General features: G+C 33.9%; 10 protein-coding genes and 1 pseudogene across 15 annotated transcripts in view; 3 read left to right on the forward strand and 8 right to left on the reverse strand.

Moving 5' to 3' along the window:
* The window catches only part of LOC107416457 (ABC transporter C family member 12-like), a 14,536-nt gene extending 835 nt beyond the window's left edge, over positions 1 to 13,701 (reverse strand). The window contains 27 exon segments of the mRNA XM_016024975.4: positions 1 to 128; positions 327 to 572; positions 867 to 988; positions 1,227 to 1,983; positions 2,559 to 2,882; positions 3,314 to 3,494; positions 3,834 to 4,219; positions 4,442 to 4,594; positions 4,687 to 4,785; positions 4,910 to 5,110; positions 5,400 to 5,540; positions 6,156 to 6,323; positions 7,027 to 7,120; positions 7,211 to 7,317; positions 7,969 to 8,103; positions 8,617 to 8,724; positions 8,848 to 8,922; positions 9,491 to 9,556; positions 9,836 to 9,892; positions 10,241 to 10,265; positions 10,428 to 10,508; positions 10,598 to 10,712; positions 11,452 to 11,605; positions 11,874 to 11,913; positions 12,230 to 12,408; positions 12,685 to 13,178; positions 13,277 to 13,701. The exon segment at positions 1 to 128 is cut by the window's left edge and continues 296 nt beyond it. Of these exon segments, the coding sequence (XP_015880461.3) occupies positions 1 to 128; positions 327 to 572; positions 867 to 988; positions 1,227 to 1,983; positions 2,559 to 2,882; positions 3,314 to 3,494; positions 3,834 to 4,219; positions 4,442 to 4,594; positions 4,687 to 4,785; positions 4,910 to 5,110; positions 5,400 to 5,540; positions 6,156 to 6,323; positions 7,027 to 7,120; positions 7,211 to 7,317; positions 7,969 to 8,103; positions 8,617 to 8,724; positions 8,848 to 8,922; positions 9,491 to 9,556; positions 9,836 to 9,892; positions 10,241 to 10,265; positions 10,428 to 10,508; positions 10,598 to 10,712; positions 11,452 to 11,605; positions 11,874 to 11,913; positions 12,230 to 12,408; positions 12,685 to 13,017 (4,475 nt within the window). The 5' untranslated portion in view covers positions 13,018 to 13,178; positions 13,277 to 13,701.
* Positions 13,702 to 22,015: 8,314 nt separating this feature from the next.
* LOC132799076 (ABC transporter C family member 2-like) lies at positions 22,016 to 44,755 on the reverse strand. Of its 3 annotated transcripts, XM_060819545.1 has the most exons (28): positions 44,560 to 44,749; positions 43,295 to 43,755; positions 42,935 to 43,113; positions 42,418 to 42,457; positions 41,141 to 41,297; positions 40,584 to 40,698; positions 40,423 to 40,503; positions 40,303 to 40,327; positions 39,615 to 39,671; positions 38,441 to 38,506; positions 37,545 to 37,619; positions 36,651 to 36,758; positions 35,682 to 35,816; positions 34,747 to 34,853; positions 34,516 to 34,609; positions 33,311 to 33,478; positions 32,542 to 32,682; positions 31,495 to 31,695; positions 30,671 to 30,769; positions 30,400 to 30,552; positions 29,015 to 29,403; positions 27,256 to 27,436; positions 26,773 to 27,096; positions 25,341 to 26,097; positions 25,042 to 25,163; positions 23,666 to 23,911; positions 22,998 to 23,434; positions 22,016 to 22,637 (listed from the first exon to the last, which is right to left on the reverse strand). In XM_060819545.1, the coding sequence occupies exons 2-27, from the start codon at positions 43,625 to 43,627 to the stop codon at positions 23,255 to 23,257; spliced, it is 4,533 nt and encodes a 1,510-aa protein (XP_060675528.1). In that variant the 5' UTR covers positions 43,628 to 43,755; positions 44,560 to 44,749; the 3' UTR covers positions 22,016 to 22,637; positions 22,998 to 23,254. The 3 variants fall into 3 exon arrangements, with proteins under 3 accessions (XP_060675528.1, XP_060675530.1, XP_060675532.1); XM_060819549.1 differs by lacking the exons at positions 22,016 to 22,637; positions 22,998 to 23,434 and adding an exon at positions 24,892 to 24,933 and having other exon boundaries at positions 23,770 to 23,904; positions 44,560 to 44,755; XM_060819547.1 differs by lacking the exons at positions 22,016 to 22,637; positions 22,998 to 23,434 and having other exon boundaries at positions 23,729 to 23,904; positions 44,560 to 44,754.
* A 4,919-nt stretch (positions 44,756 to 49,674) lies between these two features.
* On the reverse strand, positions 49,675 to 76,945 carry LOC107416113 (ABC transporter C family member 2). 3 transcript variants are annotated; one of them, XM_060819001.1, is made up of 28 exons: positions 76,722 to 76,945; positions 75,360 to 75,820; positions 75,000 to 75,178; positions 74,219 to 74,258; positions 71,667 to 71,823; positions 71,112 to 71,226; positions 70,951 to 71,031; positions 70,820 to 70,844; positions 70,124 to 70,180; positions 69,022 to 69,087; positions 67,979 to 68,053; positions 67,063 to 67,170; positions 66,082 to 66,216; positions 65,064 to 65,170; positions 64,840 to 64,933; positions 63,917 to 64,084; positions 63,211 to 63,351; positions 62,296 to 62,496; positions 61,458 to 61,556; positions 61,186 to 61,338; positions 59,752 to 60,140; positions 57,981 to 58,161; positions 57,488 to 57,811; positions 56,097 to 56,853; positions 55,799 to 55,920; positions 53,981 to 54,226; positions 53,326 to 53,752; positions 49,675 to 50,143 (listed from the first exon to the last, which is right to left on the reverse strand). In XM_060819001.1, exons 2-28 carry the CDS (start codon positions 75,690 to 75,692, stop codon positions 50,091 to 50,093), a joined length of 4,833 nt encoding a protein of 1,610 aa, XP_060674984.1. In that variant the 5' UTR covers positions 75,693 to 75,820; positions 76,722 to 76,945; the 3' UTR covers positions 49,675 to 50,090. The 3 variants fall into 3 exon arrangements, with proteins under 3 accessions (XP_060674984.1, XP_060674982.1, XP_060674983.1); XM_060818999.1 differs by lacking the exon at positions 49,675 to 50,143 and adding an exon at positions 52,486 to 52,955 and having other exon boundaries at positions 76,722 to 76,943; XM_060819000.1 differs by lacking the exons at positions 49,675 to 50,143; positions 76,722 to 76,945 and adding exons at positions 52,486 to 52,955; positions 76,379 to 76,538.
* Positions 76,946 to 82,269: 5,324 nt separating this feature from the next.
* Positions 82,270 to 84,208, forward strand: LOC107415334 (uncharacterized; annotated as a pseudogene).
* Positions 84,209 to 85,451: 1,243 nt separating this feature from the next.
* On the reverse strand, positions 85,452 to 95,773 carry LOC107416869 (DNA damage-binding protein 1a). The gene is made up of 19 exons (XM_048475312.2): positions 95,494 to 95,773; positions 95,019 to 95,067; positions 94,715 to 94,774; positions 94,415 to 94,506; positions 94,154 to 94,205; positions 93,904 to 93,966; positions 93,722 to 93,771; positions 92,947 to 93,022; positions 92,159 to 92,368; positions 91,618 to 91,724; positions 91,362 to 91,470; positions 90,713 to 90,913; positions 90,391 to 90,606; positions 89,225 to 89,335; positions 88,663 to 88,938; positions 88,054 to 88,328; positions 87,152 to 87,503; positions 86,756 to 87,040; positions 85,452 to 86,212 (listed from the first exon to the last, which is right to left on the reverse strand). Exons 1-19 carry the CDS (start codon positions 95,595 to 95,597, stop codon positions 85,631 to 85,633), a joined length of 3,270 nt encoding a protein of 1,089 aa, XP_048331269.1. The 5' UTR covers positions 95,598 to 95,773; the 3' UTR covers positions 85,452 to 85,630.
* Positions 95,774 to 98,999: 3,226 nt separating this feature from the next.
* LOC107415237 (photosystem I reaction center subunit psaK, chloroplastic) lies at positions 99,000 to 100,364 on the reverse strand. The gene is made up of 3 exons (XM_016023569.3): positions 100,175 to 100,364; positions 99,512 to 99,595; positions 99,000 to 99,435 (listed from the first exon to the last, which is right to left on the reverse strand). Exons 1-3 carry the CDS (start codon positions 100,253 to 100,255, stop codon positions 99,208 to 99,210), a joined length of 393 nt encoding a protein of 130 aa, XP_015879055.1. The 5' UTR covers positions 100,256 to 100,364; the 3' UTR covers positions 99,000 to 99,207.
* A 1,425-nt stretch (positions 100,365 to 101,789) lies between these two features.
* LOC107415513 (glucan endo-1,3-beta-glucosidase 13) lies at positions 101,790 to 104,748 on the reverse strand. 2 transcript variants are annotated; one of them, XM_016023952.4, is made up of 4 exons: positions 104,401 to 104,748; positions 102,911 to 103,234; positions 102,258 to 102,288; positions 101,790 to 102,158 (listed from the first exon to the last, which is right to left on the reverse strand). In XM_016023952.4, exons 1-4 carry the CDS (start codon positions 104,468 to 104,470, stop codon positions 102,059 to 102,061), a joined length of 525 nt encoding a protein of 174 aa, XP_015879438.1. In that variant the 5' UTR covers positions 104,471 to 104,748; the 3' UTR covers positions 101,790 to 102,058. The 2 variants fall into 2 exon arrangements, with proteins under 2 accessions (XP_015879438.1, XP_015879364.1); XM_016023878.4 differs by having other exon boundaries at positions 101,793 to 102,158; positions 102,911 to 103,249; positions 104,401 to 104,744.
* A 9,131-nt stretch (positions 104,749 to 113,879) lies between these two features.
* LOC107415054 (protein kinase PINOID) lies at positions 113,880 to 117,178 on the forward strand. The gene is made up of 2 exons (XM_016023360.4): positions 113,880 to 115,119; positions 115,910 to 117,178. The coding sequence occupies exons 1-2, from the start codon at positions 114,527 to 114,529 to the stop codon at positions 116,718 to 116,720; spliced, it is 1,404 nt and encodes a 467-aa protein (XP_015878846.1). The 5' UTR covers positions 113,880 to 114,526; the 3' UTR covers positions 116,721 to 117,178.
* A 4,816-nt stretch (positions 117,179 to 121,994) lies between these two features.
* Positions 121,995 to 125,198, reverse strand: LOC107415145 (F-box protein SKIP19). Its single transcript, XM_016023458.4, has 2 exons — positions 124,707 to 125,198; positions 121,995 to 122,946 (listed from the first exon to the last, which is right to left on the reverse strand). Exons 1-2 carry the CDS (start codon positions 125,033 to 125,035, stop codon positions 122,331 to 122,333), a joined length of 945 nt encoding a protein of 314 aa, XP_015878944.3. The 5' UTR covers positions 125,036 to 125,198; the 3' UTR covers positions 121,995 to 122,330.
* Positions 125,199 to 128,262: 3,064 nt separating this feature from the next.
* On the forward strand, positions 128,263 to 129,961 carry LOC107405889 (uncharacterized). The gene is made up of 2 exons (XM_016012981.4): positions 128,263 to 128,613; positions 128,808 to 129,961. Exons 1-2 carry the CDS (start codon positions 128,529 to 128,531, stop codon positions 129,671 to 129,673), a joined length of 951 nt encoding a protein of 316 aa, XP_015868467.3. The 5' UTR covers positions 128,263 to 128,528; the 3' UTR covers positions 129,674 to 129,961.
* A 216-nt stretch (positions 129,962 to 130,177) lies between these two features.
* Positions 130,178 to 136,601, reverse strand: LOC107405888 (protein BREAST CANCER SUSCEPTIBILITY 1 homolog). Its single transcript, XM_016012979.4, has 14 exons — positions 136,428 to 136,601; positions 136,172 to 136,225; positions 136,021 to 136,091; positions 135,678 to 135,791; positions 134,700 to 135,190; positions 134,174 to 134,275; positions 133,088 to 134,086; positions 132,870 to 132,970; positions 132,102 to 132,288; positions 131,919 to 132,016; positions 131,689 to 131,815; positions 131,420 to 131,585; positions 131,146 to 131,264; positions 130,178 to 130,633 (listed from the first exon to the last, which is right to left on the reverse strand). Exons 1-14 carry the CDS (start codon positions 136,481 to 136,483, stop codon positions 130,283 to 130,285), a joined length of 3,036 nt encoding a protein of 1,011 aa, XP_015868465.3. The 5' UTR covers positions 136,484 to 136,601; the 3' UTR covers positions 130,178 to 130,282.
* Between the last annotated feature and the right edge of the window lie 763 nt (positions 136,602 to 137,364).

Genomic DNA, 137,364 nt, shown 5'->3' on the forward strand with positions numbered 1-137,364 from the left:
TTCTGTTGAGCATCTAGCACTAAGCTGTATAAGTAGTGAGCATTTGCAGGCCCTGTACTTTGAACCATCCTAGAGAATGCACTCTTTTCATTTGACAACAGTTTTTCTGGGGAATCATACTCTAAAACCTGAGAGAAAAGATTGAAATTTTGAATTAAGAATGGCTGACTTGGAATTGGAACAAGCTGATGAATTTATGTCAATCATGCATGTTGTTGATGAAGGTTCAGGTGTTATGTTCCGACAACCAAAAAATCTTACAAGCAGTAGCGGAGAAATACCTTGTTTAGGATTTTATGATGAGGTAAGGACTAATAAGGACAAACCTGACCAGCATCAAGAACAAGAATTCGATCACTGTCGATTATGGTATTTAACCTGTGAGCAATAATCAGCATTGTGCATGATTTGAATTCTTCACGAATAGTTTTCTGAATAAGAGCATCAGTTCCAACATCAACAGCTGAAGTCGCTTCATCAAGAACAAGAATCTTTGATCTCCGTAGCAGTGCTCTGGCAAGACTTATTAACTGCCTCTGTCCAACACTAAAATTCTCCCCTCCCTCCAAGACCTTGATAAAATTAAAGACATATTTTAATTATCATTTTTCTCAGCTTATTCTATAACAAGGTTAAAAGTATGAAGAAAAGTCATTCAATTGAGAATTTAGGACATTTCACAGTTAAAACTGGCCCTCATTTCTGTGTTCAAGTAAACGAACTATTCTTTGAATTACTGTAAATATTTGAGATGGATGAAACATTCTGACATGGCATTTGAATTATTTCAGATGTGAAATAGGTGTCCTACTACTCTCTTTTGAACAGAAGCCATGCTAAAATTAATTAGATTTTACAGGTTATACCTCAGCGTCCAGACCAAATGGATTTCCTCTAATAGCATCTTTTAGATGTGCTCTCTCTAAGGCCTCCCAGAGGTCAGCATCATTATGTTCACAGAAAGGGTCAAGATTAAATCGTACAGTTCCTAAGAAGTAAAGCATATAATGACTGTTAGAATGATAAACTTTCAGAATTTAGGTTTCATTAGAACATATTGCAGAAATAAAATGACAATACTCATTTTGTTCATGGGTACATTTGTATTATGAACTTAAGCCTACTTTACACATTACTAGATAAGCTCATGAAAAATATAGAGGATTGAATAGGAGAATTCAGATCATGGTAGTTAAATAGAGGAAGCCCTTTTCTACGTTGCATACCTGAGAAAAGAACAGGTGACTGTGGTATGATGCTTAGAACTTTTCGCAAATCTGTCAATCCAAACTTAGAAATGTCACAACCATCTATCAAGATTCTTCCTTTTTCCATTTCAACAATTCGAAATAAGGCATTAATCATGCTAGATTTCCCAGCACCAGTTCTTCCAACTATTCCAACCTTTTCACTTGAAGAAATATTAAAGGACAACCCATGCAATACTGGAGGAAGGCCAGGCCTGTAACGAAGGATAACATCCTCAAACTTAATTGTTCCAGATGATGGCCATGCTGGTGGGGGACGATGGCTCTCGATTATAGCTGGAGCCTCAGAATGCAAATCAATATAGGTACCAACACGCTCAACCGAATTTAAACTATTTTCGGCTCTACTTGCTTGTCTCAGAACACCACTTAATCAATTTGTGATATTTAGGGTATAACTGAGAAGAAGACCCATTTTAGAAGCAAATTCTACCCGGTTTTCTGCTCTTCCATTCTGCAAGACAGCAAAGGTTGCTGTCAACCAAATCATGATGCCTCCTAATGTTTCCAGTCTTATGGAAAGCCAACGATTTGAACTAAAATTGGCAAGGGTGAATCTGATATTATTGTCCATGGACCGTCCATTAATGTTGGCCATCCTATCATATGCCTTGTATGCACGAATGCTTGACAAACCATTTAATGCTTCCCCAAATTGTGCATAAACAGGAGACCTTGTAATGGAATCCAAGCGTTTCACTTCACAAGATGTGCTCTATATACATTTCATGATTAGAATAAGGACAAACAACATGTTTATCCAAAGTAGTTAGGAACAAAAAAGTGTACATAATTCAGATTCATAGAAATATGAAACATTATTGGTTACTTTTCTACCTTCTTCTAGCTCAAAAGTTGTTTGCTGTTCCCTACTTCTAGCATTAAGACTGGTTCTAAATCCAATTAGATAATAAAGTGATTTTGTCTTTTCTCTTTTGCTGACGTTATTTGCATTGTGTATGTGTTTTTTTTTTTTTTTTTTTTTTTTTTTTTTTTTTTTTTTTTCCTTTGAGAATAAATTTCTTGAATTAGGATTCCGCTAGGGTGAATCTACATTTAGTGACTAATGCTTAATCAATCTCCCATACAGATGATGTAATCCCAGACTGCCAACTGTTTTATAGTATGATAAAAAGTAGATCTATAAGATAACTAACTTGATTTATACATAATTGATGTGTGAGTATCAATAGATAAAGAAAGATATGAACAGATAGGTGAGAAAGTTTCTGAGAGTGCAAACTTTTAAGATAAAGATGACTGAAAAAGACAGCAGAACATCAAAAATACCTGATAGTATAGATAAGCCGCATAAAACAATATCAGAAGTGGCATGATGGCCCAGAGAGATATTGTGCTCACAATTCCGATCAAAATAAAGGTTGAAAGGAGCTGAAACAGTTGTCCCAAAAATGCATTTGCAAAATTTGCAACATTGCGATCTATATCACTTAAATCCTTGGAAAACCTATTGATGATCCGTCCAGTGGGATTAGTATGGAAGAAAACCATTGGAGCTCTTAGTATCGAATGTAGCATGGTATCATGCAATCTTTTAGCTGCATGAAGACTTGACATGATTAACCAATAAGAATTTGCCAATGTCACGGACACCTGAATCAAATAAAGGTGTAGTAAGCTTTCAGACCATGTGATAATATTAAGCTTTCTTGTGCAATACCTTTCATTTCCACCCCACCCCAAACCACCCTGCGCAAACCACCACCCCTCCCCCCCCTCAACAAAAGAATAAAAAATGAAAAAACAGTAACCAAAAAGTGAAAGTGATATTATATAATCTTTCTTCTCCAAATATCCACAATAAAGTGTTGCTAGTACATACAGGTGTTCATGGAGGTTTCATATAATTCTAATTTCTGATGGTAGCAAGACAAACATACTCTCATTGAGAATAAAAGAAATTGAAACAAATGAAGAATTGAAGAACAAGACAAAAAGTAGAAATAGTATGAGCATTTACTAGAAGATGAGTTAAACTTGTGAAGTAAAACAGCTTCCTGAATATTTACCAACTATTGACACACCTGGCCAGATGAAAAAAGTGTATATATGAGAATGTAGAATCCTGGTCTATAACTCTCTGAAGTGCTCTGATCTGTCCAAAAACTTAACCAAGTACTGCTTGAAATTCGAAGAACTTCTGTCAATACATAGAATATAATAAGAATCACTACGACCCATACGCCTCCTAATGCATTTTTGTACCTGAACATGGAATGACCAGTAACATGTCAATTCTCAAGTTAAGTTGGAAATACTATCACTGTAGGGAAAGAGGCTCAAGCTCTAAACTTTACCATCCCTACAATAGAAAAGCACGCTATGGAACTTGTAAAAGGTGCATATATATATATATATATATATATTTTTTTTTTTAATGATAAAAATATTATACTGCATAAGAAAATAATATTACAGTCCCCATAAGTAAAGAGAATTTATCTGTTGAAGGTCGGGCATCAACAATGTAAATATGTTTCGTTCTATTATAAATATGAAAGCTTAATTTTTGAATCACCAATTTTATAATAATGGCCATCTTACCTTGTCAATACATTCCAACTGACAATGCCTGTTTCCCGTTCCTCTTGCTTTATTAGTACAGACTTTCCCCCATTCCCTTTCTTTGAATAGCTTCCATTTTTAACAAAGTCATCTGCAACTCCATTAGAAGCAGGTACTGAAATTTTCTGGGAATAATTCTCACTGTCAACATCTTCCTTTGATTGTTCTTCCATTTTCCCTGCATTTTCCATTAGTTTCTGGAATAACATACTATTTTTGGACAGCTCGTCAAAGGTTCCATCCTCTTTGACCATACCATCACAGACTAGGATAATCCTATCCACCTGAGGAAGAAAATGTAGCTGGTTTGTGACAAGCACCCTGGTCTTTCCTTGCAATTCTTGCTTGATGCAGTTGTTAAAAACCTGGAGACACCGATAGCTTATAAATACGAGTTCACAGATTATTTCTAAAGACTTCAAGGGCTGGGATAATAGTATTCAGAACCTTAAAAATAAAATTAGAAAATCTATATAAGTAACTGCTTTTGGATGTCTTCTGTTAACAAGAAAACAATTTCCTAGAAATTGTAACAACAATAAAAAGTAGCCTCCAGGTAATCTTATGGTGCTTGCATCAACAAGTACCTGCCGAGCAACATGAGCATCTAGAGCACTTAAAGGGTCATCAAATATGTATACATCTGAATTTGAATACACAGCTCGAGCCATGGAGACTCTCTGTTTTTGTCCACCACTGATGTTCACCCCTCGCTCTCCGATCTCTGTGAGATCACGACCCTTTAAAATTAAAAAGAAGTATTTAGTTAATTAGAGTAAAATTCCATCTTCATGGGAAACAACTGCAAACATAATTCATAAATCCACTCAACTGGAAGTAAATCTAGATCATGCTGTAACTCAGTTACATCAATAGCCTTCCAATATCGTGCAGATTCAAGTTCAGATCCAAACAGTATATTTTCACGAACCTGGTTGAGTAAAATCTTGAGTAGTTAGTAGTGCATATGGTTAAAACAGAAGGTTGTAGTTTTTGGAAATCCAATGGAGTCTTAAAATTGATATAAATTAGAGATCATAAGAAGCTAAACTCACAGTTACATTGAAAATCCATGAAATTTGAGGCACATAAGCAACAGTCCCTCGGATTGTAACACTTGAATCTGCAATGGGAGGCAGCTCGCCAAGCATTGCAGATATAAGTGTTGTCTTCCCTTCTCCAGTTCCACCAACAACTGCAACTAAGCTTCCTATTGGTATAGCCAAATTAATACTTGATAATGTGGGTTTATCTTCCTGGAAACAAGAAATATAAAAGGCTTTGAGCACCACAAGGCACAATATATTGTAAATAAATGAATTTGAAGCGATATTCAAGTTATAGTGATGTCTCACAAGGCATGAACAATTAAATCTTTAATGCAGTTAATACAGGATATCAATGCTTAAATCCCCGTACATGTATAAATGCTAACCATGCAGTTAATCAGAAATTTCCAACTGTTAACCACAAGAATGGACCTTACAACTATTAAAGTACCAAATGTTTAATAACGTAAAAATGTTATATATGTCAAAGGTTCACCTTAGGATTCCATGAAAAGTATCCATTCGTAATTGAGATGGCTGGAAGCCCTGGTTCAATAGGTGGATTTGGTTCCAGAATTCTCTCTTCAGCTAAGAATAGTTCCTCCAAACGATGTAATGATACATTTGCATTTACAACCTGTTAGACCACAGAAATTTTCACCAAACTATTGACCAAATTCACACATTATACCATCTTTCATTCAATTGCCTACCACAGAAACAAGAAACTTGATACCGTATCTCAAGACAGAAAAATTATAATCTATGTCAATGAAAAAATATCATCCAAAAGGAATACTAGAAACAACAGCAGAATATAGAATTAGACTGCCATTTATAAGTGTCACAACGAAATGATAAGTTGAGACTTCACATGCCAAATCAAAAGATCAACAGGGTGACATTTTTACTAAAATTTATCTTTGAAATACATTTTGACCTTTTGCTCTAGGTTTGTGAGAGAGTAATAGAAATTAGGTAGTTTTTAATGATAGTTAAGATGAATTTATTCCTAAAAGGAATTGGTTGTAATCTTCTTATGTTAAGGTGAGATTCTACTCTGCCTCGTTTTATCTTTTTTATGGTTTCTGATATAACTGAAACTGAGGAAAGAAACAATGAAGTTAAATGATCTATCAAGGACAGAAAAACAAAAAATTATGTAACCCTCCTACACTGGATGGGATAAAACAAATATAGTCCTTCACTTTAAAACTTGAATATATATAAATTAATGACGAAGCTTCCACACCTGACTTAATATGTTAGGTAACATGTTTAATGGATGTCTCAGTACTGAAAACAGAGAAAGAGACGTGAATGCCCTTGCAGGTGTCAAATCCCCACCAAGCAATGTGAACATCCCGAATGAGATCACTGTGACAACAACTGGGATGCTGTTTAGGATGAAACTGTTAAACTGCAACAGAAAGCATCTAATCAGAAACATATGATGATATGAGCGATAAGTACATGGTCTATGATGCTATGCTTAATTTATACTTTGAATCGTATCAGCTTAAATATACAGTTGATTGTTGAGTTTGACAATTTTATAATGCAAGATCATGCATACAGACTCATATTCAGGAAAAGGATGTGCCATTGCTGGTTTCAAATCCTCAGTTCATTTGTTCTACAAAAGTAATATGTCATGAATTTAGTATGCATAAGATGCATGTAGATGAGTCTAATTATCACAGTATTCTATATTAAAATAGAACTTGCATCTATGACCAGCTTCTTTCCTAAATATATCTGCATCTGCAATTTATGAGTATGTGCTACGTAGAAACTCTTTACGACAAGTATACAAACAACATCAATGGGCATGCTTGATACTAGCATCTCTATAATTTCATTGTATTCATCTCTAATCCTGCCCAGGATAGGGTGAAGGATGAGGTGCTGTTGGAGGTATTATGTCTCACAAGTTTTGGAGGAATATTTCATATTTTAAAATAATAGGCAACATGCAATTACATTCCATTACTGCAGATCTCTAGTTAAATGCTCTTTGTCTGGTACAGAGAATTTAAGCTATATGCAACATTAAAAATTATTATCTTACTGAAAACACAAGAGAAAATATATAAATGTCAATACTATGTTTTGTGCCATACAGCAGATAGTAGTTGTGCTTTGCGGAACCATGACAGCTCATTATCCCGTATACTTTGAATTCGAGACCGGAAGCTTGTTTCCCATGCATAACATCTGAAACATTTTATAGCTTAGTGTTTGATAATCAATGGCAATGGTGTGAAGCTAAAATACAAATAGACTAGTAGCTAAATTTAACCATACTTCACTGTATCCATGGCTGCCAAAATTTCATTCATGAGGCTAACTCTCTTATCTGTCTGCTGCAGTCCTTCCTTTGTCAGTTTTCTCATTTTGCTTATCACAATTGTCTACCCTCAAAAAGGAATTTAAAATGAATAAGAATATTATAAAAGGACAGAGACAAAAATAGATGAGCCTATATCATAAAAAAAAATAGTGAACAAAATAAAGAAGAACGATATTTGATTCTCATAATTGCTTTTAACTTGATGAGGTATAGACCAGTCCGTATATAATTAATTAAAAAAAGGAATTAAAAAAAAAAAAAAAAAAAAAACTACCTGAAGATGCTAGTATCTACCAGTTTGGGCCAAGCAATTAGATATCTAGTGATCAGAAACATATAGATATCAACTGTAATTCGCTTATGCATCCTTATGTCCGGAGTAAAAGATACTATATGCTGTAAATCTTAACTGACATAAAGCCAATCGCTCCGGGAAACTATCAACTTATTTTGTAACTTCAGCAACAGGGAAATCAAATGAGGTTGAGCAAGCAGAGACCAACAATGGGTATACTAACATAAGTGGCAGAGTTTTGAGGTTCTAGTAGAGTTTGGAAGATACTATAAGATTAAATCATTATCTAGAAAAAAAATTTCTTCTTATATGTGTGTCAATTAATTAGAAATGTGCTAGGTTTAGAAGGGAAAACAATGTTGATGCATGCAATATTGACATCACAAGACAACTAATTTAGTACAAAGAATACCCTACCTGTACAGGGAGCATGAGAACTAGAATAAGAGATCCAAAAAGTGATGCAACACCCAATTGCTGGTAGAGAAGAACTACAGAGATGGTAATACGAAAGGGAGCTGACCATAATCCATGAAGTTGTTGGCATACTTGCTGAACAATGTCGCAGTTTTCATATTAGCTATAAATCAAAATTCAATATGAACTCTCAAAAAAATACATGTATATATATATATATTGCAGAATTACAGCTAGTTATGCCCTTTCTTCTAAGGTTCCTTTTTTTTTTTTTTTTTGGGTGAATGCCTTTTCTTCTAACTGGTTTAAGAAACAATATAATTATTGCTTGCATCAAGCCAAGCAAACAAACATAAATGATTAATTCCTCATCACCACAAAGTCACCTTATATTGGTTTCTCTTGTTAAAGGGGTATAAAATTAAAGATCCACAAGCTATAACTCCCGAAAAGGACTCATTTGTTTTCTTTTTTCCCATCAAAAACATTGAAATCAGTTACCTCCTAATTGTGTTTTACTCAGTTTCCATAGTTCTTTATAAGATAAATATATCAATATTTATAATTATCCTTTCAATGAAAAGTTTTGTAGCCTTCCATATTATTGTGACCACATTCATATTTTACCACAGTGTGCTAAGAACATGCCTGAAGTGCATTAGCATCTGTTGTAATCATATTTGTAATCTTCCCAGACTGAAACTTCTTGCGACTCTCATGAGTCAGTCGTAAAGATTTTTGAAATATAGCAGCCACCTACAGTTAGAAAGAAACAAACCATATAAGAGTCCACCTGAATTTAGCCAACTCATTACCTGAGAAAGAGGAACATGTGTAAGAGAGCTAAACCAATCAAAAACAATTTAAGAGAGGATTCACCAGAGTTGATCTTAGCCGAAACCCAACACGCATAACATTCTGGAAATAATGAGATTCGCACAGCACGCCAAAAAACTGGACAAAAATTCACAAACTACTGTTACACCTTCATTGTTCATGTCTTCCATAAATTTGATGTTAAATCAGAACAAACTTTCCCCAAAGGCATAAAATCACACTAAAACAAAACCCATGCAACGAAGATCACCGTGCAAGGAATTACTGAATCATTTCTGGCTGAGGAACCTATGAAATCAAATAGCCATTATAAACCTGAAAAACGAGCACATTAAATCAATCGCATACACCTAATTTTCCCCTGCCTCCATTTTGTCCTGCTCTTAAATTTTGTCCTACTTAACACCTAATCTGCCCCTGCATATATATTTTATTTTATTGTTTTTAAAGTTCCCAATCCCCTAAAACATCAATCCAGTGCATTTTTCTGCATTTTTATACAGACCATCTCTCCTTCCTTTACATTTAATTCATTAGACTAATGCCCTATTTATCATGAATTTACACTAAAAGTGATGTAGATTCTAATGTTTTAAACAAAATAAGTAGCACCACAATAGCATGATCCAAATTAAACACCAATAATAAAAATTTTCTTTGAGTAAATACAAGACAGAAGTCATACCACTCCACAGAAAATTAAGAAGGAATAGATGTAGCCAATCCAAGCTGGATCTCCTTGTTGCATTGACTGCAGGTTGTAACAAGAGAGTTGTGAATATCATCTTTCATATGCAAAAGCTACACACCATAAAATACATCTGTTTAGAATTGTAGGTTACACTTTTGGATGGTTAGTCTACAGATTCATGATATACTGATTAAGTCATAATGTCTCTATATGGTCTTGAAAAGATTTCATAATGACTGACAATCGGGCATAGAGCTATGACAAGAGTGTCAAACTAGCCTGTATTGGGTAAGACAGACATGACAGGTAATGAAAACTTTTCCAGACAGACAAACTAACCTTTAAGAGATGGTTCAAGAGAACAGGCCCCGCAAACTGAGAAAGATCATATGCAATCTACAAGGTGAACAATGGAAAGTAGTAAGCTTCTTGAGTCACCAAACATGAAAATGGATACATTTTTGTATTCATATTGTGCATTTCAGCATAAAATACATGCACCAAAACATATCTCATGTCTTCCAAAAACGAAGATAATATTTAGATGAACTTATTTCATTTATATACCAACTGAATATTGCAGTCTGACATATTTTTTTGTAATTTATGACTGAGGCAATAATAAATATGTGAGTGGAGGTAATGCAACTTTACGAAACCAGTGGTAATTAATATAATTTAATTGAAATTCTGATTTTTTCTAAATGAAATGAAGGGTGAGGAGATGGTGAGTATGCCCATTACCTTAAAAATGGCTCCCAACCAAAACCTGCACATAAATTTCAAAAGAAGACAAACAAAATTAGATGGAAACAAAATTAGTGTCTGCTAGATGGGGTACAATATACAAAGAAAGTGTTAATAGATGCTAATATTTCATTTCAGTTAGTTAAGGACAGAAAGGCAACTTGAAAATTGTTCATGCAATTACCTCGCCCCAAGACTATGATTTAATGCTCTCAAAAGCCATGGCTTGGAACTTTTAGATTCCTCAATCCAACACCCTTGGAACCTGCAAAAGTGAAAAGTATAATGCTTGTAGAGATACAGATGTAAGAATAGAAGGAGAATCCAATGAGAAGCAGGAAAAATGAAACCTACTTTTTAATCAGTGTCTCTGTTTGGTCCCATGAGTCCAACTTCCATACATCCTTTTCAGTGATAGGTCTTTTATAGCCTTGCTGCATCAGTGGAGTCATCCATCCAAAAAATATTTCTATGCAAATGCAGCACAACATTAGTAACAAATGAAGAAAAAATTATTCAACCACCTAATCATGAAAAAGAAAAATAATACACAAAGGAAAATCAACTGCCCTGTTAAGATACTTCTACTCCCCTTCCAAACATACAAAAATAAATGGAAAAGAGGACCAGCTGAAAAAGTTGCACAACCTTATTCTTCTGCTGGCTTCAGAATAATCAAGAAAAGTACCAAGGGCTAGATAGGAAGTTAGGCACAAGGAATCAAACTTGGCAAACAACTTCGTTCTTTATTAATTAATTTTACTATTTTAACTGATTTACGCATAAATAGCATATGAACAGAACATTCAGACAGTAGAACCAACACATAGACACAAAATATGCTGATTTATAGCAGTAAAGCATTCTCAATCTAGTCAATATTGCAGTTTGTCAAGTGTGTTATATTAGCTTCATATGCATAGCGGGATACTTTCAAACAGCTTGATCGTTCAGGCTTTGGTGATGACTTAACATGTATAGTTCATATTTTCTGTTTAGTTCAAGTTTTCTGTTTGATATTATGTTCAAAATCCAATACTATTGGCTCTTGTTTCTATGGAAGAATCTTAAGTGTCTTTTGGGTTGACTTGGTATAAATAGTTGAGTCCACATCCTAACAACTTAAGCTTATGATAATGATGTCAAGTAAAAATTGTCAGTATTTGTTCCTCTAAGCAATAATTCAAAGGGTTAACTTGACTACTTACTGGAAAATATATGAACGTGCCTCTCAGGACAAATTTGCTCTCCACCAGGTAATGCTTCATATTCATTGTTAAGAGACTCAGATTGCACCATGATGTAACCCGGATATGGATCCAAATTTGGAACATAAACAACAAGAAGAATTCCAAATAAAACCTACGTGAATATCAGAAAATTAACCACAGAGCAATATGAATATGAATGAATGGAAATGGAATATAGATAAAATTTAAAATTTAAGATCTCTACCAATATACATGAGGGGGAGTTTTAGATATATAATTTGTAACATTTCCCATCATTAAATATAAATCTATTTTTGTTTTGATATATATAGTTGGAACCACTACCCAGTAGCATAATCTTTTGGGATGGCTGGTACTTTAACAAAGAAAAAAACAGAAAAAGGTGGTGGGAAACAAACCTGACAAAGAACTGTACATGTATACAGATAAAGTACATATCTGCAGAAGTAGAAAAAGGAAAAATGTATGAATTGTAGAATAACTAGAGAAGAGTTTTACAAGTTATAACTATAGAATATTGATTCCTGTACAGCGTATCATTAAGTTCTTAGTACCATTTTATAAACCTGAAATTGGAGGCCTAGAAAGAGAAAGGAACAAGGGAAAATAGAGAATGCACAACTAACATGTCATTTTATTGCTTATATTTTCTTGCAGCATTGCTCTTAGAAAAGACGAGAATTGAAAAATAAAAAAAAGAAACATCAAACTCTTGGAAAATGAAGTATCTTATTCAGTTAAAAGAAGAACTAACCTACTGTAGTAATCCGTCAAGGAAACAATGAGATTGAGGACCACAGCATCTGCTGCCAAAACATAAAGAACTCCAAACCGCACATACCACCGGAATTCCCGGATGTATATTTTCGTCTCCAATCCAATCAAGACCAGCATGGAGCACCAAGCAAGAGCCTCGATGATCAAAGAAACTATCTGTCAGAAGAAATAAATCATTTTTGCTAGTCAAGCATACCACCCACCATGTCATTATGTGTTAACAGTATTGCCTCTGTTAAAATTGGGACAGTAGTCAAATTTATTCTTCTGCTCATTCTAGCTTCCAAATCTAATTTGAAGATAACAACCGTTGGAACATTTGAAAGTAGATTCTTCATTTGGGAAAGAAAGGGCCATGTCAAGAATGCACACAGAAAAATTCCAACAACATATATAAACCATAAAGTCGAACGGTACGAAAAGAAAACTGACCTCAAATGGAGCAAAAGTAGTCTGTTCTTCCAGGTTGAAAATTGAAATACCCATCACCAACCTTAGTAACGGCTCAGCAGTGCAAAAAGCGGCCAAAATACCCAACATGTAGTTGTAGTAATTTGACCTCAGAAGAAACCTCTGTGCTTTGGAATTCTTCTTGATCAGCCATGCTCGGTAGAAGCACAGGCCCAGAAGAACCAAATGAGAAATGTTGTTCACCAGAGAGTCAACTGCACAAGGTGTGTATGTTCCAAAAGAACTATCTATTACACGGGCCCAAACCTCGTTAGATTCCGGTTTACAGTACCAAATTAGTGGCTTAAAACCCATTTTCGGTCCTCACCCAAAGATTGATGTTCACTACTGAAGGCACATCACAAAGCTAGTTAACTTTTTTAATATATAACCTCTGTGTGTCCGATAGAGGTTTGTGCTCCCTACGTGACAAAGCACAGCAGACGCTCTAACTATTCAAAAAGAATATGCAATGTCTGCAGAAAATAAATAAATAACAACATTGAGGTGAAATCTAAAGTTAAGAACTAAACAAAATTTAAAAATTTGGTAGCAAGCTAACAGAGAGACCCACTTTTACTCTTTGGATTTGCAGTGCGAGGAAACAGAAGAAACAGAGGAAAAGGAAACAAGACATGGTTGGAATGAAAAATATCCAAAAACTCCCCGAACTATACTAGTTGTAGCTTGTCAAACCCCAGGAAAAAAAAAAAAAAAAAAAAAAAAAAAGAGTCAAAAAACTACTGGACCAAGAGCAGAACTGAAGCAAAAAAATTTGGAAGGCGTTGAAGTTTATACAGCATTACTAAAAAAAAATTTGTAAAAAAAACTATCTGTCAATTGGATATGGCATAGACAACACCAATAAATATTTTATTGGAGATGCTTGCAGCTCTCTCCAAGCTGCCGTCGATGAAATATGGAAGAGAGCTCTGCACGGCACATCACTACAAAACTTCACATATATACATTGGTTGATGAATGATGATGGATAGATTATTACATGCATATATATATATATATATATATATATATACATAACGGAGAAAAAGTTTATAAAAAAAAAAAAAGAAAGGACCAGAGAGAATCAGCCTACGTCACGGCTTACGAAAGGGCTCCCTTTACATGAAGAAGACGGCACGAACGACGAAAGACAAAAAAACTTTTAAAACACACTGCACCTATTAAATTAGTATCAACATAATTGAGATTTGGAAAAGCGACCCGCTTTACAAGCTTCGGAGGTTATTTGGAAAAATACCATTTTTGGCGAGAGAGAGCGAGACAAATCATCATATCTTTTACATTTTTGACAAATGGTGAATAGCAGAAGAACAATTTTTATAATAAATGCTGCTGGGGCAGCCTTTTTTTAGGGACAGCCCCCTCTAATTCTGTTTCCATGGGTTCTTCTGGGGTCTACATGCTATATTATTAAATATTATTTAATGCATTAATATTTTACTGGTTTTGTTGGGTATTGATGCTCGAATAATGTGTCCCCCGAAGATCATGGTGGGATAGGAACGAACCTACATGTTTGTATTCTGATTCTGCACACTGCTCACTCTCAGTAGCCTAGCCTCTATTACTACTACTTCAAATGTGGAAAAACATCATGTGAATGGAATTGGTATTGGGAATTCAATTTAAAAATTGATCCAAAAATTATGGGGAGCTGGGTATGGCCATTTGTTTTTACTTTAAGATGATTTGTGCGGTTGTTGTGAACCTGAAATGACTGGTTGACATTTTTTGGTAGCAATTATTGTTGAATTAAATTAATATTTGTGGATTTGTCATAATCAATTATTCACTTACAGGGTCTATTTATGCCATTAATGGGACTGGCTTATTTTATTATTTTATAGTAGGGCCCTTGATCACACACTCTCTATAAGACTCTAGTTGGCCCATTGGACTGGAGGACCAACTCTCTTTATAAACCCAATGACTTATCCATATTTTTCCTAGTATAATTATATTATCAAATTATTATTATTTTATGTGTGTCAAAATTAATGGATAAGTCTGACTTGCAGAGACTATTTAAAGGTCTAGGGCAAGCAAACAAATATATGCCATACGGTATTTTGATATTAGGGTTTTCAGAGATCTGAGAGTGGTTGGAGAGTAGTGTGTCCATAGGCACTACTTTACATTTTTTTCTATTTTGCAGGATTAAAGATCTAATTTATCAATGGCTGCGTTTGGAGGTTAGTAATTTATGATCTATGGAATTTATTATGCATATTTAGATCTATAAAATTTCTAACAATTGGTATCAGAGCACATGGTTAATATGCATAGTAAATTTCTTTGGAGTTTATTGCAGTTAGCATGTGAATATTGATCTGTGTTTTTGCCATTATTATCAATGTTCTAGATATATATATATACTCATGGTCGGTTTTTTTGTTTGTTCTTAAAAAAAAAAAAAAATTTGTAAATATCGGGCTTGTTCAAAAAAAAAAAAAAAAAACTGGGTTTTCGGCCATGAATTTCACATGCTAATTTTCTGGGTTTTGGACCAAATTGATTTGGGGAAAAGTTTCCCAAGAAAAAACGAAACAAACAGCATCAATTTTGACTAAAATTTGCTCGAATTTCTTGTGTTTCCATGGGTTTTTGTTTGTGTTTTGGCCGAAAATAAACCTAGCTTGGATGTTTATTTTGAGTTGTTTTTGAATCAAATTTGTTTGTGGGAAACGTTGCCCAAGGGAAGACCAAACTAACGCCGCCGGTATCGTCGGAAAAGGTGGCCGGAACGGTGAGTTTTGGCCGGGTAAGCATAGCGGGTCGCGTGACCCGTTTGGACTGGAACCGGGTCACCCGTGACCCGGTTGGCTGAAGAAGATGAGAGAAACGACGTGTAGTTTTGGGGTTAGTGCTGACGTCATCTGCTGACGTCAGCAAGACACGTCGTTTGCTGACGTCAGCAGGCCAAAAAAAAAACTTATTTATTTTTATTGATTTATTTTTGTTTATTTATTAATTAATTTAGTGATTCAATTGTTCGATTTATTTATTTATTGTTTGTTTATTTGTTTAATTATCACATTCCAATTTTATTAAATTAAATTAAATATTTATGATTGGAAAATTGGATTGTGTGAGCTTACCCAAAGAGGCTCTGTGCCTAGTTGGTATAGTAGTGTGGGATTTTAGGTACTCACCTGTCGTGAGACTTATTTTATCTGCATTATGTGTACCAATGTAATATATATTGGCATAGTGGATGGGATGTTTTATATTTGCCTATTTCATGAAATTGCCAATATGTTATTTTTCTCCCACTTATTAACCAGGGTCTATACGGGTAATTAAGCTACCCTGTCGGTAGTTCTAGTTGCTTTGTATGACGCCTGGAATGGCAGTGGAAGTTAATTAAATGCCATGTATTGCAGGTTCTGAGTTGCCCTGTCGGTGATTCAGTTCAATGCATTTGATTGTGGTTATTTGGTTGACTGTCCCTGGCCCGCGTAAGGGTATTTTTAGTGCTACAAAGATCCTAAGCGATATTTATGTTTGTGTTTTTGTGTTGAGGGGCTGGAAAATAGTAATTGAATTGTCTTAAATTTTTTAAATGTCTTGTTGTTTACTATTTTTACAGCTAGTAGCACCCCAAATCTTATGCCTATGACTGCCATGATGAAATTGGATGGGACAAATTATCAGAAATGGAAGAAAACCTTAGTTATGAATTTGACCTTCATGAAATTGGATTTGGCTTTGGAGATAGATTCACCAGAGATTCCAACTGATGAAAGTACTGTAGCAGCTAAGAAACTTTATGAGGATTGGAAGCACCCTAATAAGTGCTGTATGATGATGATGGAGAATTACATGGATGAGGCCATATATGCTAGTATTCCTAAAGTGGATACCGCAAAGAGACTTCTTGAGGAGATAGGAAAGAAGTTTATCAAGTTTGATATGAATGAGAAGCATTATTATTTGGACCTATTGAACAATACCAAGTATGATGGTATTAAAGGAGTAAGGGACCATATTATGCTACTTTCTTCTTATTATAATAAGCTGAAGGATCTTAAGATGGACATTGGAGAGGAGTTCTTGACCTATTCTATAATGAGGAGTCTTCCATCCCAGTTTGATAATATCAGGTCGAGTTTGAATACTAAGAAAGAAGGTTGTAGTTTGGAGGAATTGACTACTATCCTTGTCAAGGAAGAGGATGATATTAAATTAAGTAAGTCTAGGTCTGTTGCTATGGTTTCACATCAGGTAGATAAGTCCAAGAAGTTTTTCCAAAAGAAGGGACAAGGATTCAAGCCAGGACAAGGTTTCAAGCCTGGACAGGGATTTAACCCCAATAGGAAGCAGTTTTCTGGTATGAAGCCTAAAGGGCCGAGGGATGGTGGTTTTCAGATTAGAGAAAGGAAAGAGTACTTCAATGGAAGGTGTGGATACTGCAATAAAGTTGGGCACAAGAAGATAGACTGTTGGACCTTAAAGGGAAAGCAAGAGAAGAAAGGGGATGATAAGCCGAAGGGGCCCTACCAATCTTGAGCAGCATGTTTATATGGGAGATAGCTCAAGAGTGAAGGTGGACATTGTGGGAACAATCAAGTTGAAGCTTTCCATTGGATATGCTTTGGAGTTGCAAGAAGTTTCTTATGTACCTTCAATAAGAAGAAACTTGTTATCTATTTCTGTTTTGGATAGTCAAGGTTATAGTTTTTTGTTTGGAAATAACAAAGTTGAATTATTTAAGGATGGCAAAGTTATTGGTTTTGGAACTTTATGTGACAATTTATATAAGCTTGATTTATTTAATAATAGTCTCAATTTCTCTATTAATTCTATTGTTGCTTCTAAACGCCCAAGAGTTAATGACAATTCCTCAATGTTATGGCATAAACGTTTGGGACATATTTCGAGGCATAGGATGGAAAGGTTAGTGAAGGATGGGATACTTCCTAATCTTGATTTCTCTGATCTGTTGACTTGTGTTGAATGTGTGAAAGGGAAGTTAACTGCCAAGGTAAGAAAGGATAAGTTAGCTAGGTGTGGAGATGTTTTGGAGTTAATCCACACTGACATATGTGGACCTTTTACACCAATTGCTTTGGGTGGTTATAGATATTTTATTACCTTCATTGACGATTACTCTCGTTATGGACATGTTGAGCTTATTCGTGAGAAGTCAGATTCTTTAGTTGCCTTTAAAGAGTTTAAGGTAAAGATGGAGCTTCAAAAGAATAAGAAAATAAAAGCTGTAAGGTCTGATAGAGGTGGTGAGTTTTATGGTAGGTATGATGAAACTGGAAGGAACCCAGGGCCTTTCGCTATTTATTTGCGTGAGTGTGGCATAGATGCACAATATACGATGCCTGGTACACCTCAGCAAAATGGCATAGCTGAGAGAAGGAATAGAACTTTGTTGGATATGGTGCGGTCTATGTTGGCAAATTCTAGGTTGCCAGATTATTTGTGAGGAGAGGCTTTAAGGACGGCAGCTTATATTTTGAATCAAGTTCCAAGTAAGTCCGTTCCTAAGACACCTTTTGAGTTGTGGTCAGGAAGAAAGCCTAATTTGCATCATTTTCGAATATGGGGTTGCAAAGCTGAAGTAAGGATTTATAATCCCCAAATTAAGAAGTTGGATCCTAAAACCATTAGTGGATATTTTGTTGGCTATTGTATAGGATCTAGGGGTTCAAGATTCTTTTGTCTTTCTCACACCACTAGGATCGTGGAATCAGACAGGGCCATTTATTTTGAAGATGATTTTGGGTTTGGTGATAGTAATGGTCCAAAGGATTCTCAATTTAGAGAAAAAAGTGTTTTCATTTCCAGTATAGTTGTTCCTGATAGAGATATTGTTGATCCAGTAGTTGATGAACCAGTAGTTGGTCAGAATGAACTTGTTGTTGAAGAGTAGGATAGTCCAGCTATTGCAGATGCTGATGTACCTTTGAGGAGGTCACAAAGGACTAGGAGATCAGCTATTCCTGATGACTATGAGGTTTACTTGCAGGAGCATGAGTTTGACATAAGTGATGATTCAGATCCAGTCATTTATGAGGAAGCCATAAGCAGTTCAAATTCAAATTTTTGGTTGGATGCAATGGAAGATGAAATGAAATCCATGGAGTCAAATGGAGTATGGGATTTGGTTGAGTTACCAGAGGGTAGCAAGCCTATTGGGTGCAAATGGGTCTTTAAGACTAAAAAGGACTCCAATGGTCAAGTGGAGAGGTATAAGGCTAGACTTGTAGCTAAAGGGTTTAGCCAGAAGGAAGGAATTGATTATACAGAGACTTTTTCTCCCGTATCCACAAAGGATTCTTTTAGAATCATTATGGCGATTGTGGCGCATTATGACCTGGAGTTGCATCAGATGGATGTCAGAATTGCTTTTCTGAATGGTGATTTATATGAGGATGTATATATGGTTCAACCAGTTGGTTTCCAACAAACGGGGAATGGTAATTTGGTTTGTAAGCTTAAGAAATCTATTTATGGTCTTAAGCAAGCTTCAAGACAATGGTATCTTAAGTTTGATGAGGTTGTCATCCAAAATGGCTTTAAGGAGAATGTTGTTGATAGATGCATATATATGAAGGTCAGTGGGAGCAGTTTTATATTTCTGGTGTTGTATGTTGATGACATACTTTTGGCTACTAATGACACTGACCTATTAGCTGAGACAAAGCAGATGTTGTGTAACCATTTTGATATGAAAGATCTTGGTGAGGCTTCTTTTGTTTTGGGCATCAAGATTGTTCGAGATAGGACTAATTATGTAGTGCAATTGTCTCAGAGAGCTTATATTGATAGAATTCTTAAGAGATTTGATATGCATAATTGTTCTCCTGGAAGTGTACCGGTTACGAAAGGTGAAAAGTTTTCTAAAGATCAGTGTCCCAAGAATGATAGAGAAAGGATGACAATGAAGAATGTTCGCTATTCTTCAGCAGTAGGTAGTTTGATGTATGCTCAAGTATGTACACGGCCTGATATAGCCTTTGCTGTGGGTGTGCTTGGTAGATTTATGAGCAATTCTGGTCCTATTCATTACCAAGCAGTTAAGAAGGTCTTTAGGTATCTTCAGGGTACTAAAGATCATATGTTGACATATCGTCGCACCAACTCTCTTGAAGTAGTGGGTTATAGTGATGCAGACTATAAAGGTTGTGTGGATGATAAGAAATCTACCACTGGTTATATATTTATCATGGCAGGAGGTGCTGTGTCTTGGCGGAGTGCCAAGCAGTCAGTGACAGCATCCTCGACTATGGAGGCAGAATATGTGGCGTGTTATGAGGCTACCCGTCATGCAGTTTGGCTAAGGAATTTTATCCGTGATTTAGGAGTGGTTGACTCCATTGAGAGGCCTATTATGATGTATTGTGATAATACTGCAGCGGTGTCTTTCTCCAATAATTTAAAAGGTACTCCTGGTGCGAAGTACATTGATGTGAAATATTTTGTGGTAAAGGAGAAAGTTGAAGAGGGCATCATTACTGTTGTTCACACGCCGACTTATAGCATGGTGGCAGATCCACTGACCAAGGCTTTACCGGTAGGCATATTTGAGGAGCATGTGTCCCGTATGGGATTGTTAGGCAGTTGAGACTGCTGTGGGTCAGTGGGAGGTTGTTATGTTTTCTGTAGTAATATCCATGTTGAGAATTATTTATTTCTTTGAATATTTTAATACATTGATGTATGTGGATCATTATTTATTTATGAGATGATTTATTACACATATTATTGCTCCTTATATTTACATGCCTGTTAAGACTATTAGTCTATGTATATGTGTATGTTGATCCACAGGTGCCATGGTGAATCCCTACTACCTAGTTTGGGTATATTGTTCTATCCTGTCGATACGCAATGTGCTTGAATGAAATGGTTTTGTGTGTTGGGGGATTGCACATGGTTAGGTAAATCTCTACTACCTAGACTGAGGTTATGGCATGCAAAGTACTCGGTTGAAATGGTATAATGTTTTGGGAGATTTACTGAGAGAATCTCTACTGCCTAGTCTACTATATTGTTGTGCCCTATCGGTATACTATATATTTGGATGAAATGGCATTATGGTTTGGGAGATTCTATAGTAAGTGAGTTTGGATTTTATATGATGATGATTATGCAGTCCAAGTGGGAGAATGTTGAATTAAATTAATATTTGTGGACTTGGCATAATCAATTACTCACTTACATGGCCTATTTATGCCATTAATGGGACTGGCTTATTTTATTATTTTGTAGTAGGGCCCTTGATCACACACTCTCTATAAGACTCTAGTTGGCCTATTGGACTGGAGGACCAACTCTCTTTATAAACCCAATAACTTATCCATATTTTTCCTAGTATAATTATATTATCAAATTATTATTATTTTATGTGTGTCAAAATTAATGGATAAGTCTGACTTGCAGAGACTATTTAAAGGTCTAGGGCAAGCAAACAAATATATGCCATACGGTATTTTGATATTAGGGTTTTCAGAGATCTGAGAGTGGTTGGAGAGTAGTGTGTCCATAGGCACTACTTTACATTGTTTTCTATTTTGCAGGATTAAAGATCTAATTTATCAATGGCTGCATTTGAAGGTTAGTAATTTATGATCTATGGAATTTATTATGCATATTTAGATCTATAAAATTTTTAACAATTATAAGATGATAGTACGGCTTACTAGGTTTGAACGGCCTCTTCATGATATAAATAATTTATAGCTGAATTTGTCATATTTATTCACCCTCATGCATAGATCCCACAAGCAAGATTAAAGATCTGTTTACTTTAAAACAGTTTTTTTTTTTTTTCAAAAACAATTTTAAAAAATAAAATTTAGAAAAAAAATTAAAAATGATGTTTTTTAATTTAAAAACTGTTTTCAAATGGTACTGAACAAACAACTTTGTTTTTATAAAATAAATTACAAAAAATTTATTTTTTATTTTTAAAATAATGTTTTGAAAAACATGATCAAACTAAGTTTTCTCCTTTCTATTTTTTTTTTTAAATTTTTTATTTTTATACATCTTCATGCAATATTATTTAAGCCTATATGTCTCAAACAAAAAAATCAAAATCATTTTAGAGAAAAGAAGTTAAAAAAACAGTAAGTGACTAAAATTTACAAAAAAACAAGCTGCACGATCCAAAGAATTTTATGGTCAGATCAGGTTAAAAGAACAAGCTGTGCTTAGTCATCTTTGTTTTTTTTTTTCATTTTTTTGGTAGCAGAAAATATCTGAATTAGTTATCTAGCCGCAAAAACAAACTATGATGATTTTACATACATAGGCAAAGGCAATATACGCATTTGTGCTCCAAAACAAAAGAAAGATATACTACTGAAATGGCTTCACCACTTGCATGCTAGATGTACAATCTAGTCAATTCCGAAAAACCACAACTATCAAATCAGTATGCTTATCCTATTCCATGGATTGGGTAATCCATAAATATACCATCTACTTCATATTTTCTAGTAGGGCGAATGCATGTGCTCTTGCTTATAATGTTTATGGAACATCATGTTAGGCAAGGCTAAATGCATGACAATTAGAGCACATAATTCCTTCATTCTTACGCTACCTAATTCCAAAAATTCTTTCCTGCTCGAAAATTAACAGTATTATTTTAAAGTGATCTAAAATTAACATGACATCCTAAAAATTAACACAACTGTCGGGTTCCAAAACCGTGCAGATTGCATAGACCAGAAGTAGCTCGTCGGAAGCGCTACGATCACAGTAACATCCAAAGACCATGAAGAAATTCCAAAGAAGAACTTTATCAGTTGCCCATGAAATGCCTTTTCGCCACATCAGACTTTGATCTAAGACACTTCAACATTGTTCCATTTAATTGACCTGTCCTCAAAACCAAATTCGGATTCGTGAAGCCTGTTGCGAGCTAACCTGCTCATTATGGCAAGAAACTGGAGAAAAAATATATCAAAAGCAGTATCAGACTCAAATGCCGCATGTGCACAACCAGACACACAGTCCGCTGAAATTACTGGCTGATATAAAAAGAAGAAAAGAATTTAACATGTCTAAATATTTATGATTAATTGATGTTTTTCAAAGGCGGTCAATCAGCAGCATCTGCATGGAGGTTCTCGTGCCTTACTAAGACATTTATGATTACTCTTTGCTTGTTCATGAACCATATAAATCATCAAACCCTCCAAATTCATGCACAAAATACTTTTATGATCAAGTTTTAAGAAGATTACTCAGATCCGCATCCAGAAATGAAAAGTAAAAGAAACAAATGGTTGTCGGCTATAGAGTACCTTCAATCATTTTGTAAAGAGCTGACCACCATCCATCTCTAGAGATCTGATACTGATCTAAAGACTCTTCAATTACTTGGTCATGTTTGCCTTCCAGAACTCCCTTCAGAGTTATGACCGCATCCTTCGTTTTTTTTTTTTTTTTAAAGGATACTGTTCTCATCTTCGATTTCCAACTGTTGAAGGTCGTTCTGTGATGAACTTAGGCTCATGGCGACAGCAAACTGGGCAGCAGCAGCCCAGTGAGAAGAAACCTATCATCTTCCCCTTCCATCTGGCCATTTATCCTCTTCTTTTCTCAACCGGTTTTCTCCTTCCCCACCAAGTACTAAGCTTAGTAAATATTGGGCATTTGCAGTTCCCGTACTCTGGACCATTTTTGAGAAAGCACTACTTTCACTTGATAGCAGTTCAACTGGGGAATCATTTTCTAGAACCTAGAAAGCGCAGAAATTCCAACATCAACAAAATTGAAGTTGAACCTTGACCAAAGTTCTAAATCAGCTAAGACACTGGACTCTCAATTATAAGTCATGCAAATTTTCAGTAAGGATTTTAATAGAATGGAAGAATTCATCTTCTCTTTGCAAATGTATTCCTCTTAAACAGTATAAACAAAATAACATGATGATAAAATAATTCTCAGAAAGCATTAGATCAGGCTATACCTGACCACCATCAAGCAGAAGGATTCGATCACAATCAATAATGGTATTTAGTCGGTGAGCAATAATGAGCATAGTGCACAACTTAAATTCCTCTCGAATGGTTTTCTGAACAAGAACATCAGTTCCAACATCAACTGCAGCAGTTGCTTCATCAAGTACAAGTATCTTCGATCTCCTCAACAGTGCTCGAGCAAGACTCAATAGTTGTCTCTGTCCAACACTGAAATTTTCTCCAGCCTCTGAGACCTTGACACATCAGATTAAAGTAAACTAACTGATGATGGATCAAGTAATATCAAGAAATAAAGAGATGCATATAAAACAAACCATAAGGATATCATAGTGCAGCAGGAATAAATTAATATTGATGCCCATTGTTGTATGGCAACTATAGAATTCTGAGGCTGTTCAAGATCAAGTACAAAAGCTTCAGGTTGAAATGTTCTAGAACTTAGCACTGCCCCTCCAGGACAGAGATGAATCAACTTCCAATTTTACTAATCCCCATAGCTATTACAAAACTCTACAACTCTAATGAGGCTTACCAAGATTGTAATTTTTCTACCCCCAGAGATCACCAAGCAGAATCTTATCTTAGTAAACAAACCTAGTTCAAATTCTTCAAGGGTTGTTGCACAAATAAGAGACAATCCCTCCTCTTGGAAAATAGTATCTTCAATCCTCAAACTTTTTGGCGCACTAGCAGCTACCACGCAACACTCAATAGAGCCATCCTGCTGCATTCTACCACTGCCACTAACTCAGTCAACAAACTGCAATTTCAACTGGTTCTATTTCATCTCCAATCAAACTGGCTCTATTTCATCTCCAATCAACATCTAACACTCAATTTAAAGCTTCAAGCACAGGTCTGACAGTCAAATCCATTGTAGTTTCTACCGGGAACTCAACTGCAACTGCGAGTTTCTACCAAACACAAATACAGGTTGAGTTACCCCAGCAAAACCTAACTAGACAACTCAACTGGAAGTCAAGTCCCTATATGGGATCTCAACTTATATAGTCAAATTTTAACAGGGCCATACGACTGGCAGTAAAGTATGTAAATCATTAGGTAGTCAAGTGTCTTGTATTTTCCCATATTCTTAATATAGTATTATAGTTGAGTTGCTCCTGATAACTTCAATTGGCATTTGTGTTCAACTTGGGTACCAATAAAACAAAGAAAGTTCCTCATGGGAAATTTGATTGGGAGTTGGACTTGCATTATCTTAGTTTCCTCTTTGTCCTGCGTTCTCCTCACATTCCTAACATATTTAATATAATATGTTTTAATAATGAGAAGCTATGGGAAGGAGGCATTCATTAATCATGTAAAACCGGAAACATCCAATGCTGAAATGTTGAGCACATACCTCAGCATCCAGCCCAAGAGAATTCCTTCTGATCACATCCTTCAAATGTGCCCTCTCTAAAGCTTCCCAAAGATCAGCTTCACTATGTTCACTAAACGGGTCAAGATTAAATCTCACAGTTCCTAGAAAGGAATAAAACAAGTTGATCGTTAAAGTGAGATTGACTTCATACAAAGATTTATTAATTAGGACATATCAAATATCAATAAAAATATTTCATTAATTTCAATAAAATTATAGTGCCAAAAAATATATATAACACGAATACAAGTCCAACAAAATTATAGTGGATGGTGTACCTGAAAAAAGAACTGGTGACTGTGGTATGATACCAAGAACTTTTCGTAGATCTGTCAGTCCAAACTTCCCAATATCACAATTATCAATCAAAATTCGTCCCTTCTCCAGTTCTACAATCCGAAATAAAGCATTAATCATGCTAGATTTCCCAGCCCCAGTCCTTCCAACAATTCCTACCTTCTCACTTGGAGATATTGTGAATGACAACCCATGCAAAACTGGAGGAAGTTCAGGCCTATAACGCAGAACAACATCCTCAAATTTGATAGAACCTGATGAAGGCCACCCTGAAGGGGGGCGGTTGTTCTCTATAACAGGTGGAGCCTCTGAAGGCAGATCTATGTACGTCGCCACTCGCTCAACAGCATTCAGACTGTTTTCAGCCTGACTTGCAAGTCTAAGTACACTAGTCAATAAGCTTGTAATATTGAGAGCATAACTGAGGAGTAGACCCATGGTCGAGGCAAATTCTTGTTGGTTATCTGCCCTTCCATTCTGCAAGACAGCAAAGGTTGCGGTAAACCAGATCATGAGGGCCCCCGAAGTTTCCAAACGGATACCAAGCCACCGGTTTCCACTCATGTTCACTAGGGTGAATCTTATATTTCTGTCCATGGATTTTCCATTAATACCTGCCATTCGATCATAAGCTTTGTATGCACGAATAGTTGAAAGACCATTCAATGCTTCTCCAAGTTGCGCATATACAGGGGACCTACTAATGGAGTCCAAGCGTTTGATTTCACGGGCCAAGCTCTACAGAGAAATCAATAAATACAAAAGATATTAAATTCAGCTGACATAATAAAAATATACCAAGTGATTCACGAAAAGAGAGACTCCCATATGTTAACAGTGACTAGAAGTTAATATGACAAACCCATTGATAAAAGTTATCCTATGGTTTTGCTTTAACCCAAACTATCAAGTATAAGATAATCTTACCAACTTTATGTTATATCGTACAGAAATTATATTCCATATAGAAGCTACAAAATGAATAATCTGAGACTAAGATGGGATAACAACACAAATGGAATCCATTTTTCAGTAATTAAATGTTATCAAGATGAGAAAAAGATGGGTTAGCCTTAGCCATGTGAAATGATGATTAATTAATGCAACGGCAAATGATAATAACTTTCTTCACGTTGAGCACACAATAACATAACCAGAGAACTTTTAAAGACAGCAATTCAAGGAAACACGAAAAGACAGGCTCATGACTACACAAGATTCAGATATGCCTTAAGATAAAGCAGAATAGCAATGAATAAAGGAAAGGACAAAACAAACATTAGGAAAATAATTGATGTGGCGGTCACCTATTAATAAAGTGACTTAGTTTTCCCATATTAAAGCAATGATCTTTCTAATATGTTGTCAAATTCATTAAAGACATGAAGAAGGAAAGATGGTTTTACTTTTTACCTGATAATAAAGGTATGATAAATAAAACAAAACCAGAAGTGGCATGATGACCCACAAAGACATAGTGCTCACAATTCCTATCAAAATGAAAGTAGAAAGTAGCTGTGACACTTGACTGAGGAACATATTCACAGATGTAGCAACATTTCGATCAATGTCGCCTAGATCCTTCGCAAACCTATTGATGATCCGTCCAAGGGGATTAGTGTGGAAAAAGACCATTGGAGCTCTTAATATAGAGTTAAGCATGTCCTCATGCAGCCTTTGGGCAGCATAAAGACTTGAAATAATCAACCAAAAGGAATTAGCCAGTGTGACCAAAACCTGAAACCAAAATACAGAAGGGGAAAAAAAGAGGTATCAAAATAAGATTCAAACAATTTATATCCACAAATTCAGAATTAGCGGTAAAAAAGCAACACAAAGGAGCAATAAAAACAAGCCATTAAACATTTTCCACAGATCATTTCACTGTTTTCTTACCTGACCAAATGATAGAAGCGCATATATAAGATTATAGTATCCAGGATCATACGTCTCTGAAACACCTTGGTCGGTCCAATGGCTTAGCCAGGTACTACTTGAAATTCGAAGAACTTCAGTTAGGACATAGCATGTAAAGAGAATACTCACCACCCAAAGACCTCCTAATGCATTCTTATACCTGCACCAACAAATCAGAAGATAAATGAGAAAGACAGTATAAAGAGGATCAACAAGTAATTTATTTATGCTTCAAGTAGGAATTAATAAAAGAGCCAACTCATAACAAAATCTCATTTAGCAAATCAGAAACTGACTTCAAACAAATGAACAGAGTTGCACCTTAAACAAAAGCTGTCTCCAAAAGACGCAAAGAAGACAATAATCTAGCAGACTGATTAGATTTACTCACCAGTCAGCCAAGCCATTGGTATCACAAATTTTAACTCTCCTGTTACTAATTACTACTTTAAAAGCATGATCAGCGCTCCCAAAACAATTAAGTTCAAAGGACAAAAGAATTCACTGAGAAGATTGCAACATTCAGTTATAATAACTACTGGAAAATAAAACCTAAAATCACTCACTGGATAGTGCCTCTAACCCCTTTCACAACATAGCACAAACCACTTTTTGACTATCCATCGATTTATGAATATTAAAAACTTACATTTATGAGCATGATATCAAATATAAATGAGCATGTTGGCCAGAAAAAGCATTCTAAGGCACTATTAAGGTGCAAAATGTAACAAAAGCACTCCTATACTTTCCATCAATTGACACTTAAGTAGCCATCAACTTCAAAAGATTCAGCTGTTAGGATGTAGAATGATTACGCATATCAAGCCAACACAATGTATACTAAATACTCCTCTTCAAGTGTAGACTTGCCTAATAACTAGGACCCGACTGAAGCCGTTACATGCCCAACAAAATAAGTTAATAAAAAAAAAAAGAAAAAAAAAAAAAGAAGGTTCTTACCATAATACCATTATTCAAACATCGGAACAAATAAACAGCCAAGATTGTGCTACCACGTTAAATTACTATCACTTCCAAACAACTAACAAGTTAGGAAGTGGGCCAAACTATACATATCAAGCCAACACAAAAGAACATAGTAACATATTTGTTCCTAGTTTTTTGGCAGGCACAAACAAGAGGAATTGTTAAGTTTAGGTTCTGTAGACTTAATATTTAAAATTGAGTCCCCATTTCCTAAAAGCTTAAGCTTTGAGGTGGTAACTTAACAAACATTAAGATGCTCTTCATGTTATCCATTGCTGGACTATGTAAAACATCTCTATGCATGCATGTATCCATGTTTAATGCATCCTGCACAAAAACTATACATATTACCAGTATCATTTTATCCTGCACAATGCAAGGAAAAGGTAGATAACAAAGATGGTTTGCAAATAGTTCAAGACTCTGAAAAAGACATTGAACTGAAATCCAAGTAGTTGCTAAGAGGAGAAAGAATATTGAGGTAGGTTTTGCTATCCCTAATCAGAATAAAATTCCTATGCTATTCTGTAATATGCCTATTTACGTCCACCTGATATAGACCTTATGTATAACATAATCATATATCTGGTATGGCTAGTGGCTATGTGTTCAATTTGGCTTGTTCTTCTCTACAATATCTATTTAATTGTTTGCCTGCCTGTTTACAGTGAACTTATATGAGCAATAGACTTCATGAAATGTTGTTTCATGAAACTTAAATCACAAGAATAAAAGAGCCATTTGTTACCTCGATAAGACTTTCCAACTGACAACACCTGTTTCACGCTCCTCCTGTTTAATGAGAACTGATTTTCCCTCTTTTGGTTTATTTGTTTTGCTTGCATTATTCTTCATGGTGTTGACCAACCCATTGGCAACAGGTTTAGAAGAGGTGTTCTGATCAACCGTTTCACCATCTTCCTGTTCTTCCACATATTCTTCCATCTTCCCTGCATTTTCCATTAGCTTTTGGAACAGCAAGCCAGCACTGGAGAGCTCCTCAAATGTTCCATCCTCTTTAACCATACCTTCATGAACCACAATTATTCTATCAACCTGTGACAGAAAATATAGTTGGTTTGTGACAAGAACTCTGGTCTTCCCCACTAATTCTCCCCTGATGCACTTATCGAAAACCTGTGGTTAATTAGTAGGTACCACGGGTTAGTCCCATACAAAGGAAAAAAAACAAATACTTGAGAGTAGAATTGGTCATTAAATTGCGCTAACTATATTTGCAAATCCCCAAGTTCATAACTATTCTCAAAGTGCGTCCATTAGTTAAAAATTTCTATCAGAGCCATAGAAATACAATTTCAATTCAAAACAACGATAACTGACAAAGAATAGGACTTCTTTTTAGTGAGATATTACATGCATTTAGCTTGCCATACACAAGGAGCTAAACAAACTTTTGAACCTTAGCTGGTACACATGTTTTCAATTTGTGTCAGGAGGTTCAAGACTACTAGAGAATAGCTATAAACCAGGAAATTATAAGTAATTCATAAGATGGTTCTGATGTCCGATCTCCTATTAAATATGTTTGGACTAATACTCACCCCTTCAAGAAGACTTTATAAAGAACACAGAATAGAAGCTTCTCTACTATTTAGAATGCAGAAGAAATTGAAGTTCCAAAAATTCAAACTACAGAATTAAGTGTAAATCAGGCTAAACACCTAAAGAAACTAAACTAAAATATTATGGGAGTACATGGTACACATAGGAGCATTGTTCAGAACACGAACACCAAGACTATAACTATGACCTAAGTTGGCATATCATCAGCCACACTATTACACTTCCTATACACGTGTGTAATGGTAAAATCAGGATTAGCCTCAGAAACCTTTACAGCTATCCAAAAGACCAAAACAGGGATGATTTGGTTCCATGTTTCCATTAACCAAGGAAACAATGATGCTTGAGTCTAACTCTTTTACTTTCCAAGTTTATTACTACTGATTTGTTACATGGAACCTTCCTGCATAATCCAGCAAAAAAGCCAAAACCAATAATAGAGATCATTAACAACATCAAATAAAAAATCTATAGAAGCAGAATGAGGAAGCAACAACGAGAACAGAAATCCCAAAAGTGAATCTCTATTATTTGACATGAGATAGTAACCTGTCGAGCCACATGAACATCCAAAGCACTTAGGGGATCATCAAAAATGTACACATCAGAATTGGAGTATACTGCCCTTGCCATGGAAACTCTTTGCTTCTGTCCACCACTTATATTCACTCCTCTTTCACCAATCTCAGTCAGATCACCACCCTGCAAATTCAGTTCATGATGCCTGCTTAGTCTCACAAGCTAAAAGGTAATAAGGAGTTTTGCATTTTGTTTACTACTTTTTGAAACTGGCTTAGCTATACAACTCAGAAATGCTTACAGGCAGTAGGTCAAGGTCATGCCCTAATGCAGTCACATCTACTGCCTTCTCATATTTTGCAGATTCAAAGGTTGATCCAAATAAAATATTATCACGAACCTGCAACAGTCAATAAATCATTTCTATGACCAAATTAATAAAAATACACAGATTCAAAGGATCATATACAACCTTCTTAAACTAAATTTAAATAACTAAGACCAACTCTAGTTATCATGGCAAGTTCCACTACATTGATTTATTTATATTAATTTTAAGAATCAGATCATATAGATAATTAACATCAACTTTATTAATTCAAATATATAACAAGACATTTTCGCAACTTAAACGAATTATAAGAATGAATTTCCAAGAGCAAAGTTCCCAAAAGGATGCCAAGAACTACCGGTAATTCCAAAGGAACACCACATCTTGACACTTCTCTTCAAACATAATCCTATTTCATCCAAAAATATCACCCAGAAAAGAGTCATTGCTACATTTCCACAATTTTTGCATTATCAAAGAGCAAATTAATGTGAAAAAAATACTTTCTTTTACAACGTATAGCCGAGTTTACAAGAAAGGAAACTATGTCAAATCTCCTATATACACACTTGAATCATAAAACAGCACCCATATTTTTTACTAAACTAAATGGGAATACTAGATATTTACAATTAAATACCCAAAAAGGCTCAAGAAAAACCAAAACTATTACAACTCCATTCAACAATCTCACAAAACTTGAGCAGCCACTTCACTAAACAGAACATATAATCATTGGATTCACATTTTAAAGTTTTGGATATAAATTTAAGATATTATCTATAGACACTTACACTTGCATTAAAAATCCATGAAATTTGTGGAACATAAGCAACCATTCCCCTCATGACAACACTTGCTTCAGCCACTGGGGGAAGTTCCCCAAGCATTGCAGATATAAGCGATGTCTTTCCTTCTCCAGTGCTACCAACAATTGCAACTAAGCTTCCAACAGGAATATCCAAATTGATATTTAATAATGTGGGCCTCTCTTGCTGAAAGGTAAAAATAAATAAAATTTAAAAAAGAATTCAAGGATTTCAGTTTGCAGAAAACTTGTAAAAGCACCAGTTGGAAGTTGCAAGTTTTTGTTTTTCATTTTATAAGAGTTGAAATTTTATTAATAAAAGGGCATGTATATGCACACATATAAGGAGCCTTCAGGCAAGCGAAAAATGATTCATAATGAATCTATAATCCTACAAAGAAACACCAATATTCCGTGCCAAAGATACCAACTTTGAAAATTCAAAGAATGTCCCATAAACCTGACATGACTAAACAGAGTTAACAATAATTGATAGTCATGACCAGTAACAAGTTATTATTTATTAATCAAGTTTTTAAACATTAGAACTCTTTACGTAAAGAACTACTCAGCACACCAGTCCCTCATATAAAGGTAGAGGCTATCTTAAAAAAGACACCCTTCATAAATAACATGGTGATAAAAGATACATAGCTCCAATGTGGGACAGAATGCAACTAAGGAAAAATAGATTTCAATGCCCTACAAGAAATTGAAGCCTATGAGATAAAATAAACACACTTCTTTTTGTTTCAATATCTTAGCATGTGTTTCCATTAGCTTGATGCATATTGCACCAGTTGAGTCCACTTCTTGATGCTTAAACTTTTTGGGACTGATGGTAATTATTTGGCTTTGATAAGCAACATTGTAGATGCATATTTCACATATATCAATGTATCTGAATTTGGCTCCACTAATTTAATTTCTACAAATGCATGTAGAGCATATGCAATCTTGCAAGACTCAAAACAGCTTTCCAGGTTAACCAAAAAAAACACGACACTCAAACAGAAAACAATTATATTAAAACCTTTGAATCCCAAGAAAAGTATCCATTCTTTATTGAGATAGCTGGTAGCCTGGGATCAAGAGGTGGATTCGGCAGAAGAATCCTCTCTTCCGCTAAGAGTAGCTCCTCCAGACGCTTTAATGATACATTGGCATTAACAACCTGTCACATCAAATCAACGTTAGAAGCATAAAAGTCATAACCATTCTAGTATATTAACAATTTCAACCATAAACAATGACAAACAAATAGAACAAAACAAAGAGCCCAACATTAAAAAGATATTTCATGGGCATTTCACAACCAACCAACAAAGCAAGGACTTGAATCGTTTGAATGTCACAACTCACCCTGAATAACATTTCTTGGACATATTGACACCCAAACCTTATCCCCAAACTAAATATTTTCAGCACTTTGCCCATATTCCTAAATTTACAGTTATATATAACATCCAATTAACTAACCATACACAATGTCCCCATCTGATTTAAGTATTTCAAAAAATTAAAATTACATTTTTTTTTTTTTGGAGCAAATAGAAAACATTACTTTGTCAATAATGAAAACACATTACAAAAAATAAAAGAGGATGAGAAACCCTCAAAGAAACTAAATGATTAGCTACATCACATCCTTCCAGTTCAACAAAACTGATGAAATTGGAATATTCCTGAACTCCTATGAAGAAGATACACATAAAAAGCTCTAAACTTGCTAAAACGTCATATAAGTTATCTTTTTTTATGAGATTGCAATATGTATATGTCTGAGGTAAGAAATAAGATACCTGAGTTATTATATTAGGAAGCATGAAAAGGGGAAAGCGAAGCACAGCAAACAGAGACAGCGATGTAAATGCCCTTGCAGGTGTTAGATCTCCCCCAAGCAAAGTGAACATTCCAAATGAAATCACAGTCACCACAACTGGTGTGCTGTTGAGTATAAATCTATTTAACTGCAAAGAGAGAGAAAAAATGAAAACAATAACTAGGAAGTCTTTTTGCATGTAGTTGGGTTGACAGGTTGTCACAAACATTGTATGCAACATCATGACATATGGTGCAATCAGTTTTACTTTGAAACTGATAAGTGAAGCACAACATTGGTGTTAATTCAATAACTACAGTCTAAGGATCCGTTAGGGATTGATTCTTAGGAATCACTTGAAGTGATTTTTCAAGAGTCACTTGAAGTGATTCTGCTTTGGGCCCAGCCCATACGATTTTGTCAAAACGCGTGCACAAAGAAAAGGTATCCACACCCACTTATAAGGAGTGTTTCGTTCCCCTTTCCAACCGATGTGGGAATTCACAATCCTTCCCCCTTAGGGCCCAGCATCCTCGCTGGCACACCGATCCGGATACTGATTCTGATACCATCTGTAACAGCCCAGTCCACCTGCATGTGGATATAGTCCGCTTTGGGTCCAGTCCGCATGGTTTTGTCAAAACGCGTCTACAAGGGAAAGATATCTACACCCACTTATAAGGAGTGTTTCATTCCCCTTTCTAACAGATGTGGGACTTCACAAAGAATGATTTTATAATCTTTTTGTCAAACACTATAGGAAGTGCTTTTATGATTTCTGCAACTCTTTTAGGCCTCCAAGGATAACTCCCAAACAGGCTCTAAATCCCTATACCTGTCCTCATCAAATATACATAAGAGACAAGAACCACAACACATTTCAAGTGAGATAGGTTCTCCTTTTTCCTTTTCCTTTTCTGATATGTGGAGGGATGTGGGGAAGCTCACTTGGAGAGCATTCATATGATTGTGTCTGCAACTGAGAGACAGGACATTATAACACAAGAAAAAAGGAAGTTTAATATAAAGAAAGGGTACATTGTACATCAAAAAATATTTGAACACAAATTTTTTCATCTTTTTAAACAAGGTCCTGTAGACAAACAAAATAAAATTTTATGGCAACAACTTTAGAATTCATTGTTCAAATGGTATGAAACACATACAAATTGAAGGATGCCATACCGCTCCAAGAAGGGATGCTTTTCGGAACCAAGAAAATTCCTCAATCCTCACACTCAACACCTTAGATTGAAAACTCCTCTCCCATGCATAGCATCTGACCCATTTTCAACATAGACAATTAAACTTATCAACATATATCCTGATTGTCTCACACAACCCAAAAAAAAAAAGAAAAAGAAAGAAAAAATGAAAACCCAACAAGACTAGAAGTTAATCACTCAAAAGTCATACTTCAAAGTGTCCATTGCTGCTAAAATTTCATTCATGAGACCAATTCGCTTATCAGTCCGTTGCAACCCCTCTTTAGATAATTTCCGCATTCTGCTGATCACAATTGTCTGTTCCAAAAAATATATTGGATGAAGAAGGAGTTAGGTGCCCTCTCTTAGGCTGATAAGAAACAAAACTTTATTTATAACAACACCATAGAAAATATAAATAGAAGATAAGAAATCCACATTTGATTTATTGTTGTTCTTTATTTTATTTCTTATCTGCATTCTGCATATGACAATTGTCTGTTGCCGCAAATTAACTTGGAAAATTAAGGATATACTCAATCAGAAGATATAATTTATTTAACATGCATATGGGAGAAAAGTTGAAGTAGAGCCACCATATCATTCACGAGAACCAAAAAGAATTCTTCATAGTGTCAAAATAATCATAAAATTGATTAGTAATTGATAAAATATATTATTTCCATGAATTTGTCAAAATGCATATTTTGGTCCATATTTCAAAGACTTTGGAGCCTTGATATTTCTGAGGGGTATACACATTTTCTTCCTTGGTTGCTTGTGATGCTACAACTATTTTATGGAAAGTCTAACCAAATGCATTGGAAAGCAATACGTTGAGTCCTCAGATATCAAGTGACTATTACTGAAGTCAGCATCTCAAAGATCTCAAAGAACAATACTGCTTTTCTCATACCCATTTTTCATGATTAACTTATTTTGTAAAGGCGTTATATTTTAAGGCAATTGTTAGTTATTGTTGTTATTTTGTTTTATTGTTCTTATCCTCTAATTATGTACTGCATGGTTTTTGGTTTTAAATAAATTTTGTTATTTAACAAAAAATAACAATAAAATCTTGATGGCAATGAAAACAAACAGGAAGAATTACAAAATTGGTAAAACTTAAATGGGGAACTCTTGTACCTGTACGGGGAACATAAGAACCAACATTAAAGCTCCAAGTAGCGAAGACACACCCAATTGTTGATATAGAAGAACCAAAGAGATAACAATTCGAAATGGAGCCGACCACAGAGCATGAAGTAATGAACATATTTGCTGCACAAGAAAATGGAAAAGAAATTAAATCAATTTCTAATAAAGTAATTATATACAAATATCTCAAGCTTTAATTGTTATTCTAGTCCAACACAAACAACAAAATGAACAAATGAACTCAGGCATACTGAAATTAATTTGGGTTAGTAGACAACAATCTCTTCAATAATTTCTGAATCCATCATTGATCCTTGATTGGAGGGAAGTATACCACAACTATTTCTCATGTCCTTGTTTAAGACAATATAGTTGGAAAGAAATTGTAGGATTTTTGAGCAGAAGGTTCAAGATGTGAGAAATTTATGGGATCATAGCAAGTTTCAGGCTTCTTTATGACCATCCACTTCAAAAGCGATTTTTAAGGATATTCCAAACTTTTTAAATTGAAACGATATAATATAATGTTGTATTTTAGTTTCTTTTTTGGAATGTCTTTGAGGGTTTATGATCCTCTTTAATATTTCAAATGTTTTCTTCTTATCAACAAAGTAATAGTTTCCTACCAATACATATCAGATACTTCCACCTGTCCCCAAGTAACATAGCAACTGATGAAAAACTTGGCTCCCAATTAACCATTAATCAAGGAATTTTTTGCAGACAACTTAAAATGACATTAATGCTAAAAGCGTGCAAACAAAGTCCCACATTGGCTAAACATGGGGACCCTAGAGGGTCTATTGTGTTACTGCCCAAATTAAGTTAACCTTTTAGGGTGGAACCCCTAGCCTAACAATTAATTTAACAGCAAATGGGCATGTCTGAAGTGCATAGAGTAGGGCAATGATAATTTTCGAAATAATGAAGCAATAAAATGGTAAAGAGAATACATGCCTGAAGTGCTTCAGCATCCGTTGTCATCAAGTTGGTTATTTTTCCAGTTGCAAACTTCTTACGAGCTTCATGAGTTAGCCTCAAGGATTTGCGAAATACAGCAGCAACCTAGAGAATAACGCAAAGAATAAAAATAAAATAGTTTTATATATCCACGAGATTTTCTCAGGGAAAATACTATTCAAGTTACCAAATGAGACAAAACAAAACAAGGTCCCAAACAAAATCACAGATAATTGGTAGCTTTCAAATCTTCATAATGATTCTAAGATTAACAGTTACTTATTCCAAGAATAAACGCTGAAGGTAATACAAAACCATGAGTACACTAAAAAATCAGGTCCATCATGTCTATTACAACACAGTTTTCTTTTTCTTTTTCTTTCTCTTTTTTTTTCGGTAGATAAAAGAACACAAATATTATGATGATCAACCCAAAACAATACTGTCCCTCATGCTAAAAATGGAGCTTGAAGGGAAATGTAGTATTCTCCTCCAAAAGAATTTGCAAAATCTTCTTTTATTAACAATTTATAATACTGCTTTCACCCAAACAACCAATTACCAATGCTTCCACTGCATATATATGAAAAATTTCACCCCTACTACTCTCCATCCATAATCAGTGCCAAAAATCAGAGAAGCTAATTTAGCCAAATCCAAACCACCCTACCACGCATAAGGCACACACCTATGTAATGCACAACCCATAAGCAAAATCACATTCCAAAATGATAAATTGATTCCGCAATTTTACTGACCATGCAGCACGGAGGAGATAAAAAGATCACGCCTCCAAAGTAATTACTTTCTGAATGCACATAACCTCAAAGTCAAAGCGAAATCTAAATAAACACAAATTTATAGGGTTGCCAAGGTCCAAGAAAAAATTACCAGGGTGGATCTTAACCGATAACCAACACGCATGACATTCTGGAAATACTGAGCTTCACATAATACCCCAAAAACCTGAACCAAGGATTCTTAGTTAGTCATTCTAAAACTTTCAGGTTAATTCAAAATTCCATAGAAAGAGGGTAAGTAAATATAAGGAACAACTAAACTTCTCCAATTTAATGCATCATAAAAGTACAACCTATTAATAAATTCATAAACTATTAAAAGCACAAACTAAAACAACAAATTTACACTAGAATAGATAGAATCTACTGCATTCGGCACGCACAGAATTGTTTTCCAGGACAATTTTGATCATTTCCTCATAGATAAATTAAATTTGATACGTTTAGAAGAACATAAACAAAAAAGTGGAATGTTATTTGATCAACCATAATCCACCATGTCAACTATAGGACTTTTAGTTACTGTGACACCACAAAGCAAAATTGCCACGCAAAAACTAAACTGATGTTTCTTGTGACAGTGACAGTGCTGTCCAAACGAGAGGCTTTTGTAACCATTACAGACTTCTAATGCCAAGGAGTTTAAGGATATATGTGTGTGCGTGCGTGTATGTGTGTGTGTGTGTGTGTGTGTGTGCGTGTTTCTTTAATTCATAAAAGTTGGAAGGATGCAATTTCGTACTGTTATTTCAATTTTTACTGTATTAAAGGATTTGTCATCCTGCTCTATACATCTTCAAATTAATAAAGCCAATTTTTCAATCAAAACATTACATATAATTGTCCAAAACCACAAACTACAATAAAGACGTTACATATCATCATCCAAACCACAAACTACAGCCAGTATACAATAAAGACGGGAACACAATCAATATATTGACAAATGTAAAAATATATTGCCAGAAAAGAGATTTTGTATCATACCACTCCAACAAATATTGAGAAGGCATAAATGTAACCAATCCATGAGGGATCCCCTTGTTGCATAGACTGCAGATGGTGCGAGAAATAATTTAATCAAAGTACTTTGAAAAGCCGGCACAAAATAGAATTAAACTTTGATCAGAAATATTAACTTCACTCTGATTTAATACTACTTCAGCAAACATCTAAATGCTAACACAAGTTACACAAATAGACAGTGCTTAACACACCCTCTCATGTTCAGAATTTAATAATGGGATAGAAATCGAGCTTTGCACATGCAACTTAATAATAACAGAAATGGGCGTTGGAATTTGAACACAAGATAAGATAGAAACCAAACCTCTTCTTACCATGTTAAGTTACCACTATTACCACCTTACCTCTTTTTCATATTCTTGAAATGAATGCTTGCTGATATATAAACCACGAGTTTGGTGAGCATTCATTTCAAGAAATCACAAGCAAGCTCGAAATGGAGAACATTAACGTGCCAACTTGAGGGGGTTTCGAAGAAATCAAGCTGCTTGGAGAAAAATTAGGAATCATGGAATTCTCTCTATAAGAGGGAAAGTTGACTGACCTCTCAATGTGTGAGCTACTCATTTAGCTCCCTTATTTTGTGTGGTTGACCAAGCAATTTCAAGAGTTATATTTAGTTTCCCTAGTATTTTGTGCAGTTCACGCTCATATATTTTGTCACACTTCTAATATGAAAAAGATATCAATCTTCTTTAAATATTAGTAAACAAGTCACCTTTAAGACACATGTATAAATGTATTTATATTCAAATTAGACCATCAAGAACTCTAGCAATCAAACTAATAAAGATTCAGATGTACGATGTCTTACAAATATGAAGAAGAAAGACATCATTCCTCTTTAAAATTTTCAAAACAAGACCCTTATAAAACATAAATTAAAGGATTTCTATTCAAATTAGATCATGAAGAACATCTAACAGTCAAACTAATACAGATGTAGGATACAGCCACACTCGATAAGTACGGCATGGACAGTTGGACTAATATAAACATGAACATATGTATGTCTAGTTGCATATGGCATCTGTGAAAATATTAATATTGGATGTTTCATGGAACACCTGAACAAATTAGGGCATATATCCAGTAAAGTATAGAATTTTAAAATTAAAAGAAAAGAAGAACTAACCTGTAGGAGATGATTCAAGATAAGAGGCCCCACAAATTGTGAAAGATCATTGCCAATCTACAACTTGTAAATAAAAGGAGTGAAACATTAAATGGTATGACATAATGTTGAAAAAAAGAGAGGAAAAGAAAAAAGAACACAATATCAAAGGAAAAAAAGGTTAACACTATAGCAATGTGTTCTACTTACATTTAACCTTCTAATACTTCCCCTCAAGCTATTGATACACTCAGAATTTAACAATGAAAACATATACAAAACCGTAGTAGGCAAATTGATAATTATTACTACACTGGACATTGCTTTCTCAATTAGTGCAATTTGTCAATTTGTGGATTCTCTAAGACAAATTCACTAGGAAGCAGTATGTGGAATTCTCAGGTATCTTAAAGGTACTCAGGGTTTGGGGATTTTACAGAAAAATGGAATGAGTGTTGAAGGCTGCTCTGGTACCATGTTGAAACAAAGAGAGGAAAAGAAGAAAGAATTAAACATTTAGAGATCTCCAAGTGTTTATAGTTATTGTGCAAGTCTACACAGTAGGATGGGTGTTGGTAACTGTTTGTTTGACTTGATACACATAGTTGGATCCATCCTAATGGTTTAAGTTCTTAAAAATTGATGATAACTTAACAAATTTAAAGCCAAATGAGAGCCAACAAAAAATTTAAGAGAATACGCTCACTACCTTCCAAAAGCCTCCCAACCAAAACCTACAAGCAAAAAAAAAAGGCAAAAGAAAACACAAATTAGATGCATACACATAAGAATACACAGCTTCCATCTAAATTGTATATTAATTAACTACCTTGCCCCAAGGCTATTGTTCAATGCTCTTAAAAGCCATGGTTTTGGCTTACGAGATTCCTCAATCCAACATCTTTGGAACCTAAAAGTTCAAAAGAAAATTTTGAGACAACCATGACTATTAGAATGGTACTAAGCAAAGACTAGAGAACAAGCACAGACTTCGCATTCAGTGTTTCAGTCCTGTCCCAATCATCCAACTTCCAAACATCTTTCTCTGTAACAGGTCTTTGATACCCTAGCTTCATAATGGGATTCATCCATGAAAAAAATATTTCTGGTAAAAAGAACACAACCACGAAATGAGTTGACAAATATACCATAAAAAAATTCAGAGCATTTAAAGAACACTATAAATGATCTATGAACCACCTAAAAACGAGCACAGAACAAGAAAAAAAGGTGGAGATACATATTGAATGATCCTATTCTTCCATAAAGCTTTACAAATTATCTAAACTAGCTTTAAATTAAAAGGTAATGAAGATAGAGGAAGATTTATAAATCATTTACAAAGAGATTTGACAGTGAAAAGAAAACAAGAAACTAAAAATCTTCAACAGGTGCATTATATGTGTCTTTTTCATGTGCAGACCATTTGAACAACAAACTTTGCAACTTTAATACTATGAATAACGATTTGTTTCTCTATCACATTGTAATTTTTAAGTTTCAATAGACACCAAGCACAAAGGTTATTTGTCTTGATAGACGCTTACTTGAAAATATGTTGGCATGCCTCTCAGGACATATCTGCTCTTCTCCAGGAAGTTCTTGATATGCTGTATCATCTATTAATTCATTCCGGATTGGAGTATAACCAGGATAGGGATCCAATTGCGGAAGATACACGAGCAGAAGTACTCCAAACAAAACCTGCATCGAAACAATAGCACAAAGCAATGGCATAGAATGCTTTAAATACAATAGAAGGTAAAATATAAGATCTCAAGCAATACTAGTGTTTCCAGCATTTTGATTCTTTCCTTAGCAGACTTGATAAGGTTTTATATCTATATGAGCAATATGTATATACTTGATGAACGCTATGCATAAGCCCTGTACCTTAAACTCCTTTCATTTATTTTCATTAACAAATAATGATGCTTATACTCAAGTTTGAAAATGGCTTGATAAAAATTTGACAATTTATTTTTTTATTCTGACATTTTCTACTTATAAAGCTACTTACTTTAATATGTCCAATATAGAGATTTATGATAGAAAGCTCAAAAGTTTGACAATTTGTACTTACGACGGTACTTAACTAATATTTGACAATTTGTACTTAACGATTTGTATTTATGTTGTTTCCTTTCTTCTAATATGCATTCTAATTCAACTAATCTATCATCATTACATAACTAATTACTCATTTCTTAAAAATTTTTGGATGTTCTTGCTCTCCCTTTATTCAATCCTATAGCAAGTACAAACTTGATTTTGGCCTGTAGATTTTTTTTTTTTTTTTTTTTTTTTGGGTTATAGTTCAAAACCTAAATGTTATCTATGTCTCGACATAGTTACAGGTTGAATTCATATCTATAGAAATTCTTTTCCTTTTGCCTCATCTGTGACACTACTCCTTATAATATTCCTTCTACTCATATACCTGTTTCTACTATTTCTTTGTCCCCCTTATCTTCAACTAACTTTTTTTCTTTTACATCATCTTATGTTTTTTCCTTTCTTTTAATATACATTCTAATTTACTTAATCTATCATCATCATAGAATATCTAAAATAAAATGAGCAGTTTTTGAACCTGTAAATTACACTCCATAAACAGACATCATTTATAGTTTGGCCACATAAAATGCCTCTCCACAAGTCCAAGGGTCATTTATGGCCTGAGGCTCACTAGGTGGTAACTCAGAAAACAAAACTAAGAAGACCAACTTGGAGGAACTAGCAGACAAGAATCATAAAATTGGATTTTAAAAAAACAGCATAAAATATAAACAAAGTATAACAAAGAAAGACAAAACTGGCAAACCTGTATGACAACTTCGCTGATGTACAAATACAGTACAGAACTGCAAAAAAACAGAATAGAACAGTGAGTTTTTATTGTATCTTACTTATATCCAAACATTCATCTATCCATTTTAAAGAAACCCTATTATAACATGCATGTGCATATAGTTTGGAAAGAGAGAGAGAGAGAGAGAGAGAGAGAAAGAAAAAAAATAAAAATAAAAATAAAAATAAATAAAAAATAAAAAATAAAAAACGAGATTTGGTATTCTAGAATCAACTAGTTTGGCAAGGCAATTAGTATGTCAAATGGCATTTCAAGTTGGGAGTTATCAGTCATATCAAAGACGTTTTGCTGTAATTCAAAAACTGACTATATGTCAGATATACAACTTGACACTTAATAATCTCTTTTCAAGGAAAAAATGGATGTTTAGATTTCAGCAACAAACAGATTTAAAGGTCGAAGAAATTAAGAAGAGCAGTGTGGGATATTCCCATGCATGGTGGGGGTGTGGAGGGACAGAGAGAGAGACCTATCATATAAATCCTTCACTGAAAGAATGAGATTGAGCCTCACAGCATCCCCAACTAAAGCATAAATGACTCCAAATCTAACAAACCATCGAACTTCACGGATGTAGACTTTGGTTTCTATACCGATCATGACCAACATAGAGCACCAGGCAATAGCCTCAATGATCAGAGAAATCATCTGCCAGAGAAAATAAATAAATAAATAAATACTAAGCAATTCAAGTTTGCTTATCGAAGCAGGTTAAGCATGCTCGAACATGCTGAAGGATCCTCTGTAATATAGAACAAACATAAATTTCAAGCTGTAGCCCAGTTAAATGAATATTTTAAACATTGGAGAGGCATGTGAAGAAACCCACCTTAAAAGGAGCAAGACCAGTCTGCCCATCCAGACTCAGGACTGAAATCCCCATTATCAACCTGAACAAAGGCTCCGCCGTACAGTAAGCAGCCAACAACCCCAACATATAGTTGTAAAGTTTGGACCTTAAACGGAATCTTTGGGCTTTGAAATCCTTCTTGATCCTCCATATTCTATAGAAGCACAGACCCAGAATAATCAAATGAGAAACAGAGACCACCAGCGAGTCCACCGCACACGGTGTGTAGGCACCAAGAGCATTTTCCACCGCTTTTTCCCACACCCCATTTGCCACCGGGCGGCAATACCAAACCAACGGCCCAAAACCCATTTTTCCTGATCACTACTACTAGTCTACAGAATTCTTCACTTAAAAGCACATAATTCCCACAACTTGTCCCAAAAGACTCGTCCTTCACGTTTCAGCTCAAGGATGAGACCAAGTCTCCATTCCTAATCCTGCAATATGATCATCAATCTAATAAGAAAAAAGGACAATATCATCCAGTCAACTAAGACCCAATACATGAAGTTGCGATTGTAAGGCGGTTTTTCTAAGTTTTCATCCAATATTATTAACTTATTTTCAATGGCTTTTTCAGCAAGTAAACTATTAAGATAAACAAAAATTCCTTCAGTTTAAACCGAAAAGGCAATCATTAGAAAGAAAAGAAAGAACAGACTCGAACGTTCAAGCTGCAAAGAACGAAATACTGAAAACACATCTTCTATATACGATTGAACTATTTTCTAAAAGCTTATGAATAATTAAACACATTAATTTAAAAATAAAAAAAAAAGTCAAACTTTTTACGAGAAGTAAAAACCAATGCATTAGTCTAAGCTGAGATGCACAAGTTTCTAATTTGTTCTGTTCCCAGAAATCAAAAATCCAAAGCTTAGCATTCAAATCTCTATTTTCACACCAACCAAACAGAGCTCCGGCTTCAAATTACAAAATAATAATACAACTCAAATATATTTATTTTTTTAAAAAAATTAACAAGAGAAAAAAAAATTAATAATAATAAAAATTTGACAAAAATAGAAGTGATAACCATACACACAAGGCTTTGTTCTCTCACTCGAACGTAAACAAAATATCCATCCATAAGGTTGCAAAATAATCCCCGATTTCTCGGATAGATAGTACTACCCAAAAAAAAAAAAAAAGTCTTGGAATTTCTGGTACTGAAAAGTGGACCCAAAAAAAAAAAACAAAATCTTTTTTGTTGCAAATTTATTTATAGCGAGAAAACGTACAATAGAGAGTAAAAAATCGGCGCCTGCTTTTTCCGTTAGTCCGAGGGAAAAGAAGAAAAAGAAAGCAGTGGAATTCGGAAGGAGGAGAAATCAGAGACGAAGGTTGTCATTGACAGAGACAGAGACAGATAGAGTCGGAGTTTGGAGTGGGAGCATCAGAGCATTACGGCGTACGACAATAAGAAAATGTTACAAAATGGACCCCTCTTTTTGGTTTTGGGGGATTTCGTGGGGTATGCGTTTACTTTTCTCCACCAATCACCAATCTCACTCGATTTGTATCCTGTTGCCACCTATTCTAAGCCACGTTTGGGGTTATGAATTTCTTTTCTTTTTTTTTATTTTTATTTTTTTAATTTTTAGATCATTTTGCTTATTCTAATTATTTTCTAAAATAACATTATTAGCCTTAATGAAACTTTAATTTTTCAAAGTACTTTATTGTTTCACAGCGCAGTTTCTTTTTCTTTTTCTTTTTCTTTTTCTGTGTTTTGATCCCCTAAAAAATTATATATATATATATATATATATATCTCAATAATATAAAAGCCCATATAATAAATTCTAAATTTTCCGTTAAATCTCTTTATTCATTAAACACTTTCTAAAAATGATTAACAAATTAAAAAAATTAATAATGGAGTTAAATTAAATGATAATAATTTCAGGAAATACATTCAATTAAATGAAATATTAACAATTACCTGAATATAGGTTTTTTTTTCAATCAAATTATAAATTTAAAAAAAAAAAAGGATGAGAAGCGTGGAAGGTATATTTAAAAAGTGCACACATAAAATTGGAAAAGAAAATGATGATTTAAATGATAATGGAATCCACAACCACAACCCCAAAGCAACCGAGCCATGCAAATGATAGATAAAAACAGAGCAATGCGAGGTATTAAGTTTTTTTATTAAAATTTTGATAATAAAAAAAAAAATATATATATATATATAGATAGTTAATCTATTTAAAAGTTTAAATCATAAATATTAAAATTTGGATACAAAAATTCGATCACCTATATTTATCCATAAAAAAAAAAATAAATAAATAAAGCGGTTGATTTGAACCGTACACAGAGGTTACTAGAAATGCATCCAAAAAAGGAAAAAAGGTTACGGGAAATGTGCCCGAACCCTAAAGGCTGATACTAAGGACCAGGAGGGACACTTCCTCCCTTCTCCCTCTGACTCTGACTTCTGCCTTGGGACTTAGCCAATCTCTCGCTGTTCATCAACTTATTTTATTTTTATTCTTATTATTATTTTTCAAAATATTTTAATTTGGCTTCTTAAAAAATGTATAAATAGGTTGAAATTGTTTTTTTCTTTTGTGATGAATCCAATCAAATAGATAATAATAATAATAAAACAAATAGAGAGTGGAAGTCAACAAAAGTCATGCTGCATTATATTCACAAAAGTCATACTAGTGTTGTTGTTTTACCAACTAATTAAAGCCGCATTATATTGGACAAAATAAATAAATAAAAGCCAATGCGACATCATGCTCCATTATTGCACATTATTTTAATAATTTATTAAAAAAAAAATTTTTTTTTTTTTTGGGATAAAATGTCAGGATCTTTAAAGCATATCCAACAAACCTCCTTATTTCAAATAGCATAATTTAAAAAACAAAAAATATTTTAAAGAATTTTATAAAATACAAAGCTTAATTTTTTGATCTAATTTTAATGGTATTTCTTATCACACTCTTTAATTTTTTATTTTCCAATAAATAACTAATATTCACTTTCTTTTATTTATTTATTTTTTTTAAATCAATGGCTTTCTTTTTTACACACACACACACACATATATATATATATATATATATGAAATCAAATAAATTATATTAAATGTGCATAGAAAAATATTGGTGTTGTAAATGCATACATTAAAAGCTTTCCAATGAATTTTGAAAGAAAGAAGGCTGTTAAAAGTTTGAATAGTTCTCTTCTTTTAAAATTTACTAGGTTGAAGGCTTTCGTATCAATATTTTAAACGCTCTTTTTGATTGTATTTTTTTTATATGAATTCCTAAAAAAGCTAATAACTTGGCTCATCTTCTTTGTAAATGGAGTTTTGGCTGCCTTGTTAATGGTGTAGTGGATCAAGATCTTCTTAAATCTTGTCATGAGCTTGTATGGAATGAGAAAGACTTGCCGATCATCTCCTAGTCTAGTCTTTCTTTCTTTTCTTTTTCTTTTTTTAACTTTCTTTTTCGTTAAAAAAAAATAATATATATATATATATATATATTTATATAAAATGGGTTTGACTTTGTATATTTAAAAAATCAAATCTTCTCCTTAATTTTAATTTTTCAATTTAAATAGTTTGTTGAAACTAGGAAAAAGATGTTTAACTCTTTAAAATAGAAAGAACAAGACTTTTAAAAGCATGTCGAAGATGTTTATTATCCAATTTGTTCCATATCACACCTACCCTTGTCATGAATTATTGTCACTGGGCTACCCCACGTTGATATGATACATATTTCTTACCTTATAATAAAAGAATTTAAATATTTTTATAGATAAATTTTAAATTGCAAGTAGAACCCCTTTTTTTTTTTTTTTTTTTTTTTTTTTTTTTTACTTTTAATCTTGTAATGGTTAGTCTCATATACTTTCTTTTTTTCAAAAAAAGAAAAAAGAAAGAAAAAGCAGTACAACATTTTCAATGTTAATATTTTCATCGCTGCTCTCGTCAACAACACACGACTCTATCATTCGACAACTAGTTATAAAATAATAACTATTAATTACTAATATTCAAATTATTATAATGTCGCTAATTTAAAAGAACACCATTACCACTAACTATACTGTGAGTTTTTATAATAAGTTATGTTAAAGTTTTATTTCTTACTACTTTATAAGGTCTGAAAAAGAGTGGAACGGACAAATTAATTGGAAAAATCTGAAATTCTAAAGGGCACCAATTTAAACCAAATCAAATTCAATCTGGAGCTCGACCATCTATCTTCTTCATATTCATCTTTTTCTTATTTGCCCCACTTCCATACCTCACCCAAGCTTGAATCAAATCAAATGTTTATATAAAAAAAATAAAAATATATATGTATATATTAACAAGAGAAAAATAATAATAATAAAAGTCTGACAAAAATAGAAGTGATAATTATACACAAAGCTTTGTTCTCTCACTCGAACCAAACTTAAAAGAAAACGAAATTTCCATCCATACGGTTGCAAAATAATCCACGATTTCTCGGATAGATATTACTACCAAAAAAACAAAAAAAAGGAAAAGTTCTAGGACGTCTGGTACTGAAAGGTGGACCAAAAAAAAAAAAATATATATATATATATACATATATACAAATTTTTTGTTGTAAATTTATTATTATTATTTTTATTTTTTTAAGCGAGAAAACGTAAACTAGAGAATGAAAAAAAGCATCTCCTTTTTTGGTTAGTCCGAGAGAGAGAAAAGAGAAAAAGAAAGCAATGGAATGGAATGGATTCTCACAAATCACAAAAAAGAGTGCGTGATTCCAGAGGAGAAGCAATCGGAGACGAAGGTTGTCATTAAGAGAAACAGAGAGAGTTTGGAGTTAGGAGTTGGAGCATCAGAGCATCACGTACGGCTTACGACGATAAGAAAATGTTATAAAAATGGACCACCTCTTTGGGTTTTGGGGGATTTGGTGGTGTACGCTTTTCTTTTTCTTTTTCTCCACCAATCACCAACATCACACGAATTTGTCCTGGTGTCTTCCTTTTTTTATACAGTCATTTGAGCATTCTTTGATTTATTTAAGTTGAACATCTTCATGTCGATTCCATATTTATGGTTTTTATGCTGATTTCATATTCTATTGCTTCTCCCAGTACTAACTTGGCCGATATCAACAAACATATGCTCATTAATTAATAGAGTTCGAATATGCCAACACTAATAATTGCTCATCGAGTATGAGTTACACGTCAAGAACTAGCATGTAGTCCAAGGCTGTAGACTTTGTTATCGTTACACCATACGAATTGCCAAGTTAGCGCCTTACTTAAGGTCAAAAACTAATCCCAGGACAGGTGAAGTGCCTTACAATGTATGTGGTTTGTAGTCTTTGCTGGTCCGAGACCAGCTACAATCGAGATCACCCATAGTCTAAAACTGATATTTGAGATTGGCTTGTAGTCATTCCGGATTGAGACCGGCTTGCAGTCATTCCAGATTGAGACCGGTTTGGCTTATCCTAATGTGTATAACTTGTATTCTTTTTTAATTGCAAGAGGATTAAATAATGCAATACTGAGTCGTTTTTGCATTAAAGGCTTAGTATTAGGTATGCATCTACAAAATGCAAATAATATAAATGAATATGAATGACTAATGAGAGCCACACCTAATAGATATGAATGACATATAAACTAACACCTAATGAATACTCATACATCAAAAAAAGTTGGTGTAACGGGTCTTCTTATTCGAAAGGTGCCGGGTTAGCATTGACCTCATTGAGAATGAGATTGCCAACCTGATGCTGTCTAATTGTAATCCCAGTATTCATAACGCTGTGCCGGAAGGTATCCTCACTTTAAAATGAGCTTTTGATTGATTGCAAGCTGGTTTTTAACGAACCAGGTACGAATGAGACGCAATAGCTTTTAGCACGAAGCCAAGCCGATATGATAGGCAGGAATCTGCCACATGTTCCATTCGTAACCGTTAGTAGAGCAAATTTAGCAATTGATGAAATTTGTTCTCCAAGCATTTGAGTTAGCTAGCTGCACAGACACACACATATATTTAACTATGTATATATATAGCACACTGTAAGAAGCATAGCCCATTGTTATTCTCCTCTTTCTTCAGAAGCATTCAAAATGTTGTTCCACATATATGTTCTGTTATATATCTTGAGAAGCTAACCAATTTGCACTTGATGTGGACATTCTTCATAACCCTTTTTTCTTTTTTTCTTTTTTTGACATAGAGATGGCGTGATTGCTTCACTACTAGGCTAACTTGGATGTTGCAGTCCTTTTTCTTTGCCTTGGAGATTCTACGTGGTCTCAAATCCTTAGAGAAACCACTTTCATGAATTGGTTCGATAATTGAAATACAAAGAGAAATATAAAGCAATCAAATAATTAACAATTTATTAATTGATTGGTGGATTGTTGGTTGTAGCAGAAGCATAAATATAGGCTATGTGTAAAAATATGTATATACATATTAACTCATATGGATAATATTTTGAGGATAATATATAAAAGTAGAAAAGTATATAAATAAACTTATAACTAAGCTTTTTTCGTTTGAGCAGTCGTATATACTGATTGGATCTTCAGGGGTTCTTTTAGTTGAAGTGCCGCACGAATTATCATGATCCATTGCAAATTAGGATTTTGTGCTCGTTCCTCAATTGATTCTTTTGAATGCAGTAATCTTTTAGAAGACTTAATTCTTTGCTTGCTCTGAAGTTGGATGCCGCTAATTAATGGCTTAGTTGTTTCCCTTCCCTTCCCTTGCCTTTGGTATATTTTGGTGTCAATTTTGTGGGGAAACGGTGACTTTGCATAGCATGCCACTACAGAATAATTCTTCACAAGAAAGAAATACAGTTAGCAATGTAAATGGGGCGGAACAGGGTCGGTTTTTTAGTCCCCGTCCCATCCCTGCAGTTTTTTTCTCACTCCGTTTCCGTGATTTTTCTGGTTTTTGGAAGACGGGGTGGAGATGGAGATTTCCCAATTACGTCAGTGGAACCCCATTCCCCGCACCACCATTCCACTTTTTTTTTTCTTTTTTTTTTTTTTTTGGGGTTAATTGGCAAGAATCTCCCTAACCCGATCCACGATATAATTTTTGTGTTTAGTTTTTGAGAAATTTATATACAATGATTTCTTTTGTGAATAAAATATTTAAAATTCAATAAAAATACAATAAAATATATCACAGTCAAAATACATATTTAAAAAACACAATACAATTATTCAAAATTTTAAATACATAAATATAAAGTTTATAAAAATACATACATGATAAAGTCATATATTTATATTCATTCATTTAATAATTAGGTAAATTAAAAATATAAAAATAAATAAATAAATAAGTATGTAGATATGGGTTCGAGGTGGGGTTTTTATTTCTAGTCTCGTCCAGACCCGGTTCGAGGTATAAAATTTTATCCTAAATCTATACTGCAATCCCATTTATTGGGTAAAAACTGATCATTTTAGGAACATTATATCATAGCTTTTAGATTGTACGGAACAAATTATCATTCTTAAATACAATATGTATATATATATATATGTTGAGATCTAATGCTTTGCATAACTTTCCAAAGATTGCAAAGAAAACTTCACAAGACTCAATTTGGTTTTCCTCTCTTGCATATTTATATATATAATATAAAATATATAACAAATATTTGACAATCTGCACACTAACAAGGTAAATTGCACTGGTATAATTCTATGGCCCTAATATGTGAACAAGAACAAGTACGAATGTTTCATGGAACGGACACATGTCCAAGTTCAAAACTATTCATGCAATCATGCTCTATATACCACCATCTAGTTCGGACATGTAAAGATGGAAACGCAGACAATTATAAAATCAATTTGTAAAAATCAAGATTTTCGTATCTTTTGAAGACAAGTATAAAGTCAATATGTAAAAATCAAAACTTTCTTATGTTTTAAAGGTGCGATACGATTTGGTTTTCAATGGTGGAGATGGATATACCAATAATAAAAAGTGGAGAGCATTCGAGTCTCCTATACTTGACGTGCCAAACTGTTAAAGCAAAAAATCAACAATCAAAAATTGTCCATCCTCCTTCACTATTGATGAACCGTATAGGGCTGTTAAATAGAAAACTTCATTAGAATAAAAAACTTCGTTAGAAAACCTTTGAGGGCGCTGATATGTCTTTCCATAAAAAACAAAGAAGGAGAAAAAGAGATAATAATAAGTTTGCAAAAATTATTTCCTTGTACCTTTTATGGTGGCTTCAGCCCTTTATACAGGTTTTTAATTAGGATTTAGTAGAAAATAAAATAAATTAATAAAAATATTATTTAAAAAAAGAAAATATTTTAATTAAGATATCTAATCTATTTAAATTTGGACAATCTAAATATATTGTATCATAAAATTTTAATTGTTTTAAACAAATATACTTTCTTTTTTCATTCAGTTATTTAGAAAGTGATGAAATATACCAAATAATTGCCGCCAAGAGGAAGATTTATTTAAAATATTTTAAATGCCTGCCTTATTTTTCTATTAATTGGTATCTCCTAATGGTGCAAAGCAATGGGGGGAAGATGCACAATGTCGACGCCAATGATGGGATGATCAAGCAAGTTTTGTTGTCAGAAAAACATTTGATTAGGTTCGAGCTTGGTTCACGTCTGCAAGTGGGGCAAGTAAGAAGAAGATGGATGGTTGAGATTGAATTTGATTTGGTTTAAAATGATGCCATTTAGAATCATGTTTTTTAATTAATTTTTTTAAAAAAACTAATTCAAAATATTGGAAAATAATCAATTTTAAGGTTCACATGATCCTTTTTTTTTTTCCACGATTTTTTATTAAAAATTAATAAATTTGGACTGCTGTGTAATTTTTTGAAAATAAAATATATCATATATCAGAAATTTTTTTTTATAATTTTATGAATAAAAATTCGAAAAAAAATAAACGATGTCAAAGAATATATTATCCTTTTGGATTTGTATTTGATATATATCCTCAGTAATTTGTTGAGTCAAATTAATTATAATTTGTTACTTACTTGGCTAATTTAACACCAAAAAATACACAATTACTTTGATTGGTTTCTAACCACTCAGATCCTTCATAAGCATATCAGAAATTGTCTGGCTATTATTAATTACTATGTCACGATAATGACAAGAGTTAATCATGCAGAATCTCATGGACTTTCGTTATTCCCAATAAAAATATATATATATATATAAATAAAATATCTAAATGCATAACTAGAGCACATTATTCCGTCATTCTTACACTACCTAATTCAAAAAATTCTTTCCCACTCCAAAATTAACAGAATAATTCTAATGTGATTTGAAATTAACAAAACATCCTAAAAATTAACACAAGGGACCGACTAACTGTCGGGTTCCAAAACTGTCTGCAGATTGCATAGACCAGTAGTAGTGTCGTAGGAAGCGCCAGGAACACAGCAACATCCAAAAGACCATGAAGAAATTCCAAAGAAGAATTTTATCAGTAAGCCATGAAATGCCTTTTCGCCACATCAGACTTCGTTCTAAGATATTTCAACATCGTCCCAGTTAATTGACCTATCCTCAAAACCAAATTCGGATTCGTGAAGCCTACTGCGAGCTAACCTGCTCATTATGGCAAGACCTGGAGAAAAAATATATCAAAAGCACTATAAGACTCGAATGCCGTGTGTGCACACCCAGACACAGAGTCTGCTGAAATGACTGGCTGATATAAAAGAAAACAATTTAACATGTGCAAAGATTTATGATTAATTGATGTTCAAAGGCAGTCAATCAGCACCATCTGCATGGAGGTTCTTGTGCCTTACTAAGACATCTATGATTACTCTTTGCTTGTTCATTAACTATATAAATCATCAAACAACTTGTCACCAAATTCGTGTGCAAAATACTTCTATGATCAAGTTTTAAGAATATTACTCAAATCAGCATCCAGAGAAGAAAAGTAGAACAAATAAATGGTTGTCATGGATAGATGGGCTATAGAGTACCTTCAATCATTTTGTAAAGAGCTGACCACCATCCGTCTCTAGAGATCTGATACTGATTTAAAGACTCTTCAATTACTTGGTCATGTTTGCCTTCCAGAACTCCCTTCAGAGTTATGACTGCATCCTTTGTTTTTTTAAGGATATTGTTCTCATCTTCAATTTCCAACAGTTGAAGGTCATTCTGTGATGAACTTAGGCTCATGCCGACAGCAAACTGGGCAGCAGCAGCCCAGCGAGAAGAAGCTAACCATCGTCCCCTTCCATCTGGCCGTTTATCCTCTTCTTTTCTCAACTGGTCTTCTACTTCCCCACCAAGTACTAAGCTTCGTAAATATTGGGCATTTGCAGCTCCCGTACTTTGGACCATTTTTGAGAAAGCACTACCTTCATTTGACAGCAGTTCAACTGGGGAATCATTTTCTAGAACCTAGAAAGCACAGAAATTCCAACATCAACAAAATTGAAGTTGAACCTTGACCAAAGTTCTAAATCAGCTAAGACACTCGATCCTAGATTATAACTCACGCAAATTTTCAGTAAGGATTTTAATCGAATGGAAGATTCATCCTCTCTATGCAATGGTATTCATTAAACAGTATAAACAAAATAACATGATGATAAAATAATTCTCAGAAAGCATTAGATCAGACTATACCTGACCAGCATCAAGCAGAAGGATTCGATCACAATCAATAATGGTATTTAGTCGGTGAGCAATAATTAGCATAGTGCACAATTTAAATTCCTCTCGAATGGTTTTCTGAATAAGAACATCAGTTCCAACATCAACTGCAGCAGTTGCTTCATCAAGTACCAGTATCTTTGATCTCCTCAGCAGTGCTCGAGCAAGACTCAATAGCTGTCTCTGCCCAACACTGAAATTTTCCCCAGCCTCCGAGACCTTTACACATCGGATTAAAGTAAACTAACTGATGATGGATCAAGTAATATCAAGAAATAAAGATATGCATATAAAACAAAGAAACCATAAGGATATCATAGTGCAGCAGGAATAAATTAATATCGATGCCCATTGTTGTATGGCAACTGTAGAATTCTGAGGCTGTTCAAGATAAAGTACATGAGCTTCAGGTTGAAATGCTCTAGAACTTAGCACTAACCCTCCAGGACAGAGATGAATCAACTTCCAATTTTACTAACCCTCATAGCTATTACAAAACTCTACGAAATTTCATGAAGCTTACCAAGATTGTAATTTTTCTACCTCCAAGGCTCACCAAGCAGAATCTTATCTTAGTAAACAAACCTAGCTCAACTTCTTCAATGGTTGCTGCACAAATAAGAGACGATCCCTCCTCTTGGAAAATAGTATCTTCAATCCTCAAAACTTTTTGGCACACTAGCAGCCACTTTGTAACACTCAATAGAGCCATCCTGCCACATCCTACCACTGCCACCAAATCACCCAACAAACTGCAATTTCAACTGGCTCTATTTCATCTCCAATCAACATCTAACACTCAATTTAAAACTTCAAGCACTGGTCTGACAGTCAAATCCCATTGTAGTTTCTATTGGGAACTCAATTGCAACTGCAGGTTCTCTACCAAACACAAATACAGGTTGAGTTCCTCCAGCAAAAACTAACTAGACAACTCAACTGAAGTCAAGTCCCTTTGTGGGATCTCAACTTATAATCAAATTCTGACAGGGCCATTTGATTGGCAGTAATGTATCTCATACGAAAATCATTAGGTAATTGAGTGTCCTGTATTTTCCCATATTTGTAATCTAGTATTATAGCTGAGTTCCTCCTAATAACTTCAATTGGAATTTGTGTTCATTGGAGTATCAAATAAAACAAAGAAAGGTTCCTCGGGAGAAATTTGATTGGGAGTTGGAGTTGCATTGTCTTTAGTTTCTTTTAGTTTCCAGCGTTCTCCTCACATTCCTAACAGAAAAATTGAAGAGAAAGAACCAGAGACTGGATGGTCATGCAAAGCATAGTCAAGCCTCAATATAGGTATAGCCACGAGCAGCATCTCCAGCAACAAAGAAAGGTCACACCATCATGTAGGTATAGCCATGGCCAGCATCACCAGCAATGATGCAGATCTAGGCCTATTTGAAGGTACACCCAGGGCCCGAATACCAAGCAACAAAACACAGTCGAGTCTCTCTATTCTGGACTATTTTCTATAGTCTCAGGGACCCAACAGCGTCCTAATCTTATCAAATGCACTTGTATTAAAAATTTTAAGCATCTGTACTAGCTTTCAGACCAGACCTATTACTGTACTATTCCTGTTTGAAAAACTATTGTCAATAAATATATTTGCCATGCATTTACTGCAACTTATCCACTGCATGAGATAGAAAGTCCCTCATAGCCCACATTATGATGTCTACTGACGACATATTTAATATAATATCTTCTAATAATGAAAAGCTATAGGAAGGAGGCATCATTAATCATGTAAAATCAGACAGTGTGGAAATGTTGAGCACATACCTCAGCATCCAGCCCAAGAGTATTCCTTCTGATCACATCTTTCAAATGTGCCCTCTCTAAAGCTTCCCAAAGATCAGCTTCACTATGCTCACTAAACGGGTCAAGATTAAATCTCACAGTTCCTAGAAAGGAATAAAACAAGTTGATCGCTAAAGTGAGATTGACTTCATTCAAAGATTTATCAATTAGAACATATCAAATATCAATAAAAATATTTCATCAATTGCAATAAAATTATAGTGCCAAAAATATATATTACACAAATACAAGTCCAACAAAATTATAGTGGATGGTGTACCTGAAAAAAGAACTGGTGACTGTGGTATGATACCAAGAACTTTTCGCAGATCTGTCAGTCCAAACTTACCAATATCACAATTATCAATCAAAATCCGTCCCTTCTCCAGTTCTACAATCCGAAATAAAGCATTAATCATGCTAGATTTCCCTGCCCCAGTCCTTCCAACAATTCCTACCTTCTCACTCGGAGATATTGCGAATGATAACCCATGCAAAACTGGAGGAAGTTCAGGCCTATAACGGAGAACAACATCCTCAAATTTGATAGAACCTGATGAAGGCCACCCTGGAGGGGGGCAGTTGTTCTCTATAACAGGCGGAGCCTCTGAAGGAAGATCTATGTATGTCCCCACTCGCTCAACAGCATTCAGACTGTTTTCAGCCACACTTGCAAGTCTAAGTACACCAGTCAATAAACTTGTAATATTGAGAGCATAACTGAGGAGTAGACCCATGGTCGAGGCAAATTCTTGTTGGTTATCTGCCCTTCCATTCTGCAAGACAGCAAAGGTTGCGGTAAACCAGATCATGAGGCCACCCAAAGTTTCCAAACGAATAGCAAGCCACCGGTTTCCACTCATGTTCACTAGGGTGAATCTTATATTGTTGTCCATGGATTTTCCATTAATATCTGCCATCCGATCATAAGCTTTGTATGCACGAATACTTGAAAGACCATTCAATGCTTCTCCAAATTGTGCATATACAGGGGACCTACTTATGGAGTCCAAGCGTTTAATTTCACGGGCCAAGCTCTACAGAGACATCAATAAATACAAAAGATATTAAATTCAGCTCACATGATAAAAATATACCAAGCGATTCACAAAAAAAGAGACTCCACAGGTTAACAGTGACTAGAAGTTAATATGACAAAACCATTAACAAAACAGTTATCCTATGGTTTTGCTTTAACCCAACTTATAACAATAATCTTACCCAACTTTTGTTATATTGTACAGAAATTATATTCCATATAGAAGCAATAAAATGAATAATCTGAGACTGAGATAGGATACCAACATAAATGGAATGCATGTTTGAGTAAGTAATCGTTATAAAGACGAGAAAAAGATGGGTTAGCCTTAGCCATGTGAAATTATGATTAATTAATGCAACAGAAAATAATAATAACTTTCTTCATGTTGAGAACTCAATAAGATAACCAGAGAACTTTTAAAGACAGCAATTCAAGGAAGCAAGAATAGAGAGGCTCATGACTACACAAGATTCAGATATGCCTTAAGATAAAGCAGAATATCAATGAATACAGGAAAGGACAAAAAAAACATAAGTGACTTAGTTTTCCTATACTAAAGCAATGATCTATCTAATATGTTGTCAAATTCGTTAAAGACATGAAGAAGGAAAGACAGTTTTACTTTTTACCTGATAATAAAGGTAAGATATATAAAACAAAACCAGAAGTGGCATGATGACCCACAAAGACATAGTGCTCACAACTCCAATCAAAATGAAAGTAGAAAGTAGCTGCGACACTTGACCTAGGAACATATTCACAAATATAGCAACATTTCGATCAATGTCGCCTAGATCCTTCGCAAACCTATTGATGATCCTTCCAAGGGGATTAGTGTGGAAAAAGACCATTGGAGCTCTTAATATAGAGTTAAGCATGTCCTCATGCAGCCTTCGGGCAGCATAAAGACTTGAAATAATCAACCAATAGGAATTAGTCAGTGTGACCAAAACCTGAAACCAAAATACAGAAAGAGAGAAGAAGGGGAGGGGGGGAGAGTATCAGAATAAGATTCTAACAATGTACAACCACAAACTTAGAATTAGTAGTAAAAGAAACACAAAGGAGCAATAAAAACAAGCCATTAAACATTTTCTGTAGATCATTTCACTGTTTTCTTACCTGACCAGTTGATAGAAGCGCATATACAAGATTATAGTATCCAGGATCATACGCCTCTGAAATACCTTGGTCGGTCCAATGGCTTAGCCAGGTACTACTTGAAATTCGAAGAACTTCAGTTAGGACATAGCATGTAAAGAGAATACTCACCACCCAAAGACCTCCTAATGCATTCTTATACCTGCACCAACAAATAGGAAGAAAAATGAGAAAGACGGTATAAAGAGGATCAACAAGTAATTTCTTTATACTTCAAGCAGGAATTAATAAAAGAGCTAACTCATAACAAAATCTAATCTAACAAATCAGAAACTGACTTCAAACAAATGAACAGAGTTGCACCTTAAACAAAAGCTGTCTCCAAAAAAAGCAAAGAAGACAATAATCTAGCAGACTGATTAGATTTACTCACCAGTCAGCCAAGCCATTGGTATCACAAATTTTAACTCTCCTGTTACTAATTACTACTTTAAAAGCATGATCAGCGCTCCCAAAACAATTAAGTTCAAGGGACAAAAGAATTCACTGAGAAGATTGCAACATTCAGTTATAATAACTACTGGAAAATAAAACCTAAAATCACTCACTGGATAGTGTCTCTAACCCCTTTCACAACATAGCACAAATCACTTTTTGACTATCCATCGATTTATGAATATTAAAAACTTAAATTTATGAGCATGATATCAAACATAAATGAGCATATTGGCCAGAAAAAGCATTCTAAGGCACAATTAAGGTGCAAAATGTAACAAAAGCACTCCTATATTTTCCATCAATTGACACTTAAAGTAGCCATCAACTTCAAAAGATTTGGCTGTTAGGATGTTAAATGATTATGCATATCAAGCCAACACAATGCACACTAAATACTCCTCTTCAAGGGTAGACTAACCTAATAACTAGGACCAGACTGAAGGCCTAAGACATGCCCAACCAAATAAGTTACCCCAAAACAAAAAAAAGGTTGTTACCATAATACCAGTATTCAAACATCAGAACAAATAAACAGCCAAGATTGTGGTACCACGTTAAATTACTATCACTTCCAAACAACTAACAAGTTAGGAAGTGGGCCAAACTATACAAATCAAGCCAACACAAAAGAACATAGTAACATATTTGTTCCTAGTTATTTGGCAGGCACAAACAAGAGGAATTTTTAAGTTTAGATTTTGTTGACTTAATGTTTAAAATTGGGTCCCCATTTCCTAAAAGCTTAAGCTTTGAGGGGGTAACTTAACAAACATTCAGATGCTCTTCATATTATCCATTGCTGGACAATGTAAAATGTATATGCATGCATGTATCCATGTTTTATGCATCCTGCCCAAAAACTATACATATTACCAGTATCAATTTAACCTGCCAAATGCAAGGAAAATGTAGATAACAAAGATGGTTTGCATATAGTTCAAGACTCTGAGGAAGACATTGAACTGAAATCCAAGTAGTTGCTAAGAGGAGAAAAGAGACTGAGGTTGGTTTTGCTATCCCTAATCAGAATAAAATTCCTGTGCATACTGCAATTCTGTAATATGCCTATTTAGGTCCACCTAATATAGACCCTATGTATTACATAATCATATATCTGGTACACCTAGTGGTAGTAAGAATAAGAATAACTATGTGTTCAATTTGTCTTTTTCTTTTCTACAATATCTATTTAATTTTTTGCCTGCCCTTTACAGTGAACTTATATGAACAATAGACTTCATGAAATGTTTTTTCATAAAACTTAAATCACGAGAATAAAAGAGCCATTTGTTACCTCGATAAGACTTTCCAACTGACAACACCTGTTTCACGCTCTTCCTGTTTAATGAGAACTGATTTTCCCTCTTTTGGTTTATTTGTTTTGCTTGCATTATTCTGCATAGTGTTGACTAACCCATTGGCAACAGGTTTAGAAGAGGTGTTCTGATCAACCGTTTCACCATCTTCCTGTTCTTCCACATATTCTTCCATCTTTCCTGCATTTTCCATTAGCTTTTGGAACAGGAAGCCACTATTGGAGAGCTCCTCGAATGTTCCATCCTCTTTAACCATACCTTCATGAACCACTATTATTCTATCAACCTGGGACAGAAAATGTAGTTGGTTTGTGACAAGAACTCTGGTCTTCCCCCCTAATTCTCCCCTGATGCATTTATTGAAAACCTGTGGTTAATTGGTAGGTACCACGGGTTAGTCCCATACAAAGAAAAAAAGAATTGAGAACAGTATTTTTCATTAAATTGCACTAACTACATTGGCAGATCCGTAAGTTCATAACCATTCTCAAGGTGCATCCATTAGTTAAAAATTTCAATCCATGGAATTACAAGTTCAATTCTATACAAGGATAACTGACAATGAATAGGACTTCTTTTCAGTGAGATATTATATGCATTTAGCTTGCCATACACAAGAAGCCAAACAAACTCTTCAACCTTCGCTGGTACACATGTTTTCCAATTTGTGTCAGAAGGTTCAAGACTACTAGAGAATTGTTATAAATCAGGAAATTATAAGTAACATTTGTAAGATGGTTCTTCTGTTGGTTCTGATGTCCGATCTCCTATTAAATATGGTTGCACTAATACTCACCCCTTCAAGAAGACTTTATAAAGAACACAGAATAGAAGCTTCTCCACCATTTAGAATGCAGAAGAAATTGAAGTTCCAAAAATTAAAACTAAATAATTAAGTGTAAATGGGGCTAAACACCTAAAGAAGCCAAACTAAAATATTATGGGAGTACATAGTACACATAAGAGCTTTGTTCAGAACATGAATATAGTACACAGAGGAGCTTCAGAACATGAACACCAAGACTATAACTATAACCTAAGTTGGCATGATCATCATCCATCCTATTGCACTTCCTATAGACGTGCGTAATGGTAACATCAGGATTAGTCTCAGAAATCTTTACAGCTATCCAAAAGACCAAAACAGGCATGATTTGGATCCATGTTTCCATGAACCCAGGACACAATGATGCTTGAGTCTAACAATTTTACTTTCCAAAATCCTAGACACGGTTCATTACTACTGATTCGTTACATGAAATCTTCCTGCATAATCCACCACTAAAGCCAACAATGAGAATAGAGATCATTAACAAAATCAAATAAAAAATATATAGAAGCAGAATGAAGAAGCAACAATGAGAACAGAAATCCCAAAAGTCAATAACTATTATTTGACATAAGATAGTAACCTGTCGAGCCACATGAGCATCCAAAGCACTTAGGGGATCATCAAAAATGTACACATCGGAATTGGAGTATACTGCCCTAGCCATGGAAACTCTTTGCTTCTGTCCACCACTAATATTCACTCCTCTTTCACCAATCTCGGTCAGATCACCACCCTGCTTATTCAGTTCATGATGCCTGCTTAGTCTCACAAGCTAAAAGATAATATGGAGTTTTGCATTTTGTTTACTACTTTTTCAAACGAACTTCACTGTATAACTCAGAAAATGCTTACAGGCAGTAGGTCAAGGTCATGCCTTAATGCAGTCACATCTATTGCCTTCTCATATTTTGCAGATTCAAAGGTTGATCCAAATAAAATATTATCACGAACCTGCAACAGTCAATATATCATTTCTATGACCAAATTATTGCATTTAAGAACAATACACAAATTGAAAGGATCCTATACAACGTTCTTAAACTAAAATTAAATAACTAAGACGAACTCTATTTATCTTAGCAAGTTCCACTACATTGATTTATTTTTATTAATTTTAAGTAATCAGATCATATTTATAATTAACATAAACTTTACTAATCCAAATATATAACAAGACATTTTCCCAACTTAAACGAAGCATAAGCATGAATTTCCTAGAGCACGGTTCTCAAAAGGATGCCAAGAACTACAGGTAATTCCAAAGAAACACCACATCTTGACACTTCTCTTCAAACATTATGCTATTTCATCCAAAAATATCGCCCAGAAAAGAGTCATTGCTGCATTTCCACAATTTTTGCATTAGCAAAGAGCAAATTGACGTGAAAAAATGCTTTCTTCTACAACACATGGCCGAGATTACAAAAAAGGACAGTAAACTATGTCAAATCTCTTATATACACACTTGAATCAGAAAAGACATCAGTCATATTATTTTCTAAACTAGTGAGGATACTAGATATTTACAATTAAATTCCCAAAACGACTCAAGAAACACCAAAACTAATACAACTCCATTCAACAATCTCACAAAACTTGAGCAGCCACATCTCTAACAGAACATATAATCATTGGACTCACAATTTAAAGTTTTGGATATGAATTTAAGATATTATGTATAGACACTTACAGTTGCATTAAAAATCCATGAAATTTGTGGAACATAGGCAACCATTCCCCTCATTACAACACTTGCTTCAGCCACTGAGGGAAGCTCCCCAAGCATTGCAGATATAAGCGATGTCTTTCCTTCTCCAGTGCTACCAACAATTGCAACTAAGCTTCCAACAGGAATATCCAAATTGATATGTGACAATGTGGGCCTCTCTTGCTAAAAGGTAAAAATAAATAAAATTCAAAAAAGAATTCAAGGATTTCAGTGTGCAGAAGACTTGTAAAAGCACCAGTTGGAAGTTGCAAGTTTTTGTTTTTCATTTTATAAGAGTTGAAACTTTATTAATAAAAGGGCATGTATATGCAAACGTATAAGGAGCCTTCAAGCAAGCAAAAAATGCTTCATAATTGAATCTCTATTCCTACAAAGAAACACCAATATTCTGTGCCAAAGATACCAAATTTGAAAATTCGAAGAGTGTCCCATAAACCTAACATGACTAAACAGAGTTAATAATGGTGGCCAGTTACAACTTATTATTTATTAATCAAGTTTTTAAACATTAGAACTCTTATGTAAAGAACTACTTAGAACACCAGTCCCTCATATAAAGGTAGGGGCTATAGAAAAAATGATACCCTTCATAAATAACATAGTGATTAAAATAAACACACTTCTTTTTGTTTCAATATGTTAGTATGTGTTTCCATTGGCATCATGAGTATTGCACCAATTGAGTCCACTTCTTAATGCTTGAAGTTTTGGGGAGTGATGGTAATTATTTTTCTTTGATAAGCAACATGTAGATGCATATTTTACATATATCAATGTATGTGAATTTGGCTCCACCACTTTAATTTCTACAAATTCATGTAGAGCATATGCAAACAACAACAACAACACTCAACAAAAAAGCAACCATATTAAAACCTTTGGATCCCAAGAAAAGAATCCATTCTTGATTGAGATAGCTGGTAGCCTGGGATCAAGAGGAGGATTTGGCAGAAGAATCCGCTCTTCCGCTAAGAGTAGCTCCTCCAGACGCTTTAGTGATACATTGGCATTAACAACCTGTCATATCAAATCAACATTAGAAGCATAAAAGTTATAACTATTCCAGTACACTAAAAATTTCAACTGTAAACAATTTAACAAATAAATAAAATGAAACAAAGTGCTGAACTTTGAAAAGATATTTCATAGGCATTTCACAACCAACCAACAAAAGCAAGGGCTTGAATCTTTTGAATGTCACAACTCATCCAGAATAACACTTCTTGGACATATTGATACCCAAAACTTATCCCCAAACTAAATATTTTCAGCACCTTGCCCATATTCCTAAATTTACACTTATATATAATATCCAATTAACTAACCATATGCAAAGTCCCCATCTGATTTAAGTTTTTGAAAAATTAAAATTCCAAGTCTTTTTTTGGCAAGTAGAAAAACTTTACTCTGTCAATAATGAAAACACATTACAGAAAATCACAAAGGATGAGAAACCCTCAAAGAAACTAAATGATTAACTACATCACATCCTTCCAGTTCAACAAAACTGATGAAATTTTAAAATTCCTGAACTCCTTTGAAGAAATACACATAAGAAGCCCTAAACTTGTTAAATAAATACCTGAGTTATTATATTAGGAAGCATGAAAAGGGGAAAGCGAAGCACAGCAAACAGAGACAGCGATGTAAATGCCCTTGCAGGTGTTAAATCTCCCCCAAGTAAAGTGAACATTCCAAATGAAACCACAGTCACCGCAACTGGAATGCTGTTGAGCAGGAATCCATTAAACTGCAAAGAAGGGAGAAAATGAAAACAATAACTAGGAAGTCTTTTTGTATGTAGTTGAGTCTACAGGTTGTCACAAACATTGCATGCAACACCATGACATAAGGTGCAATCAATTTTACTTTGAAACTGATAAGTGAAGCACAACATTGGTGTTACATAATTCAATAACTAGTCTTAAGGTCTGTTTGGGAGTGATTCTTAGGAATCACTTGAAGTGATTTTTCAAGAATCACCGAATTGGTGCTTCTTCTAGAATCACAAGATAGGCAATTTTTCTACAAGAAAATCACCAAGAATGATTTTATATTCTTTTTGCCAAATACTATAGGAAGCGCTTTTATGCTTTCTGCAGTGCTTTTAGGCCTCCAAGAATCACTCCCAAACAGGCTCTAAATCCCTATACCCGTCCTTGTCAAATATACATGAGAGACAAGAACCACAACACATTTCAAGTGAGACAGGTTCTCCTTTTTCTTTTTCCTTTTCTGAGAATGTGGAGGAATGTGGGGAAGCTCACTTGGAGAGCATTCATATGATTGTGTCTGCAACTGAGAGACAGGACATTATAACAAAAGGAAAAAAGGAAATTCCATAAAAAGAAAGGGTACACCGTACATCAAAAAATATTTGAACACAAATTTTTTCTTCTTTTTAAACAAAGGTCTTGTAGCAAACAAAATAAAATATTACATCAATAGTTTTAGAATTCATTTTTCAAATGGTATGAAAAACATACAAATTGAAGGACACCATACCGCTGCAAGAAGGGATGCATTTCGGAACCAAGATAATTCCTCAGTCCTTACACTCAACACCTTAGATTGAAAACTCTTCTCCCATGCATAGCATCTGACCCATTTTCAACATAGACAATTAAACTTATCAACAAATATCTTGATTGTCTCACCCAAAAAAAAAAAAATTAAAAAAATTAAAAAATAAACAAACAAGACTAGAAGTTATCACTCAAAAGTCATACTTCACAGTGTCCATCGCCGCTAAAATTTCATTCATGAGACCAATTCGCTTGTCAGTCCGTTGCAAGCCCTCCTTAGATAATTTCTGCATTTTGCTTATCACAATTGTCTGTTCCATAAAATATATTAGATGAATAAGGAGTTTCGGAATTTCTTTTTCTTGTAATATATATATATATTTTTTTTGGCTACTTGAACTCAGAATCTCATTACACACTAGTAGTGGATATAACCATTAGGCGCCCTCTCAGAGGCTGACAAGAAACAAAACTTTATTTATGATAAAACCACAGAGAATATAAATAGAGGATAAGAAATCCACATTTGATTTATTGTTGCTCTTTATTTTGTTTCTTATCTGCATTCTGCATATGACAATTGTCTGTTTCCACAAATTAACTTGGAAAATTAAGGATATACTCAATCAGAAAATATAATTTATTTAACATGCACATAGAAGAAAAGTTGAAGTAGAGCCACCATAAAATTCATGAGAACCAAAAAGCATTCTTCATAGTGTCAAAATAATCATAACATTGATTAGTAATTGATAAAATATATTATTTCCTCAAATTTGTCAAAATGCATATTTTGGTCCACATTTCAAGGAATTTGGAGCCTTGATATTTCTGATGGGTATAGATATTTTCTTCCTTGGTTGTTTGTGGTGCTACAACTATTTTATGGAAAATCCTAAGTAAATGCAGTGGAAAGCAATAAGTTGAGTCCTCAGATATCAAGTGATTTTTACTCAAGTCAGCATCCCACAGATCTCAAAGAACAATACTGCTTTTCTCATAACCACTTTTCATGATTAGCTTACATTGGAAAGGATTTATATTTTAAGCCAATTGTTAGTTTTTGTTTTATTGTTCTAATCCTCTGTTAATGTACTGCATGGTTTTTGGTTTTAAATAAATTTTGTTATTTATCAAAAAATAACAATAAAATCTTGATGGCAGTAAAAACAAACAGGAAGAATTATAAAATTGGTAAAACTTTAAGTGGGAACTCTTGTACCTGTACGGGGAACATAAGGACCAACATTAAAGCTCCAACTAGTGAAGACACACCCAATTGTTGATATAGAAGAACTAAAGAGATAACAATTCGAAATGGAGCTGACCACAGAGTATGAAGTGATTGACATATTTGCTGCACAAGAAAATGGAAAAGAAATTAATTCAAATTCAAATAAAGTAAATATATACAAATATCTCAAGCGTTAATTGTTATTCTAGTCCAACACAAACAAAAAAAAATGAACAAATTAAATCAGGCCTTCTGAAATTAAATTGGGTTAGCAGACAACAGTCTCTTCAATAATTTCCGAATCCATCATTGATCCTTGATTGGAGGGAAGTATACCACAACTATTTCTCATGTCTTGGTTTAGGACAATATCGTTGAAAAGAAATTGTAGAATTTTTTAACAGAAGGTTTCAAGATGTGAGAAATCTATGGGATCATATCAAGTTTCAGGCTTTTTTATGACCAACCACTTCAAAAGAGATTTTTAAGGATATTCCAATTTCTTTGATTTTTAAATTGAAACGATATAATATAATATGTTGTATTTTAGTTTATTTTTTGCAATGTCTTTGAGGGTTTATGATCCTCTTTAATATTTTAAATGTTTTCTTCTTATCAACAACGTAATGTTTCCTACCAATACATATAAGATACTTCCACCTGTCCCCAAGTAACATAGCTACTGAGGAAAAACTTTGCTCCCAATTAAACATTAATCAAGGAATTTTTTGCAGACAACTTAAAATGACATTAATGCTAAAAGCGTGCAAACAAAGTCCCACATTGGCTAAACATGGGGACCCTAGAGGGTCTATTGTGTTACTGCCCAAATTAAGTTAACCTTTTAGGGTGGAACCACTAGCCTTAACAATTAATTTAACAGCAAATGGGCAAGTCTGAAGTGCATAGTGTAAGGCATTGATAATTTGCTAAATAATGAAGCAATAAAATGGTAAAGAGAATACATGCCTGAAGTGCTTCTGCATCTGTTGTCATCAAGTTGGTTATTTTTCCAGTTGCAAACTTCTTACGAGCTTCATGAGTTAGCCTCAAAGATTTGCGAAATACAGCAGCAACCTAGAGAGTAATGCAACGAATGAAAATAAAATATTTTTATATATCCATGATATTTTGAGAAGGAAAATTCTATTCAAGTTACCAAACTAGACAAAACAAAACAAGGTCCCAACCCAAATCACAGATAATTGGTAGCTCTCAAATCTTCATAATGATTTCTAAGATTACCAGTTACTTATTCCAAGAAAATATGCTGAAGGAAATCCAAAACCATGAGGACACTAAAAAACCAGGTCCATCATGTCCATCACAACATAATTTTTCTTCTTCTTCTTCTTCTTCTTCTTCTTCTTCTTCCTTTTTTTTTTTTTTTTTTTTTTTTGGGGTAGATAAAAGAACACAAATATTATGATGATCAGCCATAAACAATACTCTCCCACTTCCTAAAAAATGGAGCTTGAAGGGAAATGTAGTATTCTCCTCCAAAAGAATTGCAAAATCTTCTTTTACTAACAATTTATAACACTGCTTTCACCCAAACAACCAGTTACCAATGCTTCCACTGCATATATATATGAAATTTGACCCCTACTATTCTCCATCCAAAATCAGTGCCAAAAATCAGAGCTAATTTAGGAAAATCCAAACTACCCTACTAGCATAAGGCACACACCTATGTAATGCACAACCAATAAGCAAAATCACATTCCAAAATGATAAATTGATTCCGGCGATTTTACTGAGCATGCAGCATGAGGAGATAAAAAGGTCACGCCTCCAAAGTAATTACTTTCTGAATCCACAAAATCTCAAAGTAAAAGGGAAATCTAAATAATTATAGGGTTGCCAAGGTCGAAGAAAATCTTACCAAGGTGGATCTTAACCGATAACCAACACGCATGACATTCTGGAAATACTGAGCTTCACATAATACCCCAAAAACCTGAACCAAGGATACCGATCAGAAGTTCAAAATGATTCTTAATTAGTCATTCTAAAGCTTTCAAGTTAATTCAAAATTCCATAGAAAGAGGATATAAGTAACAACCAAACTTCTCCAATTTAATGCATCATAAAAGCACAAACCTACTAATAAATTCATAAACTATTAAAAGCACAAACTAAAACAACAAATTTACACTAGAATAGAAAGAATCTACTGCATTAGGCACTTGCAGAATTGTTTTCCAGGACAACTTTGATCATTTCCTCATAGATAAATTAAATTTGATACGTTTAAAATAACATGAATAAAAAAGTTTAATGTTATTTGATCAACCATAATCCACCATTTCAACTATAGAACTTTTAGTTACTGCATCACCACAAAGCAAAATTGCCATGAAAATCTAAGCCGATGTTTCTTGTGACTGTGCAGTCTATAACAATATTGCTGTCCAAATGGGAGGCTTTTGTAATAATTACAGGCTTCCAGTTCCAAGAAGTTTAAGGATATATGTGAGAGAGAGAGAGAGAGAGAGAGAGAGTGTGTGTGAGTGTGTGTGTGTGTGTGAATGAGAGAGAGAGAGAGAGAGAGAGAGAGAGTGTGTGTGTGTGTGTGAATGAGAGAGAGAGAGAGAGAGAGAGAGTGTGTGTGTGTGTGTGTGTGTGTGCGAGCGCGCGCGCGCGTGTTTCTTTAATTCATAAAAGTTGGAAGGATGCAATTTATTACTGTTATTTCAATTTTTACTGTATTAGAGGATTTGTCATCCTGTTCTATATGTCTTCAAATTAATAAAGCCAACTTTTCTATCAAAACATTACATATAATTGTCCAAAACAGCAATTATAGGCATTACATATCATCATCCAAACCACAAACTACAGGCAGTATACAATAAAGACAGGAACACAATCAATATATTGACAAATGTAAAAATATATTGCCAGAATAGAGATTTTGCATCATACCACTCCAACAAATATTGAGAAGGCATAAATGTAACCAATCCATGCCGGATCCCCTTGTTGCATAGACTGCGAACGGTGTGAGAAACAATTTAATCAAACTACTTTGAAAAGCCAGCATGAATAGAATTAAACTTTAATCAGGAATATTAACTTCACTCTGATTTAATACTACTCACCAAACATGTAAATGTAGAGCTAACACAAGTTACACAAATAGACAGTGCTTAACACAACCTCTCATGTTCAGAATCTAATAATGGGATAGAAATCGAGCTTTGCACATGCAACTTAATAATAACAGAAATGGGCGTTGGAATTTGAACACGAGATAAGATAGAAACAAAGCTCTTCTACCATGTCAAGTTACCACTATTACAAGCTTACCTCTTTTTCATATTCTTGAAATGAATGCTTGCTGATATATTAACCACGACTCTGGCACGCATTCATTTCAAGAAATCACAAGCAAGCTGGAAATGGAAAACATTAACATGCCAACTTGAGGGGGGTGATGAAGAAATCAAGCTGCTTGGAGAAAAATTAGAAGTCATGGAATTCTCTCTTTAATAGGGAAAGTTGACTGACCTCTCAATGTGTGAGCTACTCATTTAGCTCCCTTATTTTGTGTGGTTGACCAAGTAATTTCAAGATTTATATTTAGTTTCCTATGTTTTTTGTGTGTTCATGCCCATATATTTTGTCATACTTCTAACAAATATGAATAAGATATCATTCCTCTTTAAATATTAGTAAACAAGTACTTTTAAAACACATGTAAATGTATTTACATTCAAATTAGATCATGAAGAACTCTAGCCATCAAACTAATATAGATTCAGATGTACGATGTCTTACAAATATGAATAAGAAAGATATCAGTCCTCTTTAAAATTTTGAAAACAAGTCCCTTTTAAAACAGATATAAATGTATTTATATTGAAATTAGATCATGAAGAACATCTAACAGTCAAACTAATACAGATGTAGGACACAGCCACACTTGATAAGTACAGCATGGACAGTTGGACTAACATAACCTGAACAAGGTAGGGCATATATCCAGTAAAGTATAGAATTTTAAAATTAAAAGAAAAGAACTAACCTGTAGGAGTTGATTCAAGATAAGAGGCCCCACAAATTGTGAAAGATCATTGCCAATCTACAATATGTAAATAAAAGGAGTGAAACATTAAATGGTATGACATATTGTTGAAATAAAGAGAGGAAAAGAAAAAAGAACATAATATTGAAGTAAAAAAAGATTAACACTCTAGCCAATGTGTTCTACTCACATTTAACCTTCTAACACTTCCCCTCAAACCATTAATACAGTCAGAATTTAACAACAAAAACAGATACAAAACCGTAGTAGGCAAATTGATACAATTAATTATTACTACACTGGACATTGCTTCTTCAATTACTGCAGTTTGTCAATTTGTGGATTCCCTAAAACAAATTCATTAGGAAGCAGTATGTGGAATTCTCAGGTATCTTAAAGGTACTCAGGGTTTGGGGATTTCACAGAAAATGAAATGAGTGTTGAAGGCTGCTCTGGTACTATGTTGAAACAAAGACATGAAAAGAAAAAAGAATTAAACATTTAGATATCTCCAAGTGTTTATAGTTATTGTGCAAGCCTACACGGTAGGATGAGTGTTGGTAACTGTTTGTGTTGGCTTGATATGCATGGTTGGATCCATCCTAATGTTTTAAGTTCTTGAAAATTAATGTTAATTTAACAAATTTAAAGCCAAATGAAGATCCAACAAAAAATTCAAGAGAATACGCTCACTACCTTAAAAAAGCCTCCCAACCAAAACCTACAAGCAAAAAAAAAAAAAAAAAAAAAGGCAAAAGAAAACACAAATTAGATGCATACACATAAGAATACACAGCTTCCATCTAAATTGTATATTAATTAACTACCTTCCCCCAAGGCTATTGTTCAATGCTCTTAAAAGCCATGGTTTTGGCTTTCGAGATTCCTCAGTCCAACATCTTTGGAACCTAAAAGTTCAAAAGAAAATTATGAACAACCATGACCTATTAGAATTGTACAATGCAAAGAGTAGAGAACAAGCACAGACTTAGCATTCAGTGTTTCAGTCCTGTCCCAATCATCCAACTTCCAAACATCTTTCTCTGTAACAGGTCTTTGATACCCAAGCTTCATAATGGGATTCATCCATGAAAAAATTATTTCTGGTAAAAAGAACACAACCAAGAAATGAGTTGACAAATATATCATAAAAAAATTCAGAGATTTAAAGAACACTATAAATCGTCTATGAACCATCTAAAAACAAGCACAGAACAAGAAAAAATGGTGGAGATAGATATTGAATGATCCTATTCTTCCATAAAGCTTTACAAATTATCTAAGCTAGCTTTAAATTAAAAGGTAATGAACATGAAGGAAGATTGATAAATCATTTACAAAGAGATTTGACAGCGAAAATAAAACAAGAAACTAAAAACCTTCAACAGGTGCATTATATGTGTCTTTTTCATTTGCAGACCATTTAGACGACAAACTTTACTACTTTAATACTATGAATAATTAAATGTTTCTCTATCACATTGTAATTTTAAGTTTCAATAGACACCAAGCACAAAGGTTATTTGTCTTGATGGATGCTTACTTGAAAATATGTTGGCGTGCCTCTCAGGACATATCTGCTCTCCTCCAGGAAGTTGTTGATATGCTGTATCATCTATTAGTTCAATCCGGATTGGAGTATAACCAGGATAGGGATCCAATTGTGGAAGATGCACGAGCAGAAGTACCCCAAACAAAACCTGCATCAAAACAATAGCACAAAGCAATGGCATAGCCATGCTTTAAATATAATAGAAGGTAAAATATAAGATCTCAAGTAATACTAGTGTTTCCAGCATTTTGATTCTTTCCTTAGCATACTTGTTTGTCTAGGTTTCATATCTACATGTGCAATATGAATATGAACGCCATGCATAAGCCCTATACCTTAAACTCCTTTCATTTAATTTCATTAACTAATAATGATGCTTATACTCAAGCTGGAAAATGGCTTGATAAAAATTTGACACCTTTTATTTTTTATTTTTTCAGTCTGACTTTTTGTACTTATAAAGGTACTTACTTTAATATATCCAATGTAGAGATTTATGATAGAAAGCTCAAAACTTTGACAATTTGTACTTACGAGGGTACTTAACTAATATTTGACATTTTTCCTTGTGAAGGACAAACTCACCAAGAAATTCTTTCTATAGGGGCACCATGAGCAATGCCTCCACAAAGTTCATCAAACTTCTTTCACTTCATCTTATCCCCAGATTCTTTTTTATCAGATTTCCCCGTGAACAGTAACATCCAATAGATGGCAATCTAGGCTTGGTCACCTTCTGATGTAGATAGTCAAGTTTTTTGTCTTTGTAATGAAAAATATTGTGGTTCTTGTTTTGATTTTTGTAATTCGTGTCAATATGTCAAAACCCATAGGCTAGCCTTTGTACTGTCAAGTCAAAAAGCAATGAAACCATTTGAACTGGTGCATTCAGATTTACGGGATCCTTCCCCAGTGAACTTTGTTACTAATATGAAGTATTTCCCACTGATTACTGATGATTTTTCAAGATTTACTTGGATATACTTTCTCAAAACCACAGATAAAGCATTACCTACTTTCTGAAATTCAATACCTTAGTTCAAACACCTGAACAAAATGGAAGGGTTGAAACAAAAACTAGACATGTAGTTGAAATGGAGCTTACTCTTTCATCTCATCGTCAAGTTCCTCTCTCTTTTTGGCCCTATGGCTTCCAAACTTTTACTTATCTGATATATGGGTTCCCACACATGTTCTAGAAAACAATTCTTCTCATGAACTTTTCTATCATCACATACCAAATTACTCTTTTCTTAAAACGTTTGGATGTGCTTGTTCACCCTTTATTTGACCCTATAACAAACAAAATGCGCGTGTGTTTTTTGGTTATAATTCAAAACATACATGTTATCCATGTCTTGACGGATTTAAAGGTCAAATTAATGTCTCCAGAAATGTCTTTTCTCATATGTTGCCACTTCTCCTAATATTCCTTCTCATACACCTGCTTATACTATTTCTTTGTCTCCCTCATCTTCAACTAACTCTTTTTTCTTTACACCGTCATGTTTTTTCCTTTTGTCTTATATACATTCTAATTCACCTCATCTATCTTCATTATACACCTAATTATTCTTTCCTTAAAGCTTTTGGGCATGCTTGCTCTCCCTTTATTCAACCATATAACAAACACAAACTTGAATTTCCATCTGTAAGAGTGTTTGTTGATTCATTACAGTTCAAAATATAGATGTTATCTACGTTATGTGTTGACTGATTTATAGGTCGAATTTATGTCTTTAGAAATGTTCATTAAATTAATGAACAGTCGTTTCCCTTTGCCTCATCTGTTGCTACTTCCCCTCCTGATATTTCCTCCTTCTCACATACCTCTTTCTACTATTTCTTCGTCTCTCTAACTATTTTCCTTCCACATCGTCTTATGTTTTTTCCTCTCTTCTAATATCCATGCTAATTCAAATAATCTATCATCATCACATAACTAATTACTCATTTCTTAAAAAAAATTTGAATGTTCTTGCTCTCCCTTTATTAAACTCTATAACAAACACAAACTTGAATTTAAGCCAGTAGAATTTTTTTTCTTTTGGGTTATAGGTCAAAACCTAAATATTATCTATGTCTCGACATATTTACAGGTTGAATTCATATCTATAGAAATTCTTTTCCTTTTGCCTCATCTGTGACACTTCTCCTTCCAATATTCCTTCTTCTCATGTACCTGTTTCTACTATTTCTTTGTCTCTCTCATCTTCAACTAACCTTTTTTCTTGTACATCATCTTATGTTTTTTCGTTTCTTTTAATATACATTCTTGTTTACTTAATCTATCATCATCATAGAATATCTAAAATAAAATGAGCAGTTTTTGAATGTCTAAACAGAACTCCATAAACAGACATCATTTATAGTTTGGCCACATAAAATGCCTCTCCACAATTCCAAGGGCCATTTATGGCCTGAGGCTGACTAGCTGATAACTCAGAAGACCAACTTGGAGGAACTATCAGAATAGAATCACAAAATTGGATTTTAAAAAAACAGCATAACCTATATCACAAAGAAAGATAAAACTGGCAAACCTGTATGACAACTTCGCTGACGTATAAATACAGTACAGAACTGCAAAAAAAACAGAATAGAAGTATAGAACAGTGAGTTTTTATTGTATCTCACTTACATCCAAACTTTCATGTACCATTAAAAAAAAAAAAAAAAAAAAAAAAAAAGCCGAGATTTGGTATTCTAGAATCAACTAGTTTGGCAAGGCAATTAGTATGTCAAATGGCATTTCAAGTTGAGAGTTGTCAATCATATCACAGACGTTTAGCTGTCATTCAAAAACTGACTATATGACAGACATACAACTTGACACTTATAATCTCTTTTCAAGGTAAAAATGGATGGTTAGATTTTCGCAAGAAACAGATTAAAAGGTTAAAGAAATTAAGAAGAGAAATGTGGCATACTCCCATTGGACTAGGTGAAAAAGACTTTGACAAAGTCAATTCTTGGTTTAATCCCATAATTGACACTGTTTTTTTTTTTTTTTATCATTATAAAATTCCTAATCTAAAGAGAAGGAGAGCATACCTCGAATACATGACCTTATAAGTGTAGGTGTGAGTAAGGGGCAAATCAATTAATTGTACCAACCTCATTTGACTAATAGACCCTAAAATGATGGATGCAAATTAACAAACTACAAAAGTAAAGGTAGGAAAACTCTGTTAGTAGTGTTCCCGCCATTGAAAGTTGTTGGCAAGGGAAAGAGATACAGGGTGATGATTATATATGAATATGACTGAAATGAATTAACAATTGGTTAATGGGTGAGAGAGAGAGAGAGAGAGAGAGAGAAACCTATCATATAAATCCTTCACTGAAAGAATGAGGTTGAGCAACACAGCATCCCCAACTAAAGCATAAATGACTCCAAATCTAACAAACCATCGAACTTCACGAATGTAGACTTTGGTTTCTACAGCGATCATAACCAACATAGAGCACCAGGCAATAGCCTCAATGATCAGAGAAATCATCTGCCAGAGAAAATAAATTAATTAATAAATACTAAGCAATTAAAGTTTGCTTACTGAAGCAGGTTAAGCATGCTCAAACATGCTGAAGGATCCTCTGTAATATAGAACAAACATAAATTTCAAGCTATAGCCCAGTTAAATTAATATTTTAAACATTGGAGAGGCATGTGAAGAAACCCACCTCAAAAGGAGCAAGACCACTCTGTCCATCCAAATTCAGGACTGAAATCCCCATTATCAATCTGAACAAAGGCTCCGCCGTACAGTAAGCAGCCAATAACCCCAACATATAGTTGTAAAGTTTGGACCTTAAACAGAATCTTTGGGCTTTGAAATCCTTCTTGATCCTCCATATTCTATATAAGCACAGACCCAGAATAATCAAATGAGAAACAGAGACCACCAGCGAGTCCACCGCACACGGTGTGTAGGCACCAAGAGCATTTTCCACCGCTTTTTCCCACACCCCATTTGCCACGGGGCGGCAATACCAAACCAACGGCCCAAAACCCATTTTTCCTTATCACTGCTACTAGTCTACAGAACTCTTCACTTAAAAGCACATAATTCCCACAACTTGTCCCAAAAGACTCGTCCTTCACGCTTCAGCTCAAGGATGAGACCAAGTCTCCATTCCTAATCCTGCAATATGGTCATCAATCTAATAAGAAAAAAGGACAATATCATCCAGTCAACTAAGACCCAATATATCAAGTTGTGATTGTAGGGCGGTTTTCATCCAACATTATTAACTTATTTTCAATGGCTTTTTCAGCAAGAAAACTACTAAAATAAACAAAAATCAAACGTCCAAGCTGCATAGGACGAAAAACTGAAAGCCTATCTTCTACATACGATTGAACTATTTTCTAAAAGCTTATGAATAATTAAACACAATTAAAAAAAGAAAAAAAAAATTCAAACTTTTTACGAGAAGTAAAAACCAATGCATTAGTCGAAGCTGAGACGCCCAAGTTTCTAATTTGTTTTGTTCCAACAAATCAAAAATCAAACACTTAACATGCAAATCTCTATTTTCACACTAAACAAACAGAGCACAAGCTTCAAATTACAAAATAATGATACAACTCAAATATTTTAAAATTAAAAAAAAATAGAAAAAAAATGAAGAGAAAAATAATAATAATAATAATAATAATAATAATAAAAGTTTGACAAAAATAGAAGTGATAACCGTACGCAAAGCTTTGTTCTGTCACTCGATCGAAACTTAAAAGAAAACAAAATATCCATCCATACAGTTGCAAAATAATCCACGATTTCTCTGACCCATAGTGCCCCAAATAAATTATTTAAAAAAAAAAAAAAAAAAGAGTGAGAGGAAAAGTTCTCGGACTTCTGGTACTGAAAAGTGGACCAAGAAAAACAAAATCTTTTTGTTGTAAATTTAGTTTTTCTTTCTTCTTTTTTTTTTTTAAAGTGAGAAAACGTAATTAGAGAGTAAAAAATCGGCGTTCCTCTTTTCGTTAGTCCGAGAGAAAAGAAGAAAAAAAAGAAGCAATAGATTGGAATCGATTCTCACATATAACAAAAAAAGTGTGCGTGATTCCCGAGGAGGAGGAGGAGTCATCAGAGACGAACGTGGTCATTGACAGAGAGAGAAAGTCGGAGTTAGGGGTTGGAGCATAAGAGCGTCACCTCTTACGAAGATAAGAAAGTGTTATAAAAATGGACCCCCTTTTTGGGTTTTGGGAGATTTCCTGCTATACGCTTTTCCTTTTCTCCGCCAATCACCAAGATCACACGAATCTGTCCTCTTGCCGCCAATCTCCGCTAGATTTTATTTTCTTTTCTTTTATTTTATTTTTATTTTTTAATGTTAGATCATTTGGCTTATTGTAATTATTTTCTAACATAACATTATTAGCCTTAATGAAACTTTAATTTTTTAAAAATACTTCATTGTTTCACAACGCAGTTCTTTTTTCTTTTTCTTTTTTGTGTTTTGATCCAAAAAAATACGTGTATACATCACAATAATATGGAAGCCAATGTAATAAGTTGTAAATTTTCTGTTAAATCTCTTTATTCATTAAACAATCTCTAAAAATGATTAACAAATTAAAAAAAATTAATAATGGACTTGCGAGAGCAATTTGAGGAAATACTTTCAATTAAAAGAAATGTTGGTTTTTGTAGAACAATTACCTTTTTTTCAAATTAAATTAAAAAAAAAATGTGCCTAATGAGAAGTACTTAAGGTATATTTGAAGAGTAATGTTATATATATCAAATTTTTTTATTAAAATTTTAATAATCAATTATATAATAATTTTTTAATAATATTAAATTAATATTATCTTATATACAAAAATATATAAATTTTTTAAAAATTATCAAATATTAAAATTTTGATTAAAAAATTTAATCATTTTATATTTATTCATATTTAAAAGTAAATGTATAAAATTGAAAAAGAAAATTATAATTTAAATGATGATGGAGCCCACAACCACAACCACAACGCAACCGAGTCATGCAAATGGGTTCCCAACGTTTCCCCGGCGCTTCACAAATTCGCGTACTTTGTATAATTTAATACAAATATATATATATATATTCACCCCAAAAAAAAAAATTGATACAAAAATGATAGTTAAAAAATAAATAAATAAAAAAGGCTACCAGAAATTCATTTTAAAAAAAAAAATTACGAGAAATGTGCCCGACAACCTGAAGCTGACACCCACGACCGGAGGGGAGCTCATCGCTCCACCGTCCGTCCCGCACCGCACTTCCTCCGTTCTCCCTCTGACTTTGACTTCTGACTCGCCAATCTCTCATTGTTCATCAGCTTGTTTTTTATTTTTATTCTTATTATTATTTTCAAATATTTTAATTTGACTTTTTAAAATAATGTAATGTAGAGGAATATATTCAATTTAGAATTTGATGCATTTAAAATGAATTATAGATTTTAAAAGATTTGATGAATTGTTATAGAATTCTACAGACTCCATAAAGATTTTGTAAGAATTCAATGAAATCTTTGGATTTAAAGGTGGATTTAATATTGACAATTTTTTTCACAATTTTCCTGTTAAAATCATTTCAAATCCATTAAAATTCATCATTTTTTAAAATCTTTTAAAATCAATGACTTTTTGAATACCACCAGATTTTAAAAGAATTCTATAAAGTCCTAATTGTATACATCTAGATTTTAATGAATTTTTATAAAATCAATCAAAATCTGAATTGAATATCATTAGATTTGTAAGGACTCCTTTAAAATCTAAATCGAATACCTCAAAACTTTATAAAACTTTTAAAATTTTTCAAATTCTAAATTGAATACATCCCAGTTGAAATTGTTTTTTCTTTTGTGATGAATCAAATCAAATAGAGAAAATAATAATAATAATAATAATAATATTAATAAAAACAAATAAAGTGGAATTCCACAAAAATCATGCTGCATTATATTCATAAAAGTCATACTAGTCATGTTGTCTTACCAACTAATCAGCGCGGCAGACACGATGGTCTATTATTGCACGTTATTTTAATAAATCATTAAATATCAAAGTTTTTTTTTTTTTTTGAGATAAAATATCAAAGGATCATTAAAACATATATTCAATAAAGCTCTTTTTTCAAATAGCATAATTTTTAAAATAAAAAACATTTTGAAGAATTTAATAAAATAAAATGCTTATTTTTCATTTAATTCTAATGATGTTTCTTACCATATTCTTTAATTTTTTTATTTCCAATAAATAACTAATATTCACTTTCTTTTCTTTTTTTTTTAATCGATGTTTTCCTTTTTTTCACACACACACACACACACATATATATATATATAATCAAATAAATTATATTAATTGTACATAGAAAAATATTGGGGTCATAAATGCATACTTTAAAAGCTTTCCAATAAATTTTGAAAGAAAAAGGACTATTAAAAGTCTGAAGTTGAACAGCTCCCTCTCTTTCAAAATTGACTAGGCTGAGGGCTTTGGTGTCAATAATTTAGACTCAAGTGCTCTTTTTGGCTGTATTTCTTTTATACAGATTCCTAAAGAAGCTAACAGCTTGGCCTATCTTCTTTGTAATGGAGTTTTGGCTGCCTTGTTAATGGTGTAATCGATCAAGACCTTCCTAGATCCTGTTATGAGCTCGTATGGAAAAAGAAAGACCTGCTGGTCATCTCTTTATGTTTGGAACCCAAATCTTTCTCTTTATTTTAATTTTCCAATTTAAATAGTGTATTGAAGTTAGAAAAAGGATATTTAACTCTTTAAAATAAAAATTAAAAAAAAAGCTTTTAACAGCATGTTGACGATGCTTACTATCTAAGTTGTTCCAAATACCACACATATCCTTGCCATGAATGACTGTTATTGGGCTACCCACATTGGTGGGATACATATTTCCTACCTTATGGTAAAAGAATTTGAATACTTTTATAAATAAAACTTTAAATTGCCGGCAGAACTTTCTTGTTTTCCCCTTTTTAATCTTGTAATATTTAGCCTCATATACTTTTTTTTAAATAGTAAAAAAAAAAAAAAAAGCAGTACATTTTCATTGTTATATTTTCATAGTTGCTTTCTCGTAAACAACACACGACTCTATAAATCGACAACTAGCCATAAAATAATAATTATTAATTACTAATATTCAAATTATTATAATGTTGTTAATCTAAAAGAACACCATTATCACCGTACTGTGAGTTTTATAATAATATATGTTAAAGTTTTATTTCATACTACTTTACAAGGTCTAAAAAATAGTGCAATGGACAAATTATTATATGATTTTATGCTACTTTGGTCAATAATGATGGCGAAATTTAAAAACTTTCAGCCACAATCCCAAGGTACATTATATAGAACCCAACATTGAATTTATCAATTAATTTAACTTGTTTATTACATCTTGTTAATTAATTTAATATATATTTTTATAGTCATGATATGATTAGTCAACTATAAATTTCGAATGAAATTCACAGTTTCAAAAATGTTACCGAGACCTCAATAAATTTTATCGTAATTATTGTGTATATAAGAAAATATTTTATGGGATGATAGATTTTATGGTATGCTGTACCATACAATATTCTGCAACATGCATGTTAAAAAATACTGACATATTACAAGATCTGATCATATGGCAAATCTTGATTCTGTCACTCAAGAAAATGGGACTATAAACAAATTATATGGTAAGGGGGAGCATACGTAGTTGGTGGGTAGATTTTTTATTTTTTATTTTTTATTTTATTTTTCATGATAGATCTCAAACTTGGTTGGCTTGACATCCATATTTAAGAATTTACTCATTAGAATTCATAAGATTTTCTACTATATTTTATATATGACAGGATTACAATTGACTTTGCCTATCGCACCAAATTAAATAAATAAATAAAAAAGACTTTGCTTAAAATATTGAGCTTTGCCAAAACTAAAAAAATAATATAATTATAAATTGTACCAATTATATTTTTGTATATGAATTGAAACTTTAATATTTTTAATATTATTGTTTTTAATGTAGAAGTAGAGGATTAGAACTCAGAATAACAGAAAACTTTATATATATATGTATATATGTTATAACAGTTTATAATTTAAAAAAATAGAGAAAGAGTATTGTTTCGAAATTAAACTTTTTGGATATGAATGTAAGAAACATATTTACTAAATCAGCTTTGTTTGCCTTTTAATTAACATAGTTGAAAATGTCCTTTTCTTGTACGGTACACTGTGAAAAAAATAATAATAAAAATGACAATGAATTAATTTTCCTAGAAAAAATGAAATAATTTCCAAAAACATTGGAATTTCTGCGCAATTTAGACTAGAAAAGACACCTGTACGGTAGAGATGCATTGAAATGGACAATAGCCAAGTCCACATGTGAAGAAAGCGGAGAACTCTTCCATCCTCCAAGCTCTTTTGATTTTTTTTTTTTTATGTTGGAAGGGACTCTTTTGATTTATCCCATCAGCTCTGCTTTTATCAAATGGATATATATATTTATTTATTTATTTTTCTTAAGAATCCCCATCACAATACAAGAAAACATGTGGCCAAGAGTAGAATGTTTGGTTAGACTCTTAGAAATGACTACCAACAGTCAGTCCCATCTTATCATACCAGACCAATCAACCATAACATTTTCTTGCACTTCAAATCACATTATTCTTTTTTAATACATATATAAGCACAGTTTATTAGCTAATTCATCATAAAAAAAATAAATATTGAATTTGATTTAAAACGAAGCCGTTTATAATTTCAAAAATGTTGATTAATTTTTTCAAAAATTAATTTAAAATATTAAAAAAATTAATTTTGAAGGTCACATAAATTTTTTTTTTTTTTTTTATAATTTTTATTAGAAATTAATAAATTTAGATTTATATGTAATCTTTTAAAAATAAAAGGTATCATGTATCAATATCCACAATTACTTTTATTGGTTTTTAACCATTGAATTGTCTGGCTATTATTAATTACCGTGTCATGATAATGACAAGACTTGATCATGCAGAATCTCACGGACTTTTGTTATGGCGGAAAAAAAACATAAAAAAATCTAAAAATCTCATGTACTTTTTGTCTCCACAAGAGTCATATAAATTGAGACAATTTTATGAATTTTGTCCATTGTTCTCAGACCTTTTGAAAAGTTTTATGTACTAATCTTCCCCATCACTTCTCAATCTGGATCTCAAAATCTGAAGTACTATTAATTTTTTTTTTTTTTTTTTTTGGCCCTTTACCCATTTTCCAAGTTTGACACTTTATAAGGCTTTTTTTTTTTTTTTCTTTGTTGGTGAATTTTATATGGCTCTAATTGCTTTTCAAAAAGTGAGATAATTTTTTATTCTTTTTTTTATCAAAATGTAATTTATTTTTTTCTGATTCGGAATTGGGCGTGTAAAGATTTTTCTAACCTTTTTTTTCCATATTTATAAATCATTTCTATGTTTTTCTTTTTGTTATGAATCAGTTTGTCGGTCTTGAATTTATATACGTACATAGTTCCAAAATTACTACAAAGAACAAAAAGAAAAAAGAAAAATCCATCATGTAACTAACAACTAAAAAATTTAATGCAAAAAAAAGAAAAAACAAATTGGGTTATTCAGATCTATTATTACATTTAATTAGTAAAATAGTAATTTATTACTATTTGGATTATGTTCTTTAATTAATTCTAGCAATAAACAATTTTAAAACACAAAGAAAGAGGCTACTACTACTTGAGCTAGTTTTAAAAAACAATAATGATAAGAATGGGCTACAACCAATAGCCCATTGGGCTTATAAACTACTCTTACAACCAGAAGGTTTGGTTTTTTGAAATTAGGGAGGGGAGGGAGGTTTTTCTTCTTCCTTGTTTTCTAAGTAATTCAACGCAGAGCCACAGCCACCGCCATTGGACACCACCGGATTAGAAGCTCAGGTAAGTTTTTCTTCACTACTTAGTCACTGCTAGGGGGCTTAAACTTCAAATTCAGATTTCTCTCTCAGTGTTTTATATTTTAGGTTTTTTCTTCGTTTGCCACTGCCATTGCCATGATTTTGGGTTGTTTTTGAAAATTTTATGCTTTTGCTTTGCTTTTTTTGTAGACCAGAATTCAGAAAGAAAAAGGGACCCAAAAAAAAAAAAAAAAAAAAAAAGAAGGAAAAAATGAAGGAAGAAGAAATTAACCGATGCCAGATTCAGGAATGGTACCCAAAGTTCAAATCCGTGTCTACGAAAACCCAAATTCATCGGCTTCCAGAATCCTTCGTCGACTACCTGGTTGATGATTCAGGACCATTCCTTGTTCCTGTTTCCGTCTTGAACGAAGATGCGCTCCCCCAATAGAATTCACAATCCGCACGAGGAAGAGGACTATCAGGTTTCAGAAGGAGGATCCGAAGGAGGAATCGGTACCGCCACCTTCTTTCCCTGAACTGGAATTGGAGATTAAGGACGAGGTGCTGTTTTCCCAAAGCTCATTTGGAGCGCACCCAAAAACTCACTCTGCTGGATGAGCACTACTGGGACCCTCCGATGCTCTTCCTTCGCCTGAGATTGCGCTCTTGCTTTGATCCTCCGAGTCCCTCTCGCTCATCATCTGTGCCACGCCTATGATTCCTGCACACACACCACTTCATCCAGACCCCAAAGTTTCCTCCTTGCGCTTCGTAAATGGTACCCATCTCTTCGATCCCACATGGAATTTCACTGCTTTGTCAAGGATCGGAATTTGGTTGGGAATTTGCCAACGTGAGGTTACAACTTTCTATCCCGCTCTGCTCGAAAACAAGTCTAATCTTCGAGTATTGATCCGGGAATTCTTTGTGGAACACGTGAAGCATGGATTTGAATATCAAGATTACACATTTGATGTATATGTGACGAGAGATGAACGGGTTAAGATAGTGAATTTCAATCCATGGGGTGTATTTACCCTGCCATTGCTGTTTGATTGGGAGGAATTGGAGAAGAAGGTGATAAGGGAAAAGGAAGAAGGAGAAGAAGAAAGTGGTGTGGAGTTGAGAATTGTGGAGAGCCAATGTGTAGTAGGGCCAGGGTTGAAGACGGCAGTTCCACATGGTTACTTGGATGCGAGCCCTGTAAGTGGTTGGGATCAGTTTCTTAGGAATGCTGAGGGAGAGTTGCGGAAACAAACTCAATATTCTTAAGCAAGCGCTGGTGCTTGAGTTTGAGCCTTCACCATTTACTTCCTTTGATATTTAACCCACCCCTTGCCTCAAATTTTGGTGTTACTTGTTCTTCCTATTTATGTTTTGTGCTTCCTTTCATGTCCTTGCCCCGTTAAGAAATAGTTAAAAAAAAAAAGAAGATGATTTTTGAGCCTTGGTTTCATTTTTCTGTAATTTTAGACAAATAGTTACATGTCAAATTTTTATTTATTGCAAGCCCTGTGTAATTAATTTATAATTGCACCAGAAACTATTTACATTGTCATGATTTGCCGAAGAAAAGCTTGTAGTTGGGAGATAGTTTTTATAAATTTCATTTTTTTCTGGACTTGAAAACGATGTTGAATTGTTATATTGGATCTGATTTTTATCTTCTAGCATAGCAACTAAAAAGCTTACGTTTTCTAAAGGCAAATCAGGCATCTAAAATAAATACAAGGCTATCTTGTATGCCAAGCAAAAACTATTTTTCGAGTGCAAACAAAATATCCTTGATCTATTTATCTTTTTGAAAAGATGGGGTGGATGACTTTATGCTCAACTCTGTTGAGAACAAAGATTTTGAGATTCTGGTTCAAGCTGATGTTGACTGGTGTCCCATGGTAAAGGTTGGTGGAAAGTCAATGTTGATGCAGCAGCTGCCATGGTGGTTCGTGATTTTATGGGAAGTCTTAATTCATGTTGCTGCCGAAGTCAGAGCTCAGAGCTCTTGCTTGGGCTTCTGCTAGTGCTTCTCATCTACAGTGGTCTGATGCTCAGCTGGCTGTCAAGAAAATCAAATAAGACATGGATCCGTGTGGATGGTATACTCGTCAACTATGTCACTCTTTTCCGCGATAACCTCGCTGAGTCTGATTGGACTCTCAACTGGAACCCGCGGCAATCTAATAAACTCGCGGTTAAGATTGCCAAATTTTCCTTATTGAACGGTTGTATTTTCGCCTTGTGATTTTGTCTAATATGGATTCTCTCCCCCATCTATTTCTGAAGATTGCGAATTCTGATGTAATAGGGTGAGTGGGTGCTCTGTTTTCCCCTCTTTTGGGGCCTTTCGTATTTAATGCATCTTCTGTTACCGAGAAAAAAAAAAAAGGCAAGGAAAAAAAACCATTAAGTGGAGGCTACAATTGCATTCATACCCCACCTATAAAATAAAATAAAAACCAGCCCAGTGAATAATCTGATTGGTTATGTTTTTTATTTTTTATTTTTAAAATATAAAATAAAAATAATTTTATATTATTTTATAACAATAATAATAATTTAACCAATTATGTTTGAAAACAATTTTCAGAAACCAAAAACATATTTTAACAGCAGTAGATGCAATTTCGAATTATATGGAATAAATTACCATTTTTATTCTTCTTTATCAATGCTATCAATATACATTTAATTTTTTAAAAAAATATGAAAAATATTTTTTTGTTGTTTTTTATTTTTGTTATCTTTTCCATTTGTTTTTGAAAATTTTTTTTGAAAATTGACGACCAATCAATACATTGTATTTTGAAAATATTTTCTGTTTTCAAAAATAAAAAACAGTTCTTAAAACATATTGCCAAACAGGATTTCTCCAAATATTTTTACACTGCATATCAAAAGATACAATACACATGAATATTTTTAGTAAAACTCGAGGCAAAGTAATACTTCATACCCCATGCATTCCAAAACAGAACCAAAAAGAGAGTAAAAACCATTAAAAAAGAATTAACAATTGAACAAGAAAATAAATTTATTGAGATTATCAATGCAGCCTGGTCAACTCTTCTACTCTCTTGCAGAGCTCTTCTACCGAGACTTGCATTTGTTTTGATATCTCATCCATCTTACTACGGCTCAGATCAACAAATGATTCAATCAGATCTCCATCCAAGAAATTTCTGGCCTCTACAGTTTTCTTCTCATTGCTGAATGACCTCCAGTGCTCATGGCTCAAACCTCCAACACCCTTTATCACCTTCCTCATGTTTGACTGGAGCTTCTCAAAAAAGACATACTGTTCATGAGGAAGTGATGCAATGACACCAATTACTCCATTGACAGTGCCAAAAATGATGGTTGGAATCTGGCCTACATCGGAATCTGGCAAGCGCATGACAAGAGAACCATGCCGAAACCGATTGATGAATTCTCCAAGGTGATATTCACCAACCACCTCAAGACGGCCTCTTTCCTCATCAGTGGCACCTTCACTATTCTTCCTAACAGTGAAGAGGTTAAAGCTATTCTCAGCACCAAGGTAAATGTCATCATCAAGAATCTCAACTGCTGACATCCAGTTTGCATTATAGTCACGAGCTCGTTCCTCAATGGCTCCTTCCTCGTGCTGAAGACAAATGAAGAAGTGTTTTTATTCAAGAAAAAAGTTGCCAGACTCATTAAAAAATTAAACCAAAAAAAACAAAAACAAAAAAACAAGAACAAAAATTAAAAAACAAAAAGAAAAAAGTTGCCAGACTCATTAAAAAATTAAACCAAAAAAAACAAAAACAAAAAAACAAGAACAAAAATTAAAAAACAAAAAGAAAAAAGTTGCTCGAGTGAGTACGTATGGATATATACGGTGTCCAGAATTCTGGGACAAACTTAAAGAAATATACATTAACAAGTGGATCAACAGATCAAACAAACAAACAAGTTCCTTCCCCCATTTTTAAGACACCAAAACCAGTCTAATAATACTGCACTACATAGTAGGCGATGGTTGTCAGGCAAGGCATTAATCGGCATACCTACAACAATATCATATCAGACATTATCATACAACATATTGTTAAAACAATGGTCAATACCCATGTATGCCTAAATCAATTGGTTCAACTCCAATTAGAAGAGGATCATATTATGGTGAAATTCGTAGGCTGCTTACCTTGTACATTAACAAGGAAATTGACTTCATTAAATCACCAACGACAATGAAATCCCCCCTAGTCTGTACATAAAGCGCAAGTATATGTCCATGATGCCCACACTCGGATTGTAATTCCCGTGTACCATCATCCCGAAGCATCCACTTGTACAACTGTATCTTTTGATTAATAGCAGCAAGGAGTTTTCCATTGAAGGCATTTAATGAGTAAACAGCTCCCTTAGTTTCCTTCTCTGCAATAAGCTGGAACTTCCCATCTTCAACAATAAACACTAAAATACGACCCTACATCATTTATGACAAAATATGAAAATCAGTTTTCTCAGTCAGAATAAAAGATTATCAAAGTTCCAATTTAGAGATACATTTAAATAAAATATATCATGAACATCGTGCCTTGGATGGCTCGTTTTCTTCTGGCAGCACATATGCAGTCCCAACACAGTAGTATACATTATTATCGTCTGAGAAAGAGCAGCTAAGTATGGAGCAACCATTCTCAAAAGTATCAAGTTGATAAGTTGATATGAACTCAAAGGTTTGATCATCTAACAGGCGGATCAAATGTGTTTCAGACTCTTCTGTACCAGACTGGTTATATTTTAAACTGCAGAAGGCAAAGGTCCTAGACTGCTCCTGATGGCAGATGCGTCGTGCTTGCTCCCCCAGTGGAATAGAACGGATGTGCAGCTTCTGGATATCATCAATGGTGCCAATGGTGAGTTCACCTTCTTTTGCAATTGCAAGGCTGCAGTGACAAAGAAACAAGGAAAAGAAAAAAAAAATGGAAGAGGTGAGTTACTGAATAATTCTAAAATTTTGCAGAATTTAAAAAACGTGACGGAGATGAGGTATCATCTTTTTATCATATAATTTCAACGTTTTTCTATAAGGTATCAGAAGTAGATACATCAAATCATTCTATTTACAAAGACGCTGAAAAAGATCTTGTTATATAAATGTATATCAATCAAGAGAAGGATCCTTCCTTTAATTAAAGTTACAACTCCAATAGCTTTAAGGTTTTAAGAAATACATACACACTTTGAACCTTCAGTTTTCAGTGATTATTTAGCATGCACCAAAGGAGGGGGGGAAAAAAAGGAAAAAGATAAAAGAGAAGGATGATCCTTTAGCTTAGTGTGCAGCAAATTTGAATTACGAGTAATAACATTGTATATCATGGATGCATATTGAGTTGAAATGGATAAAAATACAGAATCCAAAATAAGCACAAAATAGACAAAATATATTGGGGCACAGGAACCTTGAAAGTAAAACTAGCACAAGAAAGGTACCTGTCTGGAAATGCTGCAGAGCTGAAAGGGCACATATGGCTGACTTCTTTCAGATTTACATTGCTGTAAAGCATCTTCTTATTACTGCTATAGATGACAGTTGGTCTGTCCGATGCAGCAAATACATATGTGGTGTTCTTGGATGAAAAGGTACGAAGTGTTATAGGCTGAGTTCCAAGAGACACCTTTTTCCTATCAGTTAACTCACCAGTATTTGTGTTCAATAGAAAGTTCAAGAGATGCCCATCACCAAGAGCACATAATAAATAGGATATCTGAAAAAGGAACAAAAGAGAGCATTTAAAATTAAAGTTCCACAAATAAAAACTAAGCAAAAGCATACAAACATACAAACAAAGCAGCAAAGTTTTAAGTTCAAAAACCACGTGATCTAAGAAAAGTCAAATTTCACTTGGGCATTGAGTATTAGCCAAAACTGTTGAAAGAGAAACCAGAATATCTGTGGAAGGATTCTTACATTGTACTGTATATAATACTTCTGTAAAGCATTTCAAAATCAGAAAAAGCAAAAGAAAAATTCTAATCCAAATTAACATCAAGTAAAGTTAGGATTCAGACTGAACAAAGAAAGCTAAAGCACGGGCATACCCCTTCAAAAGCACATAGGAGAACAGAGCGAGGAATTATCTCTCCCCCAAGATGCTCCTTTGTGATAAGCTTTAGGTCAGGTAGTGAAAATATTCTGACACTAATATCCGTCCACATTCCAACAGCAGCTAGCTGACTATAGCTTGAATTTCCACCAATTGGGTTTATATCAAGGCATGAAATATCATATTCCAACTGTGCGTGAGCCGCCTCTGTCAGTAGACCATCACCAATTTCTAAATAAACTAAATGGCCTCCTCCAGCAGCCAACAAGACCTGCATTGAAGTGACCAATGCTTCAATCAGTTGCCTAATCTCCAAGACATCAGATGTGAAATGCAGATGGCATAAGAGGCCAAAAATGTAAGATAAGCAGCATGGAATTGGTCCACTCATTTAGAATGTTGAAGTTGCATTTCAATCGACCACTGATTATAGGTAGAATATTAACTTAGTATACTGGTATAAATTCTCTCGAAAGATTTGGAACACAAGATTCCCAGGTACAATTTTTGCTAACAAGAATGAAAAAAAAAAATAATAATAATAATTTGAAGCAGACCTGCATGGAATTAGCAGTGGCAACATTAATGGAATACCCAGATGGAGCAGTCCACTCATGCTTTAGCTCCCTTGAAGTAGAGCTTACCAACCTCACAGAGCTCGAAGTGACCTGTCATGTCGGTTAATCAACAAACAAGTACTAAATACTTATATCAGTAACCAATCGATACAACAACCACCTTCAGATCATCTTGCCATAATGTCTTAAGGAAGAAAATACATTAAAGGAGATAAAGACATCTTTCCCACCTATATCACAATTGTCATCAACAGATTATCTACATTGTGATGACACAGATGTGTACTTGTTACACATCATGTATGGTACGATTTGTTAGATATATGTCTGATGAGCCAGCAAGTTGAAATATTTAATCAAAACTTACAACCACAATAAACTGTACTTGAGAAACATATTGAAGGGTAGAAAAGAAAACTTACAAGTGAAAAAAAATCTGGATATGACCTTTTCAAAAAGAAAAAAAAGAAGAAGCCTATTGTATTCTAACAGCGATCAATAAATATTCATATTCAACCTACGATTCAATGCCAATCATGATTACCAAAGGAAAGGCCTACACTAGCATCACGACACAAACCTCCATACTTTTGTTGGAGGTGCACTTGTAAAGTTTGTCATCCACATAGGAAATCTCATCAGAGATGACATTGAATCATAATGTGAGAAATGTGTGCATGAGTATAAATCTATCAGACTGAGAATTCAATAACAAACTCAACAATTAAGAAAGGCCCACTTCTCCTGATGTACATGGTTAGATAATTCACATCCTACTGGACAAATCATTATTACACTTTACCAGTTGAATCATACTACATTTTACAAGTATTGAGCATGGACGAAATTACAAGAAGTAAAAAGCCTTCAATTTCATGCAAAACGTTTTTCTTCTAGCTTACAAATCAAAGTTACTACCAGCAGACGTATAGACTGAACTAGGTGATTAACAAACCAGTTATTTAATGCAATAAAACATAATGTGAACAGAAAGAACAAACCACCTCCATTCATCCAACACATAAGTATAACACATGACCTAGAAAATTTAAAATGAATAGCCATATAGTTTTTATCATAGATAAAAACTTTAAGCATTACAACAAAGAAGAAAGCAAGTAGATTGAGGAAATTAAGTGACCTACTTGCACAAGTTGATTGTTGATAGCATCATGGCAAAACAAAGTCTGAACTTGAGAACAGAAACCCTCTATCTCAGTTTCTTCCAACTCATCTTCAAGATTCATTGCTAAAATTCTTGTCTCATTGATAAAGCTTACAACCAAGAAGGTGTCAAATGGGTCATCAGTAGAAGTTCTTAGAGACCACATTCCTTTAATACCTTGAAGTTCAACTGATGCCTACAGCATATCAAGATGGTAATGACATGAAAACAAAATATATGACCTCCATCATCACAAAGGAACTGGGGTAGCCAAACAAAGCAAAAAGGTCAATAAGCAAAACCTGTTCATTGATACCAATTCCATTTCGAACTACACGAAGAGAACCATCTTTATAAGCTCCCGAGCAAGTTACAACCTGACCTTGGCCTTGCCTCTCAAGATCAACCACACAAAAGTCAACAATTGGCCCCAAATTGACGTACCTTTCAATAACTTCCACATATGAACCTTTTGCATCAGGCTGAGAATTTAGCTTTATAAGCTGCATTTGCATCACTTGAGGGTGTTAATATTTGATCTGTAACTGATCTTTGGATGATATAGGATTACATTCCAGATTTAAGAATCCACTTTTAAAAATTAAAGAAAAAATGTAAATACAGAATTCATCAAGTGAAACCTACTTCACCACGAAGAACTGGCATCTATGAGTTGAAATTAAATTAAGGTTTCCTTCCATGTATCTTGAATTCTAACCCCTTAACTTTTCCTAATTCCTGTCAGTAAAATACTTAAATTCCTGACATGAGATAAAACCTCTGTATTTTCAACTAATTAGGATTTTTATCAGTACCATGCGTTCTACTTTTTTACTGTCCATAACACAAACTTTTAGACCATAAGAAATTAAAATAAATACCAGGAGGAGTAGGAACTTAAGACTAGTCACATCCATTACCATGAAGAAGAAGGTGATCACAGAACCATACCTGTGAATCTCCATAGCTAGATCCAACAAAGACAACTGCATTGTCAAGATAAGCTATGGTAGATGCAATTGAAGTTTCCCCCAAGAGCTCAATTTTGAGTCCAGTCACCCTGCAGTGAGAAACACCCTGAGAAGTTCAACACAACAAACAAGGACAGATTGCCAGACTTTTGTTGTTCTTTGTAAATTCACCACCCAAAAAATAATAATAATTAAAAAAAATAAAAGTTGCAATCTTAAAATAAGCAATCACTCACTTTTCTTTCTCATGGGTTATAACAAGTAGGTGCAGCAAACCACAATAATCACCAAGTAAATATCTAGAACCATCAGCATCAACTCTTCCATATGCTCTCGTTATGGACTACAGGTGCACAATGGACAAGACAAGAAACTTAAAAACAATACTATTACAACAAGCAACTCTGGAATATTTGCAATGAGATGTGAGCATATATATATATATATATATAGTGATTCTCTCATCTAAGAAATCCCATATGAATTCAATCAGGGAGGTCCCAGATTACACGTAATCCACATTGGATTACATCTAATATCTAGGATCTCCAAGATAAAATTCATCAGGGATTTCTCGGATGAGAGAAAATTTTCACACACACACACATATATATCTATAATTTTTCAATACAAAAATTGTCCAGGATTTCCAGCATAAGAGCCTTACTATATATACATATATACATATATATATGGAGATGGTCCGCACCATAGAATCTCTATATATATGTATACATATATATATATATATATATATATTAGTATAATGTAACATACAGGTCTGGTTGGGATTGCTTTAAATGCATTGGCACTACAGTAGACTATTGTTTCCTCTCCAATAATAAGGACGCCACAAAGTGGTGGAGGAACTGGTATTAGCAAAGCAGCTCCATTGTCAAGATTGTTCTGGGACCAAGGACCCTCAACAAAATCTTTATCCTTCAGAACAACCTCATATGTTTTGACGTGACGAGCATCTTTGTTATCCTGCAGTTTTACAAAGACAGTAGTAAGGCAAAGAACAACTATCCCAAGTATTATTAAATTATCAAAAAGCACATATGAAGGATATCCAAGAAATCCATTGGTAGTTGAATATGACAATAAAAAACAACTGACAGGCCAGATGAGAATACAACATGAATGACAATCTCAGTAGCAGTAGCATGCATACATTCACAGAACATTACCTGTAAAAATATACTCCCTCAATATCAGTTTGACACACCTCACGTTCCTCAAGAATATTGTTTACGTATTTTCTATATGGGAAACCCAATGATACCATTTTGATATGCATTGTACAGACTGGGATATATAACTAGAGAAAAAATTTGTCATGGCCATATGCCGTTATTCCCAGATTTTCCATGTAAAGACATCATTTCTAAGTTCCAAATTTCAACTTCCAACTACTTGACATGCATTAGCTTCAAACTATACAAATAATAATTTTATAAATGCAGGCAAATTAACAATACCAATAATATTTATGTACTAAGTAAATGTTAAAAAGAAATCACAAGCCCAACATAAACAAAAAGCCATAAAGGAATTTATGGGACCTGGTAAAGAACTACAATTGTAGGTCTCAAACAACCATAGAGAAACTTGATATCCAAAACTTGAAGTTCCTCAAGCCTGAAAAGTAAATCATGGTTAGAATGATAATTCTGGAAAACTAAACCAATTTGAGTGACAGGAAAAAGAAGAGAAAAAGATAATGACGTAGATGCAATGCTTAGAAGTTACACTTGGAACACAATTGTAAAAGCAAACAAAACGCAAAACAACATATGTCAAATTTTAGATAGTCCATTTTGTTCTACAAACACAACTGCATGCACATCCTTCATATGACAACCAAACACCATTTATAAGTATAATTTTAACAATAACAAGTGAAAACATAACTTTTCAATTAATAATAATAATATGATCCCATGTTGATTTTAGTTTTGATTGTCATTCTTTACTTATATTTTCTAGCCATATACCTTTTTATCTCCAGCTCTACGACAACTCCAAATAAAGAAAATGTTTGAGAACAATATTTTCTGTGCAACTACTCCAAGTCTGTATATGTAGAAGGGATGAAGAACTTATATTACATGCATTTGCAGAATGCAATCTAGTGTTCAGATTGTGGACTAAACAATATCAAAACCTCAGAATTAATGTTGGAGGCCTCCTCCTTCTCAAAAGGACAAAATCGAATATTACCCTTCATGGTCTAATGATATTTGGTAAACTGCAGATCCATCCAACTTTATCACAAGAAAATTAATAAACAGAATGTATTTATTATCTACAAGAGCAAAAATAGAAATTTATAAGTACCTAATATTAAATGCTTCTTTGAGCTGCCCTTTGTTGTCAAAAGGAATAACCTGATAGACAAGCAAATGATGTTCTTCTTTCAGATTTTTTACTTGCTAGAAGATTTTTTTATTTTTTTATTTTTTATTTTTTGGTTGTGTTTTGTTGTCTTTAAAGTAAAAGGGGTATATGAAACTACATACCTTAAACAATCCATCATATAAATGAAGTCCGATTAATCTGCAGTCTGGATCAATAATCCCAATCTGCGGAAAAAGAGAGAAAAACACAAAGGGATTAACAAAATTCCAAGGTAGAACTGTAATGCCATGTAGATATCCACCGTTCAAAAACAAATAAATAAATAAATGATTTAATATAAATGCTTCAAGAACAACCCAACCTCAAAAGAATTCACAAACATAATGAAATACACAAAAAATTAACATGTACCTGACCATGGTCTGTAGGACGACCTATTCGATCTGAGACATCCCCCATTGCTCTATATTACAAGGGTATAAATCCATCAATATATGCAGGTTATCTTAGAGTTTTTGATAGAGAAAGTTCACAGAGCACACAAAATGCATGTCTTGCTTTGCCTCAATAAGGTGAAGGTTACTTCAAGATGAGGAACTCAAACATAAATACAGTCAAACATGCAAAAACCAAATTAATGAAACTAGTTCACTTCATTTTTCATGTTTAAACCTTGTAATAAGCTCAGAGGTTTCAGCATCCCATTGAAGCACACAGAATTTGTATCTTTCTGTTGCGATAAATAGAAAGTCTTGTGCTTCACCCTGTTTTCCAACAAAAAATAATAATAATAAGCCTTTTCTTTAAATAAAAAAAATAAAAAATAAAAAGAGAGAGAGAGAGAGAACCATCAAATGTGAAAATGGGAAATATATATATATATATATATATATATATATATATATATATATATATATATATATATATATATATTTGAAGGGATGATTAAAATAATAATAGTAATAAACTCACATGAGGACGAAAAAGCTCAAGGGTTGCAATTCTTCCATAGATTGGCACATCCAACATGGGCTGCAAACAATCAATTTTTGCTTAATTATACTATCAAATCTTAATTCTAGGTAAAACCAATAAAAAATAAAAAATAAAGTATAATTCTGAAACAAAAAAGGGGTTTCTAGGTTTAAAAAAATACAGAAGGAAGATCAATAAAGGTGGTCACTGCCAGTCTATAGGTGAACAAGTAAAACTTAGAGCTACTAAGAAAATAAAAAGTAAAATACGCAATTTCCGAGAAGAGAAGTAATTATTTTACCTGCAAACCCTGAGGAGTAAGCAAATGAATTTCAATACGGGTGCATTTCCTGAAATTTATAATAAAAATATATATATGTAAATATGAACCATAGCTATCAAGGAAATCAGAATCATACATGGTACAAGTTTGAAGCCGTTAGTGAATTTAGCCGCATAACATACTCTTATTATAAATATGTCGTTCCCGGAAGTGACAAGGGCAAAAACGAAAAATTGAGGAGAAAAAATAATAATAAAGGAAAGGAGAAATTAGAGAGTGTAAGCGCGAATATTATGCAGGAATGAGGAAGGAAGAGAAAGAATTGAATTGAATTGAACAAAAGGGTGTCGGAAACTGGTAATTGCTATTATAAACCCTCATCCGGAAATATTTGAAACTCAAATAAATAAATCCGAAAACATTATTCATAAACTCGATTAAAAAAAAAAAAAAAAAAGAGAAAGAAAGAGAAAGAGAAGAAGGAGAGGCATACGCAATGATGAGGTTGAGCTCGTGAGGGCTGGTGAAATTGCCAACACAGGAGTGGGTGACACTGGTAGGCTTGTGAGCTGTGACGACGTAGTTCCAGATGCTCATCTTCCTTCACTCTCTCTCTCTCTCTCTATATATATATATATATATGTGCGTGTGTGTGTGGTGGTGGTGGTGGTGGTGGTGGTGGTGGCGGTGGGGTCTATTCAGCAGAGAGAAAGAAGCTTCTTCATCTTCTTGTTGTTGGGAGGGACAGTCGACCGAGGCGATAAAGAGAGAAGAGGGTAAATTAGTTAAGCAAATGCGTTTGCACACCTTGCACGTATAATAGGTATGGCCACGGTCCACATGCAATGCACGTGGACCGTGATTTGATAGTGTTAGACCTACTTTTCTCTTATTTAAAATCTAATTTTAATTTGAAATGGTAATTTTTAATTTTTAATTTTATTAAGTTATATATATAATTATTATTTTGAAAAAAATATAGGATTACTTCAAAAGAAAATATCTTTATATAATAAAAATGGTTGTTATATATATATATATATATATATATAATTTAAAAGCAAATATATTGTGATATTTAAAAGCGAAAATGATAATTAGAATATAGAAAATAAATAAATAAATAAATGGAATACAAATTAGGTTAGAGGCCAAATATAATTCTACAACACGGACAATCTAAAGGCAACAAATGGAATAGAAATTGAAAATCAAAATTTAAAAGAAGAGCCAAACACATATACAACCAAGTTCTTTTCTTCTGTTCCAGAAAAGCAAGTAAGGCAACCAAAAAAAATAAAAAAATTAAATTAAAACCATACCATATGCACAAATCCAATCCCAAATTTTATGGTAGTAGATATATCTATCTTAATAGAAACCGTCTCTAAGCTTCCCTCCATCGCTAACTCGATCTATCTCTCTCTAAAAAAAAAAAAAATATATATATATATATATATATATATATATATATATGTATAAATAAAAACTCACTTTGCCAGTTACCAATTTTATCATGTTCCAATCTAATATATATTTTGGCAAAAATATAATTACACTCGAAAAAATATCAAATGTCTATTTTAATATATATATATTTTTTAAATAATGTAAAATATAAATCAGGAAGGAAACAAAAGACCTTCGATGATATAATTATTTTTTTCTAAAAACAGAGGATAAAGGAGAGTGATATAAAGATATTTTTTTAGGATCCAAAAGTTGTGTGAGTTCTTAACATTCAGCCTATTATATATAGTATTATAGAAAAAATATAATTTATTTTATATATGGTAAAAAAAAAAAAACAAGAAGAGAGCAAAAGTAGAGAGACTGAGTGTGTGTGATTGTTTAGGAGGAGTCGGCGTTTTTTCTTCATTTTCACAGGTAGCACACATTTCAAGCAGTAGAGAGGGAGAAATAGAGATTCAGCCTATTATATACAGTATTATAGAAAAAAAAAATTTATTTTATATATATATAGTAAAAAAAGAAAAAATCCCAAGAGGAGAGAAAAAGTAGAGTGTGTGTGTCTCTATTGTTTAGAAGGAGTCGGGGCTTTTTCTTCTTTTTCACAGACAGCACACATCTCAAGCAGCAGTAAAGAGAGAGAGCACTGAATAATGCAAACATATATACAGAGCAAATCAAAATTTCGATAAAAGTTAATGAGCATTTTGATAATTTCAAAAGGGCCGAAAACTTATAACACTAATGGGCGTTCCGCCTTTTATATGTATAATTATAGAATTATAAAGATATATATGCGGCCGCTTCTTCAATCTTCCCTCACTTACGACATTACCACTTACACATTAAAACGGAAGCGTGCCTCTCTCCACACTATTCACTGCAGTCCTTAAAATATCATCAACCCTTGCTCTCGGTAGACCTTTTATTTATTTATTTTTTTTTTCATAACAAAATAATAATAATAACTTATAATAAATTGTATTGTTTTGTTTAATACTGTTTTTCATTGTATTTTTTTATTTTATAGGAAAAAAGCATACTTGAACTTTATTTGATAATTCATTCTTTTTTTATATTTATCCTAATATTCTATACATATATTTGTCAAAAAATATTATATGGATACGTCAAAACTTGTCAAATTTCGGACCCCATATGAACTAGCAAACGCGAACCATACCCTGGACTATGGTGTCAATATGTGTGATTGGGCATTGGTTAGAATATTAGAGAGATATTGCTTTTCAATATATATATGTATTAGCATGTATTGAAGCGTGGATGATGTAGAACTAGCTAGCTAGCTTAAAGAAAATTTAGATTTCCTGGGTAGTTATCCATCCAATAAATATAGCTTCCACGTAATGTACATCTCTAAAGAGTCCTTTGGTTGTGAATTGTTGATGGAGGAGCGGATTGCATTGTACTTGTTTACAATTTTACAATATATACAGGTGAAGCAAGGAAATTATGCTCAGCGATCTAAAAAGTGTACGCACATATCAACTTTATTTCTATTATGACATTGACAACGTTTATAGAGGCCTCAAGTTATTATTTGTTAGATATTTTGTTTCAAGTCCTCATGTCCTTGAGCTTAACTTGATTGAAGGCTATGTATGTAGTATAATATATCAAGGCGAAAACCCCAGCGAGGTACGTTCAACACAGCTCCTCCTCTCTTGTATCAGAGGAGCTGTTGGAGAATTTGTTAATATGTCTCAAATTGCAGTTGGATTCTATTTCTTATTTAGAATTAGGATTCTTTTAGAAAAGGCATTGTTTTTATCCCTGCAGGGAAAGCTGCTTTAGACTTTCTTGTTAGATAGTAGAATCACCTGGATGTCTTTTCTTCTCATCTCATAGACATAGGCCAAAAGCCATCTCTTTGTTTTTCCGTCTTGACTAGTACTATTTCTTGTTAATTCTCTATTCTTCTAGATTTCCATAAAAACCACGTTTTTTACCAAACAAGATTATACTTCTAGTACGTCGACAATATGAGCTCTCTTTTAGTCATTAGTCTCCTAAAATCTAATTTATAAAGAAATGGAATTCAGAGAGACAGAGTTGACTGCTAATATTTGTAATGGATTGCCTCTAAAAATGGGAATTAAGGCTTTGTCGGTTGCAAGAGAAGATTTATAGGAAACCAAGTTGATTATAATATCTACTAATGAATTTTACTGTCATTAACCAACATCAACAATGTGTCCTTTTTCTGTCACCACTCACCAAGGTAAAATCTTGCTTCTATTGGTTCCCTTGGACATTTACTGAAAACATTAACCAACATTTAAATATATGAGACTATCGAACAGCGAAAGCAGTATCCTAAGCTTAGCTTAGCATCATTGAAAACATTGAGGGCGACTTGAATCTAGACGTTGAACAAAGAGAATGAGCATTCTTTTCCACCAGGCCAACACTCCTCACTCGATTCCAACACTGAATTTATTATGACATGCACATACAAATGGGAAATGACCAAGGACACATCGACCTTGATTATAAGCGCACAAAAGCTTCAAAAGGTAAGACAGATATTTCTTCTTCCTTTTCTTTTTCCAAATTTTGAAAGGGGCCCAGAAGGGGTCTCACAAATGTCATGGACCTCACGGTACTGCTTTGATTTGGAGAAAAAAGTTAGTCAAAGAAAAGAAAGAGAGCATTGGATAGAGATTACAGAGAGGAAATTTAGAACTGAAATAGTAGTTGTGAATATTTAACATTTTTACAGAGCACCAATGTTCTTAAGGCCAAGAACAACACCAACACCAATAATGTGGCCTACACTTCCACAAGCCAAGGTATCAGCAAGAGTGAAACCAGCTGGGTCACCAGTCTGCAGTCCAGAGTCCCTTGTTTCGAGCTTCAATCCTGCTGTGGCCTTCCTGTTTGCAGATGGGGCTAACCCAAACCTTCCAGCAAATAGCATTAGGGTTGTTGAAGTCACTATTATCTGTCCCCATCACAAAAACGATGTCATCAACATATTCTGAGTCTCTGCATTGTAAAAACTGGTATCAAATTCTTACCAAATTTGTGGGTGAACCGATGAAACCGTCACAGCGAGCACCCAGAGCACCATTTGCCTTGCGCTTCATTGGCTGAACTGCTGCCTGAACAATGACAAAAATTTACTTCAGATTAGTTAACTTATGAGACACAGATGAGACTCAGAACAAAAGTCTCAAACTATGCCAAAAAATTTAAAGTAGTGAAAACTGAGTTAAACATCTGCACCTAAATATAACATATTCTCCATATTTACCAAATCCTGATAATGAAAACTGATTCTTGATTCTTCCAAATGATTTCGGACATACTAGTTTAATTAAGAAAATTTACCATGAACCAAATGCTGCAATAGTAAAAACTAAATAGCTTCTAGATATATTTTTCCTCGGTTTTTGCTCCAATTTTACATTACGATCTTTTTTTCTTTTTTTTTTTTTTCAGAATATCAAAAACTCTAATCGTTTCTTAAATTTATTCACAACTTTAATTGGTTTGTACACAAATGACCATCTTGAAACTGTCAAGCCTTAAAAATAGATGATGAACCAAACCACCCCTAAGAAAATCCCCAACAGGCCAATCTAGCACTCACCAAATCTGTAGTCATCTACAGCATGTAAACATATAATACAGAAACATACTAACTTAGAACATCATATATACGTAAAAGCAGAACTGACCAGGGATTTAACAGGAGCTGCAGAAATTGTGGGTCTTAGCCCATTGAATTGAGGGAGAGACGTAGCCACCGTGGTTGCCATTTGCTAGATCACAAAGAGCACAGATTTAGGAGTGCAAGGTCTCTTTCTCTTTTGACAAGTTTATTATATTTTTTTGGGTATTTGCCAGAATGTCACAATTATAAACCACCCCGTAAGCAAATCTGCACAACAGCCGCATGAGCAATTTGTGGCTTCAGGATGTCAGATTTGGATACGCTTAGATACTTATTGCTTAGTTGGCTTCTCGCCATTGGACTTGCTCATTTGGATGAGGTTTCGGTCGTCACCCAAATTAACTCCATATGGTGAGCTGGAAGGAAATAGGCCATTTGTAGTATGACTGGGTTGGGTTTGGGCCGGATTGAACTGGGTTGATCTAGCAATTGAAAAGCTCAATTGAACAACTTTTTTTTTTTTTTTTAACTTGATTATTTATAATTTGATTGGTTTTATTCTTTAAAATAATTTACAATTTCATTAAAAGCAATTATTTCTTTTTCAAATAAAATATTAGTGATATAAACAGATTCTTAAGGAACTAATAGGTTAAAAATTCATGATTATTGAAAAACTAATTTCAGTAGTTTAGAACAAAACTAAACAAGTCCTAGTCTGATTGAAAATGGTTGGCGCGCGTGCTTTACCTTAACAACTCCAAGTTTTTGACTGTTGTCCCTTCCTGTACATGTTCCAATGGGGACCTCTTTTTCCAAGGTTTTCTTGAACCATCTGCCGAATAAAAGTCACTCTTTTGTAGTGGCTTTGTTTCTAGTTTTTTTTTTTTTTTTTTTTCGCAGTTTTCAATATCAAATTATTCTTACTTTAAAATATTTATTCAAATTTCAATACAAGAGCAGACAAAAATTTTAGCAAATTAACCTACGAAGTTGGTTTGTTGAGAATAGAGTGGGAAGGGTCGGTCTAGTATTTTGCGTTTCACATTTGTTTTTGTGTGTGTTGCAAAATAAATAAATAAAAATGTTTTTGTATGTGCGAGAAACAAAGAATAAAGAAGGTAAAAAAACGAAGCGAAGAAGGTGATCTCTAAAGCATAGACATGGTGTGGTCTAACGGGCTAAGGCTTTCACATCCTGGTTGTGTTATGAGTTATGACATGCAACCAGAAAACACTGCCCGAGGTCAAGCTCAAGTGGATGGGCTCAGAGAGAGCCTTCTTGTTTTGTGTTGTTTTTAATTTATAAGAACAAAAAGATATCATCAAATCCAAACGGTGGCCCCACTTTGTACTACCAAGTTTTTCTACTTTTAACCTACAACTGCTACTGCTCAATTATACATTGCTTCTCTCTTCTGTCTGTGTCATCTCCTTCATTCTATCGCTCATTTTCTCATCATCTCATTATCTCATTGCAACGTAATGTGCGTAAAGCATGTTTCCTTTACCATCTCCTTCATTTATTTTCTTTTAATATTTCTTTGCTTCTTTGTGTAGAAAAATGTAATTTTATGAAGTATGAATTTGAACGTTATTAGTGACGATTAACGTGGTAGGAAAATAGTCTGAAGTTTTGGTCTAAGGGCTGTGAGAAGGTTTGTCATTTCAAACCTTTATATGTTTGAAGGAGCTAATTAACATCCAAAAATATATGATGCTTCATAGATGGAATAAAGCATTAACCAAAACACAAGATTAATTCAAAGTGAGAGACAAAAAAGTGATTTGCACTGCAATAGATTCTAGATTCCTAGCCCAACAATAACGATTGGAATAACTCGGCAAATCGCAGATTCAAAATCTTACGTAACCATGCTCTTGCTTTTTCCCCTTTCCATAAGCATCAAAAAGTTTGGGTATCAACAGGTCAAACTAGCCATTATCTGTCACCTTCCCAAATACAAAAGCAGTAAAGTCCCAGCAAGCTTCCACCAAATAAAGCTAGGAGAGTGCTTGGGCAGTGGAGGTGCTGAAGAGCCTACAGATCTGAATCATGAGGATGATTTTATATCAATCAACGCTGACCACATTCTAGTTTCTTCTCAGGTTAGACAAACTAAAATTATGTTCACATAATGAACTTACCCGGATGTTGCGTAGATGCATTTATCATAACCTGTAATACAAGTAACAAGTCTCATCAGCATAGTTTTTTTCCCTCCTCTTTTTTGATAATTCTACCCTAACATGGATGATAAGTTACATGTCACTAGTGGTACGTTTGTGCTCATAACTATCGAAAATGTATTTAGTAGTAAGTACATTACATATCCCGCATGTTGACCCTGCGCATGTTTGTAAATGGGAGATACGCTACCGTAGAAGCATTGAAAATTTGATCAGAAAATGTTAAGTAAAAAAAAATTTCAAAAACTTTTTCCATGGATCTCAAACCCAACAGTATAGTAAATGTAAAATGTGAAGAAATGGAGCTCATTCTGTGGTGCTTAATCCCATAAATCCAAAATTCACCTTACTTAATTTGGAAGCAAAATGTGCCTCAGTGCTTGTAGTATCATTTGACACCTCCTATACTATTAGAGTTTGCCAAGAACTTTGTTTTCTTGCTTCTCATAAGGATAATCAAACAAAATCCAACTTTAAAGTTGAACAAGAAACAGAAATGCAGAAAAATGATCTGAGTTGTTCAAATCCAAGTCTTATCCCCACTACCAAATATCATGGTCAAAACAGTAATTAGCAGGGGAAATACAGGGGAAACATATGTATAATCTTACTTGGGTTGTTCTTAGTTAAAGTGGCAGTTCCTCCAAAATTGCAAGCGATATCAGAATTCCCATTCTGTTGATAGTAAACATTGAAAGCATAGGATGCATGAGACAAGAGAGTGTCTGGGTCAAAACAAGGTCCTCCATTTTGAATTGCACTGCAGTCAGCCATTCCCAGCCCACACGCCCAATCTAATGCATTTTGCAAATCAATCTGGGAGACCCCTGGATGGGCCACACACCATGTTGTTCCGTCGATGAAAGTTGTATTGCCTTCCGGGGGTGACTCTGTTGCCACTGGTATTGCAGTTTCTGCCTTCTCTTGTACCGCCGCTTCAATTGTCAAAACTGAATCAGTTTGAATAAGAAATGGGCCGAAAAAAAAAAAAAAAAAAAAAAAAAACAGAGCAACATCAGCTATTTATGAGATATTGGTGTTAAACTTTCGAACACATGACTAGTCTTGCAAAATTATTTGAAAGATGCACATACATGGATGAAGGATTTAAATTTTCCAAATAATTTAATGTGCAAAAATCATCTCAGCAAAGCCAATGTTATGTGTGAGTTTATCAACCACTAAAGACTATATATTATTAAGGAAGAGGCATATATATTTTGCTTTGGCTGAGGTTAAGTTAGAAAAGGAATGATGAAGTCTCATACATTCAAATAAGAAAATTAGTGGAATATTATGCCTAATTTTGACAAGGGTGAAGACAACCAGGGGCCTCATATATCACAAGCCAGGGCAAGCGAAAAGTTACAGTTTCAGTGGCATCTCTCTTCTCTCTTATTGGTAGTTCACTGGACAAAAGACTTTACATGTATCCTAACATTTGCGTTTAACCACCAAAACAAAGGGTTCATTCCCAATGAAATACTCGATACATATTTATTTACTTCACCCAGCATGCAACAATTTTTATGTCCCTCAATCTAGTAGAGACAGACACAAAAAGAGTGAGATAACACCCATTCATCCCAACATTTCCATCCTCTACATAGTCTAGAAACATTTTGCTGAAAAAAAAATACAAACAAACATGAAGGTACGTCTACAAAAATTAACTAAACAGATTTTCTGCATTTGGACATGAAGTGATGAACAAACATGTCCTTTTTTTTTTTTTTTCTTTTGTCTATAGACATTGATGCAAATTTCAGAATGTTTGCCTCCGTAGTAAAAAAAATGGTATAATTAATAGTTCTAGGATTCGAATGGTCAATATACAAGTATTTCCCACTTGGATAACAGGAAAAAGAAAACATTATAATGAGTATATCAACAAGGAAATGCCGTTCTACCCAAAAAAAGAAAAAAAAAAAAAAAAAAAGGAAACAAAACACACACACACAATAAAAAATAAACAGTTGAAGGAGCAATGGATTACAGCAAAACTTGATGGGTTTAGAGAGAAGAAACCCAACCTTTCAAGATACCATATACGATATGGCCATAAACATGAGAGAAAAATTTGGAGTTTTAAAAGGCATACCCAGCAAAGAGCATTTCATCAGCAACAAAAAGGACTGAAAAACCCATATATTCATTCTCAAATATGTCATGGTTGAAAGAAACCAAACAAGGCAGAGGAGTTTTAAACCTCCTTCCACAAACTAAGAAATTAAGCAGAGAAAAAAAGTCTCTGAAGAGGAAGCAGGCAATGGTAGTCTCTCAGCACCCCTGGTGTTGAAGAAGAAGAGGAAGGTGAAGAGGAAGAGAAAAACATATATAAATGCAAAGGAGGAGGAATCTGGAGTTCCTTGAAGAGAAATGATGTGCTTTTTCACTTTTGTTTTCAAGAGAGCGATGCATGCTTCAGAAGCTAAGTACTATCTTTGGCAGGTCTTAGACTTTTGCCACCCATTTCCATGTTTGAAATAAATAAATAATAATAATTGCCACAAAGACCAAACTACCTTTATTCACTCTCACAAGCTGCCACTGCTACCGTGCTACACTCTACCAACAAACCATTTTCGCCTCTTTCTCTTTCATTTTCTCGCGATATTCTGAATTCTTCATCTCGCTATAATATGTTTCTCCCTTTTTTTTTTTTTGGGTAAATGTTTTTTCACGTTATATTATATTACGTCTACTGACCACAAACTATTTACGTACAATACATACATATATTTATATATGTACTTTTCATAATTTTGTATTGATCAAGTGAAAAAAGTACTATTTAATAAATGAAAAAGTGAACAAAATTGCTAACACGTACCATTAATTTTTATTAAATATAAAAAATAATTAACTATGAGATTAAGTTTTATTATATATATAACGAAAAAAAATGAGCTAGATTATTGAGAAATTTCAAAAAGAAAAAAAAAAAGAAAAAAAAAAAGGGGAAAAATAAAGGGATGGAATCAAGTTGTACATGAATCGATCTTTGCTTTTTTTCATTTTTTGGGTCGACCAGTCTATAAGTTACAAATTCCAAACTCAACAACTTGAAGTCAGCCCATTTATTAATGGTAAAGTGTCTCGGGCTTCACCTCAAGGTGTCCGTGCCAAATGAGCCAACTGAAAGAAATATGAGCCCATTAAGTTAGCTTAGCCTGCCACTTGAAATGTAAGCCCATTTCTACTACATTCTTCCACCGAGACCGCATTTGATATCCAAAACAAGCATTTATACTAAACAGAATTATTTAATAAATTCGTTCCTTTAAGCATCCCATTGCTCTAATTATTTAGTTTATATTTAAACCATCATTTTTTATGACTATATAAAAGCTATTAAACATATCCAATTCTCTTTTTACTTCTCTTACTCCAACTTTGTATAAATTATTTTTAAAAGGCACTGTAACGGTTTTAGAAACCATTCTTTGAGGAATTCGACATTTGTAAAAGTTCATATTCGGTTGTCATCCAAATTAATACAAAATTAGTGAAAATATTTTTTAAAATTAATAAGATTAAACTTGTAATTATATGCATATAAAAGTTGAATTTCTGAAGGTCATATTCAAGAATTAATGGCACCTATAATTCCATGTTATATGCTTTATCAAAGGGACAAATTCCAAACCAAGTGGCCCTTATCTGTTCCCTCTTTGTTGATTTGTTAACAAATCAAGTTATTTTTCTGTATGGCGACCCCATTTTCGGTCTACTCTCTCTCTCTCTCCTTCCCTTTTTTTTTTTTTCCTTTCCTTTTTTTGGGTATTAATTTCTAAAAATGAAAATTTTCCGTCATAGACAACAACTATAAATAGGATAACTATAATTAATTGAGTTATTAATCACATCACAATCCTTGAATAAATTACTAATGTGGATTTTAGTTCAAAAACATTTATTATTTGTCAAGCATGCTAGCACAAATAGCTAAATAGGAATTTCGCTAATTCTAGAACGTCAATAAATCAGGCATTTAATTCTGCTTTAGAAACTGATCAATATAATTAATTAAAAGAGGATACAAAGCAAACGATTAGTATTTTCCATTTTCGAACAATACCAAAATAGGCATATGCTATGTTGGTAGGACAGAGTTACAACTTTTCTAATTTCTATATGTATATAATAATCTCTCAACAAATATAACTATCTCTATAAAGCTTTTCTACACTAGAGTTATAATTACGTAAATATATAATATTTAACCAATGCAAGAAAAAAAGATTAAAAAATAAACATTTATTTGCCTTTTTTTTTTTTTTTTCTTTTGGTGAATTATAATTTTGTTGAAATGGATGTGACTAATGAGGTCTGTATTATTGGCATACAAACATCATATAATACAAAACATCATAAACTGGATGAAAAGATATAAAGACCTTTCAGAGGTTTGGGGCTACTGTTATTGGACGCAGACCATTCATACTCGTGAAAAAACACACACAGAAAAAGAAAAAAAAAGACACATCTCCAATGATTCAAGTAATTCAAATTGGAAACTGCATAATTTGAGTTTACAAAATATTCTGCTTCCTGATTTTAAGTTTAATTTATTGCAACTTTTCAATAATTTATACTATTGCTAAATAATTTATCGAAATGTGCCTAACGGCAAAATACATACATGTGTTTTATTAGTTTGTCTCAACTTTCCAAATAGAAGTTGGGCAGCTAAACAAAAATGGAGAGTAAACAGTTTGGTCTGGGCTGCAGGTTGCAGGGTTTCCGTTTAGCAGTGGTACTTGTGATTGAAGCCAATCCATACGAATTTCGTCATAGCATATATATACATATATATACACACTTGGTAATAAACCATTCATATTATATTATATATAATAACAATAAATATAAATTTAATTAAATAAAAAAATTTTTTTGATAAACAAATATAATTAACCAATCAATTAATTAAGAAGAATAGCGCATGTACATATATGTATATAATAATGAAGGTGGTGGTGTGGTGAGAGACAAAATCTAGCAGTTAGACGAAAAACCATTCAATGTTGTAGTACAAAAATCAAGCCGACACTGTTCGAATACGGCTTCGGGAACATCAGGCAAAATATGCTTTATTTATATATTACCAATTAACGAGGAAGAAGAAGAAGAGAACACCCATCGGATTCCACCACACCACTTGGATTCTTAATTTTTTTATTTATTTTATATTCTACTTTTGGGTTGTTCTCTCTTCTTCCTCACATGCATACATTTACCCATTTTATATACAATTTTAACTTATCTATTTACCAAAAAAAATTTATAACTGTATATAATATCAAGTAAACTAATAAACTAATATATTCGTATAAAATTTATTTTATTTTAATAAATTAAAATTAATCATTAATAATTATTAAATCTTTATTTAAAAAAATAAAAATCGATTGATAAATAAAATTCAATAATTATCAAATATAAATATTAATTTAATAAAATAAAATAAATTTTTTTTATCGTAATTTATATACATGTACATACATAAATCGTTATATAAGTTTGCTTTTCAAAAAGCTCCAGGCAGTACGTACCATAAGTTTTAAGAAAGATGAGCTCTATGGAGTTTGTTAAATTATGGTAAGTTGAGGAAGAGTTTGTCTGTGTGACATATTTTGTCTGTTTGTCGCCCTATCAAAACACCGGGAATATTGCTGGGCTGTTTAGCTTTGCTATTTCTTTTAATTAATTAATTTCTCATTGTTAATTTTGCTTATTGGATGATCATCAATATGATACTTCCTTGAAATGGTACTCATTTTTTTTTTTTTTTTTCCATTTTCGATCTGGGTTTATTAACTATTTAAATTTTGTTTCTCGATCCCCTAATCTTACTACGTCACCACTTGCATATTTTACCTACATAATTAATGGAATTTATTGATTATGCTTTCATCAACGTCAAAAAGCCAAAAAGCCAAAAAGCTGGTTAATATGAAAAGCATAATCTTGCTAAAACTTTGTCTTGCTCTTCTCTTTCATAAATTAATAAGAAGAAAAGGACACAAATTGTCAATAAAATTATTGATAATTTAGAATGGACAAAAGATCTTTAGTACAAAATAAGAAGATGATAAGTGAAAGTTATCTTGGGAGATCATGTTTACAGAAACAAAGTATATACAATATTTGCAGATCAGCTTTGCAATCTTAGGGCTTGAGGACAAGACACTGCTCAATTAACTTCACAAATTATTGTTGTCCGACTTATCTATGACTAATTGATATTGATAGCACACAAAGGCACATGATAGATAAAATGCCAAAGGGAGAAAGAAGTAAAGGACAAGTGATATATGAAATTTGACCCCACAAGATCTCCCAAGTGGGATTTAGCAATTTTGTTTGACCACTGATTATGATCATTTACATGTGTGATTAGGACTTAATCACGAAATTCTATGGTTTAGAATTTTGGGCCCTAGGATTTTTCATCTGCTATCATATCCCACCAATAAATCATCTTGTCTGCCCCACAGCATATATATTACCAAAAAAGTAGATAATCTCCCAGCTGTTCAATTTTTATTGATTTCTTTCCTCAAATTAATTTCATGCTCATTCTTTTTGGCTGTAGAATATGATACTTTGGTACCCATCTGGATCCCAGGTGGGTTTGGTGATGCAATTTACTTTCTTTTATGTATTTGTTTGTTTGTGTGAGTAAATTGGTAAAAGCTTGATTTTCTATCTTTTATTTTTTATTTTCCTTTTGCCTACTTCAAGTTTGTCATGGACCTCACAAACAAACAAGACTCATAAATGTGGGTTCTTGGCTTCCCTTTTGGAGAAATGTCAAGGCTCAAAATGTAAAACAATTCCACTTGATGCACTTTTTGCTGGCCTTTTTCATAACACCAGTTTTCAATATAAACTATCATGGGGCCACTTTCCATCAATTTCCTCTCTATACCGCCTTTGTTTTGGTTTTTTTTTTCCTTTTCATTTTCTTAATTGATCTCCATGTACTACCTCCATAATAGTATACATGAAGACTAAGAAATATACTGTTGAGTCATTTGGGGTTTTCAAGAGAGCGTTGTCGTCTTCAATTGGGACCCATCACCCAATCAATCAGCTCCAACTGTTACACCCCTAACACTTTGTGCTTCCAATCTTGCTGACATGTCATGCATGTAGTGTTTTTAGTTTGGCCATGTGGGTATTTAGTATCAATCTAATCAGTCTCCTTCTTGTTGGTTACAATTAAAGCTTTGCTAATTTACTTCATAAGACATATGCAGTTGTCATATCTATATATATATATATATATATGAGAAAATATATTAATAATATCATATGATAGTATTTTAATGCACATGAAGGGTATATTCTTTCAATGTTTTTCCTGGAAGTCGCTGGTAGCTTGAAATTAATTAGTGCTCGGATTTGGAAGCTGCAAAAGTCTCTAGATCAAAACTTTAAATTATTATATTGCCCAAATAATTAAGGATATTAATAAATCATAATTGTTTAATTAGTAAGAGTTCTTTATTAATCACTAAATATCTTTGATCTTGTCGAGCATCATTATATTTCTATCCCAGATTTGATTCTGTCATTTTCTTTGACATATATTCAAGATATTTATTGAAAACCATATGAAATTCATAGTTCTCTTTAAAATTTTCATATAGTACGATAATATTTTTTGCTGGAGTTCATTTTTTATTTATTTTTTGCTTGCTAAACGGTGTTCAATGTTATTTGCTACGATTTTAAAAGTCAACATAATTAATGATGGACAAGAAATGCAAAATATAAGGTGTTGGACATACCACGTTTTCCACAGCAGAATGTACGTACTAAAGGATAAAATTTAATATGATAAATTATTGACATATATATATATATATATATATATATATATATGCTTGAAAGGAAAAGAAACAAAAATGTAGATGATCGACGCTTCTCTAGATGCATAACTAATCAAATTTCCCTACTTCTTTTTAAGACGTACCCATATCATCAACATATAATTGAGAACTTAATTACTTTCGTCTTTTCTTTTTATTATAGAACTTCCGTCATTTCAAAAAATACCCTTAATTTTTTTTTTAGTTTACAAATAATTGAGGGTATTAAAAAGATAACATAATTAATAAAATATATATTTTTTGTCTTGGATATTTTGTTTTTGTATGGTATACTAGACAAAAGAATAATTGTTGTTCGGCTAATATAGGCTGAACCTATATATTCATATATATATATATATATATATATATATATAATATTAGCGGAACATAAATCGATACTCGATGGCCAAATGATATATCATTGATTGTTCATCCTTTCTTTTGTTCTTTTTCCTTGTTTTGATTCCCTTTTTTTTTTTTTTTTAATGGATTTTGATTGTTCTGCCTTAATTTAATTATATATATATATATATATATATATATAGAACACAAAAATTTTAACTCAAATCTCAAATTGACCTATTTTCCATTTTCATTGTGGATGTGCATATGGGAAATTTATCTAATATAAATTTCATTTAATAGGCTACCTCTATAGATTTACTCTTCCATATTAAATTTTTAGTTTTATTTATTTAAAAAAAGATTTAACATGTAAAACCGAGTCAGTCAGAAATTATTAAAAAAATAAAATAAAATGGAGATTGTTGAGTGACTTTTAGACATCCAACACCTCCCAAATAAATTGGAAAATGTTTCCCAGCAGACAAGTTCGATCTGTATATTTATATATACCGAGACTTGGAAACTTAATTAGAATCAAATGGTGCGAGGAGCAGATCAAATATCTAAACTTGAATAAATAACAGAGTAATTGCTAGAGAGATAGTTAAGAAGTACGTAAAATATACTAGCTAACTATCATGTTCGTCCAAGATGGAATTGATCATTTCATTGGACACTACCCATCTTGGAATGATTAAATATATTTACGTATATATATTTGGCATTTGGGTGCGTGGTAGTGATTTGGTGAGTGTATATATGCACAAGTTGGACCTTAAAGAAGATGTAAGAGACACCGGTTAGCTTGAGACACATGGTCAAAAACAAAATGATATTAAATGGAGATCATATATATGTTTCATTCTTTAGTGGAAAACAAGACTGACGGACAGATACTTTGCACCAATATTGTCGTAATACTCAATATGAAAACCAATTGTTCAGCTGGAGATGGAGATCATTATTTAGCCCAAGAACTTGAGCGACAAACGAGACAATGGCTCGGTATAGATATGCAAATGATGCTTCGCATCTATATATATATATATATATATATGTAAATAAGATGGCATTTCCACCAAGATATAGATAAAATTGATCCGTCTTTATACTTTAGCAAGTCTAGTACTTGTCCCTGTTGCCCACACCAAGTCAACATCAAAGAAAGGCAGTTTGGGTTATAGTTATACATAGGTTTGTTGATTATGCCTCACAAACAACCCATGTTGCGCATTACCAAAAAAAAAAAACCCATGTTGCTTATATATAAATAAATATATATATACAGTAAACTAATTAATTATTGAGATATATATTGATCGGTAGTCTTCCAAGTACTGCATGTTGATGTGTTCTTGATGATGAAATATTGGTGTGCGAAACTATATAGTATTTAGGCAAGTTAATTTGTTAATTTATAATGAAGAACACACCAAGCTGCGTGAGGTAGAGGAATCAAGTGCATCAATTAGTTACTTGTTGAATTGCATATATATGAGTCGCATCGATCTTTTAGTTGCTTGTAGATCGGCTTATAATAAATAAATAAAGAGACACTATAATTGTAATTTGTTAATGTGCTGTATAAATTGAGCCGAAAACATTTAATGACCAAAGCAAGACTCATAGTCAAACCACAGTTTCACATATATAATATTACAAGTACACCAGAGCCTTTGTAAACAACCATTATATATAGCATGAAATAGATTCATCCAAGTTTGTGACACCCATACGACATTTATATCCTTTTTCTAAAAGATTTCTTGCTTAGATTACAATTGAAAAAAAATTATAATTAAATATATATATACTTGTTAATCACATTATGCTTCTTGCCTCTTACATCGAAATTTCAAAAAAGAAAAGTTTTAGAGTTATCTAAAAGAATATTTATTATTTTTTTAGAAAAATTTCATTTAGACTCTTCAATTTTACTATAAATATTATAAAATTTTATATTTTTGAAAAATCATCATTAATTTTTTTTTAAATTTTTTATGTCTATCAAATTAAATACATTTATCATATTACAAATTAATAATATTGTGAAAATGTAATTTTTTATATAATTAACATCAATTACTAAAAATTGATAAATAAATTTAAGTGATAATTTTCCAAAAAAGTAAAGAATCCTACTGTAGAAATTAAAGATGTCTAGCTAGATGAATTTTGTTTTAGGGGCTGCAAATAAAGGTAGTGCGTAAGTGTATTACCAGGTGGGCCCTAGAGAGGACTGGGAAGTCATTTTCCAATCATAGTGCTCAATTATTATACCTTTATTTAGTGTACAAAACAAAAGATCAAATTATTCACCAAAAAAACAAAAAATAAAAAATAAAATTGTACGTTCTTTGAAACCTCATTTAATACTATTAATCAATAGTATGATAACAGTGGTGAAATAAATGAAAGAAAAGCTATGCCACTCGCTGGACCATGCTATTGCTATGGACTAGACTGGCCTCCTAACACTTTCAATATTCCAATTTATTTAATTCATCAAAAAACAGAAAGTCCAATTTATTTAACCTTCTCATTGGCTCTAAAACTACTTCATACAAATATACCGTAAAAGGAAAAACTACCTCATGCAAATAATACACAATTATACTATAAAATTTTAAACTCTTTCGAATTGGGGTCAACTGCAAGTATAAAAAAAAAAAAAAAAAAAAAAAAGAGCCCCTTGGCTATGCATAATAACCACCGTGTAGGGACAGGCATTGCTAATATGCAATGTCCCTGCCATATTTATATCTTTGTTTTATGATTAAAGAAATAAAATAAATATAATATCCATCACTGAAAAAGAGAAAATTAAGTTAATGATGTGTCACTGCTATATTAATAGGTTTTTTCTTAAAAGATACAATCTATTTTTATCAAGATAAAATATATATAACCATGTCTGTTGGATTATTAATAGGTTTTTATTGCATAACATATTATGTGTAATTTACATTTTCCATCAGATTAAATGATAAAAGATCTAATCCTCATATTTATTAAATAATAATTAAAATGATACTGATGATGAGAATTAAAGAATGATACAAAGTTAATTAAAATAGCAATAAAAAATAAATAAAAAAAAGAAAGAAGATAGAAGATCCATTTTAGCGGAAAAATAATAAATTGAAGATCCAAGTCTTATATATGATATAAATAAAATAAATATAAAATAAGTGAGTTACCAAAAAAAAAAAAAAAGTATATTTTGTACATTTTTATATCTAAATACACGTTTACTGTTAGATAATAAGTGAAGCAAATTAGCTACGTACATTGGAGCATAAATACTCCCCAACCACCCTTCTATCATTTCCATTCCTCCTCTCTCTCTCTCTCTCTCTCTCTCTCTCCCCCACCCCCCCAAACAAGTCAAGACGAGAGAAGAGAAAGACCTAAAATTTATATCTTTATTTTATTTTATTTTATGTTTGCTTCTCTATCTTCCTGCTACGGTGCTTTTCTTCTGCATCAGAAATTTGAAAAGGCTTAATTTATTAGCTAGCTGTTTGGCAATCTATACAAGTTGAAAAGTTCCACCATATTGAAATTGGTATATCGCTTAAACCAGAGCTCCGTTGAATGGCGGTGCTCCTTTAAATCGCAGCATCTCCCTTTGTCACACAAATATTGACCTAAGCTGCTATGCCCCCTCCTTTTATCGCCACCTCTTCCACACCCATCGAATTTCTTCTTGGATATCACCTGGTATCCGATTCCAAATATTGCATCCACCCAACCAAAATTCATTGTTACCGAAACTACTATTCCTAGATTATATTATCCGATTCTCCGCGCTTTTTCGATTTCTTTTTTTCTCTTTTGACTTTATATCTCTCTCTCTCTCTCTCTCTCTCGCGCTATCTATATCTATCTCTCTATTATATGTATGTGTAGAAAGTGTGTAAACTACTCTTTAGGATTGTTTGAAACGGATTTGAGGAGCGGCCCTGGGTTTGAGGTTTGTGTGTGTGGTGTAAGATGTTAGATTCCGACGGCGAGCTAAACTTGGACACCGCAGTGGCTTCAACTTCAAGCCAAAGCTCAATGAGCAGCGACAGCTGTAGCAGTTTCAGCCGACTTTCCTTCGACGCTGCGCCTGCGATGATCCCGACCTCTTTCTCGACCACCGGCACGGGCCAAGAGGCACAAGACAGCCTGAGCTTGAAGCCTCACCGGTCGTCGGACTTGGCCTACTCGGCCATCCGGTCCGCCACGTTGGGCCTCAAGTCCGGGCTGACATTCCGGGACTTCAGCCTGATCCGGCGCATCGGAGCGGGAGACATCGGCACGGTGTACCTGTGCCAGCTGAGAAAGTCGGAGGAGCGGGATGCCTGCTTTTATGCGATGAAGGTGGTGGACAAGGACGCTCTGGCTCTCAAAAACAAGCTCCACAGAGCCGAAATGGAGAGGAAGATCCTCAAGATGCTGGACCACCCATTCCTTCCAACTCTGTACGCGCAGTTCGAGGCCTCCCATTTCTCTTGTATAGTCATGGAGTTCTGTTCCGGCGGTGACTTGCATTCTCTCCGCCACAAACAGCCTCTCAAACGCTTCTCTCTATCTTCCTCTAGGTACTTATTCTCTACACTTGTTACATTCTTTCTTTCTTTCTTGCCTTTATCTCTGTCTTTTCTCTGCATTTTTCTCATTCCACTTACTTTACCATGCCTGATAAAAGGCAAACCCTGCCCTGCAATATTTTTTTTCCCCATTAATTCTTCATTTTCTCCATCCTAATTTTATTTTATGTGCACTTTTTTTTAATTTTTTTTTTAATTTTTTTTTTATATGCTTGCGTTGAAAGGGGACTGAGCTTGTCTGCTTTATTTGTCTGCAATTTCCGTCCTCATCTGTCATACATACGTATACTCTTTGTTTTTTGTTTTCCTTTGCTTTTACAAACTAATTTTTCGATTTTCTCTCTAATTACTACTTCCCGCTTTAAAAGTTTGCGTCTCATTGCTCCGGCCGATTCTTTGTTGGACTTAGCCGCAAACTTCCATTAACGAAATTTACCATTATTGGGCCGATAGAATCACAACATTTGTGGCTACTTTCGAGATTATAACCTACCAAATCAATCCCAACTTTTTATTTTTGTTTTTTTTATTTTGCTTTTCCTTCTGATACAAGCTACCGTATGACAGACTGATGATCATGAATTAACTTTTTCAAATTTCATTTCTGTGCTTTTTTATTTTTATTTTTTATTGTTTGGAATAAAAAATTGTTTTATTGCGGGATTGATTGATTGATTTTTAAAATTTAAATTATTGTGAAAAAGAGAGAAATAAATATCTTTTCGTTAATCTTAAGCGGATTCAACTGGAATTGACTGGGTTAAAATAATATTCCACACAGGTTTTATGCCGCTGAAGTTCTAGTGGCTCTGGAGTACCTCCACATGCTAGGAATCATATACAGAGACCTAAAACCCGAGAACGTACTGGTCAGAGCGGACGGTCACATCATGCTCTCAGACTTTGACCTTTCCCTTTGCTCTGATGCAATCCCAGCCGTTGAATCCCCCGACTCCTCCCCACCAGCTACCTCATCATCTCCAGCTACGCCATCCGATTCTCATACGCGCGCGCACGCAACATCACCAGCCACGCTGACACCCTTCTCTTGCCTCCCTCTCCGCTTCTTCCGCTCTCGCAAGGTCCAAACGCTGACATCCAACCGGCTCTTCGTGGCCGAACCGGTGGCCGCCCGCTCCAACTCCTTCGTCGGCACCCACGAATACGTCTCCCCCGAGGTGGCCTCCGGTAGGTCCCACGGCAACGCCGTCGATTGGTGGGCTTTTGGCATCTTCATCTACGAGATGATCTACGGCCGCACGCCATTCGCCGCCCCATCCAACGACGCCACCCTGCGAAACATTGTGAAAAAGCCCCTCTCCTTTCCAACCCCCACGCCATGCAGCACGCTTGAGAACCACGCGCGCGATCTCATTTCCAGGCTCTTGAGCAAGGAGCCGGCTTCTCGGCTGGGGTCGAAGCGCGGAGCCGCTGAAGTTAAAAAGCATCCATTTTTCAAGGGCCTCAACTTGGCTCTAATACGGTCTCTCGCACCGCCGGAGGTCCCGGGTCTGAGAAGGCAAAGAACGTCGCCGTCGGAATATGCCAACATTGATGCCACTAGACAATCAACGGCGTTCGATTACTTTTGAGAACCAAGTTGCAACGGCGGGATTTTGGCCAAGTGTCGAGTCAGCCCTGCCAGATTTTGTCACTGGCAGGTGACAGTCTTGTATATTCGAGCTGTCCTTTTTCTTTTTTCTTTTTTTTTTTACGTATATATATATATATATATATCTTGGAAGTTGGAATATGAGAAAAGAAAAAAAAAGAAGTAAAAATAGAAAAAGAAGCTACACGTTGTGTATACGTAGGCGGGTAGTGGTGCAGTAAGAGGATGTTAGAAAGGCAGCATGGGGAGTTTTACTCCAACAGGATTGAACCTTGGAAAATACTGTACGACGTGCTCAAATCACTTTCTTTTTATTATTGTTATTATTTTCTTTTTTTGCACTTTAGGCGCAACCTAACCCTTTTGTTTACGTGGCATTATCGGCTCTATGACCTGCCATTCCAAAAAATAATTAAATATTTATACTTATAATATCAATGAGGACGCCTGGCCTTATATTTTAGTGGGAAAAAAAAGAAAAAAAAGGGAACTCTTTGCGTTCTTGGGCATGGAAGTTTCTGTATAAATTTGATATTCATTTGGATGGCTTTATAATTGGATTTTATGGTTAATGGCTTTATAATTGGATCGGAAACTTATTTAGCTTTATAAAAAATTTACTCAGTTTGCCGAAGTCTGCAGCTTCGCTTTAGGATTGGTCTTCTCCTCCCATTTATTGTAATTACTTATGGTTGAATTTTGTCATCCATTACGATGAAGAATCTTTTTATGCTTAAGAAATAATCAAATATATATATTTATATATATATGTATATATAAATGAGATAAAATATTGTTAAGAAACAGAATGGTTTACGTTCTTATTAAGTTACATAGAGTCGATTGGTTGACCTTTATTAAGGAACAATAATAATAATAATACTCATTACTATGTTTGAAACCCGCCTACAATAACAGCACATCTAACATAGAAGCATCAAACCTTGACATGATAAATTTGTCCTAGCATGTTGTAATAAGTAAAAACATAGAAGCATCAAAACTGCATATAATTTTGAGAAAAAAAAAAAAAAAACTACATGTATTCACAGAGAGGAAGTGTTTTATCGTCCTAGAAAGTATCTGACACCTAAATAAAAAATAAAATTTATAAATGATTAAAAACTAAAAATTTATATGAACAAGGAGCAATTATGTCATTTATATTTTTCCATTGTAATTTATAAGACAGTTTCAAAAGATCCAAAACATATGAATGATGTAGATGTACAGTATTGTGGAAGATGTATCATTTTCTCTAATACATTATTCGTACCAGCTGTTAATAAACAGAGCTGAGATAATTGTACTGATGATAGTGACCCTCACATCAAAGAGTTTTGAATAATTCAGATAAAGATATACTATTATATGACGTACGTCTTTCATATATTCCACATAATTTCTCACATGATTTAATTTATTTATTCTTTTTAAAAAAAAAAAAAAAAAAAAAAGCTTACTTTTAAGACCAATCCTTGCAAATAATAAATTATGCTTTTTCCTAACAACATCATAAAAAAAAACTTAAATCTCAAAACTCCAAATATAAACTGATTTTGTTCATCAAAAGAAAGAATATGATAAACTCGATCAGTTGCTCCAATATGCTAAGAAGCTGTAGTTTGTGGGTTAAAATCTTGGGAATGAAGTGACAAAATGAAGTTATAATAGAGAGTGGTTAAGGAATAAGAGTAGCAAACAAACTAGTTATACCAAACAAAACTAAACTCCAAACGTCCTGTCCTCCATTTTTGTTGTGGTAAGTAGTAAGCAAAACTGAAAGGGACCCACTCCAACGCGGCTCTTAAACAGTGGGGATAAAAGAAGAATCATAAGGGTGGAAACAGGGGGGATGATGGTGCATCGGAGGGGTGGGATTGAGCTATATATGAAGTATATAAAACGAGGGTGGTTTTAAAATGATTGGATAATAATAAATTAGTTGAAATCAAAGCCCCAAAAAGGGGCGTGTAAAAAGTCGTGGTGAGCTTTTGCATAGGCCGAGGTTGTAATAGAGAGGGATGGAGATGGATGCGGACATGTAACGTGGAAAACACAGTCCAATGGTGATGTGAGCGTGAGGAACACGGAGGGAGGGGGGTGAAGTGGGCAGAGGACTAATGGGTGGGAATCTAGAAATAGGAAGTGCAATTGACAACACATGGTGATGTCCATGTGACCACCTGCCAACCAGGCAGACCCCCCCTCCCTCCCCACCTCACTTTAAACCACTGTCCCCCTTCTTGTCCCAAACCCAGCCCCACCCCCTCCTTAAAACCCCATCACTAAATTTATTAATTAAGCCACAATAAAAACAAACCCTCCTTCACAGCTGTCCCACCCCCATCTTCTTACACGTGATGCTATGCCATCATGCCATGTGTCCCCACACCTTAACAACAATACCATATTACTTACTCATATAATCACACGATAAATTTTTCACATGCAATGTAAATTGTAATGCTTATAACCTCGAAATTAAGCATCAAAAACTCAGTGCTACATCGCTTATACAAGCGTTGCATACAAGTTTTTCTTCTGACATTGTATGTATTATCCCCGATTTTGCATCTAATTTTTTTTTTTTTCACGGCTGTTTTTTTACCATTAAATTTGAGTAATTTATAAGTACTAATGATGGGGTGCGCACAAGATTATGTTTATTACGTAAAGTGGTTATTAGCTTGTTGGTAAAATCTCAAGTCAATAAAATAATTAATATGGAGCGAGATCTCATCTTTTAACCCCTTGTTTACTACAACAAGATACTAGTTACGATTAATGGAATAATAATGGTAAACACAAGGTAGACATTGATTAGAGGGTGCTGTTTACTATATTCTTTCCCTAAAAGGCAAATAATAAAAATTATAAATATTTATAAAAAATCATAGGTAAACGAGATATGGGGCGACTTTTTTTGATTTTGGGACACTTTTTTAAAACGGGGCCAACTAAGGTAATCCCTCCTCTATTAAAGAGTTTGACTTCGATTTTCCAAAACAACGACACAACTAAAACTTTGTCAACAATTTTCATATCTAACTAATTGAATATAACATGTTTATCAAACAAACTAATTGAATATAACATATAAAATTTGTTGGGTTGGGAGCAAAACGGCAGTTTGAGGACTACCTTCACAGAGATACATAAAGTTTTATATTTTGCAATGTGAAATGCATGTCGGGGTTTGATTATGCAACACAAATTGGTAGGTAACAATTATGAAAAACTAAATTATACAAATTTCTTCGACAACCTATAAAGTCCATTCACTCACACCTTTAGCTTATGTCGTTAAAAAACTGTTTCTAAAAAAAAGTAACCAAATAATGTTGTTAAGGATGCAAAATTAATGCACTAAACGGATAAATTAAGATTATGTTAATATGCCTTGTTGGTAAATATATTACATAGGCTTCTTGGAGGATTAAAACTACATAATTATTTATAATAATTTTATCAAGGGTTTATAATTCAACAGTGTGGAGTGGTTCAATAATGCAATGTGATTTTATCGATCAACATCCGACAGCTTGACCCAAAATAGAACGAAAACGTCAACGGGAAAAACAACATGGCAGCTGGAGAGTGGTGGAGACTAGCATGAAGTTTCAGATCTACGCCGTACAAATCCACTGTCAAACTCAGAATAAAGGATGCTGATGATGATGATGCGTGTCTCTGATTAAGCATATAAGGCTCCATGGGTCCCGTTCGTTGGTTTAAGAACCCCACACAAGATGCCAAAATTACCAATGCCATGGGCTGCTCAGCCTCTGCCTAATACGGCGTCGCGCGCTCTCTGGTTCCTTGTAAGTAGTAAACAAATTTTAAAAAGAAAATAAAATTGTAAATTCAAAGAAATGTGTGGGGGGTACAAAGGAACAGGGTAGGGTCACGTGAGCTGAGCATGCACCGTAACTTGTGCCTAGTGAGAGACTCTTAGGCCTAGTCTTACGTGGTCTATGTCTGTGGGATTCTGAGAAGTAACTATTATTCATTTATTACATTTATTAATACTGCAACTGAAGCTCAGAATTATAATTTTATAAATTAACAAGAATTTTAAGTAGGGTGTAGGCCTGCTGCAACATCTTGCTTGCGATCTATTATTATTATTATTATTTTTTTTTTTTTGGTAAATTGCTTGCGATCTATTAATTGGGCTTCAGATTTTAATATCTTTTCATGAAGTTAAAAATTTGAATTAATTGCATTTTGGTAATACTATGATTTCAAGATGTCACAATTTAAACTCTTAATTTTAAGATTCATCATATTTGAATCATTTATTTGAACATTCAACCTTTTATAAATTTAATAGTTATATTTTTTGACGCTTAACATAATTTTTTGCTTGTTGATATTGAAGATTTCTGTTATAATTGTATTAATGCGTACCAATCCAATGGTCTAGATTGCAGCAAGGTACGAAGTACAAATTAATCTTTAAATTTTTTTAATTATTGTCACATATTTACATATAAAATATAAAAATACAACAAGATTGTAATTTATCGTACACACTTTTATTGTTCAATTTAACAACTAGCCTATCCAAAGTATCTAAAAAGATGATGTGGCAATTGGTTGAAATTTTAAGATAAAAAAGTATGAATAAGTAAAACCTTTGAAGATAAATACAAGTAAATATAACGTAATTGCATAATATTCCTTTACATTACATCTTGAAATAACAAGACAAGGATAAGGATTCCAAAACAAATTGTATTGGAGGTTAAAAAATAAAAACTAAAAAAGAAAAAAGAAAAGGAAAATAAAAAGTACGTTTATGGTCTTTTACATTTATAGCATCCATGTGGGTTTCCAAATACCTTGAGACTTGAGATTTGCTTTCGGCAGCAAAAGCCGACATACATTTTGTTTTGGTACTTGAAAAATTTTTCATGAAACTGGTTCTCTCTTCTCGGCTGGGCATCTTGGTTAGTAATTATATTCACCAAACAAAATAAAAAGTAAAAAATATCATATCAGTGTAAACGAGCTGAGTTGATTCATTAATGTCAAACATACTCGATTTATACTTCATGACTAAAATAGCCGAACCACCAAATACGGAAAGTGTAATAGACGACCTTTTACATAGTGGAAATAATCAAATTCAAAAGCAATATAACTTCTTCATGTTCAGGACACAGCCCTGATGACAATGCCTGTAAATAATACCTAGCTAAGGGAAGTCGAGCAGAGGCAACTTTTCTATAAAATTAAAGCACAGATAGAGAAATCAAAAGTATAACTTAATAATATACTTTTAGCCAAAAAAGTATAACTTAATAATATACAATATAGTCCAACCTTCCCCATCAAAAAATCTAATTCTTACACGTCTAAACAAAAGCATCCTAGTTTTTAAGAAAAAATACAGATGATAGAAAAGCCAAAATGAGGAAAGTGGCTAAACTCGTCCAGTGAGATATTCACTTATAGCAACATAGCAACAGTCAAGAGTAAAAGAAATGCATATATAATGAAAATAGAAACACGGATGCTTCACTTAAGCATATACAGACTTGGTTTCATCACCAGGGAGAGATATCGAATTCATGGAAAGCCACTAATCAAAGTAAAAGTCATAATCATCAGTAAGATCACTTCCACCCGAGAATTCATAATACTCACCATCATCCGTCAAAAAATCAATATCAGAAAACCCAGACGGATAGTCTTCATCATATGAATCATCATCATAATCATAAGTATTATGAATCCCAGCATCAAATTCATAGCCCTCCGTGGAATCATAAGGACGCCGCAGATCTTTGATCTGCTCAGCACACCTTTTCCCCAAATTACCTGCCAAAGCAATGTTGAAGCATTGGCGTAGGTCAAGTGACTCAAGATGAGGACAACCATCAAGAATAGCCTGCAAGCCCTCATTTGTCAGCTTATTTCCAAAAAGCTGGAGGTGGCGTAATTCAGGCATGCTTTTGGCAATGGCAACTGCTTCATCATCAATCGCTAGATGAGGGTGTCTGAATCCCCGACAGTTCAATTTCAGTGATTTTAAAAGAGGGCAACAGTGCCCAATAGCTTCCAGAGGTTCATTTGACAAAGAGTGGTATGAGATCTCAAGGTCCTCCAACAATGGAAGTTTTGCAGCTGCTTCACTCAATCCATTGTCTGAAATGCTATAGCAACATATAAGTCTGAGGCGTCTGACCATACTCGATCTGTTCAAAGATTATAGCAGAAAATAACCAAGGAAGTTAGCAGATATATCAACAGGCTATAATCTTTTCCACAATCAACTTATTTCCTTATGGATTTGAAGATAGGGAAGTTTCAAAATATATATCATAAAGGTTTTGAGCATAAACAAGTTCTAGAAATTCATAAGAATTGGAAATCCACCATGTTACATGATTTCAAAGTGAAGGCTGCCCTTGGTTATGCACCATCTATTTTTCCAAGTACCATATAGGACGAAAAGTTTCTAAGAAAAGTGAAGCGACCACTTGGGGAAATTATTTATGCCAAGTCATCTACAAAGTTTTAACATTCTCATACCAAGAATTTCCTTACAAATTGTGGCCATTGATAATGATGTGAGCACATCCTATGCGATGCCTACTGCATCATCCATTACAGGGTATGAATTAAACTGTATATAAGCCAAGGGCATGAAAGGAGAAACACATTGGATTTGACGATGAGATTATCTTTGGCAATTGATGTATTGACACACACACATAAACTAGAAAGACAATTATAAATTAACATTTATTGTTGTGTTCTCCCATGTCAAGTCCTAATTATTATGGATTGACCATGGCTCAGTATGTGTATAGTATCACAAATCTAAAATCTTGTAATTGCAATGATTTAAAATAAAACACACTATAGGCTCCCAACAATTCTGTAAATCAGAACTTCTCTTATTTTTTTCTTTTTCTTTTTTCTGTGGTGAAAACTAAATCAGAATTTGTTGGTTATCTTAGAAGACTCCTAATGCACTTCTAACTGACAGGACATAAAACATTGTTCTTCTTCGTCCATGTCTTTTATATGTGTGAATATAGTGAACAACCAAAAAATGAAAACAATTTACATTTAGCTCATAAAAAGACTTATCCACCCACTGATTCTAAAGCAAGAGATAGATGTGCCTGCCTCAAAGCTAAATTAATACACAAATATGAAGTACCAAAAACTCCACCCAGATGAGTTTTTCAGAAAACATTCAATGCCAATACTCATCCTTAAACACAATATATAATGCTAAGAAATGTGTTTTGAAACTGTTTAGACGCTCAATATGGGTAATAAAAAATGTTTTCATTCGTAATGACAATAGCTTGCCATTAATAAAGACATGTGGCATCAAATTGGGAGGAGCTATCACACCACTTTCAAGAAAATGGCCCTTTCTCTTCATTGTTGATCATAACATTCTAATATTGGATGCTGACAACTCGTAAGGGAAATACAAACACCCAAACTGAGCATAGTACAGTCTTGGGTTTGAATTCATACAGCTACAAAAACAAGTCTTAGCCTTGGGTTTGGCAAACTTAAATTAATTATCTTCATACTTAATTGCAAATTTTCACGGTAATGAAAAAGAATTTCAACTATTAAATTCTTTCACGGTAAGAAAGTGCATGAAAATTGGTGAAGCATAACCGCAACGAAACACGTAGTGATTATGATCATTATTAAATTGTAGCAGCATTCAAAAAAAAAAAAAAGAAATAAAAAATCTCTTTCAAAGACTCACCTGTAGAAAGTCGCACAAAGAACAGCCAAAAGCTACGGAAAGATTGAGAAAGTTCAAGAGCAAGAGCAATACATTTCAAATTTGACAAAACCTCGAACACTAACAGTTCAACTATTGAAGTTTCAGAACTCGAAGAACAATCAAACCCCAAATTCAATCAATAATAAAAATTATGCTACAGCCAAAAAAAAATTGCAATGGAAAAATGAATACCTGTCAGTGAGATACTTGAGGAGTTCATCGGTGCCAAAGAACTCGATGTTAATGTCGACCAGTTGGCCACAACTAAGGTCGATGGCGTGACGGCACATGGTCTCCAAGTCGTAGTCCATACCATAGGTATCTCCGGGATTGCGCATGTCGATTGTGCGCCACATTAGAGGATCCTTGCAGATGTTGCGCCACGACGAACACACATTCTGAGCGCTCGTCAGTATCTCGATCGCGCCCAGCCGAGACAGTATCGTCGACGTCACGTCCCTCGGAAGCTCCAACCAGTTGCGCTCTTCCTCCTGCTGCACTCCACTCGGTGATGATTCCATTTCTCAAAGTTTTCGGATTTTCCCGGAAATTTTGCAATTCCCTCTATCGGGAATATCATTAGGGCTTTTTCTTCCTTTGTCTCCGATATAATATGGGATTATCTTTTCTTCAACCTTTTTGTTTATATATATACTAACCTTCTCAAAGACGACTTACATAAAACATCCTATTTTAGCCACCTAAAAAAAAAAAAAAAAAAAAAAAACGATGTCTTTAAAACTGTCCCATACCATAACAAAATAATGTAACGAGCTATATATATATATATCTAAAAAACAAAATTATTATTTTTATAGAAAATAAACCTTATAAATTTAAACTTTTTTCTTTTCCTTTAATGTTTTTTAGTACAATATAAACTTTATATTTTAGGTGAATTATGCCAAAAAAAAAAAAAACTTTATATTTTGCTTGCATTGACTTGTCCACTTATCAATATTTATGCCAACAATTTTTGCGAAAAATAAGTGCACATTGATAGTCTTCCGACACAAAAAAAAAAAATATATATATATATATATATATATAGTGATGGTTATACTTATCTATAGTTATGCAACAATGTTTGCGTAAACTAAGTGCACTACCTAATACATCGATGGTCATTTTATGCTTTGACAACAATTCTTAAATTTTAACTGTTATCTTATTGGTATACCCGATCGATAATATCATAATCTATTGATGATAAAACTTTTTGGCTGGTATAAAAAATTGTAAAAAAAATAAAATATACAAGATACATAAAGTAATGTACATTTCATATTACAATATATTAAAAAGTAACAATAGACAAGTAACAATACGATATACATTTGATAAATTGTTAGTAACTGTTTGAGTTCCGAGAAAATGAAATCCTGCCTCATATTACTAGTTATCGATGTTACTTCATGACCATTTTCAGAATTACGCACTGTTGGTAAAATTCAATAGTGAACTTCCAAGTGATTGTTGTAAGGTTGTTCGGCTACATAGGATGGGCGGCTTCAATCTTTAAATTGGAACCACTCCTACAAATAGTAACTTTGAAGTACAAACAAGGAATCCATTGAATTCAGTAAATCTTGTGTCCAATCCTACGAGTGCTTTTATGTCCTCTGTCTATGAGATGCAAGAAAGAAACATGATCGGAAGGAATATGCAAATGAAGATTTAATAATAATTACCATGATGATTACCAAACAAACACCAGACTATTCCACACAATGTTTTCCATTAAACATTGAGTTTATGGTTATGGGTATATATGGGGTTGTTCTTTCTTTTTTCTTTCTTTTTTGAATTATTAGACTTGGTCTTGGTGGGCTTAGAAAAGTGAGTTAAGTACGAAACAGGGAACCAAAAGGATAATGCCTGGACCAATTAAAAGTCCAAATATTTGCAGCAAATACCAAATATACCTGGAAATAATTATCTCATTCTGATAAAGTTTTTGATTTTGACTTGTAAATAAAAACAAAACAAACCAACTAAACATATTTTGAACCAAACTTTTTTTTCTTTTCTTTTATTTTTTAATTTTTTATTTCTTATTGACTGGCTGGTGATTCTAAACATATTTGTTTTTTATTTCTTATTGACTAGCTGGGGAGTCTAATTTCCTCTTATCGCATCCCATGCCATGTGTCACGGTCCTACATTTTATGTAGCGGAAATGAACCGTACGGCGCCAAGACTCTCTAGTCAAGGCTAGCCTTCTCACTATCCGAGTTCATATATCGACCCATCTGATACCAATTGTATACCCCTGAGATTTACCGACGAGAACTACTCTCGCGAGTCTCGCTTATAGGCGACTATGATTTCTTTCCGGCATCACGGCTAATAGCCTAGATGCTCACCCCATCTATTGGTTCTCATAATCATCATGGCTCATACCATCCAACAAGCTAGCCCGATGTCCTCACGCCCACTCGGTAGCTTGCTGCTTGACCTTGTGTCAAGATCTAGCCAGCAACCCAGCTCTCCAATCGAGCCTTATTCAATGCACATCCCGAATAGCATCCAATCCTAGAGCATGCACACCATCATCATGCCAACATGCCACCCAAGGTAGCAACACAAGATCAGAAGCCCACATACGAATGCCACTCGATGGCACGGTGTCGCCCCGTTCGTGCCTGTTTAGCTTTCGACCCTCTTGAGCGAGGCAGAACCCGAGCCCCCACTCACTGGCACATTTACCACAACCTTGTAACAAAGGCCTACGTGTGTTCTTGGCATAGCTAATAGGAAACGGCATAGCAAATGCTACATTCAGCCTTTGACATAGGAGTGACGCGCAATACCAGCTCATAGCGCCTACCGGTACTGTCCTCGGGACTCCCTGTCCTTTGGAGACATAAGCCCATCTCCATGGCACTTTATATCCGCCCCATGGCTTGCCATCGCCCATGGGAGGCTCGCTTAGCCCAAGCTCAAAGCCAGAGCCGGGGGTCGTGGATAGCCAAACACGAACCACCCCCCTAAAGAGCTTATTTAGTCATTTCCTTTCTGGCAGCAACAGATATCACTTTGTGCGAGGAATTATAATGGGGTTTTCTGTAGCAAACCTTCATATCTTGGCCTGCCATTCGACATGCACCATCCTAATGACATTCTTAAGAGATTCCCACGGCCCGAAATCGAAAATCTCGATCTTCAAATATTTACGAAAATGCCACTAGACCATTCCAAAGGTGCAGACCGTCACACCATGCATGTGTGTATTTAGGATCATTAACACCACTAGACCTATATGATATATTATAATACATTCTCCATATTATGTCCAAGTTGGGTAGGTTTTTTTCGTTGATGTAATATCCTTTGCATTAATCATTTATCTTCTTTGGTTAAGCAATGTTATTAAACTTTAATCATTAAAATTCTCCATTTGAATGTTTTTATTTAATTTGTACACATACGCAATGGATTGAACCCAGATCCTGATTTTAAAAGAGATCATATTTAATCACCTCCAAGAAGCAATGCCATCATCATCTTAAGCATGCAAATTAGAAATTGACACACAATTATTTGACTGGTTTTAATAAGAAAACTTGACCACAAGGATCAAATCCCAATTTTTTTGTGTAAGAAAGTCAAAAGCATCAACGGCCAAAGAAAAAGTCAAGATGTCACCAATAATTGCGCATGATTACAACCAGCAACCAACCATTTTCCAAAACAGCTAAGACCAAGAGAAACTCAAACATATTAATAATTTAGAAAGAGGAAGCGAACAAAAAGTTTGTTAAAGAAAAAGAGAGAAGAAGAAGAAGAGAGGGAGTGTTTGTAAAAGCAAGCTCTCTTCTTTGGATCTCTCAATATATATGTTTGAATAAACATATATTATATTTATACATATATAATAATACCCTTTTTTCTCTATTCGTCCACGCCAATATTGTTTTACATCTTCAAACATATTAAGCTTTACATCTCTATAATTATATAGCTATCCACCTCTCCTGAAAATAACTTTCTCTTTCATTTTTCTGGGCCAATATGAGCAGGGTCCGAGCATTATCTTCTCCTGAATTACCTTCTACAGCAAATTCTCGTGAAAGGCCAGAAGATCATAGTCTTGAAGGTGGTTGAATTATAATCTCTCTTTTTCTTTCCTTGGAGAGGATGAATAGTTATTGAATTTGTCAACTTGTTGTTTTAGAAACATATATATATATATATATATATATGTATGTATGTATATAAATCCCATGACAGAATTAGATATCTTAGCATTGAAGTCAATTTTTGATTTGATTTGTTTAACTTTGTTTTCAGGAATCGCCACCAATGTAAAGTTGCTGCTAAAGCTAATCCAAGATCAGAATGAGGCATGCGCAAAAGATGTTGATGAACGGAAGGCGCAAAGAGTGGCCGGAATGATGAGCATCATTGATGATGTCAAAGCCAGAATTCAGAAATTTCAATCTGTTGGCAGGAGGGCCGAGCTCAGGCGTTGCAATACAGATCTAAGGCCACATGTTCCAAAGGACAAAAAGGCCAGTGAACCAATAACCGATGAGAAAGAAAAATTGAGAAGAGAGCTGAGCGCAAGCTTAGCAGCAAGAAAGAGCCTAGAAATAATGTGTTCCAGCGTGGGAAAAGAGAGGGAGATTATAGCAACAGAGCTTGCTAGAAAGGTTCATGAATTGAATGGTTTGGAGGAACTTGTCAATGATCTCAGAGCACAAAATGACAAGTTGTTGGCAAAGGTACAAGCTTGTGCTGCAGAGCACAAAGAGAAGAAGAGTATTAGTGGGGAAGATACTCAGGGGAATGCAGCTCTCCAAGAGAGAAACAAGGCTCTTTCGGAGCAACTCCTCAAGTCCCTCGATGGGTACCGATCCTTGAAGAGAAAGTTAAAAGATTCACAAGAGGAAAACATAAAAAGTCAGACCACAATGGAGGAGATGGGGATGGAAGCTCAAGCTGGTCTTGACCATGTTCGTAGCCTTCGTGAAAGGTTTGCCACTTGGAATGAAGAAGATGACGATATTGATAAGGAGATTTCGGCTCTGGAGAATCTCTTTGAGTCGTTCAATATGAAGATTTCAAAGCATGGGAAGAAGAAAAGTGACTCTCCAAAACCCAACTCTGAGATCACAAGCAGTGACGCTCCCAAGAAACAGGCACCCCTGGTCTGAAATTTTTGCTTCTCCTTTTGTTTTAGACAGGACACCACAATTCTCTTGTATCTTGGAATTATTCAGAAGTGGGAAGCAGATATAATGTGTCAAAATTAAGTAGAATAGTGATGGTGCATTTGGCTCGTGTCAAAATTTACTAGCTCAGGTTTACAGATTATGTTGCTGTCCTACATAGTTGTATAATTCCAAATTTCCATCATTTTCCATAAGCTAGATCAAGAGATGCATATGATATTGCTTTTGGCAAAATTCATTACTGAAATTCTACTTTTCTTTTGTTAGAAATATTTTGGACATACTTAAATTTGATGGCCACACTACGAGACCAACCACTGTATCTCATGTGATGTAGGACATCGTAAACCATTTTGTGATATTACAATAATGACCCAAGTCTAAAAGGAATTCAACTATTGCGTGCTCTATTTCTCATAAAACTGCATAATACTACTTGCGTTGCTCAAAAAGTATAAACAGATTACTTCATTTTGCAACATCAAATTGCATGCTGGAAATTCCAACGATATTTATACCATGCCCATACAACAAAGTTCAAGGTTGGATTTATGCAATAATCTGACAGATTTAGGAGGTTTTCATGCATACTTATTCAGTGAAAATAGGTAACTTGCAAGCAGCTATGGAGTTCAAAATGCATAAATTGCTTGCTGCTTTTGCTCCAGTTGAACTTGCCAGAGCCTCTGCATTAACCCGTCTACGATTGAAAATCACATCCTTCTTACTCGGATCACATTTTTCAGGTTCCTCAAGGCTGTAAATTATGAAGGTTTGATAAGTAGGAAAAACAGATGAAAAGGCATCCTGGTCAAGCGAAACAGGTTTTCTATGCAGAATAATTCCTCCTGCAGCAGTTAGAAGGTCTTGTAGATACCCCTTGTACGATGATAGAAACTCTCCCATAAAGTAGAACTTAAACCCATGAAATAGCTTTGGTTGCTGCATGTGAAAAGGCTTAGTATATGAGGATGAAAGAATCAAGCATACAGAAAAACAGCAGGCACATACTCTTGCAAATCCCTAAAACCTATTATCATAGTGAAGTTAGCTCCTTGTATGATAATCTCTAAACAAGTTAAAACATATGCTGATTTAGAATATTTAAAAAGCTGAATCCATGAATTCAAGTTACAGCAAAATATGAAACCAAGCAATAGAAATCCTTCAAATTTAGTTTAAATTGGAAACAATTCACCCACCAAAGACTTTTAAGTACAATAAGCTGGGCATATTAACTGAGCTAGTAATTTAGAAAAGAAAAGACAAAGAAAGAAAGAAGTGAAAGCAAAACAGTAAAGTTGCTCGAAAAGTTACCAGAGAAAGAAAATATAAATGAATCATGGTAAACTACATCAGCAGACAATAATCCATAAGTTTGTATAACAAAAATGAAAGGTTCTAGAAGTTTCACATATAACATTTTAACATAATAGTTCAAGTCAAGAATCAACCTTGTTCATTACTCTCAGTCTCCCAAGGCGAGGACCATCCCTGATTCCATGAGTATCAGTGGTAATTTCATAGTTTTCTTCATCAACTGGTTGCATGGCTTCCATGCAAGCCTTAATCCCTACACATGTACACATAGAACACACACGAAAAGTTTATTATTAGCTGAATGTATGCACACGCAAAGATCAAACATATTAGGCTTGTGGGCTCCGGCAGGTTAAAAGCTCCAAATGCCCACTTGAGTATATTGTTATTTGAGAAAGTTATACTTACACTTCATACTCAATATCCACTTCCCCTCCAAGATACCCATCAAAACTTTGAGGGTTCTTCTACATGCTCCATTTTCATCTGTTGATGCAATAACGTGCGTGACACTTGAGTCCCACCTCTTAAGGACTGTAACTCCAGAAAATTTCTCAAAACGAGAAACAGACTCCTGCAGTTCCAGAAAACAACAAATAATATAAATGTATATAAAATTATTTCCAACTTTTCATGCTCATAAGGAACAAATCAAACACTATAAGCAGCTTATTTACCCTCTCCAAATCTGTGAGAGCTGAACAACAGAGAACCAATTTCTTAGATGACCGACAAGGACTCCAACTGGTTGAGGTGCCAAGGTCATGTTTCATAGAAACTGTATCATGCTGAACATATGATAGCCTAGAAAATAAGAAAGAAATAATGCATCAATGGGAATTTTATTTCACGAAATATAAAAATGTTCGCTGATGTGATTTAGAACTATGAGAAAGGCACCCCATACTTCTTAGCATTGCATTTTTTCTTCATTGCTTGAGATTGAGAATATTCACTTGGCAACTTAGAAGATGCGTGAAGAGGACATAACATAACAAAGTTATCCTGATTTACAAAATTAAAAAATATAATTAATTAAAAAGAAAGAACAACTTATTATTTAAATTTGCATTTCTATTGTAGAACATACAGTATCCCATCGACATTGAGGGATCAACTTTGCACAAGGAACATGAAAGCTCTTTCGACAACTCTTCTCAAAACACCCAAGAGCTGCACCCTTAATTCCACAGCAACAACATTTAATTCTTCGACTTCTAGTTAATTCAACTTCAAGATTCTTAGCAATATCATCTTTAAAGTAAACATTAGGTGCCCTGCGTATATTTGCAGCACTCAATCAGTCAAAACGAAGTTGTAAATGCTGAAGTTAAAATAGACCTGAATGTTCATAATTCATCCAAATCTCGTCAATTATTTAAAAGCTAGAATATTCGTTAATTCACATGTAACTAGTTCTTCTACAAATCAAATGACTCTTTGGAATAAAAGTGATATGTGACATAGAAATTGTGAAGTCAATTCAAAAGCTTAGCATAAATTAAGTTAATAGGATTCGTACATAAGACCAGTCAAACAATTAACAGTGGTAATCATCAATCACAAAAGGTTGAGCTGTGCACAAGTGGATCAAATTTTGTACTTCAATCTCACATAATAACCCCTAGGAATTATTAGTATCGTTACATAAGACACTTAAATCAGCTCATCCTCATCTTGACAACCAAACGCTGCTTAACATTTGGCATTGAAATAAAAAAGATTAAGAATAAGGAATTTACACTTGCAGATAGATACATACAAATTTATACAGACGCTAGAATATGTTAAGTGAGCATATCAAATGTACCAGTCTAAAGAATAAAATCATTTTTCACTCACTGGGAAGGATTTTTACCATTCAGTACAGTTTTTGTGTGAATGTATAACCTTAGACCCTCCATGGTGATTTGCAGCAACAGGCATGCCATTGTAATAGTGAACTATCTCTCCTGTAGCCTATAGTTTGGTTTTTTCAAATAATTATAAGATTGTGCATATAAAAAATATTTAATGAAGACATAATGAGCTAACAAAAATTGAGACCAAAAAAATACTCAAGGGAGTGGGGGATACCTCTGACTCTTCTGATGAAAGGCAAAAGGCACATTGGGTTTCACTAGGAGTGGTCTCGCATCTCTGCAAAATCATGTCATTTGTCAGAGAAGGTAGTTTCTTCACTAATGCTAAATCAGGCAGAGCCATTGCATCATGGCTATCTTGAATGTTTTCAGTGGCAAGAGTTTCCTTTGTATGATGATTGTTGAGGTGAGTCTCATTAGCCATATCATTCTTGGAGTTTCCAACAGATGAAACTCTGAACTTTTTCTTACTCCTTGGTTCTTCATCACTTGATTCAAATTTTCTAGAAAGGTTGCTGGGCTTGTCCCTAAAATTGACGGTCTTATCATTATGAGCTGTAGGGATAGATAAAACGGGCAAATGAGGCACAACTCCCTCATTCTTTTGGTTTTGTATCTTAGAAACTTCTTCAACCACATTTTTCATAGATACCAATGAATCCATATTTTGTTTCCTCGATCTCTGAATTTTGTTCTGGACATGGATCTTCTTACAATTTTTCCCATTCTTCTTCAGGGTGATATCTTGATTGGTGTTTTCCTTCTTTCCTAATGAAGAAGGTAATTCACTCACCATGTTTTCATCACGATGGTCTAAAGTTTCAGTTTGGATAGTGAATGAAACAGCTTTTTTATTTGTCCGCTTAGCAGCAATGGTTTGAGGATGAGACTTCTTACTCCTTTTGCAGCGTTTGGACAATTTTAAAGAGCTTCCTTGAGATCCATTATCTGGATTTCTGCCATTTATAGGATTTGTTTTGCCAGTTGTTTCCCTAACCTTTCGACCTCTCTTATCATTACTATTACCCACTTGATTATTAGCATTCTTCCTTCCAGGGATGGAAATTTCTGGCAGCACATTAGTATTCCCATTATCAGGTTTGGATTTCGGGCATATTGCATTGTCAGTAAGCACCTCTTTGCCTGTTTTCTTGTCTTTTGAAGCCTCTTTGAGTTCTTTCTCATTAACTCCATCAATTTCAGTATCATCAATCTGCAGTTTCGGATTGATTAGAGAAGCATGTATCAACAAAATCACCACTTAAAAGAAAAAATGTAGCAGTCTAGACGATCTTAATACCTGCATCTTAAAGGGACTTGAACATAGCTCAGGAGAACAAGCTCTTTGTGTCCATTCAAACATCTCACCATCCAAAAGATCTGCAGCACTAGTGGATTTTTCCTGCAATTAACCCAACATGAGATTAGCAACAACAAATTTTAGTGGAATCAATTAAAGCATTTGCTATGGAACTAGTTGCCCACTATTTGATTAAAATTCTTTAACTTAAGGACAGCACAATCCACAACAACAACATAAACAGATTTTTCAGATGGTTGAACTCTGAATTGCAGGAAGGTCAAACGGTGTGATTAGTACAGCTGAGAAAATTCTCTTAAGATTTTTCCATATATCCTGAAGAGAGAAATGAAAGCTACTTGCCAACTAATTCCATAAGAGTTACCTAGCCAGGAGCTTCCAGAGACTAATCAATAACCAGCACAATGAAATTATTTAGACATGTCATAAGAAAACAATTACCTTCCAGGCCAAACTAGCAATATCATTCATTATCTCAACACAAATAAACAGATTATATACTCACTTGTGGGCTCACTCTATCAGAGTTTTCATCATCTGAGTCCCTGATGTCACTGAATGAAGGAACATTTGGAAGTGGTATGTCCACTAGTTGATCAACATCAGTATGCTGACTTAGACTTTCTACAGTTTCTTCTTCCCTTAACCAAAAAAAAGGAGAAAGAACTGGTTCTCCTTTCTCATTTATATTAGGCTTTTCCTTCTGAACCGCTGAACCTTTTTTGGATAAATTAACCATAGTTTCACCTAATTCACCTTCACAATGTATGTGTTGTATCGTAGTTTCTGAAGGAGGGCATTGTGGCACCTGAACCCTTTTCTTGGTTGGAAACGAAGGTTTAACATTAAGTGATCCAAGACAGTTTTGGTTGGAATTACATATTTCTCTTGACCCATTTCTTTGGGAAGTTTTTTGTTCCTCTACTCTTTCCAAAAAAATTCCACCAGAATTTTGTCCATGGTGATTGTTATATTCGTCTGGTTGTTGTTCTCCATCTGTGATATGGGAAAGGGTAGAACAAAAGAGATCAAAATAAAGAATAGTAATATTAACAACGTCTACAAAAATTAACTAACAGATTTTCTGCATTTGGACATGAATTGATGAACAAATAAAACTAGAACTGACGAGTTTAAGAACTTTCATGTAAAATAGAATGGAGCAACTCTGGATTGTGACGGCTACAATTATATTACACTTGTATCCTAACACAATAAACTGGTGTCAAGACAAAATATTAAAACTAGGAGTTGAAAACTTGGCATAAACTCTTAATTCATCGAAAAAGAAATCAAGGAAAGTATAATGCACTAGTTTAGAAGAAAACTTACTACAGTTGAGGGGAAAAAAATAAAAGCTATGGAAATGGGGAAAAAAAAAACATGCTAATAAATTAGTTTAATTGTTTGTGGACATACAGGCCTAATTCTTACCACAAATATATATTCCATATGCTAACAAAGCACAAATACAGATAAATACCTGAAAATTTACTTGAGGGTGCATGCTGAGTGACAAATATATTGATTCCTGAAGCAATTTCCATGCTTTTGTAAACGTTTACCAAGCTATCCATATGAGGAGCAGACCGGACCTCTGCAGCCAAAAATATTTAAAAGACAACAAAAACAGTTTTAAAGCAACCACAAAGACCATCGAATGAAGGGCCTTATACGTTTCAATTCCCATTCATTATGATATCAAACATTTTAAGTGACAACTGCAACAACTTCTGATACATAATTTCTTAGTACATCACATGACCAACATATGTATCCACCATTAAGTGTCTTACATATATCTCAGGATAGAAGTATTGACATACCTCTACGACGATATGGCACCTTACAAACAGGACAGTTGGAGTCTGATTTCATGGATTTCACAATACAATGGCTGCACACAAACAAACACAATAAAAAACTTTCTATGTAGCAGAATAAATGGCATGGAAATTCTCTGAAACAAGGACTTACTTGCAGAATACATGATTGCAGTTCAGCGAGACTGCGGAATTCAGCAGACTCAAACTGCGCCAAAAAAAAAAAAAAAAAAGAACAGAATAGAACCACCCATTAACCCCGACAACGACACTTCAAAAACCCACTTTCAGTTTTTACAAGAAACAAAAATAAAATAACCAATCTAACACAGAGGAATCGGATGCAGAACTGTGAAAAACATTCAAAAGCGAAGAAGAAAAGGTAATTGGTAATTCAAGGAGAGGCGTACCAGATGGGGCACTTGAGTTCCCTGCCCATTCTTTCCAGGTGATTCAGATCCCCCATTTTCCCTTTTTCCTTCTCCGATGGAAAATAGAGAGAGAGAGCGAGAAAGAGATAGTTTGCGAAAACGATGAAGAAAGAAGAGCGGCTTTGGAGTTTTCTTTTGTTTCATGTCTTTTGAATTTTCTAAACCCGCCAAATATTTTTCTTAACCTCACTGCTTGCGCGCCCTAACTTTTGCCTTTCACCTTTTTTAATTTTTAAATTTTTTTTTTTGAATTCAAATTGTTTTTTTTTTTTCACTTATTTTTAAATAAATAGAATTTTATGGGAGTTTTTAGTGTTCTCTGTAAAAATCTACAGCAATTATTTTTCTTTAAAAAAAAAAAAAAAGCAGCATAACGAATTAGATTTTACTGAAATTGCATAGACCTCCGTTGATTGTGACAAAATTATAACAAAGTTTCTTAGCATGGAAAATAATTAAAACTGGCTTTTCCTTGTATTAGTCAACGATTAAAGGTCGAAGAAGGAAAATTATAGGTTCATTGTTTTCCAATTGAATATTTAGAAAAAAATATATATATAAAGACATTTTAAAATTATATTATCAAATCATAAACTTTGTTAAACTATATCTTATAATTTCAAATAATGAAAGCTTAAATTTATTTTTTGAAGAGAGATTTCACTCAAATTTAAGAAATACAAAAGAAAATTTAATGTCATTATAATACTTTTCAATTCAAAGACCGTCCTGGTTTGGCACGATTTATTATATATAAATAAGAAATTAGTGAATTTGAATGGTACAGAAAATTAATCATTGATCTTAATAGTTGATCAATGAAATTGAAAAAGGTCCAAATGAATTAAATCATAAACAATCAACAATTGCATCCAAACTTTTTCATGATGAGGATTCAAAGTTCCAAAAAAAATGT

This window comes from Ziziphus jujuba, chromosome 1, assembly GCF_031755915.1.
Source record: "Ziziphus jujuba cultivar Dongzao chromosome 1, ASM3175591v1".
Lineage (NCBI taxonomy): Eukaryota > Viridiplantae > Streptophyta > Magnoliopsida > Rosales > Rhamnaceae > Ziziphus > Ziziphus jujuba.

Coding starts and splice junctions, on each gene's coding strand:
- LOC132799076 (XM_060819545.1), bottom strand. CDS start 43,627: ATGGGTTTTGGGCCGTTGGTTTGGTATTGCCGCCCGGTGGCAAATGGG. Junction 35,817..36,650: donor CGGATGCTGAAGCACTTCAG/GCATGTATTCTC, acceptor TTTCTTGTGCAG/CAAATATGTTCATTACTTCA. Junction 34,854..35,681: donor TTCTTATGTTCCCCGTACAG/GTACAAGAGTTC, acceptor TTTTTGGAACAG/ACAATTGTGATCAGCAGAAT.
- LOC107416113 (XM_060818999.1), bottom strand. CDS start 75,692: ATGGGTTTTGGGCCGTTGGTTTGGTATTGCCGCCCCGTGGCAAATGGG. Junction 71,824..74,218: donor TCAGCGAAGTTGTCATACAG/GTTTGCCAGTTT, acceptor GTTTTGATGCAG/GTTTTGTTTGGGGTACTTCT. Junction 71,227..71,666: donor GCACGCCAACATATTTTCAA/GTAAGCATCCAT, acceptor TCTTTTTACCAG/AAATAATTTTTTCATGGATG.
- LOC107416869 (XM_048475312.2), bottom strand. CDS start 95,597: ATGAGCATCTGGAACTACGTCGTCACAGCTCACAAGCCTACCAGTGTC. Junction 94,507..94,714: donor TTGAGCTTTTTCGTCCTCAT/GTGAGTTTATTA, acceptor GTTGGAAAACAG/GGTGAAGCACAAGACTTTCT. Junction 93,023..93,721: donor AAAGAAGCATTTAATATTAG/GTACTTATAAAT, acceptor TTTACTTTTCAG/GCTTGAGGAACTTCAAGTTT.
- LOC107415237 (XM_016023569.3), bottom strand. CDS start 100,255: ATGGCAACCACGGTGGCTACGTCTCTCCCTCAATTCAATGGGCTAAGA. Junction 99,596..100,174: donor CAGCTCCTGTTAAATCCCTG/GTCAGTTCTGCT, acceptor GTCATTGTTCAG/GCAGCAGTTCAGCCAATGAA. Junction 99,436..99,511: donor TCGGTTCACCCACAAATTTG/GTAAGAATTTGA, acceptor TGATGGGGACAG/ATAATAGTGACTTCAACAAC.
- LOC107415513 (XM_016023878.4), bottom strand. CDS start 104,470: ATGACATATTTGAGAATGAATATATGGGTTTTTCAGTCCTTTTTGTTG. Junction 103,250..104,400: donor GATGAAATGCTCTTTGCTGG/GTATGCCTTTTA, acceptor AAACTGATTCAG/TTTTGACAATTGAAGCGGCG. Junction 102,289..102,910: donor TTTAACTAAGAACAACCCAA/GTAAGATTATAC, acceptor CTTGTATTACAG/GTTATGATAAATGCATCTAC.
- LOC107415054 (XM_016023360.4), top strand. CDS start 114,527: ATGTTAGATTCCGACGGCGAGCTAAACTTGGACACCGCAGTGGCTTCA. Junction 115,120..115,909: donor TTCTCTCTATCTTCCTCTAG/GTACTTATTCTC, acceptor TATTCCACACAG/GTTTTATGCCGCTGAAGTTC.
- LOC107415145 (XM_016023458.4), bottom strand. CDS start 125,035: ATGGAATCATCACCGAGTGGAGTGCAGCAGGAGGAAGAGCGCAACTGG. Junction 122,947..124,706: donor CTCAAGTATCTCACTGACAG/GTATTCATTTTT, acceptor ATCTTTGAACAG/ATCGAGTATGGTCAGACGCC.
- LOC107405889 (XM_016012981.4), top strand. CDS start 128,529: ATGAGCAGGGTCCGAGCATTATCTTCTCCTGAATTACCTTCTACAGCA. Junction 128,614..128,807: donor AGAAGATCATAGTCTTGAAG/GTGGTTGAATTA, acceptor CTTTGTTTTCAG/GAATCGCCACCAATGTAAAG.
- LOC107405888 (XM_016012979.4), bottom strand. CDS start 136,483: ATGGGGGATCTGAATCACCTGGAAAGAATGGGCAGGGAACTCAAGTGC. Junction 134,087..134,173: donor CAAGTCCCTTTAAGATGCAG/GTATTAAGATCG, acceptor CCGAAACTGCAG/ATTGATGATACTGAAATTGA. Junction 131,816..131,918: donor AAAAAATGCAATGCTAAGAA/GTATGGGGTGCC, acceptor CTTATTTTCTAG/GCTATCATATGTTCAGCATG.